This window comes from Balaenoptera physalus, assembly GCF_965194825.1.
Source record: "Balaenoptera physalus genome assembly, chromosome: 10".
NCBI lineage: Eukaryota > Metazoa > Chordata > Mammalia > Artiodactyla > Balaenopteridae > Balaenoptera > Balaenoptera physalus.
Window position 1 is genome coordinate 102168863 of NC_138889.1, and position 106663 is coordinate 102275525.

The following is a 106663-nucleotide window of genomic DNA, read 5'->3' on the forward strand; positions in this document are numbered from 1 at the left end:
AGTAGCCGTGGCACGTGGGCCCAGCAGCCATGGCTCGCAGACTGTAGAGCGCAGGCTCAGCAGCTGTGGTGCACAGGCTTAGTTGCTCCACAGCATGTGGGATCTTCCCCGACCAGGGCCTGAACCCTTGTCCCCTGCACTGGCAGGTGGGTTCCCAACCACTGCGCCACCAGGGAAGCCCCAAATATCTAACTTTAAGAATATCTACTGACAGCTAGCTCAAGATGGCGTTCAGGCTTTAAGAATCCCCTCTGCTCCACAAACATAGCAAGTGCTGGATAAAACAAACAAACAAAAAAAGAAAACTGAAAAAGGCATAGTCAGACCTTAAATATCAGACAAGCATTTCTGAAGATCCAAGCTGTCACAGAAGCACAAACTGTGATCAAGACTGAAGGGGTGGGTGGACTTGCGGGTGTTGAATGCAGAGGCAGTTGGGGGGGTAAATGAGTCAAGAGCATTCCCTGTGAGATGGGGAAGCAGAGGCAGGCTCACTGACGAACGCCCAGCGCTAGGGTGGCATTCATTTCTCATCCTCCACCCTCATGGGAGGAAGCTAGAAATAAACCTGCAGCCAAATGCTGAAGGAGCAGTGGCTCATTTCCAGCTCCAGGCTGGAAGAGGAGAAGGATGAGATATAGCCTTGTGACCAAGAGCTGAATCAAGCTTCCCCCTGACCTAGCCTGGATCAGCCGCAGCCCAGTGGCTCTGCGGGACAGTCCCCTCTAACTGTCCGTACTAGATTTGGATTGAAGACCCCCAAAACTGCTAAACAGGACAATTGAATATTCAGGTAAAGGAGAAGGGAAGAGAGAGAGGGAGAGAAAGAGACAGTGAGAGAGAGCAAGAGAGAGCATGTGAGAGAGAATTGAAACAAACATACCACCTCATATTCCAAATGAGACTATAAACCAAATAAAAAAAATTGATGAATAAAAGCGAATACTAAGAAAAGTAGCCAACAAACCAACAGTCAGAACATGGGTTCACTTCTGATGAAACTGATTTTACAGAATGATCAGACAAGGCTTTAAAGTAAATATATTGATTGTTTCAAAGAAATAAATGAAATAAAAATTTCCATTAAAATAATAAAAAAATAGGCTGAAAAAAGAATGGAGAGATATGAAAAAGAACCAGTTAGAATATTTGAACATGAAAAAATAGTCATGTGGGGCTTTGAGTTATGATGGCTCTTTGGTTATATATATCTAATTTCACTATCTTTCTAAAGCACACTAAAATTACAGTAAAGCGATTAAAGAAAGAAAAAAGAAACAAACCAACAGGAATGGGGAGAATAGGTGAAGAGACAATGGCAAAAGTATTTTGGAATCTGGAGAGGAGATGAATTAGTGGTAACTGGTTAGTAAGCCAGCCAGACCTGTAAGTCATTATGGTCTCAGAAAGCTGACAAGACCCCCAATTCGTCCTGAGAACCCTCTAAGTCTCAAGAACTGGAAATTCCAGAAACCTCTGGGCCTGACCGAAAGTAGAGGCTAAACCAAAAGGACTGAGTGAAAGTTGTTTGAGAATCAATTATACCTCGATCTTCTCTCCCACCCACAGTGCTAGACAACTGCACCTCTCTCATCCAAAGAATACTGTGAAATGATGAAACAGAGCCTGTGTGTCCATGTATACCAGGCTCTGTTGAGAGTGGGGCTACCATACTGAAAGCAGGGGTATTAAGTGACCATATAGGTAAAGACTATGGAATGCTGAGACTACCAGGCCCTTTCTTCTTGGTTCTCAAAATGCTGATGGCCAGAACTGGACCCTCTGGAAGGAGTTTGGAATATTCTTCTATGAGGAATAGAATCAGTCTAAGAGGAAAGTCCTAAAGACATAGACATGGAGTGGGGGTGTTCCGCCAAGAAGTGGCTTACTCAGATCACCATAGAGCAGGGGTCCCCAACTCCCGGGCCACAGACCGGTAGTGGTCCCGAGGCCTGTTAGGAACTGGGCCACACAGCAGGAGGTGAGCGGCGGGTGAGCAAGAGAAGCTTCATCTGCCACTGCCCATCACTCCCCATCGCTCACATTACCGCCTGAACCATCCCCCCACCCCCGTCCATGGACAAATTGTCTTCCATGAAACTGGTCCCTGGTGCCAAAAAGGTTGGGAACTGCTGCTGTAGAGAAAAGCTCCTAAGTCATACTCATCTGCTCAGAACTTCCAAACTGCTTTTTAATCCTGTTTACCCTTAATCCTGAGGAGATAATCTAAGATTACTTGAAACTTGAGGGAAGCCTCTAACATGAAACATAGAAAACACAATGAACAGACAGAAAAAAGCAACTTGGAGGAAGTGGAGACTATGTAGAGGAATGGGGAAGCAAACAAACAAAAAAATGCAAAATTAATATTGCTAGAGAGAGAAAAAGATATTGTATTTATGAAACAGAATGTGTAAAAAATTCAGAAAAAATTTTAAAGAACGTTTGGAAATTAGAAACATGATGGCAGAAATGAAAAACACTCAATGAAAGTGCTGGAAGATAAATTAAAGAATTGCCTAGAAATTAGAACAAAAATACATGGAGAGGAAAATAAGAGATAAAAGATAAAAATTGAAGGACAAGACCAGGAAATTTCATGTATGAATGATATTAGTTCTAGAGGAAGAGAACAAAGGAAATGGATGGAGAAAAATGAATAAAATAATTCAGGAAAATTTCCCAGATTAAAGGACATGAATTTGGATATTGAAAGGGCTCACCAAATGCCCAGTAGAATGACATATCATGGGTTTTCAGAAACTCAAAAAAGGAAAGACACCCCAAATATCAAAAAATATACTTTCAAGTACCATTTTAAATTATTTATTTATTTATTAAACATTTTTATTGGAGTATAATTGCTTTACAATGGTGTGTTAGTTTCTGCTTTATAACAAAGTGAATCAGTTATACATATACATATATCCCCATATCTCTTCCCTCTTGAGTCTCCCTCCCTCCCACTCTCCCTGTCCCACCCTTCTAGCTGGTCACAAAGCACCGAGCTGATCTCCCTGTGCTATGTGACTGCTTCCCACTAGCTATCTATTTTACATCTGGTAGTGTATATATGTCCATATATACACTACCACTCTCTCACTTTGTCCCAGCTTACCATTCCACCTCCCCATGTCCTCAAGTCCATTCTCTAGTAGGTCTGCGTCTTTATTCCCATCTTGCCCCTAGGTTCTTCATGACTTTTTTTTTTTTTTTTTAGATTCCATATATATGTGTCAGCATACAGTATTTGTTTTTCTCTTTCTGACTTACTTCACTCTGTATGACAGACTCTAGGTCCATCCACCTCACTACAAATAACTCAATTTCATTTCTTTTTATGGCTGAGTAATATTCCATTGTATATATGTGCCACATCTTCTTTATCCATTCATCTGTCGATGGACACTTAGTGTACCACTTTTTTAGAAAGCTATGGAAGGACATGCTCCACAAAATGAAGGGTGCAAACCAAGAAAGGGAACTAAATGAGACACGGGAAACCAACCGAGAAGAGACGTGAAGGCAACTCTTAAAGTGATAGTGATGGGGAACCCAAGGGTAGATCTGAGAGAGATTACTAGGTACCAGGCACAGTGAGAAAAGCAGACTGGATTGGAGCTGGCCTGAAAATTTGTGACCAAGCACAATGCCTATTTCAAAGCCAAAGGAACCTTCACTTTTACTGATAATATCCACAGTGGTGAGTCTATATGGCTGAGACAGAATGATAAGACAAAAAAGAAGTATGCCCTAATAGGAATGATTACACTAAAGTCTAGTATGTCTTTTGATCAACAGTATGGCAAGAGCCTTCTGATCTCCATGGACTTCAATGCAGAAGACAATATTAATTGGCCTGAATAAGAGAAATCTTCCTATACATACATATAGGCCTACACATGCATGCAATGACTGTAGAAGGCTGTATAATAACCTGGTATTTACTATTTTGTTCTTTTTGAATTTTGTATTATGTACATGTGTTATCTATTCAAACTTTAATGAAATAAAAATAAAACATTCCCTAAAAATTTAATTCAAATGCACAGAATTATAAATGCACATATCTAGAAGCAATCATTTTACCTGTGGGTGTATAGCCTAAGGATAAAACCTCACATGTTCAAAATGATGTGCGCAAATAATATAATAAATAAACAATTAATTAATAAATAAACAATTTAAATTTAAGAAATAAACAGTTAATTAATTAATTAATTAATTAATGATTCCAGCTTTGTTGAGATTTAGTTGATGTGTAACATTGTTTAAGGTGTACAATGTGTTGATTTTACAGAATTATTTTAATAGCAAAAGAGTGGAAACAACCTTTACGGGGGCTTGTGAATTAATCATGTTCATCCATAAAATGAAACACTATGAAGCCCTTTAGTAGGTAATGAAACTCATTATGTACTGATATGAAACAATCCTCACAATATTGTCTCAAGTGAACAAAGGCAAAATAGAGAAAAGGATGTATAATATGCCAATATGTGTGTATAAAAGAGAGAAAAATGACTCTCTCTTCGTGTGTGCATGTGTGTGTGTGCATTTCCACATATATGAATAGAGTATATTAGAAACAATAAAAGTAATGGAAAACATTGGTTGCTTCCAAGAAGAGGAACTGAGTGGTGGGAAGGAGGAAGAAGTAGGAGGGTAACTTCTCATTGTTTACCCTTGTGTAACCTTTGGTTTTGAACCATACAAATGTATTACTTATTTAAAAGCAAATTTAAAAAATGTAATGAATGAGATGCACTCTGCACCAGATAGAGGAAAAGAAAGAATTAGAGAATTGGAAGATAGAATATAGGAACCTGCTCAGAATGCAATACAGAGAGCAGAGAGATAAAAACATCAAGAAGGGTTTTACAGATAGAGAGGAATGACAGACTGACGGCAAACTTCTTATCATTAATAATAGATGTTGGAAGATAATGGAATAATAACTTTAAAGTGTGAAGGAAAAAACTGTCAATCAAGAATTTTACAATCAGCTAAATTTTATTCAAGAAGGAGGGTTAAAAAAATTTTTAGACATGCAAATACTAAATACATTACTACACACAGATCCTTACTAAAAGACTATTAAACTTTGCTTCAGAAATAGAAAAGTGGGAACAGAAGGAAAATGTGGATTGCAAGAAGCTAGTATCCTCTAAATAGTTCTTCTTCCCACCCACCCCTAAATCAAATAAGTTGTTCTAGAGAGCACAGAGATTGATGAAATGTGTTGAAAATTTTAATTAATGATTAGAGTCTAAGATTATTTTTTTTGTTTCATAAAACAGTAATAACAAGGTGAGGGAGATAGTCAAAGAAGGAGATACTTAAAGTACATTAAGGATTTATTGAAGTTGGGAGGAATTAAATAATTGTAGACTTTATCAGAACATTTATAGTTAAGAATGCAGGTTACAAAATCCAGAGTAGTCATTAAAATAAGACATATTGATATCTTCCAAATCAGAAGGGAATAAACATTATCAAACAAAAGGAGATAAGAAAGAAGAAAAAGAAGCAAAGAATGGTAATAGAAAACACAAAATAAGATAATATAGTTGTCTAAACTACTAAATTACAAAAAATGGAAATGGGTTAAATTCATCTATTAAAAGACAGAAGCAATCAAATAGATAAAAACAAAATGCAACTCTATGCTTCCTACAAGAGACAGAGTGATACACACACACACACACACACACACACACAGGCTGCAAATAAAAAAGTGGAAAAAGATGTGTAACATAAATACTAACAAACAAGTTAGTGTAGCAAAATTAACATAAGACAAAATAGATCTAAAGGCAAAAAACTTTCATAGGGATAAAGAGAGAAACCACAAAATAATAAATGTAACCACACACTAGGAAGATAAAACAATTATGAACTTTTATATCCCTAATAAAATTTCATATAATGTAACAATAAATAAAGCAAACATTGAAAAATTCTAAGGAGAAAGTCAGAAAACAACAGTAGGGGATTGACACAACTCATAAAGCAAGCAGACAAAGATTAGAAATGATATAGCAGCTTTGAATAACAAAATTAGCAAGTGTGATCTAAAATGTATGCATATGTATCTAAAAACTTTGCACACAACAAGTGCACATGTATTTTTTTCAAGTACAGATAGAATCTTTGTAAAATTTGACCATGAGGCCAAAAAGGAAATCTCAATAACTTTTAAATAATTGATATCATAATGACCACAATATCTTATCACATAATTAAATTAGAAATAATTTGAATGATAAAAAGTAGTTTAACACACCCCTACTTTCTTTTTTTCCACTTATTGGGAAACTTAAGAATGAAACTCTGAGTAAAGATGAAATAAATGCCATAATAAAAAAATATTTATAGCTGAGCAATAATAATTTACTAAAATAAAAAAATTGTTTGATGTAGCTAAAATGGTGTCTAGAGGGAAATATGTAGCTTAATTGCATTTATTATAAATGATAAAAATGAAAATAAATGTGTTGTATTCAACCAAAAAATAAAAAGAGCAATGAAGTAACTTATGAAGGTAGAAGAAGGGAAATAATAAATACAAGAGAAGAAATTAATGAAATAGAAAATTAGAGAGGACACAAAACCAAAAGCTTGTTCTTTGAAAAAAGAAAAAAGGAATATAATGTAATAGGTAAATCACTAGCAAGACTCATCAGAAAAAAAAGGGAAGATATATAAATAAGTAATATTAAGAAAAAAAGCTTGGTTGTCACCCACGAGGTTGTTAAATATTTTGAATATCCCTCTGGATATATGACAGAAGTGATATTATCAATTAATGAGGACGCATGTTATCAACATGAGAAAAAAATTAGATCTCTGCTTTGCAGCATGACAAAGATTAAATCCAGTTGTGTTAAAGATCTCAGTGTAGAAAGCAAAACCTAGACATTTTTAGAATACATTTTAGTCAAGGTACAATAGCACAAACTGTACAGGGGAAGATAAGTATATTTTACTACGTAAAACTTAAAGATGCTGCACAAAGTTAAAACACTGGGAAAATACTGACTGTATAACAAAGTATGGATGTTTAGAAAATACACAGAATTTCTACAAATTATTAAACCACTCAACAGAAAAATGAAGGAATGCAATGCACAGGAGAGGAAATCCATGTGGTCAATAAGCATTTGATGTGATGTCTAACCCTCTGTTGGTCAAAACTGTAAGAGGCTGTATCACCCAGTGTTGGCTTTGTATTAGAAATATTGTTAAGTAAGTCTCAAACACTGCTGGTGGGAATAGAGCTGGGACAATCCCTTTAGAGAGCAATTTGGCATTATTCAGTGAAATGGGAGGTGCTCATTTAGGTATACACTCTAGAGCAGCACTGCTCATTTAGGTATACACCCTAGAGCAGCACTTCTCAAACTTCAGCTTGTCTCAGAATCACCTGGTGGGCTTGTTAAAGCACCCATCACTGGGCCCCACTTCCAGAGTTTCTAATGCAGTGCGTCTGGGGAAGAGACTGAGGATTTGCATCTAACATGTTCTCAGGTGCTGCTGCTGGTGGTGGGACCACACTTTGAGAACCACTCCCTCAGACAGCCTTTTGAAGGTGTGCACAACAAGATGTGCACAAGAATGTTTATCGTTAGGAAGAGCAAAAAATCAGAAACAAATGCCCACCAGCAAGAGAATGAAGAGTAAATTATGCTTTTTTAGTAAAACAGAATATACATAGAAATTAAGATGAATGAAACTAGAGATGTAAATATAACATAAAAAATGAAAAAACACATTCTATGAAAAAAGCAAATTACAAAGTGATCTATGGAGTTTGATACCATCTATATACATTTTAAAGAAATGCAAAACAAAATAATATAAGGTTTATGGATAACAAATGGTATAAATTATGCATGAGCAGTATAATGCTGAATTCATGATACTGGTTAATTCTAAGGAGGGAGTGAGAGTGATGGGATTGAAAATGGATAAACAGAGGGCCTCAACTGTATCTGCATTTTATTTATTTATTTATTTTCTATTCTTTTTTGGCTGCATTGGGTCTTAGTTGTGGTACACAGACTTCTCTCTAGGTGTGGCCTGCGGGATCCAGAGCGTGTGGGCTCTGTAGTTGTGGCATACGGGCTCTCTAGTTGAGGCATGAGGGCTCAGTAGTTGCGGCATGTGGGCTTAGTTGCCCCGCTGCATGTGGGATAATAGTTCCCCGACCAGGGATTGAACCCGCATACCCTGCATTAGAAGGTGGATTCTTATTGATTGATTGATTGATTTTGGCTGCATTGGGTCTTTGTTGCTGCGCGTGGGCTTTCTGTAGTTGTGGTGAGAGGGGGCTACTCTTCATTGTGGTGCGCGGACTTCTCATTGCAGTGGCTTCTCTTGTTGCAGAGCATGGGCTCTAGGTGTGTGGGCTTCAGTAGTTGTGGTACGTGGGCTCACTAGTTGTGGCTCATGGGCTCTAGAGCGCAGGCTCAGTAGTTGTGGCGCATGGGCTTAGCTACTCCATGGCATGTGGGATCTTCCATGACCAGGGCTCGAACCCGTATCCCCTGCATTGGCAGGTGGATTCTTAACCACTGGACCACCAGGGAAGTCCCTGTATCTGCTTTTTAAATCTATCTATCTATCTATCTATCTACCTATCTATCTATCTATCTATCTTCCTATCTATCATCTATCAATTGTATTTTTACAAAAAAAAGATCTTAATTTAATATTGCTGTCTTAGTTCAGGCTGCTATAACAGAATACCCTTGACTAGGTGACATACAAACAACAGAAATTTATTTCTCACAGTTATGGAGGCTGGAAGTCTGAGATCAGGGAGACAGCATAGTTGGGCTCTGGTAAAGAACATCTTACAGGCTGAAGACTGCCAAATTTTTGTTGTATCCTCAAATGGCAGAAAGAGGGCAAGAGAGCTCTCTGGAACCCCTTTTATAAGGGCACTAATCCCATTCATTAGGGCTCCATCCTCCTGACCAAATCACCTCCCAAAGGTCCCACCTTCTAGTACCATCACATTGGGCATTAGGATTTAACATGAATTTTGGAGAGACACAAACATTCAGTCTGTAACAACTGCCAAAGGTTAATATTTGATAAAGCTGGGTAGCGGGTATAAAGTCATCATTGTATTATGTTCCTTCTTGTGTGTACATTTGAATACATTTGAATTATTTCATGATAAAAATGCATTAAAGAGAATACCTGGAAAAATACCAGGCCAGACTTTGCTTCTGGATGTTGTTAAAGATGAAAAACATGATTTTGAGAAGACTGAGTCTCTATTGTGAAATAAGAACTATATACAATGCCACATACTTCATCATAATGATATACAAAAATTACGACTACAAGTAGTGATTTCAAATTTCTTCTTAGAGGAATGGCGAAGGCCCTCAGCTTTTCACTCTAGGCTGTGTTCCTCTTCCTTTGTCAGAGAGTTGGTGTTGCTGATCCTCCTCTATGTGTCCTGGTTTTTGAGCTGGGATATTTGATTCTTCAGGCAAGAGGAGAATAAAAGGAATATGATCATTCAAAGCCTCTTTTATTACCCTCACAGAGGAGAATGCTGTCCTTAATTGCTCAAGTTTGGACTTCTGTGGTATAAAACTGGGACAACAGATAGAGTGATAGAACTTAAGAAAACCAGCACGGCTGGGTTGGTTTACATTGTCAGGGCAGGGTATTACTGGCATAAGTGAAATAAAGTGTTTTGAAAGGTGAGAGGAGAGGGGGCGAAAGACAGGAACTGGTGGGGCCTGGGTTTGAGAGCAGAATTTGACATTTGCCTGTTTCCTTGGTTCTCTAGGCTGTTTCCTCCTGAATGCCCTCGGCCTGCTGGCATGGTGGTCTTCCTAACTTCTTTTGGTCAGCCTCGTATGTCAGTGCAGAAGAGGATGTTTTGCTTTGTACTCTTGGAGTCTCTGTCAGATTGGGTCAACTTGGGTCAGAGCTGAAAAGGGGTTTTTCCACTGAGCAGAGATACAGGTATGATACTGTTAAACATCCTCTCTTTGGCAGCCCAAAGTTTTATGTGTAACCATCTCATGTCCACTGTTAGATAAGTGGACCCTTTTACTTTATTGCCTCATTCATCTCTAACCACATCCCTGTCAGGTTGCATTATTTTCCTAACTTTAGAGATGATGAAACTGGCTCAGAGAGATTGACTTCCCCAATGTAGCACATCCATCTAGAGGCTTATGTGGGATTCAAATCCAAGTCTATGATATTTTACACTGAGCTACACTGTGCTAGGTTTGTGAGATCCAGTAAAAATATAGGACTTGGCCCTGTTATCAAGGAGTTTTATTAATTAGTTGGGAAGATAGCTTTGCTGTTTAGTTGGCACCTGAAACATTAAGGCTGGACCCAAGTCATGTGAAATCAAGGGGAATGATCCCACGTGTATGTTAAAGAAATAGTCATCTCCAGCGCCCTGTTAACTTTGGTTCGGCTGCCTCCTATGATCCAACAGAGTGGATACTCACCACCCCTGATGTTCCTTTTGCTTTGTAGTGAAATGATGTCATATTTCCTTTATGCAGAAAGACTTCTCAGCCGTAGATAATCATCAAATCCTCTGGAGGAAGTTCTTTTTTTTTTTGGAGGAAGTTCTTTGGAAGGAAGGCAAATGAGCATAGTTACATTCAGGATAAAAGTGACCCTTAGGGCTTCCCTGGTGGCGCAGTGGTTAGGAGTCTGCCTGCCAATGCAGGGGACACGGGTTCGAGCCCTGGTCTGGGAGGATCCCACATGCCGCGGAGCAACTAAGCCCGTGAGCCACAACTACTGAGCCTGCGTGTCTGGAGCCTGTGCTCTGCAACAAGAGAGGCCGCGATGAAGAGTGGCCCCCACTTGCCGCAACTAGAGAAAGCCCTTGCACAGAAACGAAGACCCAACACAGCCAAAAGTAGATAAATAAATAAATAAATTTATATTAAAAAAAAATGCACAGGGCAGCATTTAAAAAAAAAAAAGTGACCCTTAGCCACAGCCTCTACGAGACTCTGAACTCCTTGCAGATTTTTTAAAAAATATATTTATTTATTTATTTGGCTGTGCCGGGTCTTAGCTGTGGCATGCAGGATCTAGTTCCCTGACCAGGGATCGAACCCAGGCCTGCGTTGGGAGCACGGAGTCTTAACCACTGGACCACCAGGGAAGTCTCACTCTTTGTGGACTGAGGTTGGGTATTTCACATCTGAATGGCACATAGCCTGAACCAAATGGGCTACTCAGTTATATCCATTGTTATCATTGTAGCTTTTCCCCACCTGGGGATAAAGGGCAGGTAGGTGGGTGGGGGATATCCGACCCGCCCTAGTAGAGGAAGACCTCATTGCAGCCGTGGTAAATCTGGAACTCTTGAGTTTTCATTTCACCCTATTCCAGAGTAGTTAGAGCCAGAAACTTTGACAAAGAATCTAGCTGGTATGGAACCTTCCTTGGCTGGCCCTTCATCCTCCATCGGTGTTTGTCCAGCTAGTCTACAAATTGGGATTCCCATGTAGCTTTTGCACACCCTGTGGGGCAGAGTTTTGCATGATTTATTATCTTCTTTCCTTTGTTGACTGAGTGCATCAACCCTCCGTGGAGCCCTGATCCCATGGGTCACCCCCAGGGTGTTAGAGGTACCTACGTGGGATATGAGTCGTTTTATGGCCAGTGACAACCCCTGTTTCTTCCCTTTCCAGTTCAGCTGATGGTGGATCTCTGCCCTCTGCCTTTTGTTCAGGGAAGCTGTGATCCTTGAATTTGGGGTCCCTGTTACACAATGAGATCCAATAGCCTGCATTTGCCACCAGTCCCAAGGTTCTGAGCACTTGGGACCTTTGTGTTCTACCCAGAGAAAAAGCAGAGAAGTAGCAGGGACAGGTGAGTGGCTCTTCTGGAGATTTCTGAGCACCTGATTATGGGTTATTTAGCTTCTGGTTTATACCAACTCTGGAAACTAACAAGCACATATCCTAAGAGCATGCAGAAGGTGGTGAATGGAAAAAGCATCATCAACCAAAGAGATACCAAATCTAGAGTCAGGAGCCCTGACTTCAGTATAACCCAATCCTTTCTTCAGTTTTCCCAATTTGTTATCTCATTTTCTTTTCTTTCAAAAACTCTCTTACCAAGTCATTGTGGTTTTAAATAGCAATCCATTTCTCAAGTGAGGAAACTGAGGCACACAGAATTCAACTGATTTGCTTAAGCTCACATAGAGTAGGGCTGTCAAGGGACGTTTGGGGTTTTAGTTCCCCTTCATCTCTGTCTGCTCCCTCAAGACACTTAAAATAAACCTACAATATAAACAAAATAAATTTTCTTGTTATTCAAGTGCAACTTCAACGCCATCCCCTGGCCCCCCCTGAGATTGCCATCCCTTAGGCTTTCCCTTTATTGAAATTCTGCAGTAATCACTAGACCATCAGTAACGGAAGCAAGATAATAAGAAGGTCTTCCTGGAGTGTACCTTTAAAGTTTTCAGAGCCTGCCTATCTACTATTCACTGATTCACATAATATCCGGGAGACAGGAAGAGCAGGCGTTATTCCTATATAGAGATTAGGAGCTCAGATAGATAGTTTGATCCATCTCGGATCTTTTCTGCTATAGTGGGCTCTCTCTGGCTTGCCTTGGGACTGGGGTCTCTGCTGCACATATGACTGGAGACCCTTCCCATTTCTTTTCTATGCCTCCACTCCCATTTTTCCATTCATGAAGAGACCGTCCGTGAGTGGCTTTGAGGAACAGGTCATGGTACTGAGTATTGAAGCTGCTGGAATAATGAGAGAAGCTCTTAGTTAGTTGATCAGGTTTAGTTCTAGGAAAGCCAACCCCCGGGGAGGTGGTACGGTGGAAAGATGGTGGGCTCTGCGGTCAGACTGGGCTGTATTCTCATCTGGACTCTGCCACTTCCTAGTGGTTGAAGCAGGGTTTGTGGGAGCTCCACGTGCTAGGTGCCTCTCTCCCCCTCTGCAGCCACCTGGCAACTGGGGAAACTTAGGGCTTGGTGGAGCAGAGTTTGAGAAGAGCTGATATAATACAGTTTTTCAGGAAATTTAAAATTAAATTCAGTAGCTAAGAAAAAGAATTATATGCAAAAATCAATTCAACTTGTTTCTCGCCCAAGGCCAGTGAGCGTGGGCTGCTCCAGGCAGCCATCATTCTTGCGGGCACCTTCGGTCTTGGAGCTGATTGGCAGGAGGGTTGCTTGGACTTCAACATCCAAATTGGACGGCTCTTCTGTAGGTATTGGTGGCCTTCCTTTCCTTCCCATTTCCTTCAAACGGATAACTGGATGTGGCAAGAAAATAGCATTCTGGGTCAGCATAATGCTCAGAGCATATATCCAACTAATTTTATTATATCAACATATTCATTGCATGCAGACTTCATCCAGTGACTCTTTTTGGCACTGGCAACACAGTGATGAACAGACAAAGGCACTATCTTCAAGGAGCTTGTGTGTGTGTGTGTGTGTGTGTGTGTGTGTGTGTGTGTGTGTGTGTGTGTGTGTATGATATTATGGACAAACAAATAAATGTCTAACAGATGACAATGAAGCTGTGACCAAAAAATCAAGGCAAGAAGGGGGTCAGAGAGTGACGGAAGTTGTATTTTCAGAGAGGTGGTCAGAAAGGGTCTCTACGTGAAGGAGAATTGAAGGAAGTACAGGAGGAAGTCACCCAGAAAGGCAGAGGGAACAATAAGAGCGAAGGCCCTGAATTTTCACTTAATGCTACGTCCTTCCATTTTTACAGCAGCCCTGCAAATATACATATTATGCCCTCCATTTGAAGACGAAAAAAAATGAGGCTCAGCAAGAGGAAGAACCTTTTCTAAAATACAGCTAGTACCTGATAGAGCCAGGGTTAAGCCCAGCTCCTCTGATTTTAGAGATGGTGCTGTGAACTCGGGGGGCTGTCTGTGTGCCTGAAAGTGGGGTAACTATTGCTGTCACGGCGCAGGGAGCCAGAGCAGAGAGGAGCCAGAGAGCTAGGACCCTGGGCTTCAGCTCCTACACCTCCTGTAGCCCCTTCTGCCTGCCTTGTGGTCCCCAGCCACCATTGTCTGCTCACCTTGGTTTGGTGGTTGGTTTCTGAAATCATTGTCTGGGTCTTAGTATGTTCATTTTCCAATGCCTTTCACCTTTGGGGACAAGTCTTCCAGAGGCTGGGTAGAGAGAACTGAAACAGGGAGAAATCTAGCCTCTCCCACCAGGCTTATCACATAGCTGCACCAGCAAGTAGCTGCAGGAACCCAATTTTAATTTCCCTGCATGGACCTCAAACTGTTTTTCCACATTTGTTAGGGAAAATCTTAGCCAAGGGAGCACCATCTTTTGAGGACACTAAACTAGGCCAGGTTCCTGCGTGGCTTCCCCTCCTCATTCAGTGATTGTCCCATAGGACCCTATCCTCTCCCCCCAACCCCACCGTGGCCGTTTGTTTCCTACTTGACACTTGGTTGATAATGTTCTCTTAATCTCGGAGAGGAAGCCAATGTGGTTAACAGGCCTGGGAGTGTCGCTGTGCCCCTGCAGGTCGCCGGAGCCCACCGGGGGACTTCTCCAGCGGGGCCCCGAGCTGCAGAGAAATGAACCTCACAGGCAGGGCTGGCAGCCAGGGTTGCAGGTTTGCCATTTGGTGACATGAAATAACAGAGGCAGATGGCACAGTGTGTGTGTGGGGGAAGCACAGACATCTAGGTCAGATGCGCTGGGATTTGAATCCCATCTCTCCCATTTACTATCTGGTTCTTGACAGAAGAGGTTTGATGGCTCCAGATCTTGGAGGCATGACTGGTTTTCCTTAGGGATCTAGGCTATTTTGATGGTGTGGTTCTGCCGTCCACTGAAGTCTCCAAATTCTCTGAATTTAGTCTGTGACTAGAGAGGGAGAGAGCCTGAAGAGAGTGGGAAAGCTCACCTGCTTCTTAAAAATCCCAGCCCACAAGTGAGATGCATCCCAGGCAGGAGGCAGGAGGCTGGAAATGAGCCCCTGGCCCGGCTGCCTCGTAACAGCACTCCACACTGAGGCGGGGTGGTGTGGGTCTTTGCGGTGTGTGTGTGTTCAAAATATCCTACTTCTTTACCCCTTGTCCAGCAGTTGAGTAATAAAAGCCGTTCTTTCAAGGTAACATCTGGATTTGATACAAACCCCCTCAGGTTCTGGCATCCTATCTCTAAGTTATGGATCAGAGAACTGAAATTATCATAAGGTAACACCTGTCCCAGGCCCTGTGGTGGATGCTGGGGGCACCTGCCCTGTGCCAGGTCCCGTGGTGGATGCTGGGGGCACCTGCTCTGTGCCAGGTTGCCCCTCTGGTACATCTGCTATGGCACCTGCCACAGAGCAGGTGCCCTGTGCATATTTTGGTCTGACCTGCATACAAGTTTGGAGGAATGAGGGAAGGGAAAGTCTTCTTACTGAAGATGAGAATATCGAACTTGAGTCACAGCTGGAAGGTCAGGTAAGATTTAGCAATAATACTAACAATTCACGGATGAGGCAACCAAGCTAGTGAATTGCAGGGCCAGGGCTTGATTTCAGATCTGTTTGACTCTAAATCTTGTGCTTTTAATGACTATGAAAAAGAATGAACATTTCAGAAAACTTTACCATGAAACCTGGAAGGCAGGCTTCTACAGCATCTGTGTACAGTGCGGAAGGGTATCTGGAAAGGGTGAGCACTGTTCCTAGGGTGCTACATGATAAGCCAAATTGCAAAGGGGAGAAACGTGCAGGAACTGTGCTCTGAAATTTCCTGGAGCCAACAGAAGCATGAAGCCTCTGGGGCTGCAGTGCAATTATTTGTTCAGGAAACCAGTGTTTGTAGACCCCCACTACGGGGATGTTGGAGCCTGGATTTAGGTGTGGTGAAGATACATGCAGGAATCTGAAGACTGTGACCTGGTTTATTTCTGATTTTGTATCTCTACATGCTTTCACTGCCAGCAAATCAGGAAATGTTGACACCCGAGGGAACCTGTTTATTTTTAGGGGAAAGAGCAAGGGTTTTAGACCTTGGCAAACCTGGATTCAAATTCCAGTTCAGGCATTTGTGACCATAGGCAAAACACGATTTGTTTTCCTCCAAAGGGTCAGAGACATTGAATAATTTGTCCAAGGTTACAGAACAAGTATGTAATGGTTTCAGTTATCTACTGCCGTTTAACAAACCACTCCAAAGCTTAGTGGCTTACAGAAATGGCAATCAGTTATTGAGTTCACAAATCTGCAATTTGGGGAAGGCCCAGCAGGGAAGGCTGGTGTCAGCGGGATCAGCTTGACCAGGGCTGGAGGGTCAATTCCTCTGATGACTCATTCACCTGGCTGGCATGTTGGTGCTGGCAGTCAGTGGGAGCTCAGCCAGGGCGGAGGACCAGGGACCTTAATTCCTCTCCACCTGGGCCTTTCTGCAGGCTGCTTGGGCTTCCTCATACCATGGTGGCTGGGTTCCAAGAAGCAGGGAGAGGAATCAGTTTCTTAAGGCCTGGAAACTGGCACAGCACCACTTCTGTCTTCTTCTGTCGTCAAGCAGCCACAAAGCTCAGATTCAAGGGGAGTGGCCATTGGCCCCATTTTTTAATGGGAAGAGAGTCAAAGAATTAAAAAATGACCACAGTAATGGGGACATTATATTCTCTCACTTACTCTTTTTTTTTTAACACCTTTATTGGATTATAATTGCTTTACATTGGTGTGTTCACTTACTCTTAAAATTAGATAAGAGTTCATCTTTTTGGACCCCGTTTTTATTATCTGTTTTACAAGATGGAATTATTTAGTGTTTCGCCCATGGTCACATATTTCAAGTTGATACTGGCTTTTGGATTTGAACTCAGTCCTGTGGAATTTATCTCTTGACAGCAATCTCTCTCTTTTTAAAAAAATATTTATTTATTTATTTGCACTGGGTCTTTGTTGTGGCAGGCGGGCTCCTTAGTTGTGGCATGTGAACTCTTAGTTGCAGCATGCATGTGGGATCTAGTTCCCTGACCAGGGGTCAAACCTGGGCCCCCTGCACTGGGAGTGTGGAGTCTTATCCACTGCGCCACCAGGGAAGTCCTCTTGACAGCTCTCTTTATCACTCTCCAGGCCTTGTGACCACAGCCATCAACACCTCATGCTGTACTCCCAACCTGGCCTTCCTGCCTCTCATCCCCTCCTCTCCAGACCTGCTTCAGCACAGCGTACTTGTCCCTTCTCAACATTGCTCCCCTGCTGAGCACTCTTCAAGGCTCTCTGTTGCCCTCAGGCTGACACTCAGCTTTGACCTTCATTAACTTGGTTACTAGCTCTTCATGATGTTGGCCTACACTGTTCCTCAGGCTCAACGAAGGTCACTTCCCCTCTATGATCTATTCCAGGAGAAGTCAACATCTAAAAACGTCCTCTAGTATGTATGTATGTATGTCTGCATGCATGTATTTTTATTGAGGTGTAGTTGATGTACAGTATTATATAAGTTTCGAGTGTACAACATAGTGATTCACAATATAAAGGTTATACTCCATTTATAGTTATCATAAAATCTTGGCCATATTCCCTGTGCTGTACAATATATCCTTGTAGCTTATTTATTTTATATGTAGTAGTTTATACCTCTTAATCCCCTACCCCTAATGTGCCCCTCCCTACTTCTCTCTCCCCATTGGTAACCACTAGTTTGATCTCTATATCAGTGAGTCTATTTCTGTTTTGTTATATTCATTCGTTTTATTTTTAGATTCCACATATAAGTGATATCATACAGCATTTGTCTTTCTCTGTCTGACTTATTTCACTAAGCATAATACCCTAAGTGTCCATCAACAGGTGAAGGATAAGGAAGATGTACACATACACACACACACACACACACACAACGCAATACTCCTCAGCCATAAAAAAGAATGAAAATTTGCCATTTGCCACAACATGAATGGACTTGGAGGGTATTATTCCCTAGTATTTATTAACCCAATCATGATAAATACTTTAGAGGGATTGTCTAATTTAAATTTTCACAACAACTCTGTTAGTTAGGTTCTTTTGTATTTGGAGCCAGGAATGCTTGATCAGGAAGCCAAGCTCTTAACCTTCATGGTACTTGAGGTTTCCAAAATGCATGATGTTCTCTCTGATGTCTGAGATTTTATACTTGTTATGTACTCTCTATTTCTCTATCTTTCATGTCACTAACTTATACTTATTTTTCAGGTTCCAATTTAGACAGCTCTTTCTCCAGGAAGATTTCCCTGATTACTCAAGACTGGTTGAGCTTCCCCTCTACTGCCTCTCATTAATATCCTGTCTTATTTCTATCTAGCACTTTTCATTTTGTACTGAAATTGTCTGTTTTCTTGTGCCCCTCATGGACTATACGTTTTTTTGAGAGTTAAGGATAGTGTCTTGACTTGATTTTCCTCTACTGAAGTGAAAGATACTTCAGTCCAGCATCTCATAGGTTCTCCTTGAGTTGTCATTATCTATAAGGCTGAGACTACTCACATATGCAGCCATGTGACCAAAACTGGACCCACATAACAGAGTTTGTTATGGTGGGCTTTGCCGAGGTGCATGAAACACGCCTCCTCTTCTTTACTCTCTTCCTCACCATGTACCTGCTCACCTTGGTGGAGAACTTGGCCATCATCCTGGTGGTGGGTTCGGACCACCGGCTACGTAGACCCATGTATGTCTTCCTGACACACTTGTCCTGCCTTGAAATCTGGTACACTTCAGTCACAGTGCCCAAGATGCTGGCTGGTTTTATTGCGGGAGATGGGGGCAAGAATATCTCCTATGCTGGATGCCTGTCCCAGCTCTTCATCTTTACCTTCCTTGGGGCAACGGAGTGTTTCCTACTGGCCGCCATGGCGTATGACCGCTACGTGGCCATTTGTATGCCTCTCCGGTATGGGGCCTTGGTGTCCTGGGGCAGCTGCATCCGTTTGTCAGCTGCTTGTTGGCTGGTTGGCTTCCTCACCCCCATTTTGCCCATCTACCTCATGTCCCGACTGACATTTTGTGGCCCCAATGTCATTGATCACTTCTTCTGTGATGCTTCACCCCTGCTAGCCTTGTCCTGCTCGGATGTCACCCTGAAGGAGACCGCAGACTTCCTGGTCTCTCTGGCTGTGCTCCTGACCTCCTCCACAGTCATTGCTGTGTCCTATGGCAACATTGTCCGGACGCTGCTGCGTATCCGCTCGGCTGCCGAGCGCCGGAAGGCCTTCTCCACCTGTGCAGCCCACCTGACTGTGGTGAGCCTCTTCTATGGCACTCTTTTCTTTATGTATGTCCGGACCAAAGTGGCCCCTTCCATCAACTTCAACAAGGTGGTTTCTGTCTTCTACTCCATCGTCACTCCAATGCTCAACCCTCTCATCTACAGTCTTCGAAACAAAGAGGTGAAGGGAGCTCTGGGCAGAGCATTTTCCTTCAGGTCTTGGAAAGGCCAGTGTGGAGGCAGGTGGGGATCCAGTGTCTTTGCCTTGGCTTTTTAGAAGGAGGGTGCTGAGGACTCTGGAATGGAACAGAGGCCTAGGAGTCAGGAGTTACGGACTATGTATTAGTTAAAGTAAAACGCTAGTCTGCTGTAGCAAGAGAGCCCTAACTATAATGTAGCTTAAAGAATGAAGGATACTTTCTCTTTCCTGAAGAGTCCAAGGTGAGTGATCCAGGTTGGCGGATGTGCTCAACAGGCATTCAAGGATCCAAGTTCCTTGCATCTTTTTTTTTTTGGAAGCTCCCTGTCTCCAGTCACCACCACATGCTTCTCTTCTTCTTTGCCATCACTTCTCTGCTTTCTTTCCTTCTTTTTTAGCTATCCAATTATTTTCATTTTTATTTTTAAAAAATATTTTATTGGGGTATAGTTGATTTACAAAGCTGTGTTACTTTCAGGTGTACATCAAAGTGAATCTGTTGTACATATACATATATCCACTATTTTTTATTTTTTATTTTAAAATTTTATTTATTTATTTTTGGCTGCTTTGGGTCTTTTTTGCCGTGCGCGGGCTTTCTCTAGTTGCGGCGAGCGGGGGCTACTCTTCGTTGTGTTGCGCGTGCTTCTCATTGCAGTGGCTTCTCTTGTTGCAGAGCACGGGTTCTAGGCACGGGCTTCTGTAGTTGTGGCACATGGGCTTAGTTGCTCCGCGGCATGTGGGATCTTCCTGGACCAGGGCTCAAACCCGTGTCACCTGCAGTGGCAGGCACATTCTTTATCACTGCGCCACCAGGGAAGTCCTCCACTCTTTTTTAGATTCTTTTCCCATATAGGCCATTACAGAGTATTGAGTAGAGTTCCCTGTGCTATACAGTAGGTCCTATTTGTTATCTATTTTATATATAGTAGTGTGTATATGTCAATCCCAATCTTCCAATTTATCCCTCCCCCCTTACCCCTGGTAACCATAAGTTTATTTTCTAAACTGTAACTGCAACTGTAACAGTTTACAGTTTCTGTAACTGTAAGCTCAGTTTCTGTTTCCTTGCATCTTTAGGGTCAACATCCCCTTGGATGTTGGCAAACTAAGGCCTCTGGGCCAAATCCAGCTCAGCACTTATTTATAACAACCTGTGAGCTAAGAATAGTCTTTAAATTTTAAATAGTTGAAAACAACTCAAAAGTAGAATAATATTTCATGGCACATAAACATTTTATAAAATTAAAAATTTCAGTGTCTGTAAATCAAGTTTTACTAGAACAGCGTCACACCCTACGTATCGTCTATGGCTGCTTTTGTGCTACAGTGACAGACGTGAGTCGTTGTGACAGAGACCGTTTGCCAGCCCCCAATCTGGGGCCTTCTTATTACTTCCATGATGAACATAGGGTCCCAGTGAACAAGAAGAGTGAGCATAGAGCATGGAGGAGACACAGCCTGTATTTTAAAGTTTCTTCACTAGATATAGCAATCATCATTTCTACTCACCTTTACTGGAGAGAAGTTAGCCACAGGTCACATCTAATTGCAAGGAGGGTAAAAAGAATTGTGTGAACCATACTGACTCCATTTTGTCAGCTCCACCTTGGGCCTGCAGTCCTACCCCGCCCCCATTTCTGTGTGACTGAGCTTTAGCCCACTCACAAGGAATGCACCCAAGCCAGGTAAGTTCCCTATTAACATTTACTCTTTTTTTTTTTTTTAATCTATTTAATTATTTATTTATTTATTCATTTATGGCTGTGTTGGGTCTTCGTCTCTGTGCGAGGGCTTTCTCTAGTTGCGGCAAGTGGGGGCCACTCTTCATCGCGGTGCGCGGGCCTCTCACTATCGCGGCCTCTCTTGTTGAGGAGCACAGGCTCCAGACGCGCAGGCTCAGTAATTGTGGCTCACGGGCCCAGTCGCTCCGCGGCATGTGGGATCTTCCCAGACCAGGGCTCGAACCCGTGTCCCCTGCATTGGCAGGCAGATTCTCAACCACTGCGCCACCAGGGAAGCCCTCTACATTCTTTTATTTGAAATATAGACCAAGCTTCCTGCTATACCAAATGGTGCTTTGAAAATTGATTTAGGAAGATCTCATGGCAATGTCAGCCCACTTGAAGTAAGGCTTAAAAAGACAGTTATAATTCAAATAGTTCCCTGTATGTAGATAGTTGCATTCCTAAAGACATTAATGATCATCCTTCGAATGTGGATTTTAGAAACTACAGTATGTGGAAGAGGAAAATGCTGAGCTTGGGATGAGGTAGAAGAAGGACAGAATTTCTGTAATGGTGTTTCTTAACTGGCCAGTAATGAGCAGATTACATAATGGTGCCCACAGCACCAGTCTCTACCTTCCCCCGCCCCAACCCAGTATCTTAACTGTTGCATTTTTTTTTTTTTAAATAAAGTGCCCAGGCAACTCCATCTTCTCCCATCTTCCGAGGAGATGGAGTCCGCAGTCAGGTTCCCAGCGGTGCCAGGCTGTCTTGGGGAACAGTCCAGCCAGCAGCCCCCTACACCAGTGCATGGAAAACCTCCAGCTTCTCCTGGTACAGGTGGTGAAACTGCTTGGCCAGACAGTGGAAGCGGGCTTTGCAGTTTTCCATCTCCCTCTTGGCTCCTGCTGGTTCTGAAATGGATGTTTCCGGGCGGCTCCTGCAGGGTCAAGTCTTCGCTTGACTCCCTTCCACTGTCTCACAGGAGCACGTCTGATTGGTGCAGCCTGGGTCACGTGCCTGCCGCTGTTGCAATTTTAATAGTTAACAGAGAGAGCACAAATTACATGTTTTGAAAACCATTTCATTTATTGAATATTATATCAGTGGTGTGCTTTATATTCTTTTGGATGAGGGCAAGATGCAAAAACCGTGTAAAGATGATAATCTTTCTGGATCAAATATAAGAATTCATCTGAATAAGACAGAAGCAGTAGTTACTTTCAGGCACCTGACCTGAGTAGATTTGACACAAAGTGAATTTGACTTTTAGGTTTCTGGATGATGGGAAAAATGCAAAATATACTGGGTGTATTAGAGTCTTCCAGAGAAACAAAACCAATAGGATATCTATAGCTATATATATATATCTATATTGAAGAGATTTATAGGAACTGATTGATGTGATTGATTATGGGGGCCAAGAAGTCCCATGATTTGGCAACTGCAAGCCGGAGAACCAAGAAAACTTGTGGTATAATTCAGTATGAGCCTGAAGGTCTGAGAACCAGGAGTGCTAATGTCCAAGGACAGGAGGAGATGAATGTCCCAGCTCAAGCAAAGAGCAGATTTGACCTTATTTTGCCTTATTGTTCAATTCAGGCCCTCAGTGGACTGGCTAATGCCCACCTGTGTTGGTGAGGGCCATCTTCTTTACTCAGTCTACTTATTCAAATGTATTCTTTCAGAAACATCCTCACAGGCACACCTAGAATTAATGTTTTGCCAGCTGTCTGGGCATTCCTTATCCCAGCCAACTGACACATAAAATTAACCATCACACTGGGTTATGTAGTTCTCATTTATGGTAGCAGAAAGAATTCAAACACAGGGAATATTTTCTGGATTTTGAGAACTATTCTAAGAATAACTCTGTGGGAAACATCAGCAAAGCTTATGATTTTAAGCTGCTTGAAGAAGAAATCTGTATTTTGAGGTAAATTACATAAAATGGTAAAAACTCTGAAGCATACTCTTAGAAAGGAATCTATGCATGTAAAAGTGAATCTTGCTTTAATAAAATCTGATGTAAGAAAGTAAACTGAAAAAAACGGCCTTTGTGAGCGTGATTCTTTACATTATAAAACATTCACTCCCTTAAAAAACAGACCTACAAGGACTTCTCTGGTGGTCCAGTGGTTAAAACTCCACTCTCCAATGCAGAGGGCGCCAGCTCCATCCCTGGTTGGGGAACTAAGACCCTGTATGCTGCATGGTGTGGCCAAAAGCAAAAAAACCCCATAAAACCCAGACCTACCTTCCAGAATCTGGATTGCTGGTGAGGTGTATGATATGTGTAGGTATTGACAATTAAAGTTTTAAAAGACACTGCTAAAAAAAAGAAAAGACACTGCTAATGATAGATCAATCTGCAATGAAGATAAATTATGAAATCATGTCAGGGAAAATGCATATTTTTGTAAATATGGGATTTCTGAGAATATAATTCCTTTTCTGGGGGTATATTTATTCATAGTGTAAAATAGAGTTATGTGAAGTGCTAGCTTAACGTAAACACTACTTCACTGATACCCAGAGAAAGTCACAGGGAGTAATCCCAGAGAGAAACAAGATTTATTAAGATAAATTCTGTAATAAGTGCCGTTTAATCTTGTTTTACCCACTCTGGGTATGAGAATCTTGGCTTAATTGTTAGCTGGGAACTACCTGGTAACTATCTTGGAGAAAGTCCTTTGACTTGGGACATAGTGAGAATGACCAAACCTACACTCTGAAATCAGAACTCTACAGTTTTCTGCGTACCGTTATGTAACACTATCAAAGGCTTTGATATGTGTCTACTTCACTAAGGCCCATCTGGATCTCCTTCAATATTTTTTTTATCCCTTGCACTTGTGCTGGGATTCCCACTTCTTTTTTTCAGGGTTCTTAGTCTTTGGTTGGTCTCCTGTTTTTCACTTTTCACATTCCAAGCCCTTAGCAGCTGATTTCTATGGCACATTTGTCAAAATGCTGGTTTTGACTGTGGGATGATACAGCTCTCTCTCTCTAATTTGATTCTTCTTTATCTTTATCCTTGTTTCCTTTGTGGCTTCATTTGCATTGGTCGAAATAAAATTCTCAGCAGGCCATGGCAAGATAGGAGCATTTTAAACCCCTTTTGGCAGGAACTTAAGATGAATCTCATTGCTCAGAAAAATGGATGGCTTGATACCTTGAGACATTTTGTGTAACACCATCCAGCAACATCCCTCCCAGGGGGCAGTCCAGGAGCACTGTCATTTAATTAATATATGACCAGTTATTGTGGGATTAATCATTATCCCCACACTCTCATGGACGTGGAGGGGCTTCATTTAGAGCAGTCCTTGCTCTAGCGCATGGGTGACAGTCACCTGTCCTCATTTACCCAAAGACAAGCAGCTAACCAGAGCAGGTTCAGGTTATTTACTTCTTATTTGTCTTCTTCTAGCTTTATTGAGATATAATTTACATCTAGCACTGTATAAATTTAAGGTGTACTGCACAAAATTGACTTATATACATCATGAAATGCTTATCATGATAAATTTAGTGAATGCCCATCATCTCGTACAGATACAAAATTAAAGAAATAGAAAAACATTTTTTTCCCTTGTGATGAGAACTCTTAGGGTTTACTCTCTTAACAGCTTTCATATATAACATACAGCAGTGTTAATTATATTTATTACATTGTACATTATATCCTTAGCACTTATTTATCTTATAACTGGAAGTTTGTACCTTGTGACGGACTTCATCAAATTCCCCCTCCCCCTACCCCACGCCTCTGGTAACCACAAATATGATCTCCTCTTCCATGAGTTTGTTCATTTGTTTGCCTTTGAGGTATAATTGACCTGCAACACTATGTTGGTTCCTGGTGCACAACATAATGATTCGATATTTCTATTCATTTCAAAATTATCACCATGACAAGTCTAGTTACCATCTTTCACCATACAAAGACATTACATACTTATTGACTATATTCCCCACACTGTACATTTCGTACATGTGACTCATTTATCTTGTACCTGAAAGTTTGTACCTCTTAATCTCCCTCATCTATTTCTCTCCTCCTTCCACCTCTCTTTCTTCTAGAAACTACCTGTTTGTTCTCTGTATCTATGTCTCTGTTTCCGTTTTGTTATGTTTGTTCATTGGTTTTATTTTTTAGATTCCACATATAAGTGAAATCATACAGTATTTGTCTGTCTCTGTCTGACTTATTTCACTTAGCACAATACCCTCTAGGTCCATCCATGTTGTTGCAAATGGCAAAATTTTATTCTTTTTATATGGCTGAGTAATATTCTTGTCTGTGTGTGTGTCTTTATTCTTTATCCATTCATCTACTGATGGGCACTTAGGTTGCTTCCATATTGTGGCTATTGTAGATAATGTTGCAATGAACATAGGGGTGGATATATCTTTTTGACTTAGTGTTCTTATTTTCTTCAGAAAAATGCCCAGGAGTGGAATTGCTGGATCATCTGACAGTTCTATTTTTAATTTTTTGAGGAATCTCCATATTGTTTTGCATAGTGGTTGCACTAATTTAAACTCCCATCGACAGTGCCCAAGGGTTCCCTTTTCTCCACATCCTCTCAACACTTGTTGCTTGTCGTCTTTTTGATAATAGCCACTCTGACAGGTGTGAGATGATTTCTCACTGTGGTTTTGATTTGCATTTCCCTGATATTAGTGATGTTGAGCATCTTTTTCTGTGCCTATAGGCCATCTGTATGTGTTCTTTAGAAAAGTGTTCTCTGAGGTATGTTCCCACTATACCCATTTTGTTGAGAGTTTTTTATCATAAATTCAACATAGATGTTGAATTTTGTCAGAAGCTTTTTCTGCACCTATTGAGACAATCATGTTTTTATTCTTCAATTTATTAATGTGGTGGGTCACAGTGATGGATTTGTAGATATTGAACCATCCTTTCATCCATGGGATAGATCCTACTTGATCATGGTGTATGATCCTTTAATGTATTGTTGAGTTCAGTTTGCTAATATTTTATTGAGGATTTTTGCATCCATGTTCATTAGTGATATTGGCCTGTAATTTCCCTTTTTTGGTGATACTTTTGTCTTATTTTGGTGTGAGGGTGACACTGGCCTTGTAGAATGAACTTGGAAGCATTCCTCTATAATCTTTTGGAATAGTTTGAGAAGGATGGGTGTTAACTCTTCTTTAAATGTTGGGTAGAATTAATCTGTGAAGCCATCTAGTCCTGGACTTTTATTTGTGGGAGTTGTTTTATTATTGATTCAATTTCATTACTGGTAATTGGCCTGTTCATATTTTCTATTTCTTCCTGGTTCTATCTTAGGAGATTGTACATTTCTAGGGATTGTTCCATGTCTTCTACATTGTCCATTATATTGGTGTATAATTGTTTTTAGTAATCTCTTATGATCCTTTATATTTCTGTGGCATTGGTTGTAACTTCTTTTTCATTTCTGATTTATTTATTTGAACCCTCTCTCTTTTTTTTCTTGAGGACTCTGGCTAATGGTTTGTCAGTTTTGTTTATTTTTTCAAAGAACCAGCTCTTAGTTTCATTGATCATTTCTATTGTTTCTTTTAGTCTCTATTTCACGTATTTGTGCTCTGATCTTTATGATTTCTTTCCTTCTACAGACTTGGGTTTTGTTTGTTCTTTTTCTAATTCTTTTAGGTATAATGTTAGGTTGTTTATTTGGACTGGGTCCAAAGGCTGGCTATGGGGCCCCAGGGGTCCCAGGGCTAGTGCTGGCCCACTGGTGGGTGGGGCTGGGTCCTGGGCCCTCTGGTGGGTGGGGCTGGGTCCCAGTGCAGCTGGAGTTTTAGAGGGTCCTGTGGCATGTGACTTACCAGTAGATGGGGCTGTGTCCCTGCCCAGCTATCTGCTTGGCCTGGGGTGTCCCAGGACTGGTGCTTCCTGGCTGGTGGGTGGGGCAGCAGCCTGGCACTAATAAGCTGGAGGAAGGATCCCAAAATGGCACTTGCTAGCACCAGTGTTTTCATGGTTGGATGAGCTTCCAAAATGGCTGCTGCCAGTGTCTATGTCTCCAGAGTGAGACCCAATTGCCTCCTGCCTGTCTCAGAGACTCTCCAAGACAGCTGGTGGGTCTGACCAGGCTCCTTTCAAATTACTGCTTCTGTCCTGGGTCGCAGAGGATGTGAGATTTTGTGTGCATCCTTTAAGAGTGGTGTCTCTATTTCCTACAGCCCTCTGGCTCTCCTGAAAGTAAGTACTGTTGGCCTTCAAAGCCAAATGTTCTGGGGGTTTATCTTCCTGGTGCAGGACCCCTGTGGCTGGGGAGCCTGATGTGGAGCTTGGACCCCTCGCTCCTTGGGGAGAATTTCTGCAGTTGTAATTATTTTCCCATTTGTGGGTCACCTACCTAGGAGTATGGGTCTTGATTATACCACGTCTCTGCCCTTCCTAATTGTGTTGTCATGGTTCCTTCTTTGTAACCTTAGCTGTAGAAGATCTTTTCTGCTAGTCTTCATGTCTTTCTCATCAATAGTTGCTCTGTAAATAGTGGTAATTTTGGTGTGCCCGTGGGAGGAGGTGAGCTCAGGATCTTCCTACCCTGCATTCTTGGCCACTCTCTATTTACTTCTTATAAACAGTTTCACAATAGATACATTTAGTACACTCTGATCAGGTTAGGTTGGAAATGTTAGCTCACAAGCTCTTTGCTTGTAAAGACCATACTTTAGCCATTTTGAAGTTCCCTCCCCATGACCTAGCTTCTAGCAACAGTCTCATAAAAGTTTCGGCTATTCAGCAATCCATCAAGAGATTCAGGTTTGCCATTATGTATAATTTAATTGAATTATTTAATAAATACTCTTACTATTTGCTGAGTAATATTCTACATGCCTTATAAATATTAATTCATTTACTCCTCATTGATAACCCCACAAAGTAGGGGCTATGGTTATCTTCCTTTACACACGAGGGAACTGCGGTACAGAGAAGTTAAGTAACTTGCCCAAAGTCACATAGCTAAGTAAATGCAAGTGCTATGGCTTGAAACCTACTCATCTGACTCCTAACATCTGCACAATGATGCCTTGGATTAACTGGTCTCCTCTTTTGGCATCAGTTCCTTATCTGTAAAAGGACAGGAGGGACTTGATGACTTTATATACTTACCTTTTGAGTGTTTAATAAGTGCTGAGAACCTTCACACATTTTTTTTTTTTCATTTCATTATCACAACAACCTAGAGAGAAAGGCTTAGTCTCATCTTACACTGGAGGAAACTGAAGCTTAGAGAGCTTAAGCGACATGCTCAAGTCCCTACAACTACAACATGGAGGAGCCCGGAGGATTTGAGCCAGGTCTGTTTGACTTCTTTTGACCATTCTATTGGGTTGGCCAAAAAGTTCGTTTGGGTTTTTCTGTAACATCTTACCTTGCTGCCTCCCCTCAAAGATCTCTTCCAATGCTAACTTTGCAGAAGTTGATTTATTCATTCATCAAACAACTACTCTGCCTCCTCTTTGCACCAGGCACTGGCTGGCTGCTGAAGGGTCACAGGATGAATTAGACCAGATGTTTCCATCAAGGACGATATTAGTTGCAAACATGTCTCATCTCTCTCTCATGGAATGAAATACAAAATAGAAGCAACTAAGTGAAAAGGAGGGGTCCAGATGAGTGTGATAGGGCTCAGAGGAAGGAACATTTTCCTGTTGATGAGCTTAGGGAAGGCATCCTTGAGAAGGTGGAACTCCTGACTGTTCACTACTGATTTTCTCACTTGAGATGATGCTTGCCAAACATTTGTTCTTTTGTGTTTTTTTCAGGATGGCGAAGGATGATGTAGCACTTGGGAAAGAAAAGGCAGAATATGAGGCTTGCTCCTGATGCCAAGATGGCAAAGACCTGCATGGCTACTATGTCTTTGCTTCAGGCACTCATGTACGCAGGGATGAAGGACACTTAGGTGGGCTGAAGGACATTTAGGTGGGCTGGGAAGGCCACCAGCAAGCTAACCAGACTTAGCAAACCCAAGTAACCCAGCACGACATAAAACAGTTCCAAGGAGCCTTCATCACACTTTACAGTCACTGTGGACCCAGGCTCTGTAGAGTTCATGGGTTGTGGGGGCCATCTGGTCACCCAGAGTGTACATAAGGTTGCCTGGACCAGGGAACAGGCCATGGCGATGGTTCTAGGGAGAACTGGCCCCACCCACTTCTAATCCAGGGGTGAGACCGGGTGGCATGGAAGGCTGCCACCACCACAATGGTCTTGGCCAGCACAGTGGACACACAGATTGTGAAGGTGACCCCAAAAGCTGCCTGGTGTATGGCACAGATGAGGGGCTCTGGATGACCAATGAACATGAAGGGGCAGAGGAAACAGAGGGCCAAGGAGGACAGCAGAAAGGAGCTGAGCTGGTGATTATTGGCTTGACCGACGGGGGTGTGGTGGTGCCAGATGAAGATGCCTAAGATGTGGCCAGAGCAAGGAGGAAGAGCAGGGCTGTGCAGACAGCCAACACTGCGATGAGGGGCTCGTGGTAGGGCAAGAAGTCGAGGGTTTTGGGGATGCACTGACAGCTCTCCCTGTTGGGCCACTGGTCCTCAGGGCACTTCTCACATGTAGCACTGTCTAAAGGAAGAGAGAGAAACTGGGTCAGAGAACAGAGTGGGGAAGCTTCTGGAAACTTTACCATGGTCAAGTGGTTATACAACTTCTGATGGCTTTTCCAGCAGAATCAGAGTATTTCAGTCTTGTTACGATGGACCTTCCAGATTGCCTGATGTCCTCAGATTTAGGGCCAAAAACACACATGGCAGAAATCCTGATAGTCGCTGCTTATCATGCATCAGACTATAGTGAAATGACATTGACATGGCAACCTACGGAAGCTCTAACTCCTGGTTAGGCTTTGACCTTTTGAATTGAACAACCATTGTGGCAATGTTGTAATTCATAGTCACAGCTAATTTATTTATGCATTTATTCATTCATCAGCCTATTTTATATAAGGAATGTTTATGGGGATGCTTAATATGTACACAGACTCTCTCTCCTCTTTTATGGAACCATCCTTTTCTAAGTCACTCCTTTGATAGAACTTATCAGAGCTTTGCTTTCTGTAGTGATTTTAAGGATAGGCTTTGTGGCTAGAGTTCTGGAGCAGTAATATATTCTCATTTAACCTCTTTCCTTGATTTGGATTCTGAACCTGGTCTTCCTGAAACAATCTCTTTCTTTTTCAGTACATCTACCACCTATTACTCTCCCCTAAACACATATTGAAACACATACTGCTTTTCTACTTGAGTAATTCAGTGGTTCCCCATGTCTTACAGAATAGAGTTCATGTTCCTGAGTCTGGCAAGTAAGGTCTTCTGTGATGTGACCACCTGCTTCCTACATCTCCCATCCCAGTCTAGACTCAAGTCACACTAGACTCCTTGTTGCTTTCATGCCTAGAGGCTTCATTAACTTACTCCTTGGCCTGGACTATCCTTATCATGCTTCATTGCCTTTGAAACCCTACTTGTTGTTCAAGGTCTATATCACATGCCACCCCCTCCAGTGAAAAGTCTGCCTACATATCCTTCATCAGAATTAATCATTTCTCTCTGCTTTCATGACTCAATGCTTGAGCTTTTATTAAAGCAACTGACTTTAAGCCTAGTTTCTCTATTCTACAATGACCATTCTCCTTTAGCAAATCATGAGCTCTGTGGGGCCAGGGGCTGTGCCTTATTTGTTGTTACCACCCTTGCACCCATCACAGTAGCTGCATACAGTAGGTGCCAGTTGCTATCTGTTGAATGAATGACATCTTAGTAAAACAGATTAAATCATTAGGAGGCTTTCTCCCAATATTTATGGAATGCCTACCATGTGCCAGACATTAAAATAGGCACAAAATTTGGGCAAACTCATGGTTGGTGAAAGAAAGGATGAATATATAGCCATACATGGCTATAAGGTGGCATGTGGGAAGGGCATATTGACACCATCTTTTTGATCTCCTTTCCACTGGATTTTTTTCCCCATTAAATGAATCTTCCCTTGATGTAAATATCAGCTCTCATCTGAAACCTTCCTTGGCTGCTGACTGGCCACCTGCTGACCAAGGGCCAGCTTCCCTCCTTACCAGGTGTCATGGACATCTCTCCTCCAGGGCAGGGAAGGCAACTGTAGCAGCAGTTTGACTTCTCAGATAGGGTTGACTTCCTAGTTCCTGCAGGACATTTTTCATTGCAGATGGAGGTAGGGACCTGCACAAGGGAGGAGAGAGAGCATGGGGGAGACTGCAGGGGAGACTGAATAGCATCAGTGCAATCAGGTCTTAGAAGAATTTGCAGCATCGTTCTCACTTACTGGTCCCTCCCTCTCTTCTTTCTTTCTCCCTCTCCTCCCCCACCTTAAAAAATTAAAAACCCTATTTATCTCCTTTTTCCTTTCTTTACCCCTTTCCTCTTTCCTTCCCTCCCTTTCTTATTCAAATTGTTATCAATGTATTCCATGCATCAAGTACTGTGTAGGGTATTAGGGGGAGAACAACAGGTAAAGATGAGTTCTTAAGATGTCACAGTCTGGGGGAACCAAGAAATCTCAAGGAGAAGAAAGATATGAGCATCATTGCTCTACAGACAAAGGGCTGGCCCCTGGATGTTGGGCTGGAATTCTGGCTCTGCAGGGTGACCTGGGGCTTAACCTCTCTAACCCTTAGTTTTCTCTTTGATAAAATGGGGGTAACAATTATATCTATTTTGAAGATTGTGTGAGGATTCAATGAGGTGATGCAGTGAAGCCCTTACTACAGTGCTCAGAACACTGTGAATGTATACCAAATGCTAGTGAATAGGATAATATTCTGAATGTTCTGGGAAGTTTGCCCTCCATTCTGGGCTCATCAAATCCCTTAGCTTTTATTTCAAGGGACTTATTTTCCCCCCGAGCCCAAACAGAATTGAGAGATGAATCAACAGTGAATCAGAAACAAAGACTACAAATACTAGCCAGGCAACTAATTTACAGTTTCTCAGCCCTCAGCATTACCGACATTAGGTGCTAGATACTTGTTGTGAAGGGCTGTCCTGTGCATCATAGGAGGTTTAGCAGAATTCCTGGCCTCTATCCACTGAATGCCAGTAGCATTCCCCCCAAGTTGTGACAACCAGAAATGTCTCCAGACATTGCTAATGACCCCTGGGAAGCAAAGTCACTCTGAATTGAGAACAACTGAGATTCAAATCATGCTTGCAGAATGAATTTTCTTGGAAAGAGCTGATAAAAGGATTCTTTAGTCTGGGAAAGGAGAAGTGAGGGGAAGATACCTGAAATAGTCCTCAATGATGACCCCAAAGCGATGGGAAGCAATGCTCATTTCTCCCCTGGAACTCTACTCTGCTCCCTTGTTTTATTTTTTTGAAGTATAGTTGATTTACAATGCTGTGCCAATCTCTGCTGTACAGCAAAGTGACTCAGTTATACACACACATACATATATATATATGTATATATATATATATATATATATATATATACAGTCTTTTTAAACTCTACTCTGCTCTCTTGCTTTATTTTTTTTTATTTTTTATTTTTTTGAAGTATAGTTGATTTACAATGCTGTGCCAATCTCTGCTGTACAGCAAAGTGACTCAGTTATACACACACATATATATATACAGTCTTTTTAAATATTCTTTTCCATTATCATTTATCCCAGGAGGTTGGATATAGTTCCCTGTGCTATACGGTAGGACCTTGTTGTTTATCCATTCTAAATGTAATAGTTTGCATCTTCCAGCCCCAATACTCTGCTCTCTTGCTCATTGGCTCCCTTGTTTCTTTCTCCCAGGATGGGGGTATTTGGCCATTGAGGTGTGACAGTCATGGGAACAGAAAAAAGACATGCAAGACTAAGGTGAGACCAGAGGGAACTAGGTTGAAATCACTGAGGATGAGGACAAAACATCTGTACTTGTTACAGTAATTTTCTTACTCTTTCTGATTACAGAACCATGTGGAAAATGCTATGGATGCTTAGAGAAGGGAATGATAACCCCTGCCTGGATGAGCTGGAGGAAACTGCAAGAAGCATGGAGTGATACTTGAGATGCAACTGCACTTACATTAGAAGTCCCCCACCTGGCGACCTTAGATACTTAGGAGTCTGGGAAAGGACAAATGGGGCTCTGTGGGCTGTTTTCCACTGTGTAAAAAAGCTTGGCATCAATTGTCTATTTCCTGACATAAGGCTACAAGGCTAAAACAGAGCAACTCCACATAGACACAGTAGCTATCTCAGGATAAACTTGAATTGGCAATTACATATAATTTTTTGCTAAGTTATTTTAATATTAATTCTATTTCATTCTTATAAGGTAGTGACTGTTTTTATTTTCCACATTAAGTCAAGAAACAAAAGAATTTGCCTGTGATCATACAGCTAATAAGTGGCAATTTGAGATTCAATCCTGTTTTTTTTCTAAGTCCAACTTTTAATTTTTCCTCTGATAAGAAGCCATGTAATTCAGCAATAAGTACCATAGAAGACTCTTAAAAATATCATATTCTTTGATCCCAAATTCTACTTCTAAGTACTTATTATACTTACAGGAAATCAGAGGTAATCTTAAATATGTATGCACAAGTTATAACACAACAGAGGTATTTAAATTGCAAAAATTAGAAAACATTGTAATGTCTAATTGCAAAAATATTTAAATACCTTCTTAATCTGTATTGTTTAATATTATGCAATCATGCTTCTGAAGATATATAACATGGCATTTAATGGGATAATATATATATATATATATAAAATTTATTTTGCTATTTGTTCATTAATCACCTTTGCCTTTAGCAAACTCCTTTGCTTTTGGAGCCAGAGAATGGTTGTGGAAGGTTTTGTTTGCTGAACAGCCTCAGAGTTGTGTAGGTTAATGGTCTACCCTACCAAGTGCTCTGTCAGTTCAACATAACAAACCCTGCTGGGTGCTTGGGGGTGAGAGGTGCTTGTGGGCTTGGTCCTTGGGGAGCTCTCTGCTCTCACCTTTAAGCGCCCTTCAGATAATAGCACTGTCACTTATCAGCAGCTCTTTTCCAGGAGGTAACCTCAAGTCAGAACGTCCAACAGTCAGGGTCTGTTCTCTCTGGTCTGGGAGGATGTAGAGGTTTTGGATGTCAAACGTTGCCAGCATCTCCCCCTCTTTAGTGAAGCAAACCTCTTCCTGGGCTTTGGCGGTGAAGCGAACCTTTTGGGTGTAATGGAGCATCTGAGGCAGAGACAGAAGGTAGAAGGAGGGAAGCTGGTTAGCAGCAGAAGAGGCACAGGGGGCTTCCTTCACATCACGGACTGTCCTCCCACATCTGTGCTTGCCAGCCCTTGGAGGAAGGCACCTTATCTCGGTACATTTTATGAAAAAAGAACTCTGCTTTCTCATCTGCCAAGTTTGTGCTAACCTGTGATAAGCAGGGGAGTGAAAGTTGAGTCAATGGAAACCTGGCAGTATTGGGTCTTGCCTAAGATAACTTCACTCACAGGATGGTCTTATGAACATCAGTCTCTATCCATCCAATTCTGCACCTTCTGTCCATACAAATTACTAAGCTTCCTTCTTCGTGCCAGACATGATTCGTAGCTAGGACACAAGAGCTCAGTCCTGCCTTCAAAGCATCACCATGTTCATCTCAGCAGTGTGGCTAATAGGGAATGCTTTTGATTAAAAGGTGTTATAGACCAAGGAGTATGAATGTTTCAATGCATCCCAAACACTCCATAGCTGGGAGAATCTCAGCTTATGTGACTATCAAAGCCCCATTATCATTCCCTTCTGGGAATAGCTTAAGTAGTAAAAAACGCAGGTCAGGCAAAGTTCCTTTAGGAGCCCACCAGGGTCTTTAGAGTGGGTGCTTTGGGATCTTTTAACACCTTTGGAGAAGATGGAATTAACTTTGATTCTGTGATTAGGTTGTGGTCTTTTCCAGAAACCTGGAACTCTTTAAGAAAGCCTTTGAGGTTCTTTATAATAGAGCTTCCTCTTGCCTTTCCGACCTTTTCTTTTCACTGTTTTTTTTTCTCTTTCCTTAGTCTGTCCCGTGCTTTGAACCAGCTAGATCACTTTCCCACTCCTGCTCATGCCATACCCTCCAGTACCTGGTATGTGGGATTGTTTATTACTCTTTACAACTAGAGTGTAAACACTTTGAGGGCAAGCATGTATTTTGCACATTTCTGTACCCCCATTGCTCCAAGGTGCATGAAGGTTGCTTTGTAAATACTTGTGGCATAAACACATATTTGTTGAATTAAGCTATGGAAGCCCTGTAAGACTACAGGAGGGATTTTGAACAAATCACTTTGCTGGGGGCAGAGTTGGGTCTAGAATCGTGAAAGATTCCTGGAATTCTTCAGCTTTGAGAGGCAGTGCCCAGACTCTGGAGCCAGGTTGCCTGGTGTGATTTCCAACTCTACCTGAACCAGCTGTGTGGACTTTGGATATATTATTCTACCTCTCAGCATTCTCATCTGTAAAAAGGGGACCTACCTCATAGGGTCATGAAATGTATTAATACATATAAAGTGCTTGGAACATTACTTGGATAGAATAGCACCCAAAAAGTGTTAATTAACTATTATTACTCTTATAGCCTTATAAGAACTCACATGATATAAATACTGATAAAATTACCTAAAACCTATCTTAAAGAAGCTGTGCCTAGTTTGAAGACATGCTTTTAAAAATAAGAGGATTTTTCTTCTATTCTGAATTTGTTTCTATAACCTTGCTTGGATATTTGCAGTGGTGTGCTGCTAAATGTTTAACAACTGGCTCTCTGGGGAAAAAAGCCAGGATTTTAGTGTTTGCTGATTTCCATGGTTTACCAAACAATTTGCATACTTCCTGAAAATTTTACAAAGACTCTCATTGGCAATAGAAGCCAGCTCTCTCTTCTTCATCTAAACCCCTGATGTCTTTAATAATAAGGGATGTGAGCCATAGTCACTTTGGCTCTAAATTCAGTACACCTTTCATTAGACCACAACACCCGTCTGCTAGTCTCTGGGATGAACAGGGACTGGGTAAGGGTCTTGTCTGCTCACATGCCAAGGCCTGGTGTTCTGTGAATTAGCACAAGTGCCTCCCAGGAAGGGTCCATCTCTTGGGGAGCAGTCCATCAGTTTCTGACAGGCAGCCAGCAGGGCTTTGGCGGCCAGGTAGGCTTGGTAAGTGGCCGCCAGATCAGGAAGTTTGAAGGCAGGCAGATGGACAGCTGTCACGTTCTCAAGCCCCGTGCAGTTCTGAGCCCCTTCTCTGGCCCTTGGGGTGGGAGCCCCTTATCCAGACCACCTGCATCCCTGCAGCTGCTCCCACAACTTCCTCACCAGACTGTTGCTTGCGTAGGCGGCTGGGCGCAGCGCCAACAGTAAATCCTCAAAGCCGGGCATCCCTCCTGAGTGCATGGTCAGGCTCAAGCTGCCGTTCAGCAAGCCCAGAGCCGTGGGGCCCGGCACCGAGGGCTTGTAGGGGAAGGAGGTGGAGAAGATCCACGTCCTCCTGGTCACATTCTTCCAAATGGCCTCGGCCAGGAGCCTGAGGTGGAAGTGGTAACAGTCACAGACGATGACGTGGCAGCGGGGCTGGAGGCAACGGCGCGGAGCGCATCAGCAGCCCTGGCGGCTGATCCTCCTGGAGAAGGCCACGCAGCCGCCCGTGCGCCTCATCTCCGTCTGCAGTTGCTGGTCCAGCCGCTCGAAGTTGCCATTGTCAGAACCCACCAGGCCCACCCAGGTCCAGTTAAAGGGACTCAAGAGCTTGGCCAGGCCCCAGGGCTGGTGGGCGCCGCTGGGCACCGTGCGGAGGAAGGATGGGAACCAGAAGCGGTCAGGGAACCGGGGATGCTGAGATCCGTGGACGATCTGCGGGAGGAAAGGGGGCTGCGTATTCCTGGCGGGAACGCCCCCCAATCCCCCTGCTCGGTATCCACAGATGTTCTCCTCAGCCACCAGGTGACTTGGCCTCATTCCTCCTCTCTCTGCCTCTTATTATTAAAAACATTTATTTTAACATACAAAAAACCGTGCATAATTAACGTATACAACTTGATGTGTGTGGAGATGCGTATACACCTGTGAAACCGTCACCACAATCTATGCCATAAACCCACCCATCATGTCCAAGTTTCTTCCCCCCCTCTTATTTCTTATTATTCTTATGTTTTTGTGTGATAAGGACACTTAACACAATATTTACCCTCAGCTAATTTTTAAGTGTACAATACGGTATTGTCAACTACAGGCATTATGCTGTACAGGAGCTCTCTAGGACTTATTTATTTTGTATAACTGAAAGTTTGTGCCCCTTGACTGACATCTCCCTGTTTTCTCCTCCTCCCAACCCCTGGCAACCACCATTTCTACTCTCTGCTTCTAGGAGTTTGACTATTTTAAGTTATCCTGTAAGTAGTATCATGTAGTATTTATGCTTCTGTGTCTTTCCTTCTTTTATTTTTAATTTTATGTCGCTGGCCTTTGATATATGCTATACATTATGTCCAGGTCGTTCCAAAGCCTATAGGCTCGGGCCCGAGAAGCCAATTCACCTCACTGCAATGGACTAAAGAACATATCTTAGGGTGCTGGTGAAAGAAAGATATGCTAAGTGTTTTGTCATTCTATATTGTATATTTCTTTTTTTAAAAAAATTAATTAATTAATTAATTAATTAATTAATTTATGGCTGTGTTGGGTCTTCGTTTCTGTGTGAGGGCTTTCTCTAGTTGTGGTGAGCAGGGGCCACTCTTCATCGCGGTGCGCAGGCCTCTCACTATCGCGGCCTCTCTTGTTGCGGAGCACAGGCTCCAGACGCGCAGGCTCAGTAGTTGTGGCTCACGGGCCCAGTTGCTCCGCGGCATGTGGGATCCTCCCAGACCAGGGCTCGAACCCGTGTCCCCTGCATTGGCAGGCAGACTCTCAACCACTGCGCCACCAGGGAAGCCCTATATTGTATATTTCTTGACATTGTTTGAGAAATAAAGGTTCAAGTGAATTAAAAACTTGAGTTATCATTAGAAGAGTTGAAACAGGATATAGAACTTCCAAAGCATTGTAAGGAAAATAGATTTAAAAAATCAGGAAATTTCAAGAAAGGAGAAAACAAGAAAAAAGTATAATAAATAGAAAACTATAATAATAGCAATCGTAAATGAAAGCATAGACATCCCTTCTAACTAAATAACAAATGAAAGTGCCTTCTACTTATTATTTCTATCATTACGGTTTATTAGTTACTAATAAAAAAGTTATGATGAAGCATATGAAAGGGAAAATTTTATAAGACGGTGGAATAACATCAAACACGTTAGAGTAAATGTGAAAGATTAGATTACTCTAGTTAAGAGTGCTGTGTCACAGTACTATATATAAAATAGATAACTAGTAAGAGTAAATGTGAATCAGAGTAGATGTGAAAGGTTAAATTACTCTAGTTAAGAAGGATGCTGTGGGCTTCCCTGGTGGCGCAGTGGTTGAGAATCTGCCTGCCAGTGCAGGGGACACGGGTTCGAACCCTGGTCTGGGAAGATCCCACATGCCACGGAGCAACTGGGCCCGTGAGCCACAACTACTGAGCCTGCGCGTCTGGAGCCTGTGCTCTGCAACAAGAGAGGCCGCGATAGTGAGAGGCCTGCGCACCGCGATGAAGAGTGGCCCCCGCTCACCACAACTAGAGAAAGCCCTCACACAGAAACGAAGACCCAACACAGCCAAAAATAAATAAAAATAAATAAAAAGAAAAAAAGAAGAGTGCTGTGTCACACTACTATATATAGGATAGATAACTAATAAGGACCTGCTGTATAGCACAGGCAACTCTACTTAATACTCTGTAATGGAAAAAAAATCTAAAACAGAGTGGATATATGTACATGTATAACTGATTCACTTTGCTGTATACCTGAAACTAACATGACATTGTAAATCAACTTTACTCCAATAAAAATTAAAAGAAAAAAAAAGGAGAGTGTGCTGGGTTCGCTACTTCCTGGCTAGATGAACTCTTCAGCCATCTATATCCTTTGGGTGCCGGTATTCTGACGTCTATGGACCTCGTCTAAGGGCTGCCCTGCCCTCTCTCTTCTGGTCGGAGGCTTGACGTGAGACTGGGGGTGGGAGGAGAGTGAGGCTTGAGCATTCATGCCCCCAGATGCCTCTCTGCTCAACCGTGGGTTGTCAGTGGCTGCCCTCATCTGAGAAAGGCCACAGCTCTAGTGGGGAGGACCTCTCCTACTACTTCCTCCCCTCCGTGCGTGGGGAGGAGGAGCTTCTTACCGTGGCTGTCCCCTGGATGTTTCACCCTTAACCCTGCCTACTCCTTTGAAAAGAACTCCTTCATCACATTCCCATGGGAGTGTGCCATCTGTGTTTTGCTTTTCCAAGGTCAAAGCGGGAAGGACTGAGCAGTTCTGACACAGGTGGCTGGAGTAAAGATTTTGACTATTATAGACACTTCCAAATTGCATGAAAAGCCGAAGTCATCTATTTGCTATTTAGAAGAGATGCATCTAAAGCAATAATAGGAATGGGTAACATTAAAGCCTTCAATGAGTCCAGTTGCCCTGGAGGCTCTCCAGCCCTCGGGACCTAGGGAAGAATGAGAGGCTTTTGGAACAAAGGGGTGAGGGATTAAGTCAGTGCAGAGTGTGATTTCTGGTGGGCAGACAGACCACGTGAGTTCCCGTAAGTCCTGCTAAGCTTTCTTCAACCCAATGATTAGCAAAAGACTTCTCAGGACTATGACAGGATAGTGCTCTGGTTAAGTGAATATTAAAGCTAAGAAATGGTTATAGAATTAAAAGACTTTGTTTTTTTCATAGAGAACCATAAAGACGAAACAAAACATGGCTTGTCTATTGAGTTCCACCCTATAAAGCCTTCCCTGACTCCTGCTCCTAAGGCTGGACTCCGGTTCTTGCTTCTCAGCCCCTGCCAGTCCTAGGACCCTCCCCATCATCACATCATCACATCATCCCTGAGCTCTTTCTACTGCAGATTGTTTGAGCTCATGTCTTTTCCCCTCCAATTAGATTTTAAGCATTTAATTGGTCTTAGCTGTTGAGTGCATGAACGAATGCATGCTCTTCTCTCTCTTTCTTCTCATCTTCCTCCCTCTCCCCTCCTCCTGCAGGTTCCCCAAGTTACTCGGTGCAGGGGTTTGCTGTCCCAGACTTTCCCCAGCCTGTTAGGGAAGCTGTCCCACCAGGTATATGCAGACAAGTTCCTTTACTTCAAAGTCCTTGGTGACTCTCTCATCCTAGACTGGGCAAAATGATACTGAGGACTTGGGTATCTTTTTCTCAAAAGATAACTGCTCCCTCCAGGTTTACATTGTTATCATTATTGTCAATAGCAATAACAACTAACAGTTAGGAGCATTTGTTATATACCAGGCACTGGTTATTCCATTGTTAACACCCACAATGACTCTAAGAAGTAGTTGCATCACCGTTCATCTTTGTTACCTTCATTTTGTAGGTGAGGAATCTGAAGCTCAAAAGGGGTGCCTTCATTTGTCAGGATCACATAATTAATAAGAAGTGTTGCTAAGATTCAAATCCGGGTTTACTCACTTTCAAGCCGGTGTCCTTCATCATTTCTAGTGCTTCTGCTTCCCAGCCCATCTCTGTCCGGTTCCCTCTGCTGATTGTACATTCTGGGATTTATGTGACACAAGGAGAGTTTCCACTGGGTCCTTTGATTTTATGAACTATGGGGTTTTGCAAAACCAGAGTCGGCACAAGCAAGGAAGATGTAGTCAATTTGGAGCTCCTTGAATTTTAGCAAAATAAAGATACCACCCAACAGGAATGGGGTTCCTAGTGTTAGAGAGGCTATGCAGACACTCTGAGTTCAGTGGACCTGGGAGTATGTGGCCTCCAAGGCTGATCCTGATGAAAACTAACTGAAATTGACAGAGGTGAACCTCATCACAGGTGACCCATTGGGCTGTGATGCTGGGAAGACCTAGGCGGTGGGCCACGTGTATCCTCGGGGCTGGAATGTAACTAACCAGACAGGTGACAATACAGTCAATTGAAGAAAGACTCAACCTGCCTGAGTGAAACACAGGGAGAGGATGTCTCAGCTGAGCTGAACTTTCTGGTTGCCTGGGCAGGTCTGATTTCATAGAGACAATAGTCTGGTTTCTTCCTTATGCTCCAATTCTAGGCTCATGGATTATCCTTCCCAGAAGAATTTGGCTTCAGATAGAGGCTTTTCTGCAGGGAGAGAATACGCTGAGCAGACAATTCGAGGCTGTTGGTCGTGTTGAAAATCACATTTCTCATTCTAAGTTAATAAGTGGTGTCTGACTTTGACAATGATTTTGGGCAGCTTGAGCCAGCCCCACCAATACCAGGCATTTCTGGGTGAGTACTTCTTTCCTGGAACTATGATATCATCCCATTGTCTGTGCCCCACTCAACTATGAGCTCTTTGAGGTTGGCAGCTGGAGCTTACTCATATTAGTATCTGGGGGGATTATGATCTGGCCTGTAGCTGTTGTTCAGAAAACATCTATTGAACGGGTGTGAACCGTGCTATTTTTAGAGCTACAAAGCTGAGAATGTAGTCATCAGCACCTCAGTGCTGAATGTACCAGGAGGCTTTTTTTTCCCTGTCACTGGGACACCTGACCCAAGAGTGATGGTTGCTATCCCAGTCTCGTGAGGACCATGGGGCTGGAGATAGAGGCCCAGGTGGGGGAGGGGGGTGGCACTGTGGGCAGGATGGTCTCGGGTCCTAATGTCACCCACCGTGCTGGAGTGGGACCTCAAAGCAGCCTGTAACCGTGATGACTGGACTGATATTATACACTTTAACTTTTTTCAATTAAAGCAATGAAGACCTAGTAAGTGAAGTAATTTTTAAACTACTTTTTAAGACTTTTCTCATAAATAAAAAACTAGGAAAAGCACTTCTCCGTCAGCCAAGTGTCCTGATGTCTGACTCAGAAGCTAAGGTCACTCTCCCCCAACATTCCAGCTTTTGGAACCTTGAGGCTGGGTTGTTCTGCCTTGAGTTCTCCCACGGTTGACCCTTCGAAAGCCATGTGGGCGCCATGGTGTTATCGCTGTCTGGGCTCATGCTTGCCTTCTTGCCCAGAGGGTGAGTGTTTCTGAGGATAAGGCCATGGCCTCATATGTGCCTCACGGTACATGTGGTTATAGCACAATGCTCTACACCCTGAGTAGTGTGCACAATAAAAATTAGGAAAGAATAGCCAGCTCCACAGTAGGCAGCATTTTTATTTAGCTGAGGTTCCCTCCTCCTTGCTTCTTCTACCCTGGAGTGGAATTGCCTGATTTTGAATCCCAAATTACTACTTACTAGCTGTGTGATTTGGGGCAAGTGACATTTCCTCTTTGAGCCTCAATTTCACCCTCTGTAAAATGGGAGTAATAATAATATCTACCTCCTAGAGTTGTTGTGAGAATTAAATGAGATAATAAAATGAATATTATAATAATAGGAAATACGGGCATAACACCATAACTCAGGCATTTTTCTTTTTTTTTTTAACATCTTTATTGGAGTATAATTGCTTTACAATGGTGTGTTAGTTTCTGCTTTATAACAAAGTGAATCAGTTATACATATACATATGTTCCCATATCCCTTCCCTCTTGCATCTCCCTCCCTCCCACCCTCCCTATCCCACCCCTCTAGGTGGTCACAAAGCACCGAGCTGATCTCCCTGTGCTATGCGGCTGCTTCCCACTAGCTATCTATTTTACATTTGGTAGTGTATATATGTCCATGACACTCTCTCACCCTGTCACATCTCACCCCTCCCCATATCCTCAAGTCCACCCTCCCCATATCCTCAAGTCCAATCTCTAGTAGGTCTGTGTCTTTATTCCCGTCTTGCCACTAGGTTATTCATGACCTTTTTTTTTTTTTCCCTTAGATTCCATATATATGTGTTAGCATACTGTATTTGTTTTTCTCTTTCTGACTTACTTCACTCTGTATGACAGACTCTAACTCCATCCACCTCATTACAAATACCTCCATTTCATTTCTTTTTATGGCCGAGTAATATTCCATTGTATGTTTGTGCCACATCTTCTTTATCCATTCATCTGATGATGGACACTTAGGTTGCTTCCATGTCCTGGCTATTGTAAATAGAGCAGCAATGAACATTTTGGTACATGACTCTTTTTGAATTATCGTTTTCTCAGGGTATATGCCCAGTAGTGGGATTGCTGGGTCGTATGGTAGTCCTATTTTTAGTTTTTTAAGGAGCCTCCATACTGTTCTCCATAGTGGCTGTATCAATTTACATTCCCACCAACAGTGCAAGAAGGTTCCCTTTTCTCCACACCCTCTCCAGCATTTATTGTTTGCAGATTTTCTGATGATGCCCATTCTGACCAATGTGAGGTGATACCTCAATGTAGTTTTGATTTGCATTTCTCTAATGATTAGTGATGTTGAGCATTCTTGACATAGTCAGGACACTCAGAGGCCAGGTCACCGAGGTTTCCATCTCGTCACCTTCCTCACTGCACATCCCCTCCTGTAACATCCATTTCTACATTATCTTTTCAGAAGCTTCTTTCAAGGGTCTTTCTCTCTGACCTCGCCAGCTGAGACAACCTCCTCAGAGGGATGGGACTCATCCTTGGTACATGCTCTGAATACCTAGTTATTCAACCATGTGGGTGACAGGGGAGTAATAATATCTCTATGCCAATTACTGTTCCCTGCACTTGACATATTTGTTACTAACTGCTGCAACCATCAGTAAGTACGTAGGTCTATGCTTGTTTCACAGAAGACAGAATTAAAGCCTTGGGAAAATAACCGTGCAAAAGGTCACACAGATAAAATTTGAATTTTTTCAATCTTTTGGAAAGCACACTTAATAGTCTCTGGAATATATATGATCTCCCAACATAGTTACAAGATTTACATTACCTCATAGGGAAAGAACTGGTCCTTTTGTTCCTGCGAGGGACTTCTATGAAGCACTGCTGATATTTTTGTTTTCTGAGCAGTTCCAAGGAGATTGCTGCTGTGGTAATCTGAAAGCCATAGTAAATGCAATTACCTAATCTTCCTTGGGCTGATTTTATGGATGTGCTGAAACCCACTTTTGAATAAACTCGCAGCAGGTAGCAAGACCAGGCTGTGCACCCAGTTTTATCCAGAGTTCCTGGGCAACATTCAAAGCTTGCAACCTCCAGATTCTCCAGGTGTCTAACTGTTTCGCCTTCTTGCCCAATTCAGATTGCCTTGTTTCTGAATCGTTGAGTTTTCTGATCCAGTTGAATCCTTTGGTGGTTTTAACATCTTACAGGTGTCACCTAAGATAATGCTTCTGGTATGAAGGTAGTAATGTTAAATGAAAGAGGGACTCTTTTTTCTCTATGATTCACTGTGATAATTAACCTGCCTGCAGTGGGGGGTTGCATGAGCCCAGACTTGCCTGCAAATCACAAAATGAGTGGGACAGGGCTTCGTGTTTCTGGGAGAAGCCATCTCCCTTCAATTAGAGCTGACTCAGGGCTCTCAGTAGGTAAGAAAACAATGGGTCTGGGGATTAAAAAGCTCAGGAGGGTAAGTGGTAGATCCTAAATGACATAATTTCCCATGTTCCTCTCTGTGCTCTTCAGGGACTGAACATTGTCACTTCCATGCCACTTCCTCCAGGGCTGGAAAGAAATGGAGAGACAATCCAGACCTACTTTGATACATTACAGATGAAGGTACAGACCGGGGGGTGGTGGTGCACATCTTATCCGAGGTCACATAGCTTCTCAGCTGCCAGCTGGAGGGCTGATCAAAAATGATGGTGGAGGATGGCTATGGTCAGGGCAAGGAGACTAGGACCGTGAAACCACAGTCTCACCCATTAGTCTGGTCTGCTCAAGGATTCTGCTTCCTTCCAGACCCAGTTCAAGTCTTACCACTTCTGGGAAAGCTGACTAAACCCAATATAGATGTTCCCAGCCCTCAGTGAACTGTACCTGGGTTTGCTTTCCATTCTATATTGTGACAGAGTCTTGAGCATCAGGTCTTCTTTAGTTTAAACATCTGCCTCACAATATATTCTGTGGGAGAAGGGTTCAGTCCTTTAGCCTATTTATTTTTTTAAAAATTTTTTTATTTTATATTGGAGTATAGTTGATTTACAATGTTGTGTTAGTTTCAGGTGTACAGTAAAGTGATTCAGTTATACATATATCCACTCTTTTTCAGATTCTTTTCCCATATAGCTTATTACAGAATACTGAGTAGAGTTCCATGTGCTATACAGTAGGTCCTTATTAATTATTTTATATATAGTAGTTTGTATATGTTAATCCCAAACTCCTAATTTATCCATCCCCCCACCTTTCCCCTGTGGTAAGCATAAGTTTGTTTTCTATGTCTGTGAGTCTATTTCTGTTCTGTAAATAAGTTCATTTGTACCATTTTTTAAGATTCCAGATATAAGTGATATCATATGGTATTTGTCTTCCTCTGTCTGACGTACTTCACTTAGCATGATGATCTCTAGGTCCATCCATGTTGCTGCAAATGGCATTATTTCATTCCTTTTTATCAGCCTATTTAATTTTGAAATAAAGGAAGATCACTTTAATGGTGTTACATCAGTAACAACAACAGAGCTGGGAAAAGTCATAACTGAGAAGGGGCCTCCTAGGGCCCCTTGATCCCCATTTTGTTGTTGCCAAGGAAAGTGGGGAGGCACATTATCTATCTATGTATCACTAAATCATATGTCTTAGTTTGGCTTATTTTTTATCTCTCTCTCTTTGTATATATATTTGTTTTCTAGTTGTTTCTAGTTGGTTGTTTTCTTGAATCAGATAAACATTAATTCTTTTTCCACATAAAAGAAGCCTGGAGATAGGCAGCCCATGGCTGGTATGGCGGATTAAAAATGTCATCAGGGGCTTAGGCTCTTTCTGCTCTGCTGTTTTCTATGCGTGGCTTGTAGCTTCAAGGTCACCTTGGTAGCTGAATGGCAGCCAGGGCTCCAGCCATCACATCCACACTCCAGATCAGAAGAATGAAAACCTAGAGGCAAATGTTTTGAGTTTTGTGCTATTATAACAATGCTTTATGAACATTCTTGCACCTGCACCCTGGTAGGCATGCGCAAGAGTTTCACCATTGTGCATACTTAGGTCACTGAAATAGCTGAATCACTGGTTATGTGTATCTTTGATTTTTAAAGGATAATGCCAAATTGTTCAACAAAATTGTTAGACTAATTTATACTACCCATTTTCCGTATCCTTGTCAATACAGTGGTGTCATACTCTTTAATTTTTGCTAATCTAACAAGCGTACTGTGGTTTCAATTGGCATTTTCCTGATTACTAACGAGACTAAGCATCTCTTCATAGGTTTATTGGCTGTTTGGATAGTCTCTTTTGTGAATTACCTGTTTGAGCCTTTGTGCCATCTTTTCTTAGTGATTTTTAAGTACACGCACGGGCACATGCACACGCACACACACACACACACACACACACACAATATAATAGTCCTTGTTGATTGTGTGTCTTAAAAAGATTTTTTCCCATTCTGTGTTTTGACCTTTCATTTTCTTAATCATGTGTTTTAATGAACAGAATCTCTTTAATGAATACTGACACATTTAGGGATAAATTTATGATTAATGCTTTTTTTTTACATATATGAAATTCTTTCACATAATGAGGTTATAAGAACATTCTCCTGTATTATTTTATAAAACTTTTATTAACTTCCCTTTCATATTTAGTTCTTTAGTCTACTATGAATTCATTTTTGTGTGTGGTGAGAGGTAGAGGTCTGTATCAGTTAGGGGACTTACAAGTAACAGATGGCACATTCAACTTGCGTAATGTCTAGTAAAGCCACTATTTAAAAAAGGTGTGGACAAGATTTAAGAAAACCAAGATGGGATGATGTGGTACTTCACAGCTAGTAACAGAGGGAAACCATTACCAGTCTTACAAGTAGTCATTCATATCGTGGCTTTTTGACCTTCAACCAGTGACTTCCAACATCACTGTGTTCAATTGCCTCAAGCCAGCAGAATGGGAAGGAGCATGGCTTGTTGGAAATGGTCTACACCATTTATTCAAACATTCTATTGGCTAAACTCTCAGTTACATGTCTACACTTAGCTGCAAAGGTGGCTAGTTAAAAGTCTATTTTTTTAACCAGTCCTAGCTGAATAACATGAATCATTTGCGGTCAGAGGGCAAACTGTGGTAGGCAGCCCCTTAGATGGCCCCTGATGATTCCTGCCCTCTGGTATTCACGTCTTTGAGTAATTTCTCTCTCTTGGGAATGGCCTGGATTTAGTGACTCACCTTTGGTAAATAAAATGTGGTGGGATGTTTCTTTTGAGATTAAGTTTCAAAAAGACTGTGGTGGGCAATTAGTTCTGAGGAAAGTCATCTGTCATGTTGTGAGCTGCCTCATGGGGAGGTCCATGTAGCAAGGAATTGACATATTTGGCTACCAGTGGGGAAGGATCCAAGTCTTCCCAAATCCATGCCTTAACTTTCAGCCCTTGCCAACATGTTAGTTACAGCTTTGTGAGAGACCCTGAGCCAAAGACATCCAACTAACCTGTGCCTGGATTCCTGACCCTACAGAAACTGCAACAGGAAATGTTTGCTGCTTTAAGCTGCAAAGTTGACAACAATAGACAACAACAGACAGTGACATGCAGTAGGGGAACTGTTGTTCTATAGCCTCATGGGGAGATGCTATAGATGGCAAACAGAGCTTCAATACTCTGCTTACGTCTTGGGGTTCTTTTTTCCCCTTGGATGTTTAGCCTTTGATTTCTTAGTATCTTTCCACCTTTTTATTTTATCTTTTTACATGTTTTTAAGGAGCCAGCTTGGTCAGAAAATCCTAGTCTACCATATTGCCAGAAATAGAAGTCCTATTCCTTTAAATCTTTCTGCTTTTCAATAGATCTTTCTTGAGCACCTACTGTGATTCAGGAGGTGCACTAAAAATAACAGTTCTTGCCTCCATGGAACTTACATTGTACTGGGGGTGGGGATAAAGAACAAACATGCAGTTAGATATCAGGCATTGTTGTGTCTTGAAGAATAAAATAGCAAAGTAGGGGGATAGACAGTGACATGCAGCAGGGGAGCTGTTGTTCTAGATATGGTGGTCAAGAAAGTTTTCTCCCAAATGAGGCAACATTTCCGCAGAGACCTGGATAAAGTAAATGAATGGGTCTTGTAGGTTGATAATGGGTAGGTGGGGGGGGAGGAGAATGCTTGTGTAGATAGTTTCTCCTTTGTAGGTCTGCAGAGGATGCTGGGAAGCAGGCATGGATCTCTCATTCCTTTTATTTCAGAGGGGTTGAATGTAGGGAACTTGGACACCGCTTGGCGGATTGTGGATCTGAGAATCATTGTTGCTCTCAGTCTCTCAGATATCAATAGAGCTGTCTTATCTGGGACAAGCCCCATGGCTGATGCTGACCTAAATGCCCAAGTCCTATCTTAGCCATCACAGAGAATAGGGTCCGTGTAGGTTCTGAATAAATTTTTATTGAATGACCATTACATTCAGTCTCTTCCAGCTTCTATCCATCCAGCTGCTTAGCCAAGAACTGGCAAGTGTATAGTGATTGAGGCTAAGTAAAGTTCTCTTCTTGTTAAATAGGTCTTTTATTTTATTTATTTTGTCTTCTCTTACCTATGACCTTTGAATGTCCCTTCACATGACTCCCAAGTTCCTAAGCAGGAAAACCATCTTTTATGATTCCTGGAGAAAGAGCCTAATGAATAAGGCTATTTTGTTGTTGTTGTTGGGAGAAATTTGTTTATTTATTTATAATTTAATTTTTATTTTATATTGGAGTATAGTTGATTTACAATGTTGCTTTAGTTTTAGGTGTACTGCAAAATGATTCAGGGGCCATTTTGCCTTAAGTCATTCTGTACCAGAGAAGGGACAATTGTTTATAAAATGGTGTTCAAAGGTGATATAAGAGAGTAGATAAGACTAGAGTTTCTGGAACCTGAGTCCCTGAGCTCAAATCAAGGCTTCTGTGACCTTGGACAACTTAACTTCTCTGTCTCATTTTCCCCATCCCTACGTGGGGATAATAATTGCACCTACACCATAGGGTAGCTAAGGCATCATAGAGTTGTTAAATACATCTAAAAGTTTTTAGAATAGTGTCTGACACATAATAGGTGCTCTGTAACTCTTAGCTGTATTAATAATAATAATAATAATAATAATAATAATAATAATAATAATAATAATAATAATATTTTATTAGGAGATAGGACAATGAGTTATTACGTTCTTTAGGTTGTAAAAGAGACCATTCAGATTATCTAGTAGAATATGGGTCTATGGTTAAGACTTTTATGCTCCAAAAAGAAGACAGGGATTTCTTGGGGGAAACCTATTGGGAGTGCTAGAACTCATAATTCAAGATTTGGAAGGAGCTAATGTAGTACTAGGGACTGCTTTATATGGCTGCCTCCTCAGCACCTGACATTTGCTCATTTCCTCTCTGGTCTGTCCATAAACATGACTCAGCCATTCTCTCCATAGCTTATCATTTGTGAGTCTCATTTCTCAGCTAACTTAGTCTTTTTTTTTTTTAACCATATTTGCTTATTTATTTATTTATTTATTTTTATCTTTGGCTGTGTTGGGTCTTCGTTTCTGTGCGAGGGCTTTCTCCAGTTGCGGCAAGTGGGGGCCACTCTTCATCGCGGTGCGCGGGCCTCTCACTATCGCGGCCTCTCCTGTTGCGGACCACAGGCTCCAGACGCGCAGGCTCAGTAATTGTGGCTCACGGGCCTAGTTGCTCCGCGGCATGTGGGATCCTCCCAGACCAGGGCTTGAACCCGTGTCCCCTGCATTGGCAGGCAGATTCTCAACCACTGCGCCACCAGGGAAGCCCTAACTTAGTCTTTTCCCATATTTTTCAGTTTAAATCCTCAAGGGGGAGATACTTTTTTTTAAAAAAAAATAATTAATTAATTTTTGGCTGCGTTGGGTCTTCGTTGCTGCGTGCGGACTTTCTTCGTAGTTGTGGCAAGTGAGGCTACTCTTCATTGTGGTGCGCGGACTTCTCATTGAGGTGGCTTCTCTTGTTGCGGGACATGGGTTCTAGGTGCGCAGGCTTCAGTAGTTGTGGCACGTGGGCTCAGTAGTTGTGGCTCACGGGCTCTAGAGCACAGGCTCAGTAGTTGTGGTGCAGGGGCTTAGTTGCTCAGTGGCATGTGGGATCTTCCCAGACCAGGGCTCGAACACGTGTCCCCTGCATAGGCAGGTGGATTCTCAACCACTGTGCCACCAGGGAAGCCCAAGGGGGAGATATTTTTATTGCTCCTGCTTAATAATCATTGTACAACTCTAGAGCATCTCATGGCTCTCTACTCTGTTCACGCATTGATGAAACCTGGGTCAGGGGCTTATTCTAGTCTGATCACTTGAAGGGGAAGGTCAAGTGCTAGAACAGTGGTTACCTAAGCTATGAGTGGAGAAGTTTCTTCTGCAATGGGAGAATGATAGAAGTATAGACACACTCTCCATTTACTTTATTTACTGGGTCTCATACTGAGACCCAGTCCTTTCTTTATTCAAAGAGTGTAGATATAATCAATGTCAATGAGGGCAGATCTCCTGTAACATACTGGAGAACTCCTTTCCATTAGAGTTCTATAAGTATGGAATACTTTGGCCCTGACGACCAAGCTTGAACTAGTCCCCAAAGGGGAATTTATTGTAGGATTCCAATGTGTCTTAAGGAAGCAAGAAAATTACTGTGGTTGCTTCTTAGTACAATGGGAAGTAGGAAATGGAAACTGTCAGTTTTCAGTCTTAGTCTTTTGTTGCAGATTCTCTTTGAATAACTACTTCATTTTTGCCTCTCTCTTGACTTCTCTACTTTGGACAATCGGGTCTCCTATGCTAAATCTCTTTTACATGTTGAACTTCACAATGCCCGGGGAAAAATTTTTATTAAACCTAATGTGGGTCAGGTGCTCACTTCTGAACAAATCAGCTGTAGGTAGGGTGAAGGGCCATCTTAATAAAATGGTTGTTCCCATATAGAAGGGCATGGAGGATCAACTTCTCATAAATTCAAGATTGGTTAGAGGGGTTCATTGGGCACACAACAATACATTCAGTGAAAAAGACATCCTTTGGCTATCCTTGACTATGTGGGATGTAAACAAATGCACTCTCCCCTTCCACCCCCCAAGTTAAACATCCATACTAATTTTATTTCTTGGGTGAAAAGGATTTATATTCACCTTCCTGAATTCATTGTCTTGCCCTACCATTTGTTCATGATCTCCTTACTATTTGTTCACAGCCATGGAATTGTGGCAAGGCCCAGGGTTGATATCGGAAAGTGAGGGAAAGGGAAGGGAAGAGAAAAATATATATTGAACAAATAATTGGTGCTAGATTTCTTAGTCATAACCTTACTTAATTTTTACCATACACTCCTAAATTAGGAGTTGTTACATTTGTTTTAGACTTGAGGAAATTTAGGATCTGAGAAATTAAACCATTCACCCTAGGTTTCACAGTAAATTAGTGGTAGAATTGGGATTCAGATACAAGCCTGACTCTGAGAGACATTCCTTGCCTATGGGGCTGTAAACTCTGAACAAAGGGACTTTGAGCAAAGGCCCAAAGGGACTATGAGAAAGTGTTTTCTGAATTGCAAAGTGGGATCTTCTATCTAACCATGTCTTTGCTGTTTGCCGCTTCCATGAGGCTCAAATGAGACCATGCATGTGCCATAAAAATGTGTTCAAAAGCAATTACTGAGAGCTCATCTGGTCCAAACTCTGGACTTGGAGAGGAGTTCAGCAACGAAGAAAACAGACTCTGCCCTGAAGGGTTTTGCAGTCTTGTGCAGGAGTTTCAGTTACTTTCCCCTCCTACCACATCTTTTGCCAGAGAAGATAAAATGTGGTTCAGCGTTTTCCTTATACCTGCCTTATACCTACCTTTGCTCTCTGACTTTGCCATTCCTGGAAATAAGATGCTTGGTAGGAGAAAATTGTTCATGAGGCAGGCTATTCGAGTGGAGGGGAGAGGCAATGCACCATATCCTTCAGAAACTAAGGAATTAGTCCTTGAGGAAACATCCCCAAAGGCTTAATTCACCTTGAAGATATCAGAGTAACAACAAAGCAGGAATCACAAAACCTGATTAAGTGATTAAGTGGGAAGGCAATTTGCAAATTTGGAATTTGCAAATTCCATTGTTCTGTCGTGAGCCAAGAAGGAAGACTCTCCTAGCGGGTGACTGGAATCTCTAGAATGGTGAAGAGGAAGGCTCATTTTTTAAACACTCCCTTCCCTTGGCCATTTAGAGACTCAAGTTTTGTCTTACACAACACTCCTCGCTTACTGAGGTGATCAGTCACTCACACATTTAAAAAAAAAAAAAAAGACTATTTAGTTTTATCCACAGGGATCTCCTCATATAATCCTTGTCCCAGAGAAAAAGGCAGTATTGATGGAAGCAAAACTGGGAGAGAAAGGATGGGAAACCCAAGCATGCGAAGAGTATTGGGCTGGATTGAGATTAACTGAAGACCTCTGGGGACTCTGAGATTCCATAAATTATGATGTCAGCGAGCAGTGTGAGACTTCTGGGTTCTTAGGAATGGGCTGGAGGTGGGAGAGGGAGAAGAAAGTACATTTGAATTGCTGGAAATAAATGTTATCACATTTGCAGTTAAAATTTTTTTTTAAATCTTTTATTGAAGTATCGTTGATTTACAAAGTAGTGTTAATTTCTGCTGTACAGCAAAATGATCCACTTATACATCAATATACATTCATTTTTCATGTTCTTTTCCATTATGATTTATCACAAGATATTAAATATAGTTCCCTGTGCTACACAGTAGGACCTTGTTTATCCATCCTATATATAATAGTTTGCATCTACCAACCCCAAACTCCCACTCCATCCCTCCCCCACCCTTCCTCACCCTTGGCCACCACAAGTCTGCTCTCTATGTCTGTGAGTCTGTTTCTGTTTCGTAGATAAGTTCATGTGTGTCATATTTTACATTCCACATATAAGTGATATCATATGGTATTTGTCTTTCTCTTTCTGACTTACCTCACTTTGTATGATAATCTCTAGTTCCAACCATGTTGCTGTAGATTTGCAGTTTTTCTTGTGTGCCTGTGGTACCTCTCTACCTTCTTTTTGTTTGTGAGTACAGGTTGCATGTACTGCTGGTGCCTATTAGGATATATTCATATGGGAAAAAAATGGACCAAGACGAGAGGTCCTTACACCCAGATCTACACACTCTGTGACACCTGGAATCTACCAGTGACCTTTCTGAAGGCCGCTTTCACATCCTTATTTCTCAGGCTGTAGATCACAGGGTTCAGCATGGGGATGACCACAGTGTAGAAGACAGACACCACCTTGTCTTCCTCGAGGGATTTGCCTGAACCACCCCGCAGATACATGAAGATGAGGGTCCCAAAGAAAATGGCCATGGCAGTGAGGTGGGAGGAGCATGTGGAGAAAGCCTTAACCCTGCCACCTGAAGAGTTCACCCTCAAAATGGGTAGGAAATCAGGATGACCAAGGCATTGGCCAAAATCACAAAGTTGCCAAAGAAGACAATGACAGTCTCAGTGTTTGTTGTGTCACTGCAGGCAAGCTTCAGAAGAAGAAGTTGATCTGATTGTTAACACAGAAGGTGAGGGTGAAAGTACACATGGTATGCAGGATGGACCTCGCTACCCCATAGACATAGGCTCCCAGCACTAAACTCCAGCAGATCCTGGGATGCATGACCACAGTGTAGAACAGTGGGTTGCTAATAGCCACATAGAGATCATAGGCCATCACAGCCAGCAGGAAACACTCTGTGCCTGCACAAATGGTGAAGAAAAAGAACTGGGAAGCACATTGGCCATAGGAGATGACTGTCTTGCCTGTGGCGAGTGTGGCCAGGATCTGAGGGTTGATGGCCGAGGTGTAGCAGATGTCTAGCAGGGAGAGGTGACTCAGAAGGAAATACATTGGGTGTGGAGTCGGACATCCTCTTGGATCAGAATGATCATCCCTATATTCCCCAGAAGGGTGACTAGAGAGAAACTCAGAAACACCAGGAAGAGGGGAATCTCCAACTTAAGGTAGCCAGTAAAGCCCATAAGGATGAACTCAGTTACTATGGTGAAATTATTCTTGGCCATGGATTCAACATATACTGTTGATCTGAGGCTGAGAATGAAATGAAAAAAAAAAATCCCAGAATTGAAAGACTGATGTTTTCTCTCTGGTAGAAGTTAGGTTTATATTTCTGGGCAAATGTACAGAGATTGTTTTTGAGAAATCTTATACCTGGCTGATTCTTCTCCGGCATCCTGCATTTTTGGAAGCTGAGCCATGAGCTGGTGTTTCGAATTCAAATTAACTCTGGTTTATATTTGGAAATTCCTGTGAAGATAAGAGACACATAGACTCCGAGATTTGGAAATAATCTAGGCAGCATCTGCTCTAATCCCCATTGGCTCTTGGAGTCTCCTCTGCTGCATACCCTCCACGTGCTTGTACGGTTGCCTTGTGAGCTTCTATCTGTGGACAGTTCTACCTGTTAATTCTCTTTTTGTATCTGGGTTCTTTGTCTTTATATTCCACACATTGGCTTTAGTTTCGCCTCTTCCAGACACAACAGTTCTAATCCCTTTTTCTCAGGAAAGCATTTCAGATGTTGGAAGATGACAAATCTGCTCTTTGTGTGAACTATTCCCTCATATTACCCATTGATATATATTTTTCTTATTATCTAATTCAGCGTGTGGCCAAAAACTGCTTAGTCAGTTGGTATTAAAAGATGTTTAAGGGTACAAACTAGCAACTAGTAGATAAATAAGTGCCAGAGATCTAGAGCACAGCATAGTGATTATAGTTGAAATACTGTGTTGTAAACTTCAAAGTTGCTAAGAGACTTGATTGTTCTCACCACAAAGAAGACATGATAGTTATGGGACATGATAGAGGTGTTAGCTTATGCTATGGTGGCAATCATATTGCAATATATGTGTATCAAACCAACACGTACAACTTAAACTTACACACTGTTATATGTCAATTACATCTCAACATCAATAAAAAACTGAAAGTCTTTTTCTCCATTTTAATCTTTACCACTTTAATCTTTTTAAACTTTTTTTGGGTTTATTTATTTATTTATTTATTTATTTATTTATTTATGGCTGTGTTGGGTCTTCCTTTCTGTGCGAGGGCTTTCTCTAGTTGCGGCAAGTGGGGGCCACTCTTCATCGCGGTGCGCGGGCCTCTCACTGTCGTGGCCTCTCTTGTTGCGGAACACAGGCTCCAGACACGCAGGCTCAGTAAATTGTGGCTCACGGGCCTAGTTGCTCCGCGTCATGTGGGATCTTCCCAGACCAAGGCTCGAACCCGTGGCCCCTGCATTGGCAGGCAGATTCTCAACCACTGCGCCACCAGGGAAGGCCTATCACTTTAATCTTGGTTGGGGGTTTCCTCTAGCTCTAATCAGTGGTCACTAGTGGGAGGGAGACACTGACATATCATATAAAACATAGCCTCCTTGAGCTGTTCCCTCCACCCCACTCCAGCAGCCTGGCCTGGGGATGAGTTATGTTCTTTGGAAGGCCCTTTTGGTATGGTCAAGATCCATGGCTACCATCTCTAGGACAAACACTAACTAGCTGAATAACCTTCAGAAGTTCACTTCCCCTTCTTGGGCTTTACTTTCTGTCCTGAAAAATGGTAGGTCTAGATTATATGATCATTAAAGTTCTTTTGCTCTCACAATCCATGATTTGTATGTCCAGGTGTATGGGCTAAATGAGGCTCTTGAAAGAATTTTCCTAACATCTGTACTATGTAATGTGTATACTCTAGCTACTAATTACTGAGTATATTAAATATGCAGGCACTATTTCAAGTGATTGATAGATACTTAAACATATTATAGAATCTTGGATCCAAAGATTCAAGGGAATCTTGAATATTTCCCAGTTCCTTGGGAAATAATATTCCCCAGTACCTTGAATCAGGAACTGGGGAATATTAACCATATTCCCCAGTTCCTGATAAACCATCATTATTGAACAGGGCAAGGTCCTTCTTCATATTATTTTCCCTCCTATCCCTCCATCCTCAATCCTTCCCCAACCCCTCATAGGGATCCACTTTAGTATATGTGAAATATATATCATCCCATGTTTATTCCTTTTATATTTATTTAGAAATATGTGTATCTTTATTTTTTTAATATTTATTTTATTTATTTATTTGGTTGTGCCAGGTCTTAGTTGTGGCAGGTGGGTTCCTTAGTTGCAGCTCGCTGGCTCCTTAGTTGTGGCATGCATGTGAGATCTAGTTCCCTGACCAGGGATCGAACCTGGGCCCCCTGCATTGGGAGCTCAGAGTCTTAACCACTGCTCCAGCAGGGAAGTCCCAGAAATATGTGTATCTTTAAAAAAATATAGTGATTTTAGTGTGTTTTAAATTTTATATGCATGATCTTTTTTGTGTCTTTTCCCACATATAGCGTATCTTTGTGATCTATCCATGTTATGTAGGTAAATCTAGTTTGTTATTTCTGATTTTATTATGGTTTTCTTGTGTGCTTACAGCCCACTTACTTACCCTTTCCACTAAAAACTTTGGAGCTTTGCATATATTATCTTGTTTAATCCTGGAAATAGTCCTTCAAGGGCTGTTATCTCATTTTTCACTAATGAGGAATTTGAACTTCTGGGAGATTAATTTGTCTAAGGTCACCCAGTTTAATAAGTGGAAGATGTGTGTTCTGAACAATATTGGTTTGATGGCAAATTCTGTGCTCTTTTGCTATGAATTTGTTTTGCTGCCTTCCTACATTTAACTACATATTTATGATTTATGGAATCAAAGAAATCTACCTGCAGTTCTTTAGCTAATCAGATCCTTTCTACTTTCAAGTCATGAGTAAACTTGGTTAATTTCAATATCTTTCTCAGCCTCTAATTCTGAAATTGTCATAGTCCATTTTCTATCCATCTCATGGTGAATCCCAGGGTTCCCTCTGATTTAGGGACAAGATTGTTCGATGCACATGACCAGAGATTAGGTGGCAGATCATCTGGGTACAAATGCAGTCACACAGGGTTTGTGCCACAGGCAATACCCAGCTCACACTTTAGCCCCAATCCTTCCAGAAGCCCTTCAAGTTGGGTATAGCCATGGTTATTTGATGGAAGAGTAAAAGGAGGCTCAGAGATGTTAAGGAGGTTGCCCAACTTGCCACACACCTAGGAAGAAAGAAAATCAACATTTCAATCTGGGACTTTCTAACTCCAAATTTGGTGCTCTTTCTGTCCCATTATGCTCTCTTCGTAGGGGAGCAGAATTATCTTTTCTTCAGACCCAAGTCTCAACTTTTAAATCATAGTACCTCTAAGACTATTAGGCAAATACTCAACTTCCAGGGGAGAAGAGGGTTAAGTTTGGTTTTGGAGTTTCTTGGTGGTCCATGTCTTTTCTTCTCTTTCCTTGTTTTTGGGTTAAGACAGACTTCGTTGGGCCATATCCCTCCTTTGGTACGTTCTTGGGAAAATTGCTTACCCAATTAGAATCTCAACTTTCTCAATAATAAATTGGGAACATAATAATAATTTTTGAAAGCTTAGAATGGGTTTTTACCTAATGTGATAGAGTTTGCTTATTTTCCAGAAAAGCAATTTCCAGAATATTTCCCAGAAGGAAACTTTTCAAGACCAGGCTGTTGACACCCAGTTTTGAAGATCTTATTTAAGAAGGGGCTTGGGGGTACCAGCAGCTTAGATTGGGTCCAGAGTAGAGGGCAGCTCTAGATTCCCTGAACCCAACAGCTCATAAGTGGGAAAACAAAGGTTTGTGGCCAGTTGACATTTTAAAAAGTCTTAGGGACACTTATGAGTTGACCTTATTACTTGTAATATGTTTTGATTATAATATATAATGTAGAAGAATATGCGGTCGCTGGAGGGGATAGGGAAAGAGAGACAGTCTTACCCTAGAGGAACACTTCAGAGAAGAGATGTGCTTACTTTAACTTGGAATCTTCTCCTAAACTCTTCCTTCTCTTTCTTCCAAGGGTTGAGTCCCTTGGGGACAATGAAGGAGATTAACAAAGTTAACCCTCCTCACCTTATGGGATTGGTATCTCAAAACATTATTGTCAACATTTAGTGAGCTCTTGCCCTGGGTCAGGTAGTATGCTAAGCACTGTAAAGGCTTTCTTTCATTTAAAGCTGACAATAACATGATGAGAGAGGAATATTTTTCTTTATTTTATGGTTGAGGAAACTGAGGCTTAGAAATATTAAGTATTTTGCTTGAGGTTTCAGAGCTAGAAAGAAAAGATGTTTAGATGTTAAACCTGGCCTCCCTGATCCCAGAGTCGGGGTGCTGAACCACTGTGCTGTGTGTCCTTCCTCATACTGGTAACCATTTGTTGAGCATCTACTATGTGTCAGCCAGGATGTTAAACATCCTACACACATCATCTCGTATAATCCTCACAATGACCCTGTCTGTGATAGAGGTATTATTTTGTCCTAGAAGGGACTAAGGCTCTGAATAGTTCAGTAACTTGTTCAAGGTCACATGACTAGTCAGTGAAAAGCCCAGATTCTAACTGAGGTCTCAAAGCCAAAGCTTCAGTACACATGATTAATCCCACTTACAGCATAATTATAGGAAATACAGTAATTTACAGTGAATTCTCTGGTCTAAGCTATGTAGTACAGTACCGCACCCCTGCCTCATAAAACTGTTCATATTTTCTAAAATTTACCTAGTGACACACACATAAGCCTGAAAAGACTGCAGCTGTAGGTTTCCAAAAAAAAAAAAAAGACCCAATCTTACTTGTGTATTTCATATAAGAGCTGAAATCTCAGACTGGACATGGTCCCAATAGGTGAGAAGTTTTGATGACAATGGCCAGAATCTCTGCCCAGTTTCGTCTTCCCCAGTTTGTGTGGACCTTACTTCAGAGCTGGTACCCTATCAATATTGTCAAGGTAACAATTACATCCTACTTACCTGGTAGAATAATCTAATTGGGTTCATCTTAGGTTTGGAATCAAACTAATTGAAAGTCATTTAAGCATTTTGTAGAAAGCAGCTCAGATTACTCAAATAGATGTATGTAGCTGACAGATTTTAGGTTTCTTCTTGTTAAGCGAACAAGTGGAGTTCTAAAAATACTTCTGGGGATGGTTTTGTGGAAGGGACACAGTACGCACAAAGGTTGTCCCTGAATCACGAATCAGCAACCTGGGACAGCCCCCAGGGCTCCCTGGAAAAGGCAGCCTTGTCAGCGAGAACAGACTACGGAAGGGGCTCATTATCGTCTCCACGCATCAAAGAGGATAAAAACAAATCTTGTGGGATTTCATGGCAACTCTCGAGTCTTGTTAGCCTCAAAGCTCATTTGCAGTTTCTATAAGGAATGAATTTGGTTCCTCTTTGCCACTGGCCCTCAATGTCCTGCTGTCCCAGTTAGGGGTGGTGTCAGGGCTGGTACTCAGCTCTGAGGACTCCTGGTGAAGTTTTCTACGCTGCATCCATCCTTAAGCCTGATGTCAACTCTCAGCTCAGGGGCTGAAACCTAGCTGCATTGTCTGCTCAGAATTTCATTAGGAGGGATGTTTACTGATTCAGGAGGGAATGAGGCTAGGGTGGTCTAAACATGCTTCACTTGAATCTCTAGCATGAGTATACCACTTTCCTAAAAGATCCATTTCCAGAGTTTCTATGGGCAGCTTTCTCTGGCTATTCCAGCTCTCATCTCTTCCTGGTCTCTGAAACCCACACTCCCTTTGTTAGACCCACACAATTTGGCACTTAATTCTGCTTGTCTTACATTGTTTATGACTGTTCCTTGGTGGTTAGTCTCATCTCTCCAGCTAGATTATAGGTTTCTGGAGACCCCATCTTACTTCTTTCTAATAACTTGTGTTCTGCATCAGTAGAATCACTCCTCTGCCCTGTAGGCTTTCATCCACTCATTAATGTAGGATCAGAACTCTTCCAGCGGGAGAGTTTTGGAGAGGCCATGTATCCCATCACTCCAAAGTAACATGGCTGGAATAAAATCCTTTGATAATTAGCAAGCATTCAGCCCAGCCAGGGTGACTTTTGCAATTGCAGTTGCCAGATGATGCAAGAAAATATTACGAAGAAGGAAAGCAGCCACAGATCAGGACCTCTGGCAGCACAGGGAATTCTATTTTCCAGTGCATTTTAGATAATATTTATGATCTTTTCCTGTAATTAAATACTTATTGAAATAACTGCAGTAAGAGTATGTGCACCGTATTGGGAATGTTTTCTGGAGTGGTATAGAGGGTAGAGTGGCACTTGGGACAAAGTAGAGAGAAAAGAGGGAAATAAGCCAGTCATGATAATATTCCATTAAACATCCCCTGGGGAACTTGTGAAATGAGTGATTGTAGAGTAATTATTACTTTTTTCCCTTTGTGACATATTGGGAGCATCTGGAGAGCTTTGATGTATTACACAATTATTATTGTTGTTGTTGTTATTGATATTAAGCCTAGAACTTTTGTTTGGAATTTTGGGAAGAGATGTGTCTTATGTTGTGTTCCTTAAAGACCTGAGACAAGGATTTTTGGGCCAGTGTTTCACTGAGGGAGTGATTATAGAAGAAACCTGTAAGGGAGTGAAGGAAGCAGAAAATAGCTGAGCAAAGATATAGTTTCATTTGGAGTGTAGCTTTGGCCTGATCCTTAGGGGATCTCTAGAGAATGAATTATACTGTGGGCTCAGTTCTGCCTCTAGGCAAGGGATTTGGCCTTTTGCAGGCCATATCAATTATCTACTGACTGAGGGCTTCCTCCAAGAGGTGGGGATGGGACCCCCTAGGCATTTCTGGGAGAAGTGGATCTCATGGCCGAGGGCAATACCCCAGAGAAGGCAGTAGCTATCAGTCATTAGCAGCCAATACTCATAGCAAAACAGTATGGCACCGGCATAAAAATAGTCACGTAGGCCAGTGGAAGAGCACAGAGCATAAGGCTTTTGTAGAGCCCACATATAAGTGATATCATACAGTATTTGTCTTTCTCTGACTTATTTAACTTAGCATAATGCCCTTAAGGTCCATCCATGTTGTTGCAAATGGCAGGATTTTCTTCCGTCCTTCTCATGGCTGAATAATATTCCACTAAATACATATCACATATTCTTGCCTCCTTATAATCCATATTCTTCACAGAATCTGGAGAAATTGTTTAAAAATGACATCAGATTCTATAACTTCCCTTTTAAAAACCCTTCATTGGCTTCCCATTGCACTTAGGAAAAAAATTTTATTTCTTATTCTAGCTTATGAGACCATGTGTGATCTGCCCCATACATACTTCCATTCTTCATCTCCTATTGCCTTTCTTTTTTTTTTTTTAGTGGGGAGAAGTCAGCCTTGCCTGGACAGATCAGGATAAGGAAAGATAGAGAATGCTGAGGATGGATGGACCTGGAGGGGAAAAAAGATAGTAGCCAGCACAGGGATTAGAATTGTCTGGGATTAGTCTGTCTTCAGACCTTTTATTCTTTTTCCTGACATGTCCAAAGAGCATAGGAGTGGGATGGGTGGGTGTTTTCTGCATACTCGAATTAACCTTAAATAAAATTATAAAGGTTATCCAAGGATGTTCTTTGGTATCTGAGCAGCCCACAAAACTGTTCTTTTTTTTTTTTTTTAATATTTATTTATTTATTTATTTATTTATGTCTGTGTTGGGTCTTCGTTTCTGTGCGAGGGCTTTCTCTAGTTGCGGCGAGCGGGGGCCGCTCTTCATCGTGGTGCGCGGGCCTCTCACGATCGCGGTCTCTCTTGTTGCGGAGCACAGGCTCCAGATGCGCAGGCTCAGCAATTGTGGCTCACGGGCCTAGTTGCTCCGCGGCATGTGGGATCTTCCCAGACCAGGGCTCGAACCCGTGTCTCCTGCATCGGCAGGCAGATTCTCAACCACTGCGCCACCAGGGAAGCCCAGACTTTTCACTTTTGATGTCCAGTGGTGTGAGTGCCATGTACAAGAAGGAGCATGTGGGATCTAGCTGCTCCAGAAATGGAGGTCTTGGAAAAAATCCCCGCAGAGGATGACCCTGGGTGCCCAGGGATTTTCTCCCAGCTCACTTCCTGCCTGGAGGGCTTACTCAAATTGCGCTTGATGGGAGCGGTGGGCTTTGGCAGGGGTCAGAGGTTAATGACCACCACTTGCATGGTATCATCTTGCAAGGCCAGAGGGTCTGTCCACTTGGCGGCCAGGACACCTCCAGCCTCCCCCAGCCTTAGTTGACGATAGGAGCCCTTCTGCTGCCTTTCTAACTGTTCCTTGAGAGCCCAGTTTATTCCTGCCTCAGGGCCTTTGCACTTGTGGTTCCTGCTGTCTGGAATATTTTTCACATCAGAAGATGCTCTTGTGTCTTTTTTTCATGCAGATTTCAGTGTAAATGCCACATCAGAGAGACCTTTTCTGACTTCCAGGAGTCTCCTTTCTCTGTCACCACACCAGACAGCTACTATCACATCACCCTACTCTATTTCTTTATAACACCATTTTCTCTGTGTCTGCCTATTAGAATGTAAACTCCATGAGGGCAGATATTTCATCTGTTTGGTTCATTATCATATCTTTAGTGCCCAGCTCCCGGCGTATAATAGGAATACAATAAATATTTCCCAAACAAATGAAAGGAGATATCCTTAAGGTTTCTATAGTTCACTCAGAAAAGTCAAACACCTCATTAGAAAAACAAGGCAAAGAATATGAATGCTAAATTTACAAAAAAGAAATAAAGTGGCTAAATAACACAGGGAAAATGTTTAACATCAGAAGCATGTATGAAGACCCTTAAAAATGAGAATGCCCTTCCCCCCACAGTTCTGCTTCTAAAAATTTATCCCAAGGAAATAATCATTACTATCTATAGAAATGTATGGTCATGCTACTGTTATTTCATAATAAAAAATTGAAAATATCAAATTGACCAAAATGATTTAGGTGTAATAGGATATTTTGGATGTGAGGAGCTGGGGTTCAAATGTAAGCATCCCCCAATGCACACACTTGCTCTTCGTTCTTGGATGTTGCGTGGGTGGAGTTGACAAGGACCACTGATCTACACAGGAGGCTGAGGAATTTCCCCTGAGATAAGGGATTCAAACTCAGATATCCACAGAGGCTCAGGGCTATAAAATATCCTCAGTTGGCCTGGGTTGGGGTGAACCTGTGAGGAACCCACCATAAGGGAATGAAGGCCACGTCTTCCCGGCGGGCAGGGCCACATCATTTGTGGTGGGTGTTACTGTCAGATGGACAAAGTAGCAGATGAAGAGATCATTTCCATCCACTGTGCTGGTGGATGGTGGCGGAGGCGGGGAGTGATTTGAGAGTTTAGCACTTTGGGGCAGAAGCCCATTTACTGTGGGGCTGCCTCATTAACCCTGGAGCAGGCTGGGAGTGCAAAATGGTGACTCAACACTAGGGCAGCTCTGTGGAATGGGCAGTGGTTCTAGGAAACATTGAGATGAGGTGGAGTACGAATGCACATGTGACCTCATGTGACCACTGAGGTGGAGAATGCGCAGGATAAAATGCTAAGTAGACAACAGTGTTTGCAATATACATTTTCTCCATCACATGTGAGGATAAGGAATCCCATACATCTTTTTTTAAAAGTATGCACAGAAAATTTTATTTATATTGAAAGTCCAAACTAATGAATTCACAGTTATTAGAGTTCAGCAAGTATTCCAGGTAAAAGGACCTACATAAATAATTATCAATAGCCTTTCTCGACAAATATCATTTGATATCACTTATACATGGACTCTAAAAAAGTGATACAAATGAATTTATTTACAAAACAGAAATAGACTCACAGACATAGAAAACAAACTTATGGTTACCAAAGGGGAAAGGAGGGGAGAGGGATAAATTGGGAATTCAGGATTAACAGATACACACTACTATGTATAAAATAGATAAACAACAAGGCCCTACTGTATAGCACAGGGAACTATATACAATATCTTGTAAAAACCTATAATGAAGAAGAATCTGAAAAAAAAAGTACATATATATGTATAACTGCATTATTTTGTTGTTTACCTCAATCATTGTAAATCAACTATACTTCAATAAAAAAATAATTTAAAAAGTTAAAAAAAATAGATAGCCTTTCTCTATATGAGCAGTAATCAATAAAACAATGAAAGGGAAAACTAAAGGTCTAATGAAGGGACTGAATGAATGGAAGGGAGGTCTCATATCTCATAGATTTGTGTAGGCTTAGAGTTGTAAGGCTGTGTCCTGTGTGTAGCAATGAGAAATACCACAAATCCTTACTAATGTTTTCAAAATTATGCAAATCTGTTTCAATTACCTTTCTATCAAGACTAGAAGGATATTAAATCTCAGAAATATATATATATATAAAATTTAAAAATATATATATATATTTTTCCCTATAGGGTCTTTCTTTTACCGAAGAGTTTTGAGGATTCTTATATTCCAGAAAACTGGAGGATGTCTTTTGCATTCAGGTTATCACGACTACCCTTGTGATTGTTCAAGTGCAGGTGGTATAACAGATGAGGACAATCTCACCAACTTTGTGACAAGTTTGGGAGTTAGTTTTTCTTTTCTTGTGGTCACCTAGACTTTTAGGGTGTAGAGTCTCAGGGTATAGTGTTTGATGGCCCCAACACCATGAGCTGCCCCACAAGAGGTCTCACCATTTTCCAGGGCGTTTCAGTGGACTATCGTTTCCTCCCACTTGAGTAACATAATAGCTACATTTCTCTTGTTAACTCACCCCAGTGGAACAGTATAAAAATAGTGTATGAACTTCAACCCTGATTTTTAAAAAATGTATATAAATGTCTATAGGAAAGATATTAATAGTACCAGACCCTGTTCTGTGTGTTTTATATGTATCTTCTTTAACCTCCATGTCCATCTCAGGAGGTGGGTTTAGAGAAGTGACATAACTTACTTAAATTCCCAAGGTAGAGAAGGAGGATTCGAACTCAGTCTACTGCCAGAGTTTATGTGCCAAATAACTATGGTCTAGTGCCTTTCCCTCCAGCTGTTAACAGCACTTACTGGAGTGGTGTGATTATAGTGGTTTAAATGTCTTCCTTTATGGTTTTTGGACACTGTCCAAATTTTCCACCCTAAATAGCGGTATTTATAATCAGCTAACTGACATCAAGAAGTACAGGATAGTGGGTAAGAGCAAGGTGTCTGGAGGTATCATGCCAGGCTTCCCTGGTTCCAAACTCAGCTTTCCGCCTTACTACCTGTGTGACCATGGGTGGTTATTTCACCTCTCTGAGCCTCAGTTTCCTCACTGGTAGAATAGAATAATAATAGTATCTACCTCATAGGATTGTTGTGAGGAGTCAATGGGTTAAACTTGGATAAAACTAATATGGTATGCTAGGTACTCTCTAAGTACTTTATATGCAGATTATTAATATTAGTTGAGTAAATGAGTAAGCAGGCTGCTGAGACTTCACATAGTCACTAATTTCACTTGTGCCCCATAAATGAGATTGTTCAGAAGGGATCTCCTTGGGTGGTTGACAACTTCTCAGAGAGAAGAACGTAGAAATATCTACCCCCATCCCCCAAATGAGATTAAATTATGGTGGGAGCTGCCAGACAGGACAAAGTTTGAGTGGGAAGAAACTGAGAAAGCTAACTTTGCAGGGGCCCTTTTCTGAAGGTTTCTCTCCTCTGGGACTCAGAGAAACCTAATTAGAAGCTTAGGGTCTGATTAGAGTACCCCAATCTGTAGCTAATCCCCCTGCCCCGGTTTTCTAATTGCCTTCACGCAGCATCCAGAATAGGACAGAGATCCAGGCACCTATTAATGGGTGCTTCTGTGGATGTTGGGGCTTATGAGCTGCAGGTGCTGAAGATGTTTATTCCTCTTATGCCTAAAAGCACCATTTGGATATCACATGTACTCCCATCCAGCCTAGGCATCCAGGGAAGGACCTCTTGGCCCTGCTGAAGGTAAGTGTGGCCAAGTTAGATCAGACAGAAAATGAACCACAGTCCAGATTCAAAAAGTACTTGACAAGCTGAATGTTGGTTTCCTCTCATCTAAAAAGGGTTTATCTCTTTTTTTCTTTAGAGAGTAGGGTCAAGGCTAGTGTGGTTTGTGAGGGAGCACAATGTACTGGGAGTTATTAGTTTTGCTTCCTCTTGCAGTGATGCAAGACACAGCATCTTTGGGTCTCAGTTTCCTCATTTATACCATGGGACTGATAATGCATCTCATACCTGCTTCAGGTGATTGTTTTTAGAATCAGAAGAGACAAGGTGGGTGAGACTATATGGAAGACTATGGAGGCTATTTCAAGTAAGGGCTTACATTGAGAAAAGGGAAAGAGCAAGAAGCAACTCTTGTTGAATCTCTAAGAAATTTGTAGAATTCTGGCAGGTATTTGGAATGTGATGGTACTGACATTACAGAGAGAGCTGGAAACTACAGATAGGCTCTAAAACAGAACGAGCTCCTTTGTGGGAGAATAATTTCCCCATCGTCGGAATTGTTCCAGCTCCATAAAGATTGGTCAGAAAGGGTCTCCATTAGCTCAAAGGCCAGCCATCAGAGATCCCCTAGACAGGATTTCTGCTGTGTGTGGGAGGTAAATCTCAGATTCCTGCAGTTGAGAGATCATGAAGCTACTTTCTACGAGTACTCACTAAGCCCCCCTAAAGCATAGAGAATTGAGGTCTTTCTTTTAAGACTGGTCAGCTGGACATTGACTTTGGGAGAAGCTCTAAGGATGTTAGGAGGTGTAAAAACCCCATCCCTTTAACCCCAGAGCTAAAGAGACCTCATGCTCCTGCCCACGCTTTTTAAGGCTGGTTCTGTCCAGGTATCCCCATCACCAGAACTCCTCTCCCCTCCCAATCCCCCTTTAAGGCGGGGGGCGCAGTTCACCTGTTCTCACCACTCTCTGAGAGGCAGAGGGCTTGAGTACTTCTGGGCAACAGAAAAGCTGTGCTAAGACCCTGAAAAGGTGAAGCAGCCTAGGCAGTAGAAAGAGTGTCTTGTCAGGCTGCAGGAGATCTGTCACTCCCAACGTTTTGCATTGGTGTTTGCTTCTGGGCAAGACCCTCTTCATCTTGGAGCCTCTTTTCCTCATCTCTACTTCATCTGCCTGAAGGCAAAAGGGCAGAACCATGACCTTTAGAAACACCTTTAAATTGCAGGATTCTGCTGCACACTCTGTCCAGTGAGCAGATAGGGCAGAGTGAGCAGGCATTGGTGAAGGAGAAGTGCAAGATATTTGAGGTCAGTGTTTGGACAGAATTTATATGCCATTCTGGAAGTTTATTGTAGGATCACAAAGTGAGGAAGATCTCAAGACTTCAACTTTTCAGATCTCCCCACGCCTCCACCTCCCATCTTCAGGCCAGGCGTCTGTATCACCAAAACCACCAAGCTGAGGGATTGGGCGGTGCTGTGGAAAGGGTTCTGGGTCTCAGTTCTGGCTGCTTTTCTTTCTAGCTATGTGACCTTTGGACAAATCTGCTGACCTCTCTGAGTCCCCACTTTCCTCACCTCAAAATGGGTTATGTGAGAGTCAAATGGGATAATAGGAGTGCAACGTTTTAAAGCGAGGGATCATGAAAGTCATTTGCAATTTGGAGGAGGGAAGTTCACACCTTCCATTGTATGCAACAGAACCAATCTTTGCTGAGAACATAGGCCTGTCCTCCCAGCACTCCTGTGACTTGTGTAGTATTCATGTCCATCTTAGAGGTGAAACAGCTGAAGTCCAGATAATTTATATGACTGGCTGGAACTTGACCTCACTGTGATAGAACTTCAAAATATTCTGGTTCCATGACGCCACGCTGGTTCTGCCTTTCTGCTATTTTCAGTGGGGCTTGCTGGAGAATACTTTCCTATGTATTTATAAGTTTAAATTCAACCAGTAAATGACCTATTAAAGTTTTCTGCCAAACAAGTTTCTGGGAAAAAGAGGAGCTCTTGGATAGTCTATTTTTATCTCTAGATTGAGCTACTTTTTACCTGAACACAGAGTGTTGGTGGAAGAAACTTTTTTTTTTCTTTCACCACTTAAGCATCCTCAGGACCCAAGTCCACCCTGACACTTTGAGTGGCAAAGCATCTTGTACCTCGTTCCTTTATTCCTTTTTCCTCTTCAAGTTCCCACAAGCAGATGATGCCAGCTCTGTTCTAGTGACACAGGGAGGATCATTATCATCTAATGTCTGTTTTGTTCTATGTACACATCACTGCATCCCTAGTGGACAGGGTACTGCCGGGCACAGAATATAAAGGCAGATCCTTTAGAAATCTTTGTTGCACATTTCCAGCTGAGAACAAAGGCTACACAATTTTAGGCACATCATACAAACTTTTATATCTTACCATTTTAAAATATCTTTAAACCTGACTTGGAGGATCTAAGTGGATTAGTTTCGCTGAGCTATATAAATACTTTTCAGATCCATGGCTCTGTATTTTCCACAGTACGTGCTATTATAAAGCTGGCGTCTGGGCCCTTATAACAATCCCTTCCAAGTGCAAACTTATTACTTTGAGAATCATCTTCCCATATATTTTCTCGATTAATCCATATTTAGCCTCTTGGCTAGTCCAGTGTTTTCTCTGCTCTGAGATGCAGGTGGGGCATCTGCTGGACTTCTTCTCTTCTGAAACCCTCCTTAGTTTTCTGAAATTTAGTGGTGGTTTTGGGGAGGTTAATAAAATCCCAAAGAGCAAACAATCTCATGGTCTTTCTCCTTCAGCTTTGGAATGTGTGAATTAGATGTCCAGGTGTGTTTACTATTGACTGACATAAAAATGAAGCCGTGGGTCCTGAGCAGACATGACTAATGTGGGGGAAAGATAACCTAGAGTTAGTGGTCCACCAGGAAGTGTCTGGAAGTGAAATATTTCTGTGCCCAATCAACAATTAGATAACAGGGTTTCCCTGGTGGCGCAGTGGTTAAGAATCTGCCTGCCAATGCAGGGGACATGGGTTCGAGCCCTGGTCCTGGAAGATCCCACGTTCCGTGGAGCAACTAAGCCCGTGTGCCACAACTACTGAGCCTGTGCTCTAGAGCCCACGAGCCACAACTACTGAGCCCATGTGCCACAAGTACTGAAGCCCGCATGCCCTAGAGCTCGTGCTCCACAACAAGAGAAGCCACCGCAGTGAGAAGCCCGTGCACCGCAACAAAGAGGAGCCCTCGCTTGCCACAACTAGACAAAGCCCGCGCACAGCAACAAGGACCCAACACAGCCAAAAATAAAAATAAATAATAAATAAATTTATTTTTAAAAAAAGCAACAATTGGATAACAGAGCACTGAGAATGTGAAATGCTGACATTGATCAGTACTGTGGCATTAATGATGCCATTAAGGATCCCCTTTCTTCCTGTGCATCCTTAAAACCCAGCAATTTCAACTATTTTGTGGGCTTCAAAGACAGGAAACTGCTGCTTCAGTGTTCCATTCATATTTCCCCAGCAACTTAGTTTATCTAAATTGCCTGGGACTAAATATTTTCCTCTGAGGCCACACTGATCCAGGGTTCTTCTCCCTGCCTAGAGATTTTGTGCAGCCACTGTTGGTTTTCTTTAACCATACTTATTAGGAAGCTGATTGGCTGTTCTAGCTAGAATTATCAATTATTTTGGAGCAGTTCAGGAGTTTAGACAAGGTATCACAAGGCAAGTTGGAACTCTTCTTGGAGAGAACGATTTTTCCAGCTCCTCTGAAGATCAGCAAACACTTGGCAACCTTGATTTTCTTTAACATTTTCCTTTGCCTATTGAAAAATGGAGGTACCTGATGTTCAGAAGAATGACATTAATGTGCATTGTGGGTTAGGAGACCCTCCATGCTTCTCACTGTGTCTCAAAACGCAGTCCCAGGTCACTATCTTAGAATTTGGGTTTATGAAGATTTCAGGAACTGGCTACAGTAGCAAAGAACTTGAGACCCCCCCCTGAGCTTTCCATTTTCTCCCTTGAGCATCTGCCTTTCTTCGTCATCCACAGATGGGTCTGATTTAGGCTGACCCACTGTTCGTGCACTGTCTTTCCAGAACCCATTTGGCAAAGTCCTCTGGCAGCACTGTTATTGGTCTGAGGCTGATAGGGCTGATCATTCCGATGATCCTGGCTTTGGGCAAACAAGTGATTTTATTTTGTATTGATTTATTCATCGATATCTCTTTCCAAAAGAGACTTAAAGTGGCTTATAAAAGTGCATGACATGCAGCAAGATAAAATAAATAAAAAATGAGGAGTGAGACTTGGACAAAGGGAAAGTGCAGGTAGGAAATGATGAGGAGCCAGGAACAAGGTTGTTTCACGTAACTTTTGTCTTGACACTCAAACCTGTGCTGGAGGTGATGGTTCCTTGGCGGTTGCACACTCCTGATTAGAGTTTGATTCTGATGGTAGCCCTGTGCACCTCTTCTACCCTCCCATCCCTGCAGGTGAGACAAGACCAATAAAGATGATACTGCAAAAAGGAGAACATGTGCAGTGTTTTCAGAACCGGGGTTATTTTCCAAAATCTATATTTAACTTATGTTTACTCTCCTCTTTGCCAAAACACAGAGAGTAATGTATATAAAGCCTTGAAAAATTTCTGGTACTCACTAGATGTTAACTCATTATTATCATACTCGTGAGCAATGGGATAGCTGTTGGGAGCATGGCCTTGGAGTCCAACAGACCTTGGTTCCAATCCCAGCCTGGTGATTTACCTACCACCAAATTACAAATTAAGTAATTTGATTAACCAAATTACTTAATCTCTGCAAGCCTCTATTTTCCAGTCTATAAATAAGGATAATAACAATATCCGGCGTTGGGGGATTGTGAAAAGTCAATGAGGCAGTTTATGTAAAACGCCTAGAACAGTATCTCACCCAAAGGGAGTGCTGTTTTAATGCCATTCTTCATTATTGTTATTAATACATGCCCTTTCCCTCTGTCATGGGACTTTTAAGAAGAGAAGAGAACCATCACGTTGTAGAACAAGATGCAGTGTTTGAGGTTAGTGAGTGCAGCCTTCTCACGTGAGGACACGGACCTGGAGATGGGAAAATAGTTGCCTGAGTTTACATGGTACATCAGTGGCAGACAGCAGATGTGACTTCAGGCCTCCAGGTGCTGTTTCCAGCCTTCCTACCATATACTCTCCCTGGTTCATCATAATCAGCGGCCCCTCCCCCACCATGACACTCTGCTCCGAAGGAGACTATTCCCCCTCCCTCAGAGGAGATCTAAAAGTGTCTCTTAGGGGAGTGGTGGGATGAGGTGGTTCTCCCGACTTGTGCGTCTCTAGCTGGGGTTGCCTGGAGCTCGGCTAGTGTCTCACTTCCTGGGTCAGAGTCATGAGCCGTATGTCGGTTCACGGAAGCACAATGAATTTAGAGCCAGGAGTCCCGGTGTGGTCTTGGGACAGTTGGTTTAACTGTTTGAGCCTCATTGGACTCAGTAACAAAATGGGCATCAATGAAATTTCTGAATGTCAGAACAAACTAGTGGTTGAAAACTCATTTTTGTAACAGTTACATGCATTGAGTATTTACCCTGTACTAAGCACAGCTTGTATTTCCATGCGTTATCTCTTTACCTCCCATAGCACAGCAGTACTGTTATTGCTGTTGCATGGGTATTTAGTCTAAGATGCTAGAGGTCAAGTACCTTGCCCAGGGTCATACAAACAGAAATGACTGAGTTTGGAACAAGCTCTATCTGTCTTCAGGGCCCATTTTCTTAGCCACTGTGCTATATTGTTGGGATTCCATTCTTACCTTTACGCTGTGTGATGGTAGGCTGATTACTGAGCCTCTAATGCCTTAGGGACTTCTCTCTGCATTAGGAGGTTGACACTTCTGAACAAAGTTGCCTTGAGAGTGTTTCACAAGGACCGCAAGAACTCTATAGGTTGTGTAATGGAAGTGGAGTGGTCCATTGCTGGTGTCTTCATTTTCTATTGTTTGTGGATAAATGACGTGTGCAAATAAGCATGAATAGTTACCCGATCCCTAGCATATCTGCTGAAATATCACCTTTTCAATGAACCTTCCCTGATGATCTTATTTAATACCCCTCTCCATACTTTGGATCTCCCAAAGCTCTGTGTGTGTGTGTGTGTGTGTGTGTGTGTGTGTGTGTGTGTGTGTGTGTGTGTGTGTTCATAGCACTTATCTTCTATCATGGTAAAAAATATACTTCTTTTTTTTTTTTTTAAACACATATTTTGTATATGCCTTGCTCTTCTGCTAGAATGACCACACCACAAGGGAAAGATCATTGTTTGTGTTTTGTTCCAAGCAACCAGAAGAGTGCCTAATGCATTGTAAGTTCTCAGCAGATTCTTATTCAATAATTAAATGAACATAGTCTCTCTCTCTTTTTCTCCCCCTTTGGTCAAGATGATTTGTGTGAATTCCAAGATCACAGCGAGTTATTGTTTTGGTTGAAAGTCAGTATTATATTGGGTGCTAAGGTAAAAAAAAACTCCTAAATATTTACATTATCAGGAATTCAGTGGGGGAGGGGTAAACACCAGATGTTGACGTTTATTTCATCATTAGATCAGGTTTTGCCAAACATTGGTGAAAGTTTCATTTTCTTATTTATCTAAAATCCTATGAGATCTTTCTCAAATTCAGTTTTTGTTTCAAGGATGGAAGGAGGACAAAAAGAATCACCTTTGAAGTCCACATTCAGTATTTCCATTACCTCAACAGATCAGCATCCAAAGGTACCGAGACAAGATTGTCTAAATATCTGGCAAGAACTTCATCTCTATTAGAATTCTAAACTCGATGTGATGGCTTTGTCTCTTAAGGAGCTTTGTAGGCTAATTCTGGAATGGCTTGATTCATGATTCTTACTGACTGATAATGATCTGGCATTTTAAAATAATGGGACTGTTCCTCTGGAATAAGTGAACCTGGAAACCAGGCCATGTTGCTTGGCAGAAAGAGAGAGGAAGAAGTCACTTGGCAGGCAACAGGCTGTAGAAGTTCCAGCAGTGCTTGCTCTTCACAGCTGTCTTGTATCCACTGTCTTGTATCCAAGCCCATTGGGTTCACGTGCACATCAAAACAACCACAAAGAAAGAGTTGATATTGGGACTCCAGGGGGCTGTGGACTTGGAGATAAGAAGATTCCAGAGTATGCATGAACCTAGAAGCATGTTACATTATTGCAGAATTTAGAAAAAAATAATTCTAAGTGTGTGAGTTGGACCAAGTGTTAGGTACAGTATATAAGTGATGTCCTTCACAGTAATATTGTGACTTTGGCATTGACATTCTCATTAAGCCAACAAGGAGACTGAGGTTCAGAAAGTTGAATTAACTTGCCCAAGGTCTCAAGGGATGGGAACCTTGGTCTGATATCAAAGCCCATGTCCTTAGTACTATACCACTAGGTTTTCTCCAACAAAGTGGTATTTTCTGGTTTTTCAGTGAGACTGATGAAGGTTTCCAATTTGCCACCTGTAAGAAGTTAGAAAATGTCTAAGGATCTGAGTTCTAGCTCTGGCTTTGCCTCTTTACTATGAAATCATGCACCAGTCACTTTACCTCTTTGACCCTCCTATTCTTCTCTCAAAAGTGGGATTAACAATATGCGCTTCCAAGGATCTCTGAAAGATCAAATGAAATAAAGTTTGTAAAAAATATAAAATGAGTTACAAATCTTAAAGGTTATTATCATTACTGAAAATGATCAAATCAAGCCATGCTCACCTTATTTCATCTTCAATGAGATTTAATTTTTTTATTTCAGCGGGCAATTTAGGATTCATGGCAGAAAATGGCACTGTGGTGACAGAATTCATTTTGATGGGGCTCCAGCTGTGGGCAGAGCTGCAGATGGGTCTCTTCTTTGTGTTTCTGGTCCTTTATCTCATCCCCATAGGAGGTAACCTGGGGATGATAGCGCTGATTCAGAGTGACCGTCGCCTCCAGACCTCCATGTACTTCTTCCTCAGCCACCTTCCCTTCTTGGACATTTGCTACTCTTCTATTATTGTCCCTCAGTTGCTGGAGACCTTGGGTACTGATCAGATGATCATCACCTTTGAGCACTGTACCATCCAGTTCTTCTTTGTCACACTCTGTGCTAGTACTGAATGTTTCCTTTTGGCGGTGATGACCTATGACCTCTGTGTGGCCGTGAGTAACCCTCTCCTCTATGCCACTGCCATGACACCTCAGACCCACCTGGGGTTGGTGGCTAGGGCGTATGGTGGTGCCATGGTCAATTCTGTGATCCTCACTGGGTGTACCTTCTCCATCTCCTTCTGTAAGTCCAACCGTATGGATTTCTTCTTTTGTGACCTCCCATCTCTGCTGAAGCTTGCCTGTAGTGAGACCAGATCACGAGAATGGGTGATCTACCTCTTAGCTTTCTTGGTCATTACAACCAGCGTTTCAGTGATTTTTATATCCTACCTGTTCATCATTCGGACTATTCTGAAGATTCGTTCAGCTGGTGGCAAAGCCAAGACTTTCTCTATCTGTGCTTCTCACATAATGGCAGTGGCTCTTTTCTTTGGGACACTGATATTCATATACCTGAAAGGTAACATGGGAAAATCCCTTGGGGAGGACAAGATTGTGTCAGTATTTTACACTGTGGTCATCCCTATGCTGAACCCAATGATCTACAGCCTGAGGAACAAGGAAGTGAAGGAGGCTCTGAAGAGAGTTCTCAACAGGATGAGGGTTTCCCAAGTAGAGTAAGACTTGAGCTCCATCAATTCAGAAGTTCCTGCAAATCATCCTTTGGGCTTTTGGCTTGTCCTCTTAACACAGGAACCAGATCTCATAATTACAAAAACATACTGAGGCAAAAAAAATGTAGATTTAGTTTCCAGGAATTTCTTTATTAGCTCTATGACTTTGAGCCAGATATTCCCTTCCTCAGTTATCACATCAGTAAAAATTGCCTTGCTATAATTAAAGCCAGGATCAAGAGAGATGGAATGGCAAAGGGTTTTATAAGTAATAACATGCTATAAAATGTAAAATTTATTTTTCTGACCTGTCCTGGATATTGTTTAGTGTTTTCTCAGCTACATATTTTTTTCCCACTAAGCTAATGTTTGTACCTTGAATAATTACAAAACAATAGCTTATTGCTTACATAGTAAGGACAATCACCTTCTTTGGTTGTGGGTAGTAGGGTGGAAATCAGCCTTGACCAAAGAAAACTTTCCTCAACATTCAATCGTATATAATTTAGGTATTTGTCATGGAAAATACAAGTAGCTAAAGAGAGGAAGAAAAAATAGAGGAAAAGGAGATGTGAACTAGGAAATGTTCAAGTAGAAAATGTTAGTTTATTTCCCGAGATAATGTAGAGGACCAAGACACTGTGGAATGAAAGAAAGGTATAATGATTTACATTAATTATTGAAAACAGTTTGATCTTGACGTAGAGCTGAGGTGAGCCCGATATATAACTTTTGAAATATATCTTGATCACCAAAGGTCAGAATCTCTGTTTAATTTCTGAAGCATTGTTCATGGACCATCTGCCTCAGTTAACTCAAGTTATTTTCTATTCTTCAGTAATGAAAACCACTATCTACTTCCATCTCCTGTAGGACATTTACTTTATCTGAAGACAGATGACTATGAATCTGACCTCCACCTTTTAATGACCTTCACATCTGCTAGAAATATTACTTGGGAAACAACTCCATGGAGATTCCACAATCTTATTCATCAATTCAGCAAATATTTACTGATGATCAACTATGTATCAGAAATAACACTAGGCTCAGGAATATAGTAATAAGTAAGATAGACACGGTTCCTCCTTTATGGAGATTAGAACCTGAGGCATAGACAGCTATTGAACGATTACATAGCTAATTGATTTTTTGGTATGATTTTGGAAAGTGGAAGAAAAGAAGCAGCACAGGGTATTGTTATCCTGTATGGTAGGGTGCTGACCTAGTTTGGTGTGGTCAGGAAAGCCTTCCTTGAGGAATTAACATTTAAGCTGAGGCTTAAAGAGTAAATATGTCATAATCATGGGATGGGGACACCATTCCAGATAGAAAGAGTTGCAAATGCAAAGGTCTGTGAAACAGGATGCCTTGAGGAACTGAGAAGCCAGAGTGGCTGCAGCATAAGGAGTGAGAGGCTTAGTGTGAAATGCAGCTGGTGAATTCAAGAGAAACCAGGTCACAGAGAGCCTTGCAGGCTCATTTAGGGACTTGTGGGCTTCACTCCAAGAGCAAGGGATGAAATGATTGTGTCTGAATTTTAAGAAGATCCCTTTGACTGCAGTGTGATGGGTGGAACGGGGGTTCTTGGTAGTGGAGATGGAGGGAAACAGGCCCACTTCATCTAAGAAACAACAAATGGTGTATCCCAAGGCAAGGTGCTTGATTGCCACACAATACTGTATGCTCCATTGTAGGACACATATTAGGCCAGAGAAAGCTAACAGGTAGGTGTATGACCATGCTATTGGTAGAGGACTGATTCTTGGAAAAATGGTGAAATTGGGGAAATATACTTTTGGAGGCATCCATTTTGGTATACCTTTTCATTGGTATACCTTTATTTCCCTGAATTGAGGACCTAACTAACATACATTCAGGTATACACCATGTGTCTGTTCATCAAAATAGCCAACAACTACTTCTTCTTAAGAGGGCAACACATTTTCAGTGACTCCTACTATATGCCAGGCTGTGTTAATGGGCTGAAGAAATCCTCCCTTGGAGGAGTTCTTGCATCCCTTGGAGGAGTTCTTGCGCCCCTTGGAGGAATTCTTTTAAGTCAGGAAAAACCTTCGACTTAAAAAATAGGTAAATGGGGAAAACACTAGACAGTGAGTGTGTTATTTTATTTGTGGTGGGAGCTGCCTCACACTTCTCTGCCCTTCTACTTGGTGAATGGCAACAAACTTTGCCTATAAATGAATGCCCTTTGATACAGTATTTGATGTATATACAATTGCTTAAGTGGTGCACCAAGTGAATAAAAATAAAATGAAGTTTTAGTGTGTTTTAGGGGACCATCTTCTGGTGATGAGTGAAGGCAGCAGAGGAAATGGCATTTATATTGAATTTCCGCTTACATATATTAATAAATGAATGAAAACATTCATTAATTACCTAATGTGTGGCAGGCTCTGTGCCAGGAATTTTCACTTATCTCATTGACAGGCCTCATTCTATACATAATCTTTTAGAAAATGGGATCCTAGGAGGGTTGATTTTATGTGCTAATCTGACTGGGTCATGGGGAGCCAGATATTTGGCTAAACATTACTTCTGGGTGTGTCTGTGAGGATGCTTCCAGATGAGAAAAGCATCTGATAAGCACCTGCTCAGTAAAGCAGGTTGCCCTCCCCAGTGTGGATGGGCACCATCCAAGCTTGTGGGCTTGAACAGAACAAAAGGCAGAGGAAAGGGGAATTCATTCTTTCTCCTCTGCCTGACTGCTTGAACTGGAACAGCAGTTTTCTTCTGAACTTGGACTGGGATTTACACCATCAGGTTCCCTGGTTCTTGAGCCCTGGACTACACCGCTGTTTCCTAGGTTTCCTGATTGCAGGAATTCTTAGCCTCTATAAAAGAAATCGTGTGGGTCAATTCCTTATAACTCTCTTGCTATGCCATAAACACATCCATCACCTCCAGGAGTTTCCTACCACCATCTTTATTTATTATTATTATGATGATTATTATTTTGTGATAAGAACACTTAAGATAAGATCTACCGTCTTAGCAAATTTTAAAGTATACACTAGAGGGACTCTGTGAAGGCTCACGACAAGGAGTACATCCCAGAATTTCTGCTGCCTGTGTCCTTGTCCCTGTGGTCAGCCACAGCCACGCCCTGCCTCTGCAAGAGACCCTCCAACAGTAACAGGTTTTCTGTTTGGCTGAAGGCTTCCCTAAGACCTCATTAGACCCTTGCTGATTTTAACCAGGGGAAAGACTGTGGAATGGGAGTAAACCATGACTCTCCAGCTGTGTTTCTGTAACTCAGATATTTACAGGTGAGGAAATGGAGTCCCAGAGAGCTTAAATGAATTGCTGAAGTTCACCTAGAGAGGCAAACTTGACTGTGTGGCTGACAGGGTCTTGGTGTTCAGGCTGGGTGCCACGCCTGAGCCTCTGAGGTGGGAGAGCCGAGTTCAGGACATTGGTCCACCAGAGACCTCCCGGCTCCACGTCATATCAAAAGGTGAAAGCTCTCCCAGAGATCTCCATCTCAATGCTAAGACCCAGCTCCACTCAACAACCAGCAAGCTACAGTGCTGGACACCCTATGCCAAACAACTAGCAAGACAGGAACACAATCACACACATTAGCAGAGAGGCTGCCTAAAATCATAAGGTCACAGACACCCCAAAACACACCACCAGAAGTGGTCCTGCCCACCAGAAAGACAAAATCCAGCCTCATCCATCAGAAAACAGGAACTAGTCCCCACATCAGGAAGCCTACACAAGCCCCTGAACCAACCTTAGCCACTGGGGGCAGACACCAAAAACAACGGAAACTACAAACCTGCAGGCTGTGAAAAGGAGACCCCAAACACAGTAAGGTAAGCAAAATGAGAAGACAGAGAAACACACAGCAGATGAAGGAGTCAGGAAAAAACCCACCAGAACAAAAAAATGAAGAGGAAATAAGCACTCTACCTGAAAAAGAATTCAGAGTAATGATAGTAAAGATGATCCAAAATCTTGGAAATAGAATGGAGAAAATACAAAAAACGTTTAACAAGGACCTAGAAGAACTAAAGAGCAAACAAAAAATGGTGAACAGCACAATAAATGAAATTAAAAATTCTCTAGAAGGAATCAATAGCAGAATAACTGAGGCAGAAGAACGGATAAGTGACCTGGAAGACAGAATGTTGGAATTCACTACTGCAGAACAGAATAAAGAAAAAAGAATGAAAAGAAATGAAGACAGCCTAAGAGTCCTCTGGGACAACATTAAACACAACAACATTTGCATTATAGGGGTCCCAGAAGAAGAAGAAGAGAGAAAAAGGACCCGAGAAAATATTTGAAGAGATTATAGTCGAAAACTTCCCTAACATGGGAAAGGAAATAGCCACCCAAGTCCAGGAAGCGCAGCAAGTCCAATACAGGATAAACCCAAGGAGAAACATGCCAAGACACATAGTAATCAAATTGGTAAAAATTAAAGACAAAGAAAAATTATTGAAAGCAGCAAGGGAAAAACGACAAATAACATACAAGGGAACTCCCATAAGGTTAACAGCTGATTTCTCAGCAGAAACTCTACAAGCCAGAAGGGAGTGGCATGATATACTTAAAGTGATGAAAGGGAAGAACCTACAACCAAGATGACTCTACCCGGCAAAGATCTCATTCAGATTCGAAGGAGAAATCAAAAGCTTTACAGATAAGCAAAAGCTAAGAGAATTCAGCACCACCAAACCAGCACTACAACAAATGCTAAAGGAACTTCTCTAAGTGGGAAACACAAGAAAAGAAAAGCACCTGCAAAAACAAACCCAAAACAAGAAAATGGTCATAGGAACATTCATACTGATAATTACCTTAAACGTGAATGGATTAAATGCTCCAACCAAAAGACACAGGCTAGCTGAATGGATACAAAAACAAGACCCATATATATGCTGTGTACAAGAGACGCACTTCAGACCTAGGGACACATACAGATCGAAAGTGAGGGGATGGAAAAAGATGTTCCATGCAAATAGAAATCAAAAGAAAGCTGGAGTAGCAATACTCATATCAGATAAAATAGACTTTAAAATAAAGAACGTTACAAGAGACAAGGAAGGACACTACTGCTAACAGCTCTAAAAGAGGAAATCGACAGTAACACAATAATAGCGGGGGACTTTAACACCTCACTTACACCAATGGACAGATCATCCAAAATGAAAATAAATAAGGAAACAGAAGCTTTAAATGACACAATAGACCAGATAGTTTTAATTGATATTCATAGGAACTTCCTTCAAAAAACAGTAGATTACACTTTCTTCTCAAGTGCTCACGGAACATTCTCCAGGATAGATCACATCTTGGGTCACAAATCAAGCCTCAGTAAATTTAAGAAAATTGAAATCATATCAAGCATCTTTTCTGACCACAATGCTATGAGATTAGAAATGAATTACAGGGAAAAAAATGTAAAAAACACAAACACATGGAGGCTAAACAATACGTTACTAAATAAGCAAGAGATCACTGAAGAAATCAAAGGGGAAATCAAAAAATACCTAGAAACAAATGACAATGAAAACATGACGATCCAAAACCTATGGGATGCAGCAAAAGCAGTTCTAAGAGGGAAGTTTATAGCTATACAAGGCTATCTCAAGAAATAGGAAAAATCTCAAATAAATAATCTAACCTTACACCTAAAGGAACTAGAGAAAGAAGAACAAACAAAACCCAAAGTTAGCAGAAGGAAAGAAATCATAAAGATCCGAGCAGAAATAAATGAAATAGAAACAAAGAAAGCAAAAGCAAAGATCAATAAAACTAAAAGCTGGTTCCTTGAAAAGATAAACAAAATTGATAAACCATTAGCCAGACTCATCAAGAAAAAGAGAGAGAGGACTCAAATCAATAAAATCAGAAATGAAAAAGGAGAAGTTACAACAGACACCAGAGAAATACAAAGCATCCTAAGAGACTACTACAAACAACTCTATGCCAATAAAATGGACAACCTGGAAGAAATGGGCAAATTCTTAGAAAGGTATAAGCTTCCAAGACTGAACCAGGAAGAAATAGAAAATATGAACAGACCAATCACAAGTAATGAAATTGAAACTGTGATTAAAAATCTTCCAACAAACAAAAGTCCAGGACCAGATGGCTTCACAGGTGAATTCTATCAAACATTTAGAGAAGAGCTAACACCCATCCTTCTCAAACTCTTCCAAAAACTTGCAGAGGAAGGCACACTCCCAAACTCATTCTATGAGGCCACCATCACCCTGATACCAAAACCAGACACAGACACTACTAAAAAAGAAAATTACAGACCAATATCACTGATGAAAAAAGATGCAAAAATCCTCAACAATATACTAGCAAACAGAATCCAACAGCACATTAAAAGGATCATACACCCTGATCAAGTGGGGTTTATTCCAGGGATGCAAGGATTCTTCAATATATGCAAATCAATCAATGTGATACACCATATTAACAAATTGAAGAATAAAAACCATATGATCATCTCAATAGATGCAGAAAAAGCTTTTGACAAAATTCAACACCCATTTATGATAAAAACTCTCCAGAAAGTGGGCATAGAGGGAACCTACCTCAACATAATAACGGCCATATATGACAAACCCACAGCAAACATCATTCTCAATGGTGAAAAACTGAAAGCATTTCCTCTAAGATCAGGAACGAGACAAGGATGTCCACTCTCACCACCATTATTCAACATAGTTTTGGAAGTCCTAGCCTTGGCAATCAGAAAATAAAAAGAAATAAAAGGAATACAAATGGAAAAGGAGAAGTAAGACTGTCACTCTTTTGCAGATGACATGATACTATACATAGAGAATCCTAAAGATGCCACCAGAAAACTACTAGAGCTAATCAATGAATTTGGTAAAGTTGCAGGATACAAAATTAATGCACAGAGATCTCTTGCATTCCTATACACTCATGATGAAAAATCTGAAAGAGAAATTAAGGAAACACTCCCATTTACCATTGCAACAATAAGAATAAAACACCTAGGAATAAACCTACCTAGGGAGACAAAAGTCCTGTACGCAGAAAACTATAAGACAGTGATGAAAGAAATTAAAGATGATACCAACAGATGGAGAGATATACCATGTTCTTGCATTGGAAGAATCAATATTGTGAAAATGACTATACTACCCAAAGCAATCTACAGATTCAGTGCAATCCCTATCAAATTACCAATGGCATTTTTTACGGAACTAGAACAAAAAATCTTAAAATTTGTATGGAGACACAAAAGCCCCCAAATAGCCAAAGCAGTGTTGAGGGAAAAAAACGGAGATGGAGGAATCAGACTCCCTGACTTCAGACTAAACTACAAAGCTACAGTAATCAAGACAATATGGTACTGGCACAAAAACAGAAACATAGATCAGTGGAACAAGATAGAAAGCCCAGAGGTAAACCCAGGCACCTATGGTCAACTAATCTATGACAAAGGAGGCAAGGATATGCAATGGAGAAAAGACAGTCTCTTCAATAAGTGGTGCTGGGAAAACTGGACAGCTACATGTAAAAAAATGAAATTAGAACACTCCCTAACACCACACACAAAAATAAACTCAAAATGGATTTGAGACCTAAATGTCAGACTGGACACTATAAAATTCTTAGAGGAAAACATAGGAAGAACACTCTTTGACATAAATCACAGCAAGATCTTTTTTGATCCACCTCCTAGAGTAATGGAAATAAAAACAAAAATAAACAAATGGGACCTAATAAAACCTCAAAACTTTTGCACAGCAAAGGAAACCATAAACAAGATGAAAAGGGAACCCTCAGAATGGGAGAAAATATTTGCAAACGAATCAATGGACAAAGGATTAATCTCCAAAATATATAAACTGCTCATGCAGCTCAATATTAAAAAAACAAACAACCCACTCCAAAAATGGGCAGAAGACCTAAATAGACATTTCTCCAAAGAAGACATACAGATGGCCAAGAAGCACATGAAAAGCTGCTCAACATCACTAATTATTAGAGAAATGCAAATCAAAACTACAATGAGGTATCACCTCACACCAGTTAGAATGGGCTTCATCAGAACATTTACAAACAACAAATGCTGGAGAGGGTGTGGAGAAAAGGGAACCCTCTTGCACTGTTGGTGGGAATATAAACTGATACAGCCACAATGAGAACAGTATGGAGGTTCCTTAAAAAACTAAAAATAGAATTACCATATGATCCAGCAATCCCACTACTGGGCATATACCCAGAGACAACCACAATTCAAAGGGCACATGCACCCCAATGTTCATTGCAGCACTATTTACAATAGCCAGGTCATGGAAACAACCTAAATGCCAATTGACAGACAAATGGATAAAGAAGATGTGGTACATATATACAATGGAATATTACTCAGCCATAAAAAGGAACAAAGTTGGGTCATTTGTTGAGATGTGGATGGATCTAGAGACTCTCATACAGTGTGAAGTAAGTCAGAAAGAGAAAAACATATCATATATTAACGCATATATGTGGAACCTAGAAAAATGGTACAGATGAACCGGCTTGCAGGGCAGAAAATGAGACACAGATGTAGAGAACAAACATATGGACACCAAGGGGGGAAAGCGGCGGGGGTGGTGGGAGTGGTGGTGTGATGAATTGGGAGATTGGGATTGACTTGTATACACTGATGTGTATAAAATTGATGACTAATAAGAACCTGCTGTATAAAAGAATTATAGAGAAAACCTATTTATTAGGTTTATAGACATGTGTGCAATTAAAAAAAAACACTACTGTTACCTTAAAAAAAAAAAAGACTATACATTTTCCTGTAAGCACAGCTTTAGTCACATCCAAGTTTTGGTATGTAATATTTTTATTATCATTCAGTTCAAATTATTTTCTAGCTCCAATTGTGATTTGTTTTTTGGGGGGTTACTTAGAAGTAGTGTATTTCATAACTTCTAGGTTCTTTTTTGTTACTGATTTGTAGCTTAACTACAAGTCAAGAAACACACTTTGTATAATTTTAATACTTTGAAATTTGTTAAAATTTGCCTTATAGCACAATATGGTCAGTTTTAAAAATGTTCCAAGTGTGTTTGAAAATAATTTGTAATTTAAAGTTTTGGAGTATAGTGACCATGTATCTGCTTGTTGAATCAAATTTGCTGCTCATGTTATTTAAGTTTTTTATATCCTTACTAATTTTTTGGGGGGAGGTCTACTGATTCTGAAAGAGGTATCCTCTATCAGTGAATGACAGCAGTATGTTAAATCTCCTATTATGATAGTGAGTTTGTCTATATTTTCTTTGTAGCTCTGTTGCTCTATATAACTTGAAGTTAAGTGCCTACAAATTTAAAACTTCCTGGTAAATTGGTCTTGTTGATATGAAGTGCCCTTATTTATTTCTAGTAAAGCTTTTGCTTTCAAGTCTACTGTATCCGTTATTATATAATTTCCTTTTGGTTTATATTTGCACAGTATATCTTTTTCAATTCTTTTACTTTCAACCTTTTTGTACCATTATGTTTTGTTTTTTTAATAAATATTTACAAATTAAAAAAAAAAGGGCACCATCAAGGAAGTGAAAAAACAACACACATGTGAGAAAACATTTGCAAATCATATATCTTGGAAAGTGTCTGTATACAGAATATATAAAAAATACAACTCCATATTAAAAAGACAACCCAATTAAAGAATGGAGAAAAGACTTGAATAGACATTTCTCCAAAGAAGACATACAAATGGCCAATAAGCACATGAAAAGATGCTCAAAATCACTAATTATTAGGGAAATGCAAATCAAAACCACAGTGACAGAGTAGATCTTAAAAGTTTGCATCACAAGGAAAAACAATTGTAACTATGTGAGTTAATGGATGTCAACTAAACTTACTGTGCTATCATTTTGCAATGTGACATATATCAAATCATTATGTTGTACACCTTGAACTAATACAATGTTATATGTCAATTATATCTCAATAAAACTGGAAAGAAAGAAAAAACTACAGTAAGGATATATTGTACAACATGGGGAATGTAGACAATGCGTTTTAATAACTATAAATGGAGTATAATCTTTAAAAATTGTGAATCACTATACTGTACACCTGCAAGTTATATAATATTGTACATCAACTATACTTCCATTAAAAAAAAAAAGAAAAAAAAATGGGCAGAGGACCTGAATAGACATTTTCTCAAAGAAAATGTACAAATCGACAGTAGGTAAGTGAAAAAGTGCCCAACATCACTAGTCATAAGGGAACTGCAAATCAAAACTATGATGCGATATTACCTCACACCTGTTAGAATGGCTACTATCAAAAAGACAAGAGATGACAAATGCTGGCAAGGAACTGGAGGAAAGGGAATCCTTGTGCACTGTCGGTGGGAGTGTAAATTTGTACAGCTACAATGGAAAACAGTATGGAGGTTCGTCCAAAAATTAAAAGTAGAGCTACATATGATGCTGCGGTCCCACTTCTGGATATAAATCCAAAGGAAATGAAATCAGTATCTCAAAGAGATATCTGCACTTCCATGTTCGTTGCAGAATTATTCAGAATAGCCAAGACATGGAAACAACCGAAGTGTCTATCAGCAGATGAATAAAGAAAATGTGATACACACACACACACGGAGGAATATCATTCGTCATAAAACAAAAGGAAATTCTGCCTTTTGCAACAGCGTGGATGAACCTTGACAGCATGATGTTAAGTGAAATAAGTCAGAGAGAGAGTAGATTGATGATTACCAGGGACTGGGGGTTGGGGAAATGGGGAGATGTTGATCAAAGGGCACAAAAACTTTTCATTATTAAGATGAATAAGTTCTGGATCTAACGTACAGCATGGTGATTATAGTTAACAGTACTATATTATATGCTTGAACGCTGCTTTGAGAGCCAATCTTAAATGTTCTCACCATAACAACAGCGACAAAATGGTAGTTATTATGTGTAAGGTGAAGGATGTGTTAATTAACCTTACTGCAGCAAACATCTTCACAACACATATGTGTAACAAATCATCACGTTGTACGCCTTAAACTTATGCAGTGTTAAATGGCAATTATACCTCAATAAAGCTGGCAAAAATAACATCACCAATAATTTAATTGTGATTTCCATTTTTCACATATATTAATTTGAATGAACGAATGTAGGTGTAAAGCCAAATTAACTAGATTATCACGTAAAGGCATCGGTATAGGGTAGAATTATGGCATATAACCCACAGAACACATAATCTTGGGTCTTTTGTTCCAGTGTATATTTACATATTTACTTATGTGTACGGTTATGGATATCATCTGGGAGTCATAACGCTTCGGATAAGATCAACAAAACCCACGAAACAGTTCTCTTTTGTCATGAAGATCATAAGATCTGTCCTTTGATCATCAAGACAGGACAGACAGAAATACTTCTCAGATTTCTTTTTCTGTCCCCCTCTGCTCACATTCTATTTGTCTAACTTACAGGGAAGGGAAAATGCCATCATAACCATGTGCAAATGACCACAAGGGCAGAGCGACTCAAGCCCCAACGTCACCATCCCCCATGGATCTCCCATATCTTTTTGGCAGCAGTAGGGGTAGAGGGCAAAAAGAGAATGAAGCATTTTGGTTAAAAGGTTTTTATTGCTGATGGAGTTCAAAGAAGGTAAGACAGCTCTAGGTTCTGAATCTCATTTTGCCTGATGCTGGGTCAAACCTCAAACAATATTTTCTCCTGAATCTTTCTTATAGGATGTGAAGAAGATAAATCACTGAGAAGTTGGGGAAAGCTGACAGAAGTTGAAAGGAAAATAGGCTGCCGGCTTCCCTGTGGATCATCTGTCAGTTTATTCACGGAGACCAGGATGCTTCATGGACATTACACAGTTTATTCTTTTAATCCTATTGGGAAAGAAGGTCTCAGCTGTTTCTACTTATCTCTTCTTCAAAAACCATGAACTGTTCTGAAAATCATTGAAAAGAACATTGTGTCTTTTTCTTTTTCTCAACATATCTTTATCATTTTTATTTAAAACTTTTTATTTTATATTGGAGTATAGTTGATTAACAATGCTGTGATAGTTTCAGGTGTACAGCAAAGTGATTCAGTTATACATATAGATATATCTATTCTTTTTCAAATTCTTTTCCCTTTTAGGTTGTTACATAATATTGGGCAGAGTTCCCTGTGCTGTACAGTAGGTCCTTCTTGGTTATCCATTTTAAGTATAGCAGTGTGTACATGTCAGTCCCAGACTCTCAATCTATCCCTCACCCCTGCCTTTCCCATCTTTATCCTTATTTAAAGCATTGTAGTGCAAACACACACACACACACATACACACACGACAACAACAGCAATAACAAAAGTGCTCTTTTTTTCCTGTAATGGAATGAATATCTGAATTCTTTCTAATTCTACCCTTAGTAAATTTACTTCTTTGGGTTGAATCCCCCCCACTCCCTGTCAAAAGGTATTGTAAAAATAGCCTGTCTATACTTGCTACTTTATATTTTCACTATAGATATAGCCTAAAATATTTTATTCATAAATTTAATAAATTATTTATTGAGGGGCTACTATATGCTGGGCACTTTTCTGGCAGTTTGGGAGGATTCTTACTGAAGAAAATAGGCAAAAAAAAAAATTGTGCCTTTGTGGAGATTTCATCCTAATGGAGGAGATAGACAATAAACATTGGATATAGTCAGTAAGTAAATAATGTAGTAAGTAAGTAATAAAGTATGTTAAAATGTGTTAACTGCTATGGAAAAAATGAGACATGGATTTTATAACACAGTGAGTAATTCTCTATGTCCAAGATATTGGATGAAAAGCTGGGAAGTAACTAGTATTTCTCCCTTGGAAACCACTATTGTATTCTCTGCTGCTATGAGTTTGACTATTTTAGATACTCATGTAAGTGGAATCGTGCAGTATTTGTCCTTCTCTGTCTGGCTTATTTCACTTAGCATAATGTCCTTCAGTCATCCCATGTTGTAGCGAATGGCAGGATTTCCATCTTTTTTAAGGCTGAATAATACTCTATTGTATGAATATACCACGTTTTCTTTACCCATTCATCTGTTGATGAACATTTAGGTTGTTTCCATATCTTGGCTATTGTGAATAATGCTGTTATGAATATCAGTATACAAATATCTTTTCATGTCCCCGTTTTAAACATTTTGGGTATATACCTAGAATTGGAATTGCTAGATCATATGGTAAATCTATGTTTTAATTTCTGAGGAGCCACTTACTGTTTTACACAGTGGCTGCACCATTTTATATTCCCACTATCAATGCACAAGGGTCCCAATTTTTCCATATCCTCACCAACACTTGTTATTTTCTGGGTTTCTTTGATAGCAATCTTAATGTGTGTAAAGTGGTATTTCACTGTGGTCTTGATTTGCATTACTCTAATGATTAGTGGTGTTGAATATTTTTTATGTGTTTATTGGCCATTTGTATACCTTCTTTGGAGAAATGTCTATTCAAGTCCTTTGCTCATTTTAAATTATGTTGAGTTGTATGAGTTCTTTATATGTTCCTTTAATAAAGGATAAAAGATATTAATAGGATATTAATTAAAGGATAGTAATCCTTTATTAAATATGTGATTTGCAAATATTTTTGCTCATTCTGTGAGTCGCCTTTTCACGCTGTTGATAGTGTCCTTTGATGCACAAAATGTTTTAATTTTGGTGAAGTCCAAGTTATCTATTTTTTCTTTTGTTGCCTGTGCTCTTAGTGTCATATGCAAGAAGTCATTGCCAAATCCAATGTAATGAAGCTTTTCTCCTAAGTTTTCTTCTAAGGGTTTTGTAGTTTTAGCTCTTGTGTTTATACCTTCAGTCTATCTTGAGTTAATTTTTGTGTATGGTGTAAGGTAAGGTCTAACTTCATTCTTTTGCCTGTGGATATCCAGTTCTCCCAGCATCATTTATTGAAAAGAGACACTCAGCTAACATTTACTGAAATCCTTAATACCAAGAAAGAAGATATGGTATAAAAAGTTCACAGGATTGTTGGGAAAGGACTCTCAACTCATCTTCAGGCCCACCCTTCTTCCTTCTTGTATATTGTTGGCTCCTTTTCTTAACAATGGGGCAAATTAAACCTGGGATGGGTAAACGATTCCAGGGACTGCAGCAAAATAGCAACTGTGTTTTATTTATTTATTTTAATTTTTATTGGAGTATGGTTGATTTACAATGTTGTGTTATTTTCAGGTGTACAACAAAGTGAATCATATATATATATATTTATATATACATACATACATACATACATATATATATGTATAAACACACATTCTTTATCAGATTTTTTTCCCCATATGGATTGTTACAGAATATCGAGTAGAGTTCCCTGTGCTATACAGTAGGTCCTTATTAGTTATCTGTTTTATATATAGTAGTGTGTATATGTTAATCTGAACCTCCTAATTTATCACTTCCCCTTCACGTTTCCCCTTTGGTAACCATAAGTTTGATTTTGAGATCTGTGAGTCTATTTCTGCTTTGTAAATAAGTTCATTTGTATCATTTTTTAAAATTAGATTCCACATGTAAGTGATATCATATGATATTTGTCTTTCTCTGTCTGACTTACTTCACTTAGTATACTAATCTCTAGGTCCATCCATGTTGCTGCAAATGGCTGAGTAATAGTCCATTGTATATATGTACCACATCTTATTTATCCATTCCTCTGTTGATGGACATTTAGGTTGCTTCCGTGTCTTGTGGTTTAAAATTGCTGTTGAGAAGGTGGTGTTGCATAATTTCCTTACATAGTTTACCTGGGAGAGGGGACATTCTTCAAGAAGGGCAAATCCAAACCTGCAGGAGAGTGAAAGATGGTTTGAAAAGTTGTCTTCAGCATGAATAGTATTTGCATAATACAAATGACATAAAGTAAAATTCCTCTGTTTATGGCTTGTGGGGCTGCACAGACATTAGCGTGTAAGCACTGGATAAGGAGTATGAGCTGAACACGCTGGGGAACATAGGTCCAGTGGGTGTTACCTCATTATAACCATGTGGACACAAGCAGTCTTTGTTGAGAAAAGGCACTTCTAGATAAGATGTTAAATGAATTAATGTTAGTGTCTATTTCTTTACCTTGCACGGAACTACCCTGGGCATCAACACAACTGTATTGGTTCTGATGTTACTCAGTTTCACCAGGAGCTCCAGGTGCTTACATTTCTTTTCCAGATAGAATCATCATGTACTGTGGGTGAGGGGACTGGGGTAGAAAGATGCTCCAGGGAAGTTCAGATTTCATCTTTATCAGGAACCTTGGCAGGGACAGCATGGAGTTAACCAGACCATTGTTGCATTTCCTAGGAGATCTAAGAAAACCAAGACAAGCTGTGTGGAAATCCTTCAGGCCAGGAGAACAGCAGTTCTGAGTCCCAGAAATTATAAATTGAGTAGAACGAATAGGGTTGGTCTGAGGATCCGGGGAGGTGCTGGTGTGAGTTAGTTCTGGAAGCCACGATGTGATGGGGACATGCTGGATGAGAGAATAAAGGCTATGAACAATTAAAGTTGCAGAACCAGAACATTTAAAATGAGTGCATCCCTGAATTCCCTGCCGAAGGGTAGTTTCAGTGTGCAGTGAATACAAATGCCAATGTCCCTACATGTTGACAGCACCAGGGAGCATCTGTTTTCAAACATCATGGCCAATATTTACTTAGAAAATATCTCATTATTTTAATTTGTATTTCTTTTATTATTAATGAGGTTCAGAATTGTCTCATTTGTTTGCATAATTTATATTTCTTTTATAAAATTTTTATGGGCTTAGTCGATTGATTTGTAAGTGTAATTTGTATATTGGGGAAAGAAGCCCATTGTCAATCATTTGGGTTGCAAATATTTCCCCCAGTCTGTCTTTTGAGTTTGCTTATGATACTTTTAGCCTCCAAAAATGTTAAAATTTGATGTTGTTAGCGCTATCCATTTTTTTTTCCTTTGCAGCTTCGAGATTTCCTATTGTGATTAGAAAGGCCTCACTAAGAAAAATCAAATTATTCACCGATGTTTTCCTTTAGATTTGTGAAACTTTTATTTTCTTTTCATGTCTAAATCCTTGGATTCATCTGGAATTTATTTTGCATACATCAAGGCGCAAGTTTGCATTTCTTTGGGAGATGGCAGAGTAACACCCTCTCCCACTGGAATGTGAGCCTCAGGAAGGCAGGCACTGAGCTTTTGCTGCTTGCCAATGTGATGCCAGGGCCTGGCACAGCACTTGGCACCTGGTAAGTGTTTAGTCAAGACTCCTTTAATTAGTACATGAATGAAATTGAAATTGTAGAGAAGATAAAGGGAGGAGCTGAATCTCTCAGGAGGAAACCTTCATTTCTGGATTTTATACTTAAAAAGGAATAAAAACAGAGTGGCACATGTCCTGAAAATAAAAAGCAAGATGGTGAAGGAACTAGAAACCCTGTTAGAAAAGAAACTGGGGCTGCTCACTTTGGAGAAAACTCACTGGAAGAGAATCTCTTCCTCTGTCTAGTGTTTAGGAGATGGGCGAGGGCCAGTGGTGGATGCTTGGCTTTCATAGTTTAAGGAGGAGCCCTGGGATGCTGACCTGCTCACAGAGGGAACGGCTGGATTTGGAGACGGCAAGCTCCTTTCCTCAAGCGGTGCTCAAGCATATGCTCACGCGATTCTTGGGGATTGTGGTAGAAGATTCAAACATCAGCAGCCAAGTAACTGCACAATATGTGCTGAAGATAATTCAACAGAGAGGGGTGAGGAATAGAGAATAGGAGAGGCCCCGTCTTATCTAGAGAGCATCCACCTCTCCGCTCTAACCAGGTGCTACCCTATGTTGCAACAAGATTGTTTTTGTTTCTCCAGAGAAGGTTGAAATTGAATTATCTATTATTTTTTATTTTCTGAATTTTTTTAATGGGAAGTTTTTTGATTTTTAAAGCCCTTCCTGGGCCAAACAGAACAGATCTGATGTCTGGATTTCTCTTGTGGTTCACCAGTTTGCAACTCCTGTCTTTGATAAAAGGGGAATTATATATAGATAGTGGCACAGTTTCTGGCCTAGATGACCTTTCAAATCAGAGACCCTTGGCTCTCTGATTTCCTGAGCTATATAAATATGAGGGATTATTAATGGTGTCGCTATATCACTAGAATATGACTCAGCATATGGGAAGAACAGAGAGGATGGAGGAAGAATTAGGATTTGATGGAAGGAAGAGAGTCTCTGGAATTAGGTATGACCTATCATTTTATAGCACTGCATCTTAATTACTGGTCATAATAGAGTGTAAGGTACATAAGCAAGCCTTAAGAGGAGAGAAAGTAGCAGGACGTATTTAAAGGGGTAATGGAGAGAGAGAGAAGAAGAGAAGGGGGAAGGGAAGAGAAGGGAAAGGAGAGAGAGTGGAGGAAGGAAAGCAGTTTTGGATTGAAACTTTAATGTGCAAAAAGGAAAATTAAGAGTTTGAGGTCTGTACTCCCAGCCCAGTGGCCTGGAGACATGAGGTCTTCTGCAGGCTGCACCATTCATTAATAAGGTGGAGTGTTTTGGCTTAGCAATAAAAAATTAGTACTATGGATTTTTCATTCTGTGATGAAGCTGAGAGAGTCTAAAAGGAACGGGAATTGTTAACTGCTTCCCAACCAACGTGATGTCATTGCATCTTTTTATCCATTGTCAGGATATTGGCTGAATGAGCAGTCAAGGAGAGAGGGCTCTTCTTCACATAGCACTTGTGGCCTGAAAGAGGATTTCCTCACTGGAGCACTGGGCAACGTCAAGAAGGAATTCTTTCAGTGAAGTTGGCTTGTCCCTGAAGCCTCCATCTAGTATGGGGTCTTGATTCCATCTTGGGGTGACCCACAGCTGTGTATCACGTCTTGGGAGATGCTGTTAGAGCCCTTCTCATATCCCCTCAGCTCCCATGGCTCTAGCACACACCATCTGTGAGATTCCTACTGCAAATACTGACCACTTGCCCTATAGCTTGGCAAGCCAGGGAGTTAAGGCCCTAGGAGCAGTCCTCAGTCGTGGAGTGACAGGACCTGTGAGTAATTCCCGGACTCCTCGTTCCCAGGAAGGACCAGATCCGAAGTGTGCTCTGTGCTGTCTCCCAGAGGTCCTAGTGGGTCTGAGCCTCATTTAACAATATCAGGAAGCTGCTCATGAACATGGCCTGTTCTGGCTTCCTCCCCTTCTCTATCTCACTTCCCCACTTCCCTACCTGAGAGCAAACCACGTGCTCTCAAACCCCTGTCTCAGGGTCTGATTCTGGGGAAACCCATAATCTACCACAGGCAACAGGGAACTTGTGTAGGCTTATCCAAGGACATTATAATTCCTGTGTTATTGGGTGACTTGTGTCCCTTGCCAAATTCACATGCTGGAGTCCAAACCCCCAGTACCTCAAAGTGTGACTTTATTTGAAGACAGGATCTTTACAGAGAAAATCAAATTAAAGTGAGGTCATTAGAGGGGCCCCAACCCAACATGACTGATGTCCTCATTAAAAAGAGGAAATGTGAACACTGAGAGAGACATGCATAGAGGAAAGATGATGTGAAGAGACATAGGGAGAAGACAAGGAGAGAGGTCTGGACCAGATCCTTCCCTCAGAGCCCTCAGAAGGAACCATCACTGATGACACCTTTCTCTTTGCCCAAATTGGTGTTCAAGAACCATGATCTGGGGACGGTTGTAATACCTCCAAATGTTTGTCCCATTTGCTATGTCATGGTGCCTGAAATTGTTACAGAAGTACTTACTCCTTTGAGTAAAGCCACAAGAACCTTGGCTAACATTCACTAATTTTCAAGAGAGAATAAAATTTTTAGCCAATATCTTTACATGCAAGGATAAAACTTTTAGCTATTGGCAATTCCCTGGCGGTCCAGTGGTTAAGACTCTGTGCTTTCACTGCCGAGGACCCGGGTTCGATCCCTGGTCAGGGAAACAAGATCCTGCAAGCCGCATGGTCGTCCCCCCCAAAAGAAAACCCCACAAACTTTTCAAGCTATTGATACCTTTACATGGTCTCTAAGCAGAAAAGAAAGCCTTTAGCAAACCAAACAGAGAACAGGAAGGTTTTGATAAAGGTGGTGGTGATTGCTGGGGGAACGTCATGAATAACATGGATTGCAGGGTATTTCCAGAAGGGAAAGATCAATGATTGTTGAGGCAGGGTGTGGTGGGGCATGTGGCAATAGCTGAACATTTTGGGGAGTTACATAAGGGACTTCAGGTTTGCGAAGTGGGGAAACACCAGAAAAGTCACCTAAGTCTATCTACCAGCTCTAAAACACCCCACACTTTCAAACTCTCTAGGATCTTGCTCAAGGTGGTCCTGGGTTTGGAATGTCATTACTTTGACTATTCTGTTCAGTGAACTTTTTCTTATCAATTAATATGTAATCCAACAGTCACTTGCTCTAGGAAACCTTTTCTGCCACTTTTACCCCAGCCAAGTATCCTCCACTGTGTCACTCCATTCCTCCCACTCAAGAAATCCCACTCAGTCGGCTGAGTCTATGGGATCCCACCCTTCCTTTCCAACCTTCCCATTTCCATGGTCTCCTTCCACCGCCATCTGGACTAGAGCCTCCCAGGCTCCCAGTGGCTCAGCAGGACTGATGACTTCCTTCTCTCCCTGTGTCTCCATAGTTATCCATCCATCCCACCATCTTGGCCCATATCACATTCCATTGTGTTTTCTAAAAATGTGCCTGTCTCGTGACTGGACTGATTTTCTTCTCTTGACACAATCTCTGTATGAAGTAAGTACACTATTAACATATTTATTAATTGAATGAAGTCAGTTTTGCTTTTTTCACACTTCTGTAGGAACTTCTACAAGCCTCTGTGCGCCTGTGACATGCTGGTCTATTTCTTGAAGGAACTATTTGAGCAGTAGTGTATGACTCTTGTGATTCAACTGAATAAAGATTTATTGAGGTCCTTCTGGGTAGGAAGGAGCTGTGTCTTTAGACCTTTACTAATGATTTCTTGAGGGAAACCTTTTTACTCTCAATATAGAATATTTATCTCTAATCCCCAGTGGTTCTTAATTTCAGAGGGGTTTCTTGCACCAATATTTTGATAACTTGATGATAGCTGTGTGCGTTCATTTCAGGAAAACCAAAACATTCTTATACAGTCAAAATTATACAATCAAGAACATAAATAAAGTTGGAGCTGATGTTTATTTAGGGGGAAAACATTCTCTATACTTAGGGTTGACTTTATTTAAGCTTCTTAGTTTTGGAACTAGCTAAGGGTGAGTCCCTCTAAATCCTCTGGGCTATTCAAGTTTTATCATTTCACTATTTCAGTTTTTCCAGGTAGATAAGGTCAGGTAATGGGTACTGTATACTGATATGAACTGAATTTTATTCCCCCAAATTCATATGTTGAAGTCCTAATCCCCAGTGAGATTGTATTTGGAGGAAGTAAGTAATTAAGGTTAAGTGAATCATAAGGAAGGGGCTCTAATATGATAGGATCAGTGTCCTTATAAGAAGGGACCCCAAAGGCTCTCTCTCTCCACCATATGAGGACACAGTGAGAAGGTGGCCAGTCTAAGCCAGGAAGAGAGCTTTCACCAGAACATGACTATGTTGGCACTCAGATCTTGGACTTCCAGTCTCCAGAACTGTGAGGAAATAAATTTCTGTTGTTTAAGCCACCCAGGCTGTTTTGTTATGGCAGCTCTAGCAGACTAATACAGATACAGAGCTTGAGTGAAAAAAACCTTCCAAGTGTTAATAAAGATGGTGAACACTTGACCTGTGTAAATAGAACCCAAAGTTTTACTGAAAAAACAAAAACAGAGTGAGTGATCTTAAAGTTAAATTTTATTTTGGTGCCAGTGGTACTGCTGCATAAAGTGGAATTCTCCTGAGGGCATGCTCAGCTTTGGGAAGGTGGAGTTCTGTAAGTACAGGCATACCTTATTTTATTGCACTTCACAGATACTGAATATTTTACAAATTGAAGGTTTGTGACAACCTTATGTTGAGCAAGTCTATCAAAGCCATTTTATTCAATAGCATTTGCTCACTTCATATCTGTGTCACATTTTGGTAATTCTTGTAATATTTCAAGCTTTTTCATTATTATTATATTTTTTATGGTGTCTGTGATCAATGATCTTTGGTGTTGTTACTGTTGTAATTGTTTTGGGGCACCACGAACCAGGCTTGTATGAGATGCAAACTTAATTGATAAATGTGTGTGTTCTGACTGCTCCACCAACCGGCTGTTCCCCTGTCTCCCTCCCTCTCCTTGGGCCTCCCTGGCACCCAATAATATTGAAATTAGGCCAACCAATAATCCTACAATGGCATCTAGATGTTCAAGTGAAAGGAATCACACATCTCTCACTTTAAATCAAAAGCTAGAAATGATAAAGCTTAGTGAGGAAGGTATGTTGAAATCTTATATAGGCTGAATGCTAGGCCTCTCGCACCAGTTAGCCAAGTTATGAATGCAAAGGAAATTGAAAGGTGTACTCCAGTGAACACAGAAATAATAAGAAAGCAAAACAACCTTATTGCTGTTATGGAGAAAGTTGTAGAGGTCTGGATAGAAGATCAAACCAGCCAAAACATTCCCTTAAGCCAAAGCTTAATCCAAAGCAAGGCCCTAACTCTCTTCAATTCTGTGAAGGCAGAGAGAAGTGAAGTTAGCAGAGGCTGTTTCATGAGGTTTAAGGAAAGACGCCATCTCCATAATATAAAAGTGCAAGGTGAAGTAGCAAGTGCTGATGTAGAAGCTGCAGCAAGTTATCCAGAAGATCTAGCTAAGACAATTAATGAAGGTGGCTACACTAAACAACAGATTTTCAGTGTAGGTGAAAGAGCCTTATATTGGAAGAAGATGCCATGTAGGACTTTCATATCTTGAGAGGAGAAGTCAATGCCTGGCTTTAGAGCTTCAAAGGATAGGCTGACTCTCTTGTTAGGGGCTAATATAGCTGGCGACTTTAAGTTGAAGCCAATGCTCATTTACCATTTTGTAAATCGTATGGCACTTAGGAATTATGCTAAATCTACTCTGCCTATGCTCTATAGATGGAACAATAAAGCCTGAATGACAGCATATCTGTTTACAACATGGTTTACTGAATAGTTTAAGCTAACTGTTGAGACCTACAGCTCAGAAAAAAAGATTCCTTTCAAAATATCACTGCTCATTGACAATGCACCTGATCACCCAAGAGCTCTAATGGAGATGTACAGTGAGATTAATGTTGTTTTCATGACTGCTAACACAACATCCATTCTGCAGCCCATGAATCAAGGAGTCATTTCTACTTTCAAGTCTTATTATTTAAGAAATACACTTTGTAAGGCTATAGATAGTGACTCCTATGATGGATCTGGGAAAAGTAAGGATTCATCACTCTAAATGCTATTAAGAACATTAGTGATTCACGGGAAGAGGTCAAAATGACCACATTAACAGGAGTTTGGAAGAAGTTGATTCTAACCCTCATGAATGACTTTGAGGGGTTCAAGACTTCAGTGGAGGAAGTAACTGCAGATGTGGCAGAAATGGCAAGAGAACTAGAAATAGAAGTGGAGCCTGAAGATGGGACTGATACAATCTCATGATAAAACTTTAACAGGTGAGGAGTTACTTCTTATGGACGAGCAAAGAAAGTGGTTTCTTGAGATAGAAACTACTCCTGGTGAAGATGTTGTGAGTACTGTTGAAATAACAACAAAGGATTTAGAATATTACATAAAGTTAGTTAATAAAGCAGCAGCAGGCTTTGAGGGGATTGACTCTAATTTTGAAAGAAGTTCTACTGTGGGTAATATGCTATCAAACAGCATTGCATGCTACAGAGAAATCGTTTGTGAAAGGAAGAGTCAGTCGATGCTGCAGAATTCATTGTTTTCTCATTTTAAGAAATGGCCATGGTCATCCTAACCTTTAGCAACCACCACCCTGATCATTCAGAGCCATCAACATGGAGGCAAGACCGTCCACCAGCAAAAAGATTGTAATTGGTGAAGGCTCAGATGATGGCTAGCATTGTTTTTTAGCAATAAAGTGTCTTAAAATTAAGGTATGTATATCTATTCTTAGATACAATGCTATTGCACACTTAGTTGAGTACAGCATAGTGTAAACATAACTTTTATATGCACTGGAAAACAGAAAAATTTGTGTGACTTGCTTTAATGCGATTTTTGCTTTATTGTGGTGTTCTGGAACTGAATCCACAATATCCGAGGTGCGCCTGTACAGGTCTGCTCTGCTTCCTGACAGTTTGCTTTACGCCACTTTACTTTTACAAAAGACCTACATTAGTACTTGTTTTCACTAACCAAAATAAATCCGAAAAGGATTTTCACTTTCACACACACACACACACACAAAAAAAAAGGTGAAAAGCAGAAGTAACGTCCAGCGTTTGTTTTGCAGCAGCCATTACAGAGGCAGCACAAACCCCAGCAGCAAGAGTGGCGCCACCAAGCTCCTTCCACGGGAACCACACGCAGCATCTCAGCATCACGCTGCCATAGCTTTGTATTGTGTCTGTGAGCATCTGTGCTTTACTTCAATTTACTTTGTGCATCCATTAGCCAGATGTGTCCTAAGGTAATTGTTTCTTTGCTTTATGCCATTTTGGCTTAGGAAAGGTTGCATAAGAATGTTCTACTTTCCAGTTGAGGGAAAACCTGTAATAGGGAAGGATCCTCCTTCCTTTAGACAACTGTTTCAGGATGATGTTCCCTCTATTGCCAAGAAAAAAATTGTATGGGCATTATAGAGGGCTGTGACTGAATAGCCTAATCCAGAAGATAATATTTAAGAGAGGCCTTTGATTATTTTTTTGTGCTTTAGCTTGTTTCCTTTGCAAGGAATTGATGTGATTTGAAAAGGATTCCAATTTATTTCTTAAAAACCAAACATTTATTGTCATCTTATTCTGTACTCACTAATGGACTAAATATATTTTGGAAAATTCAAGGAAATAAAAGGCATAGTCATGTCCTCAAGTCCTGCATAGAGGAAAGGAGACTGAGGCACATGAAATAGTAGCAGGAGATCGTGTGTAATCAGCTGCTACATTGTGTGGGGGTGGTCTTGAGTTCATCCATGAAAACATTTTGTTAGCAATTAGTTCAACTTATAAGTTAATGTGTAGGTAATAAAATAGAAACTCTGTAATTCAGTCTTTTCCCTAATTCAGATTGCTCTTCTTCATTAGTGAGATTTTATAGCTTTTAAGAAAAAGTTCACCCGTTCCTCTGCTATATGGAAAGTGTTTTACTCATGTCCATAGGGCTTAAATATGTATTTTATTTTAAATAATGAATATTTCACTTAACAAAATGGAACAACATTGTAACAGTAGATATTTTGGAGACAAGGAAAATTTTCTGAGATTTACTCTGTCTCTTCTTTCTGTCTGTCTGTCTTTGTATCGATCTATCTATCATATCTATGCATCAAGTAAATATAATATGTATCTGTATGTATAAAGTATATGTATATGATATAGGTATTCGATCATTTTTGGTTAATATCCTGTATAGCAGAGCCCTCTATAGATGTAGAGTCAAGCCTTGCAACTTTGGTTGCAGAATAGCTTACTGGACTATCAACACATGAAAAATAGGGGGAAACTGGGTGCTAGAGAACAGGAAAGGTTGAATTTCCTTATAGGATAATAGGGCATTTTCCTCCAATAACCTGGGAGACAGCCTGATGCTTTGGAGCATATGGTTTCAGTTGCTCGTAGGGTGAAAGCAAAACCCGAACATGGCTTGTAAAACCCTACATAATCCAGCGCCAATCAACTACTCTGTGCTGACCTTGGATCCCTGTCTCCAAGTCCTGGTCATACCGGCTCCTTCCAGCCTCTCAAATGCATGACCTTGGCTAGTTCCAGTTCAGAGCCTGCCCAGGTCATCCACTCTGCTCCCTCTCCACACTTTCTTAGCAGGGTAAGACAGAGTGGGAGATTTTATTGTAAAGATAAAGTAGGCAATTTCATGGTCACAGGAGCCACACTGCAGCTAGACCTCCTGGGAAATGGGCTCCAGAAGCTCCTGGGAACCAAAGCTTCATTCCCATGTCTGAGGGGTGCCATGGTCTGATTCATCTCTGCCTCACTGTGTTTCTCTCTGCATCCTTCTTTTAACCAACTTCCTTTGTTTGTAAGGGCTCAATGTGGCCACCAGCCCTCAAATATACACAATGAATCAGTTCAAATTCTTACCATGAAACTGACCATGGTATCTGTGTTTCTTGGTTAAAATTCTCTAGAGAAAGAATACAGGTCCCCTGGCCAGCCTCACTAGTGGGTACCATTGCCCTGTACATTCAAATGAGGTCTGGGTCATGTGATATAAACATGGCTGCCTAGGTCTGCTGTGATTTAGATATTTTTCATAGGGACAGTTTTAAGAGAAGTAGACCATGTCTGAGGGTAGCAGTACAAAATCATGTCTATTATACAGTTGCAATAAGAGTCCGCGTCCTTGCTGTATCACACACCTGTGAAGAGACTGCCAAGGCTCGTAATAAAGCTATCGAATGCTTTATTCTCTAATTCCCAGTAATGGGTGGGTCATCATAACCAAGAGGTCAGAAATGGATACTCAATAATCAAGGTGGTCCCACCTTCTTGGCCACTGTTCACTGGGACGAGGAGGCCATCTGACTCTAGTTGGGTTATTTTGAGACCCTTTTGAGGGAATTTGACATTGGAACTACGAAGGACTTGTTGTTCTAAAGGGCTGGACCTGTCGTGTGTGTGATTGGGAGCTGTGGTTGGCTGTATTCTGCCATGTGGACTGAGCTGTGAAGGAAACAATTCTTCTGGGGTAGAGAAATAGGAAGTTGATGTGCAGAGAGAAGCAGCGACGTGAGATGGAGAAGAAACACAGCCTGGTTCCTGAGAGCTCTCTGCTCCCTGAGTTTGGCTGCATTCTTGCCAATGGGTTCTGTGAGAATACCCTCAGTCCTTAAAATCCTTAAAAAGCAGGAGAATCAGGAGTAACATGTGCAAAACCAGACTTTCAGAAAAAATGTGGTGGTGTCATCTGAGTCAATGAAGGGAACAATAGGGACTTCTCCAACCCAGGAAGAGAAACGGACATTCCTTGGTATGTGCTGGCAAAGCAACTGGTGGGTTATCACCTGTTATCACCTGGGACTCAGACCATGTGCCCACAGAAATGGAGGAGTCTTGCTGGCTACACATCAGGATATTAGAGTACTGGTAGCTCCTTGCAGCCTTTGGTAGAGAACAATAAAAATAGAAGCAAATTCTGGTCCAGACATCCCACATGAGAAAATACAAACTCTGCATAGCTGATATTACAGAAGTTCAGATCAAAAACATCATTAGATGAAGCCTGGAGGAATTGAGAAACCTTCAACAGATCTCATTCTCCCCACCTAAACCTGTAATAAATTCTCTTATTGTAGGCAGCCAGCTGGGAGTCAATTCATAAAGATCCTCACGGACTTTGAATTCCTACATGGAACTTTCAATTCCTATATGCAACCCCTTGATTTATATCCTGGAGAAACAAGAAAAAAAGAGTCCTTGAGGAAAGCTCTTAACAGTTATTTTAACCCTCTTTGTAACCGTGTATCATGCTAACATGCCATTATGGTCATCAACTACTAGTAATAAGAAGTAAAGATAGGGCTTCCCTGGTGGCGCAGTGGTTGAGAATCTGCCTGCTAATGCAGGGGACACGGGTTCGAGCCCTGGTTTGGGAAGATCCCACATGCCGCGGAGCAACTAGGCCCGTGAGCCACAACTACTGAGCCCGCGCGTCTGGAGCCTGTGCTCTGCAACAAGAGAGGCCGCGATAGTGAGAGGCCCGCGCACCGCGATGAAGAGTGGCCCCCGCTTGCCGCAACTAGAGAAAGCCCTCGCACAGAAACGAAGACCCAACACAGCCATAAATAAATAAATAAATACTAAAAAAAAAAAAGTAAAGAAAAAAATGTAAGAAGTAAAAATGTCCTAAGAAGTAAGGACAAGAAGTAAGAAGTAAAAATGTCCTAACCTCTCTGAGAAAATCACCTTTCATCTTTTAGAAATATGATATTTTATTTGAATGTGTTTTATGTAATGAGTGACATACAAAGAGTATCATTCTAATACTGGTTGTCAGGGTGGTAAAAAGGCTAACTTGCAACTGTAGTAAGGGTGCGGTTAGTGAATACATGCTTTTAAAATTGTTTCAGGTGTAAGGAATAGGCGGACACCTCGCATTAGGGAAGCTCTCTATGCCAGCCTCGGGTAGTTGGAAAAAGACTGTCCTGGGACTTTGTGAAAGCTAGGGCACTAAAATGAAGGGTGATTTTACTTTCTGGCACCGTAAAGAGGCAGGAAAGGCAAAGGAGTCAGAAAAATATCCACAGTGCCAGCTGGTAGTACTAAGAAGGTAATTTAATACCTTTTATTTTTTTGGAAGCATATAATACAAGAAAAATGAAATAATAATTTCTGTTCTTTGAGTGCTTCCTACACACCAGGAGAGATTTAATGACATCTCTATAAGGTTGGTGGGTGCTAGACAAATGCCTGTGTGTAACTTTCCATCCTCCCCACCCCACCTTCTGCTAGCGTTATTGCTTCAGCAGAATGGGGACAGTCAGATCATCTCTGTGCTTTATGTAGCCCTTCTGAGCATAAAATGGATGGGACGTTGCTCTGAAAGGTCAAAGGTACTCAGCAAATATTAAAGCCTATCAATTTTTCTTTCTTTGCTTTTTTTCTCTGCTAGGAGGGATGTGAAAGAAAGTGAAAGAAGAAAGAAAGTGAAGGAGCAGCTTTGGTCAGAGTGTACGTGGGGTGAAGGGGATAGGTAATAAATATGATAAGTAAATTTCATGTTATTTTAGAAGGTCATAATTCCTCTGGAGAAAAGTAAGGCAGGGCAAGGAGAATAAAGAGTCTGCAATTTTAAGTGTCAAAGTTCAGTTCAAATGTCACTTCCTTGGAAATTATCTCCCCAGAATTTCTATCCTGGTGTGGAGGTGATGGATTACAGATATGACCTACCTCTCATGGTAACCTATACAATTCTTGAGGGCAGGAAATATGTGGATGTATCTATATGTGGATATGTGGATGTATCTATATGTGGATATGTGGATGTATCTATATGCGGATATGTGGATGTATCTATATGCGGATATGTGGATGTATCTATATGCGGATATGTGGATGTATCTATATGTGGATATGTGGATGTATCTATATGTGGATATGTGGATGTATCCATATGTGGATATGTGGATGTATCTATATGTGGATATGTGGATGTATCTATATGTGGATATGTGGATGTATCTATAGGTGGATATATGGATGTATCTATATGTGGATATGTGGATGTATCTATATGTGGATGTATCTATATGTGGATATGTGGATGTATCTATATGTGGATATGTGGATGTATCTATATGTGGATATGTGGATGTATCTATATGTGGATGTATCTATATGTGGATATGTGGATGTATCTATATGTGGATATGTGGATGTATCTATATGTGGATATGTGGATGTATCTATATGTGGATGTGTGGATGTATCTATATGTGGATGTATCTATATGTGGATATGTGGATGTATCTATATGTGGATATGTGGATGTATCTATATGTGGATGTGTGGATGTATCTATATGTGGATGTATCTATATGTGGATATGTGGATGTATCTATATGTGGATATGTGGATGTATCTATATGTGGATATGTGGATGTATCTATATGTGGATGTGTGGATGTATCTATATGTGGATGTGTGTGTGTGTGTATGTGTGATTGTGCTTGCACGTGGGTGTGTAAGTTTCAGCCCTGGTCTCTGGAGCACCTTCCACAGTGAAAAATGACAAAAAGGCTAAATGTGCAGGAGGTCGCCACCTGTCCCCTTCCTGGTCCCACCTTTATCAAAGGAGTTTCTTGCTGACCTTGTTCCTTTCTTTTCTTGCCAGGTCATTTTGAGACTCATGAAAAATGCTTGTGCATCAGATGCTAAGAATAATTGCCACAATTTCTCAGCTGCAGAGAACTGGCAAAGGTCATGCCAACCTGCAGACTGTGCCAATGGCTTCTTCGGGCAATGTTACTGTCCTACTTCTTTTTCCCCTAAGGTTTCTCTTGTGTTAAAGATTAAAGGGGGAAACCTGATGAAGCACCTGACCCCTGGAGGGCAAACTGTGGCCACAATGGGCCTTGTCTTTCCCTAGGTGAATAGGTTCCCTTACACCATCTCTGGGTTAAGTGTATGGGGGGAGCCCTGTATCTACAAAACATTTTTCTCCCAGGTCACAGCCGGGGAGGGTGGCAGAGCCTATGATTCATGACATTATCCCCACTGAGGAAACCGGATCCTGGAAGACTGGTGACTCCTCAAGACACAAGTCAGAACTAGAATTCAGGCTCCTTCAACCATTGTTAGTGATGGCCCAACAGGGCAAATGCTTTTAGAAATGAGGATAGAAGAGAAACCTTTTCTATTCTTACATTAAAGGTGCCATTATCATGTAAGGAACCTCAGTATGAGCAATAACCTCTCCTTGGTGACCCAGGTCAGCCGTTGATTGGATACAACAGTGTTGGGGCAGAACTTACTAGCAGAGTCTTGTGCTGGAGCTAGAAGCCCACAGACAGAAGACATTCCCCCACCCTGCCTGGGCTTGTGTGTGGGATGGACATACAGTAACCACATGTAGGAATTTGTGGAAAGGGAAGGAGGAAGAAAAGATAATCGTGAAATTAGAGTCTCTCCAGCTTCTTGTCTTCAGGTGGCTAAGTCATGATTATCTGTATCTATCGATAGATCTATCAGTCTATCTATAGATCTATCTATTGATCTATCTATATATTTTTTTGGTGGGAGGGGTATAGAAAAACAGATGAGGAAGTGGAAACTCAGAGAGGTTAAGAGAATTACCCAGGATCACACAGCTAGTCAAGGATGATGGTGGGGATGGGACAGGGGACGGGGATAAGGTCCCAGGCGTCTGGTTGCCCTGGGTAGTGCTGTTTTTCTACACCCTCAGCCTGAGATTTTAATCAGTGAAAGAGCAGAAGGTCATAAGCAAACAAAGAACAATGAACAAGGAGGAAAGGAGACTTTGTGGAAAGGTGAAGTGGGTTTCAGGTGAGGAAAGGGATTAGGTTGGTCTGGTCCACACCCAGTGCTGCTGAATCAAATTTTTTTCACTTGTCATGTGCATAATGGTTCCATTTAACATTAATCTTGCTGCCCAGCTGCTTCCAGCAATATCAAACTTTCCCTCTGTGGCCCAGCACCAGAGGTCTGCCACGGCTCCCCTTAATTAATTAGCAAAAATACCCAGCCTCATCACTTGTCACGCTGAATTATAAAACAGTTCCTTTTTGTAAGCTTGTTTCTTCGGCTAAACTCTGAACTTATTGCTGACCCCAGAACGCACCAGGGATGATTTTACCTCAGGACCTTTGCACTTTCTGTTCCCTCTGCTAGAATGCTATTCCTCCAGATATCTGTATAACTTGCCCCCGCGATTCCTTCAAATCTTTGCTCAGATATCACCTTCTGATGAGCCCTTCCCTGCTCACACTATTTAAAATTACAAACAGCCTCCATAACATCCTTTTCTGCTGTATTTTTCTGCATCACACTTATCACCATCTGACGTAATATGTTTTCCCTCACCCCACAATTGTGACAGTTCATGAGGGCAGGGTTCTCTCCTATGTCCTCAGTGCCTAAAACAGTCCCCGGCATATTTTAAGTACCCAGTAAATATTTGTGGACTAAATGACCAGTGGATTTATCACAGTTCCTGGCATCTAACAGAGGCTCAATGTCTATGGAATGAAAGACAACAAACCTTTGTTTCTGCCAAGGGTTCTATTTAAAAGTATCCTGATCATTTCCTACTACCTCCTGTGCTTTCATGACTCCATGATCCCTTTTGTGAAAGGTCTGCTTGGGCTGGTTGTTTGCTCCTGCGACGCCCTCTCAGCTCTCTTTTGAAATACGCTAACTGCTTATTAATGTCTCTTTTTTTCCCAGCGGACCTTAACTGTTTCAATAGGGCAGAACCCGTGTGACCCTTGCTCGCACTGCTGTTTCCTGCGCTTCCCATGCACTGCTAACTCTTGGTAGACAGTAAATGAGTATTTGTTGACTGCAGGGGCCAGGTATTGTTAGCAGTGCCAAGGAGAGATTAAAATATGTTCCTTGACCTCAGGCAGCCGAGTGAGTCATGCTTTAGGGAAATCCCCTCCCCTCAAGTGCCTCAGTAATAGATCTTTAAGGAAATTCCTTCATCTGAAGATTCAACATTTACAAAATTAGACACCTCCTGGGGTTCCAAGATTGCACATGGCGATTCTGCTGTTTATTCAGCACAGGAAAATTACGAAACATTCCCAGATTTCTCTATATTTAAGAATCCTTCTCTTTAAGTCTCTCAACTTGCAGGAACGAGGCAGTGATGGTGAGTCACCAAAAGGCCTGCTTGGGTTAACCAAATAACAATAAAAATAATAGTAATAATAATAATAGTTAATACTAAAATACTAAATTCATTAGTTCATTAGTTAATTAAAAAAATACTAAATTTATTTATCCAAATAGATGGAT

General features: G+C 41.2%; 2 protein-coding genes and 1 pseudogene across 3 annotated transcripts; 1 reads left to right on the forward strand and 2 right to left on the reverse strand.

Moving 5' to 3' along the window:
- Positions 1-10987: 10987 nt before the first annotated feature.
- OR6Q1 (olfactory receptor family 6 subfamily Q member 1) lies at positions 10988-78780 on the forward strand. Its single transcript, XM_082409594.1, has 5 exons — positions 10988-19486; positions 36585-37094; positions 44795-44887; positions 73003-73016; positions 73968-78780. The coding sequence occupies exons 1-5, from the start codon at positions 18500-18502 to the stop codon at positions 75007-75009; spliced, it is 2646 nt and encodes an 881-aa protein (XP_082265720.1). The 5' UTR covers positions 10988-18499; the 3' UTR covers positions 75010-78780.
- On the reverse strand, positions 25452-31122 carry LOC309667566 (vomeronasal type-2 receptor 26-like; annotated as a pseudogene). The gene has a single exon. The product of its transcript is annotated as a vomeronasal type-2 receptor 26-like (transcript).
- On the reverse strand, positions 32710-55597 carry LOC309667568 (olfactory receptor 9I1-like). The gene is given in 5 exon segments (XM_082476128.1): positions 32710-32926; positions 53112-53740; positions 53743-53841; positions 53844-54206; positions 54209-55597. Coding segments are annotated over 4 exon segments (903 nt in total). The 5' UTR covers positions 54375-55597; the 3' UTR covers positions 32710-32926; positions 53112-53465.
- Positions 78781-106663: the final 27883 nt, after the last annotated feature.

Excerpts from the sequence above, each read along its gene's own strand:
- OR6Q1 (XM_082409594.1), top strand. The coding sequence starts at position 18,500 with ATGCAGCCATGTGACCAAAACTGGACCCACATAACAGAGTTTGTTATG. Across the intron at positions 19,487-36,584 it reads GATCCAGTGTCTTTGCCTTG|GCTCAAGCTGCCGTTCAGCA; the intron begins GCTTTTTAGAAG and ends GTGCATGGTCAG. Across the intron at positions 37,095-44,794 it reads CCCCCCAATCCCCCTGCTCG|GGACTGAACATTGTCACTTC; the intron begins GTATCCACAGAT and ends TGTGCTCTTCAG.